Genomic DNA, 144,179 nt, shown 5'->3' with positions numbered 1-144,179 from the left:
CAGCCTCGAGATGGAAAGGAACCCCTAAGTTGTCGCTCTGATCAAGCGAAAAATAATAATGAATCTCAAGCGCTGGACACAACGAGCCACCTAGACTACATTTGAGAAACAGGTGGGGGAACAACCAATGTCTAAACAGAAAATAACCGACCAATAAGAAAAAAACTGAACATTCCCAAAACATAGTGCAGGTGCACTTCAAGTGTCTGTAGGCGTCTTTGAGTCTCAGAGGATAGTTCGAAGATAATTAGTAATTCCAATTGTATTGAATAGGTGGGACAATAAATATACACCTTTTGTAAACTAAGTGAGATCGCTGTATTCAATATGGAACAAAGATGAGAGTGATGGTTTGTAGTAAGATAATTTCTTGTTATACAATTTTTGAAAATAACTAACGAGAAACACGTCTGTGGCAGTAAGATATTTGTTCTGCTCCACTATAAAAATAATTTCACATATTCCCAATGTTCTGTTGGGGGTACTCAGACCATACGTATGGAACTGATGCTCTATTCAACTTGGCACAATAATAATCAGACCTGATCATTACTTTGAATAGCCCCTTCGTGGCTTCTACAAATAGAAATTTGAAATAAATGAGGAATAAAAAGAACTTCAGTGTTATTAGGCCGGCTGGTATAAAAGACGATCATTCAGTAGAATTGAAAATACACTGAGGTATATAACGATATTCATGAAGTAATCAAAACCAATATCAGCGTTGTTTAGAAAAAAAAGGGTACTGTCTAGCTAACGACTGTTCAATTAAAATATATTTGGTACTGAAATTAGATATAGTTCCAGCGAAACAATTAGTGTTAATTTTAATTACAGGCTTAATATTGCTGTTTCAATATAGTCTATTTAATTCCTTTACCACAACCGTATCACAGCTAACAAAATAAACTAATGATCAAATTCACTTGCAGGTAACACAGTAACAAAACATAATAAAGGTTCATCGAAATAATAATTAAAAAGCACTGCGGCCGTTTTTAAAGTATATTCATTCTCGATTATTATTTCAAAATCAATGCGAAATTAATTTCATTGTTTCTTTTTGGTTATATTTTATTGTTAAACTAACAAAATATGTTCCTCAAGTTCCAGGCAGGTATTGGTATAAGCTAAATTGGTGGTCCCTTTAAATTTTTTAGACTGTGCCCGCTTTTGTAAACTCTGTAGATCTCATGGGCTTCTCCCACAACCTCGCGACACTCCTTTCTCAGAAGCAATTATAATTGAGAACTAGCATTTGTACCAGTTCTTCGCACGGGGATTAGTTGATGATGATGATGATGATGCTTGTTGTTTAAAGGGGCCTTACAGCTACAGACATGGACAAAAGTATTCATACCCCAACCTTTCCAAAACAAAATGCTTTATTGCTGGACCAATACGGAGTACAGGTCAAAATTACAAACCCAAACGAATACCTTGTACGGCAGAGTACATTAAAAAGCACAAAATAAACTGGAAGTAAATAACAGTACATAACAAAGCAACAAATTCGTACTACATGACACGGCTTATCTGGATATAAGTATTCATACCGTATTCCAGAAGAGTTCAGAACTCAATGAAGAAACAGGTATTACCAACTCGATCAGTAGCGCGTTTGTTTGCCTTTCCTGTATATTATTTATTTTAACCTGCTGGGCATTGAGAACTCCAGTTTTCGTGTTATTTCATATGAAATGTGCCCCCATTCTTGTTGTAGTAACTGTTTCAAGTGTAGTTTACCTGTTATGTGGTGTTTTCTTAGTCTAGACTCCAATTCACTCCATAGATGTTCGATGGGGTTGGTATCCGGCGATTGGGGAGGTGTTTTTAATGTGTGCGGCATGTTGTAGAGTACCCACAAGCGAACAATTTCCGCCGTATGTTTAGGGTCATTGTCGTGTTGAAAGTAAAATTCATTAGCAATCCCAAGCTCTTAGGCGCATTTGCGAAAGTTTTCTTTCACGATATTCAAATATTGAAATCTGTCCATAAATACCAACTCCCCGACACTTGAAGCGGCCATTGAGCCCCACACCGTAACCCCACCCTCGCCGTGCTTCACAGTGGTAACGAGGTTCTGCTCATCGAGCTCTGTGTAAGGGCGTGTCCACTTCGGAAAATATTAAATTTACTCTCATCTGTAAACATCACTGTGGACCAAAACGCATTATCTTTCGCCACATATTCTTTTGCAAATTGTAGTCTCTTCCGTCGATTCATTTTCGTTATGTGTGGTTTCTTTCATGGGACCGTAGATCGATACCCGCACGATGAAGGACCCTCCTTACTGTTTTGTTTGACACTGGATGATGGAAACATTCTGCCAGCTGCGATGCTATTGACGAAGATGTAGTGTGTGGCTGTTTTTAATTGTGGTTACTATGAACCTTTCTTCTCGTGCGGTCAGTATCTTCGGATGTCCACTTCTTTCCTTGCTTGTAACAACATCCTGTCGTTTTAAACTTTGTATGATGCTTTGCACAGTTAGTTTACTTCTTCCAATGATGTTTCCGATCTCGGAATACAATTTTCTTTGGTGGTGAAGTCGTAGAATAAGTCGTCTCTCTTCAACAGACGTTTCCTTGGTTTTCCTCGCCATTGGACTAGTATCGTCTATGACCAGCTGATCAGTCCATCTCTTCTGCATCTACTACACAACTAATGCCACGGAACAACACAGTTTCCTCTTTACTCGTTCAAACCCCATTTTTACACATACGGTTTGAATACTTATATCCAGACAAGTAGTGTCATGGAGTATGTATTGTTATGTACTGTTATTTACTTCCAGTTTATTTTGTGCTTTGTAATGACCACTGCTGTACAAGGTATACGTTTGGGTTTGTAATTTTGTCCTGTACTCCATATTGGTCCAGCAATAAAGCATTTTGTATTGGATGGCTAGGGGTATGAATACTTTTGCCCATGTATGTAGGTCATCGGCCCCTAATGGTACAAAATGAGACGAAATGTGATGACAATTTAAAAGTCCAAAACTCATGCACTGATCAGAATTCAAAACGTGATGATGAAGAATGAATGGGTGAATATAAATTTAAATAATCAGCGTATCCAGCTCACAAAGTTAAAAATAATTCGCTAATTAATCACTGAGGCTATAATTCAAGAAATGAGAAGATAACAGTGATTATGCACTTAAAACAATGGTATATGGGACTGCTTCCAAAGCACAATCCTGAATCGATGATGCTTGTTCCCTAATGGGATCCAAAATCCAGGTCAACGGCCCCTCATAATGGTACTTATCGCTAGTAAAATAGAACCATGGTATTTCTCATGTTGCAGTACCAATCAACAGTAGCGTTGACTCACGGTGTTCCACACAGTATGGTACTTCTTCTTCTTCTTAAACTGTTTACCCTCCAGGGTCGGTTTTTCCCTCGGACTCAGCGAGGGATTCGACCTCTACCGCCTCAAGGGCAGTGTCCTGGAGCTTCAGACTCTGGGTCGGGGATACAACTGGGAGGATGATCAGTACCTCGCCCAGGCGGCCTCACCTGCTATGCTGAACAGGGGCCTTGTGGAAGGATGGGAAGATTGGATGGGATAGACAAGGAAGAGGGAAGAAAGCGGCCGTGGCCTTAAGTTAGGTACCATCCTGGCATTTGCCTGGAGGAGAAGTGGGAAACCACGGAAAACCACTTCCAGGATGGCTGAGGTGGGAATCGAACCCACCTCTACTCAGTTGACCTCCCGAGGCTGAGTGGACCCCGTTCCAGCCCTCGTACCACTTTTCAAATTTCGTGGCAGAGCCGGGAATCGAACCCGGACCTCCGGGGGTGGCAGCTAATCACGCTAACCACTACACCACAGAGGCGGACCAGTATGGTACTACTCAGAAGTATTATACGCCGCACAGGTAAAGCAGACCTATGGTGTTTCTCACATAACGTCGTCACCAATAGGCAACGCAAATCCGTGCTGATCCTCACATACTAGATGTACTAATCACGGGTGCCAGTGTTCCCGTGGTATTCCTAACATAGTGGGTACTAATCACAGGCAACGTAAGCCCATGATGTTCCGCAAATAATGTCCGGATGCATGGCTAAATGGTTAGCCTGATGGCCTTTCGTCACAGGAGTCGCGGGTTCGATTCCCGCCGAGGTCAGGAATTTTAACCGTAATTGGTTAATTTCGCTGACACGAGGACTGGGTGTATGTGTCGTCTCCATTATCATTTCATCATCATCATCATGACGCACAGGTCGCCTACGGGAGTCAAATCTAAAGATTTGCATTTGGCGAGCCGAACTTGTCCTCGGACACTCCCAGCACTAAAAGACATACACCATTTCATTTTTTCCGCATATAATGAAACTAATCACAGGCACTGTAAACCCACAGTGAACCACTCTCTGCTGCTATTAATCAGAAACCTATTGTGTACCTAACATAGTGGTACTAGTCCCAATTAAAGACGGTCAATGTTATTCCCCGCCTGATGGTATTTATGAGTAAGAAAAACATTTTAACCAGCACACTCCTGAATACAGATGTCAGAAAATCCTTTGCAGAATCATTTGTATCGAGTACACTTTAGTATGGAAGTGAGAGTTGGACTCTGGGTAAATTATAAAGGAATCGATATTAAGCTGCTGAAATGTGGATATGGCGGAAAATGAACAGAACGAGCTGGACGGGAAGGAAACCAATCTGGAAGCTTTCAGAGTAGTTAAAGAAGGTAGGGTAAGGGTTATTCTGTCCGAAGGCAGGTCCGAACCTCCGCAGAGGTGTTCCTGAGCTGGAGTTTATGTGCGGTAGAGTGGCCAGTTCCTTTCCGCTCCTCCATTCCCTTACCCCCCACCAACAGCGCGTTGCAACCCATCCAACTCCTGGCCACGCCCAATGTTGCTTAACTTCGGAGATCTCACGGGATCCGGTGTTTCAACACGGCTACGGCCGTTGGTAGTTAAAGAAGAGAGAAGATTTTTAAACGAAATGGAAAACAGGAAATTAAAATTTATTGGACATGTCATCAGACACAATAATTTCATCACTAACATATTTGAAGAGAAAGTGCTGGGAAAGAAAGGGAAAGGAAGACCTAGGGTGAAGTATTTGGACATCAAGAAGAGGTTAGGTTGTGTCAATTACATGGAACTGAAACGAACAGCCAGTGAAAGAAAAGAGTGGTTGCATAGACAAGGCATTAGCCTTTAGAATATTGATTGATTGGTTCTAATTTAATCATTCGCCTTTTACAACAGGGAGGGAATACCGTGGGTGCATTCTTCGTCTGCGTCCCCCAACAACATGTGTACAGGAATTAGTAATGGATTAGATAATTCTTTCATGAATTTATGCCAGTTTACATGCCTGTATTCAAACATTTAATATGGCATGTTAAAGTGGTATTCTTCTATAAAAGCACGTGGCAGTAACTTGAAGTACGATAAAGATGAACAAAGTCGAGAGAGAATGATATCGATTACACAGTTTATTGTACGCTACAGTTCCTGGTCCGAAATTGTGCGAAATTCTCCCTGTTCCTAGGTTACATCAAATACAGTAGAGACAATACGCGGCACTGAGCGAGATATCGAGGGACAGCTATTGGAGCTCTCTCTAGCGAGTAGTCCTGAAAACTACTGATTCTGTCATAAGAGCACGTGTATTTTTGTGTGAAGTTTTTGGTGTTATTTATGCGTTTTCAGTGAGTTGACATAATTAAATAGTAGCGTGTGTCATTCCTTGATATCTCCTCTCAATATGAGGGGAAAGGTATGTGCTGTGTTTGGCTACAGTAACTTTGAAGTAGGGAAGAATGCGCGGTCATTCTTCAGGTTCCCTCGTGACAAGAAAATGTAAGTAATATTTTGTTTGCATATATATTCTTCCAGTGACAGAGATCTTTATAGTACTTCATAATCTTCTGACCTGCTCCACCCATATTTTAACTGGCTTAAAATGTAATACGCACATTTTATTGTATAGTGCAGCAGTTAACTTTCAATACTGATGTGTTGTTGTAGGTGTGATCTGTGGGTTTTGAAATGTCACAGAAGTGATTTGGATACGGTGTACAAGAAAGAAGGGACGTTACTCTTATATAAGAATTATAAGATATGTTCAGATCATTTCCAGGCCAGCGACTTTAAAAATCCTCGACTATACAGCCAAGGTTATGTTACATTTTTACTCTAATTGTACGTAAATATTCCTCAAAACATCACTATCGACAACATTTTCATACTTTTCTTTCTTTTATCCCTCTCCTCAGATTAAAGCCGGGATTTTATAGATTTTCTTTCTGTTAGTAGGCTTCATGTTAAGAGGAAAATTGTCCAGCTATTAAATGTTAATTCATTGCATCAAGTGTGTAAGGAATGTGCCGATATTTTTATTGACAAGTGTCTTAATGTGATGATACAATATTTTTAAATGAGAAAAAAATACAAATCCAACCGTAAGAGTTCAGGCAGGAATGCTAAAGCTAAAGAAGTAATGCATAAATGAAAGATCAAGCCATTTCACAGCAGCCCATTTCACATCTTGTTTATATATCTAATTTCAGTCTTTGAATAAATAACCTTTTAAGTCATTCTTCATTAATTTATCCAGAATTGCTTTAGCAACTTCGAAGTTTATATCTCAATAACACTTTCTATCTAGACGTAATTTATTTATCCATTTCCGTATATACATTTCCATTGATATTTGAATTTAGCGCGATTTTTTCAGTTCAAGTCACTAGGAACGCCACCGTCGAATTGTCTCCCATTTTAGCAAGGCTAAATCCGTAAGTGTCGCGTATTGTCTCTATTGTATTTGGTTACATGTTGTTTGTCTGACCATTGGAATGGCGCTGTGTCTTGAAGACTCGGGAAACACATCGTTGATAAAAGTAAATCTTTAGTTCCTACCGTTAAACCACCTTAAAGTGGCATGTACAAAGTGCACTAAAGATCCAATTTTTCGTAAGCATCTCCGTTATTTACCATCGTACTATAATTACGTATACGACATAAATTAATGGAAACATTACATTCTTAAACGTTTGTTATGTACAGTGTTTTGATAGATCTAACTTAAATAATATTTATTAGGAATGATCTTGCTATAAGCGCTAATTCCTAGTGATACCTTGTCGTTATATGCACCTAATACCACGATCCTGAATGAGTACTGTAGATTAGAAATTTCACCCTCTTCTGCGCGAAGTCCGCTGGGACTTAGACTGCAAAACCGCCCGTTAATGTGTCTCCCTTATTAATCCACCTACTAAAAACGTGTACATGAGAAAAACAATTCTAGAAATTGATTTTCATTGAGGCTGGCAGATTTCCATTGATGTCCATTCACGGATTTAGAAATTATATTGGCCCTAAAACCTACACAAGGACAAGTGGATTCTAAATATGAAGTTTGGTAGAAATATATCCAGCAGTTTTCCACTTACAAGAGCTCAGATAAACCGAGAAATAGGCACCAAAGCTAAAAAAAAATCTACATGGTAATTATTATACCGGAAACAGTCGTTACGATTGTATTTATATAGATAATGTAGAAGATATTTCAAAATCCAAGAAAGTACGGTAAAATATTGTAATTAGAACCAGAATGTATGGCTGAAACAAGAACGTGACTTGGAATTATTAAAAATAATAACGTTAATATCAATCCGCTATTTAATCCAGAGCGATAGCCCGGAAAAGAAAACATGTACTTGTGGTGCCTATCTATGTCGAACGTTGGCGATTAGCATGGCAACACATCTTTTATCTATAACTGGTACTGTCAGATCTACTCCCATTCAGTGGTTACCTGTCTTACCTAAAATTGCCCCGCAATATCTAAAGAGGAAAGCAGCTAAGGTAGACTTGCTCAAGAAGATCTCTTCTCATAAGAACTCTCCCTTGTACGATGCCCTACAAGACCCACCAACAACTCGTCTGAAATCACGCAAACCACCCTGGAGTGATTTTAAAAGTATCAGTTCTCCGAGTGGCGACAACGTTGGCATGAATATTCACCCAACAACGCTCACTTCGTACAAGATCCAACAAAGAAGGTTGAAGGATTCCAACTGCCGCGCTAAACCTGGTCAAAGCTGAACCGAATTAGAACGGATCAAGGGAGGCGTGAAGAAATGGGGTTTCCGTTCATCTGCTGATTGCGACTGTGGAGCGGAGGAACAGACAATGGAACACATTGTTAAGGAGTGCCCACTTCGAGCATTTAACGGTGATCTCAGGCTTCTACACCAAGTGACTCCGAGTGCTCGGGACTGATTGTCAAATTTGGACATTTCCATTTGATATTAGATATTTTGTGTACTAGTAAAGCCATACGATATATATAACTGATCCTAAAAGTCCCTCCAGACTTGTACTGGACCATACTGTCAAGTTCTTCAGCCAAGAAAATATTCGTTTTCCAGATCCTCCATTTCCTTCTATCTTTACCTGGAGAACCTACTGTAGTCAAGTATGTATTTGCCTGATCCTCATGATTTGTGCTTTGTACTCCAGTTTACGATATTTTTCTGTCAAAATAATATCTTCCTGGTTTCATATTCTTTCCAGGACAGTGTCATTGCAGATGTGGTCTGTCCAAGAAATCCTTAGTGTATGACAATACAACAACATTTCATAATCTTCAATTTTTCACTCGCTGGTGTGTGAAGTTCCAGGACTCAGCTCCATGCAACAGCACTGGGAATACATGACATCTCAGTAGTTTTACATTGGAAGGAAAAATCGCAACACGTAAGTACCTTCAATATCCTTAGAAATGCTGTCCTGGACTTTTCTATTCGACACTTAATCCCTTACCCGGAGGCTTCGGATTCGATTCCTGTCCGATTCAAGGATTCCTACCTGGTTTGAGGTCCATCCAGCCTCTCTCCTTTGTGTCGTTCCCTGAATTCTAAGGATCGCGATCTCCGAGGAGGCTATTTGTCAGTTGTCTCCATCTCTTGCGTGCTGCACCAAAATCTTCAACCCAGTTATACTCTTGATAATGTCCGACCATCGAGTGGAAATTAGTCCACGATCACTCTTGCCGGGAACATTTCCAAAAATGATCAGCTTTCCTCTACTGTCACTTTCACATCGTATAGTGTGTCCAATAAGTTACATATTGATGACAATCTAATTTTGAGATTGAGTTGGCTTATAATAGAATCATTGGTGTGAAATGCTGTCCAAGGTATGCGTAACATCCTTCGCCAGTACCAAATTTCAAAAGAATCGATTTTCTTCAGGTCGAAGAGTCCATGTCTCACCTCCACAGAGGAAAATTTAAAACACCACACGGGACACTACTCTCATTGTCAGTGGTAACGAGATAGAGTGATCCCTCCATAAATGAGACAAAATCGTCATTACATTTTTGGCCATAGCAGTTTTTCTCTTAATCTCAGAGCACAATTACCTGAAGTTGTGGTGAGGGTCGTGATGGGTTTTTAAGAGGAAGAACAACTAGGTAGCCATCCTCCATTAACACTAATCAGAGGGGGGAAAGTGGAAGGGTTCCGACACTTTTGAAAATGAAGGCATCAATCGGCCAAAGAAAAGCGTAAACATGAAACACTTCCTAGGATTCGCAAATCTAATTCCGTCGGGGTCGGAAAAGAACAAGATTTAACCAAGGGAGGTCGTATAGGCTATATGAATGTGAAGAGTCTGGCACAAGTAAGTGAATGCAATGTCAGGACTCACGTAAGGGCTCCCACCCACTACAGGTCGTATCTGAACTACAAATGACTGAACCAAGGTATAGCATATCTAAGACGTCCTCCAACTCACCGGTGAACAAACTCTGCAGTATCTTGAACAGTGCTATCCAGAAAAAAAACGGTCTTGACTTCAGTCTGCCAATGCACGATTTTTTAACTGAACGTCATCGCGCAATTGTATGACGTCATACAAATAGGGGAAATCTAAGAACTATGTATTGTAAGGTGTTCTATAATATTATGCTTCTATGTGAGTTGCTTAATTGAATTTTTCATCTTACTTTGACGTGTGTATTTTCATCATTTTAATATAAGGTCCTTTAGTTTTTAGAAAACTACTTTGATATATTAAATTATAAGAGATAAGGTTAGATAAAATTAGAATATACACTTATAACTTCAAAAATCAGAGCACATTGAAATACTAGAGATAGGAAGTTCATATTCACAGAGCATGTGCATTAATATGTTCTGAAGAAACTATTAGCATTTGAACCATCTCGGCCCTCAGGTTTAAGGTCCAGATCGATATCTCGGCGCACCACCACTGACTAGTAAAATGTGCCTGCGGCTCTCGTTGTTGCTATAAACCGAAGGTAATGGATCAGTGTGACTTGAGCAGACGTTCAGGGTGCCTCGCAGACGTATACGAGAACCGTACCGTCAAATGAGTAAGTTTGAAAGAGGGCGCATTATTGGCATGAGAGAATGTAATGTATCCATCCAGAAAATTGCTGCTCGTTTAGGACGAAGTGTGTCGGCAGTCCAACGGGTGTGTAGAGATTGGTTCACAGAAGGCCGTAGAAGACGACGAAATGGGTATGGTCGCACCACTCAGACGACCCCTGGAGAAAATCGACACCTCATCCGAATGGCATTGCAGGACAGATCTGCGTCCTCCTGGACTGGGGCGCAACAGTGGAACGGTGTAACGCATCGTACACTATTAGGAGAGACAGTCTGTCGTCGTTTATTACGGTCTGGGTTACCGGAGCGTCGTCCACTTCTCCGCCTACCTTTAACTAATGTGCATAAAGATGCTAGACTGCAATGGTGTATGGGACGACGTCACTGGGGACAGGGATGGCAGCAGATAGTGTTTTCGGACGAATCGAGGTTCCGTTTGTTTGAAAATGATGGCTGCGTTTTGGTTCGCGGCAGATAGGGGGAAAGTCATCGTATTGACTGCATTTGCACAAGACATACAGCGCCAATTCAAGGCCTTATGGTGTGGGGTGCTATTGGGTACAATCATAAAACACAGATGGTGCGTGTCCAGGACACTGTGACCAGCTTGACGTACGTGAATGACATCCTGCGACCCGTAGCCATACCCTTTCTGCACGACAATCCAGACGCCATATTTCAGCAGGACAATGCGCGACCACATTTTGCTGCACGAACACGTGCCTTCTTGTAGTCACAAAATGTCAGACTGTTGCCCTGGCCTGCCCGATCAACGGACTTGTCGCCAATAGAAAATGTGTACGATATGGTGAAACGACGGGTGCGGTGCTGTGACACAATGCCAACCACCAAAGATGAACTGTGGATCCAGGTGAATGCAGCATGGATGGCTATACCCCGCGACGCCATTGGCGCCTTATACGTGTCGATGCCATCACGCATGGAACAAGTTATCAGTGTCCATGGGGGAGCCAGTGCCTACTACGCAACAGGACATATGCTGAAATTAGGTGAAAGAAATTCTAATTGCATTTGCTGAACATACTAATGAACGTGTCCTGTGAATATGAGCTAGTATTTCAAGGTGTTCTATTTTTTATGAACATGAGTGTAGTTTAAATATACGTACCGCCATGTCCATTATATTTTATATAACGTAATTGCCACTGTAACTGGGACACTAATCCTGTAGTGTGCAATGAATAAATTCTTTGAAGATGTTTTTGCTGGCTAATTTCTCAACCTAGGGAATCTTATGTTATCGATTGCCTAACCATACTCGATCCATCGTGTGTAATTTCTAAACTAGGTATTATCCTGCATGTAGGAGTTTAGTACATGTACGTAGTGTTATGTCCTTTCATCTTTATTTAATGAATGACCCTCGTATGCTGTGTACGTGCAGCGAGAGAGAATTCTCGAACACTAAGTGGTGAGATATTTGACACAGTGGTATAATCTGCTCCGTTATCCAAGTTTGTGTGTAGATCCACACCGAGCTAACCCAGCAGGACGCGCGTAGCAGAGAGAAGTCGGGAGCTGAATAACAATGGCAATCAGGCTGCAGAGGCCCAGTCACGTTTTCGTGCGTATACGAGGGCGGTAAAGAACGCCTTTGTCATAACCGTAGTGTCTGCTCAAGAAGGGGCTATGGCTTATGAATAGGAACTCTCTTGGTATTTGCCTGGAAGAAGTTATTTCGGTCATTCAGATTACCAACCAGAGAAATAATAATAAACTAGGCTGAACCCTTTGAAATTGCTACATGTAGTTTGTAGTGGCTAAATACAGACTCCAGGAATAAACATAGACTTAGTAGACTTAAGTGTGTAGTACCTATTTGCATAGAAGTTTAGATCCAATGTCTCTGAAGCAAGCATAGATATTTACACTAAACAATTATAGCAGTACTACTGGAGATGCAATACGTTTAAAAATATGATCATAATGAGGTTGTGACATATCGTAGGCCCCTTTTGTTTTAAGGATTCACGTCATAAATGCACTTTTATATCCACGGTTTTTATTGTAATAACAGCCAAGCAGGGTTACGATTTCCTGACCTATTCGTATGTCACTACAACGACCATTCTCTTTATCCTTTTCAAACTACTCTACAATCAGCTGATCGTGATGCTGGACTCGTGCCGGAACATTGACACAGTCTAATATACACAGTCGCGAAGCTCTGATGATATTTTTCATCAGAGGCGACTACAGCGCTCCAAGCGGCGAGATAGAGGAACCGCTGTACGTTCACTACAGCTGAACCGATTAAAATGCAGTCAACATGCACGCGTGTGGTGCTATACATTGCTCCAATGTCCCTAAATATTGTAAGTGAGACGTAACAGAAATAACATTTTTTTTACAAGTGAATGGACCACTAACGGTCACGCTACAACTTCATTTCTTTCTCTTCGTGCGGAGTATTCACTGTGTCCAATACTCCTTCATGCGTTCGCTGGCCTGCTTCCGTTGTTCATCTGTCCAGGCTCTTCCGGTCTTCCTAGTTCTTCCTGCGGCTTGAACGCCTTCCAAATACTTCAGTGTGTTCCTAAACGTATTCCTTTCTAACAGCTGGTCTTCCAAGATGCTTAACCTTTCCATATCCTTCTTCGTTTCCTTAATTCATGCTGTAGTGGTCTTTTTTCTCCAGAAGTAATCAAATATCTATTTGGTAAGTCTGTTTGCGTTCATTCTGTATAGATGTCCAAGAAATAACATTATTATTATTATTATTATTATTATGCATATTATAAAGACAATCACGACAACAACAACAACCACCATAGCCAGTTACTTTGCTACTGTGATGGCGTACTGTAACAATACTTCCTCTTCAGCAATGCTTGTCTGTTGATACACTTTGTAATAAACTCTTGAATATCTCCATTATTACAGCGCGTACGGTAAAAAGGTGTCAGATATAAATGACTGAATTAAAATTATATTTTCTAATTATTTTCATGTGCTAATAGTCAGGTAGGTTTGTTTTTGTTTTTTGTTTTTTGGTTAGTTGCTTTACGTCGCACCGACACAGATAGATCTTATGGCGACGTTAGGATAGGAAAGGCCTAGGAGTTGGAAGGAAGCGGTCGTGGCCTTAATTAAAGTACACCCCCAGCATTTGCCTGGTGTGAAATGGGAAACCACGGAAAACCATCTTCAGGGATGCAGACAGTGGGATTCGAACCCACTATCTTCCGGATGCAAACTCACAGCCGCGTGCTTATAACCGCTCAGCCAACTAGCCCGGTAACCGGGCAGGTTCGATCCTGTCTCAGTCCGGTGGTGAAGGTGCCCAAATAAGTAGTTAGTGGGACGTAACCAATAACATCAACATTAATGTGTGCTGGTGTAAGTGTACGAGTTGTAGAGCATAGAAACCTCTCTACAATAAAAGTCCGCGATGGTATATACCTATTTTCAACCGGCTGTCCTCTAGAAGCGATTTTATGTTACAGTCCACGGAAAAAAGAACTCCTTAAAATAAAATAAATATTTCGATACTATCCTCGAACTCCTCATCAAAATAAATTGTTTGACCTCCTCCACTATATTATAAGGATTACAGTAACCTTCTCAGGACATTATTTGCATGAATGGTTCAGAAGTTATGACCATTTTAGACTGTAGTGGTAGTACGTTTCCTGTTGTCTGCTATCAAGTTGCCTCTACCTCGCCGCTAGAGGTGCTAGTGTCGCTCCAGCTGTCAACTGGATGAACCTTCCTCTTATTAGAACTTCGCGACTGGGTATACCAGACCGTGACATGGATGAAATGGCGCTATTCACGGTCTATGATTACTAACGCTCCAAGCTGTTGGCTAACCGTCTTCCATTTTGCACAAGTGGTTCTATAATGCCCATTTTCAACATCTTTCGTCATTCAAGGGCCATGTCTCCTTGCTGATGTGACGACTGAAAACATGGTAGACGTTCATTCAGTAAGCTTCATTCAGGCAGCGTCTCCGCCTCACTTATTCTACAGTAGCTCGTGTCACGGCCGACTGGATCCCTCGCTGCTCTCCTTAAGGAGCTAGCTAGAACGACGCATCAAGACGGTCGTGTTCGTGTATATGGACCGTTGCCTACGCTATAATACAAGGCCTTGAAATGCACTCATGGAAACGGGTAGCACGGCCGACTGGATCTCTCGCTGCGCTCCTTATACTTGATGCGTCGCTCTAGCTAGCTCAAGGAGCGCAGCGAGGATACAGTCGGCCGTGTTTAAAGCAAACGACTTGGGAATCGGCCCAGTAGAAGTCGCTGACGGATTGTAGATAAATGATATAATTTCGTGTGGCTATTTCTAGCCGAGTGCAGCCCTTGTAAGGCAGACCCTCCGATGAGGGTGGGCGGAATCTGTCATGTGTAGGTAACTGCGTGTTATTGTGGTGGAGGATAGTGTTATGTGTGGTGTGTGAGTTGCAGGGATGTTGGGGACAGCACAAACACCCAGCCCCCGGGCCATTGGAGTTAACCAATGAAGGTTAAAATCCCCGACCCGGCCGGGAATCGAACCCGGGACTATCTGAAACGAAGACCAGTACGCTGACCATTCAGCCAATGAGTCGGACACGGATTGTAGATGAAAAGCATACTTGTGTATGGGGGAATAGCATTTCGTAAAATCAAATAGAGATGCTAGTTGAAATAACAAAACTAAGTGTAGGCAACTAGGTCTAAACATGTAAGTACTTTCCATCTAAATCAAATTTCATAAACATCGGCCAGTATGGAATTGTTTGCGGATTCCAAAAAGGAAACGCCTTGCGTTTTAAATACACAGTTCAAAAAAATTAGGGGAACATGTTTTGTAACGTCTGGTATGTAAACTTAATTTGGTAGATGGGGTTCGAATGGTCGAACAGCATACCTTGAGAACTTAGCTACTCAGGGTATGTCATATCGAAGTTATACTCTATCTGTAGGCGTAGCCATGCATTAAAATGTCAGATGACCCCTCAAAACAAAGTGAATATTGGTGCGTCCGTGTGTCGTTGTGAGGTACACAGACTACTGCCGTTATATGAGCACATTGTAGGCCTACGTTAACCAGCACATCCCATGAGACATCTTAACGAGATTCAAGTCGCAAGGGCCGTCACTTTGATCCAGGAGGGATGGACTTTTCGTCGTGTTGCTGCGGATCCCAATGACCCTCCGTCAGTTACTCAACGATTGTGGAATTGCTACAGTGAGACAGACCAGTTCACGAGGCGGGTTGGACAAGGTCGTGGACGCATGACACCCCCACAGGATGACCGATATTTGACCATCTGTGTGTTGCCGCGTCGTTCAGCAACTGCCAGAGAACTGCAACAAGACCTCAGGAGGTTCACTGGAGTCACGGTGTCTGACCATACAGTAAGTTACAGCTTAAGAGAAGTGTCTTTATGACCCAGACGTCCTGTTCGAGTGCCCCGTTTAACGTAGCAACATCGCGCAGTTCGCCTACTGTTTGCTTGTACCCAAGTCAACTGTCAACTTTGTGAATAGAGGTTTATGTTGTTCACAGAAGAGTCCTAATTTCCCCTGACACAGCGTGACCGGACGTCAACATGTATGGAAACTTCGTGGTGAGCAGTACATGCCAAATGTTGTCGAAGAAGGCGACCGATTCGGACAAGGTTCTGTGATGATATGGGGTGGCATCAGTATTGATGGCCGTACGGATCTTGCCGTCGTCCGCTGTAAAATTACTGCTGAGGAGCACATCGAGCAGATACTGCTACAGCATGTGTTGGTTTCTACACACGGTGTTGGCCCTGAATTCGTAATCATTCACGACAATGCCAGGGCTCATGTGGCGCGCATCATCAGAGCTGACTTGGGAAAAGTGGACATTCAAGAGATAGAATGGCCAGCAGTGAGTACCGACCTTAATCCCATCGAGCATGTGTGGGATAGGCTTGACAGAAGTGTTCGTGGGCGTCCTGTTCCACCACAGACTCTCCAAGACCTCGAACATGCTCTCATTGAAGAATGGGACCTGATACCGCAATGTAATCTCCGTCGACTTATACGGAGCATGCCACGTAGGTGCCAGGCAGGGATAAATGCTCCTGGAGGATATACACCATACTGAAGCTCTCCAACTGTGGTAAAAATCCACCCTGGAGGACTGTTATCACTTTGTTTTCGCCCCTATTTGGACATTTCTGTCTGTGTTCTGAAAATGAACGCGAATACATCGATGTTCTTTTGTCTACGAGGGTCGAGTCATAAGTCATGGCAACCATTTTTTCCTCGCGAACAGGATACAACACGGAAAAATCTAAGATATGCATTTGGAAATATAGGGCAGGTACTTATGCATAGTGCCTGAAGGCAAATTCTGAGTTCAGGAGATTCTCGTAGGAATGTGACAGAACACACGTCATCGGTAAATATTGTTTTATTATGGTATCGACAGCAAATACACAAGACTACGTACAAAGGACAGGTCTCCACTGGTTACAGACGTCATGTAAACACTGATCGATCACCATTATCGGTACATCTTTGTCCATGGACACTGGACGGCCTGGGCGAGGCAAATCGGCAGTTAATACTCTACCCCGTTTGAACGTCTCCACTCACCTAATGTTTCCCGCAGCTCTGCATGGCATTGGCGTGCATTTCTGCCGCGGAGAACTGCTATTTTAATATACGATCTTTGCTCCTGCTTGTTGACTTCCATTTTGTGACGCTCTCCCTCACACACTGCTTAGACCCACACTGTTGTTTACATACACCATCTAGTGGCATCATACGCAAGTACATACCGTACGTTTCCGAATGCATATCTTAGATTTTCCGTGTTGTCTCCTGTAGTTGCCATGTCTTACAACTCACCTCCATACATCAACGGTAAAAATGGAGATTTAGTTGGTAATATACCTGGGTGTGAGGTATTGTTTTTTGGAGCATGGCATACGTTCAAAACCATGTTCCCATAAATTTTTGAACTGTGTAAATATAGATGGCTGTAGTACCCGTCGTTGACAATAACGTGGCCTGTCTATGATTAGATTTTTGTCCACTTTTCACAGTGTTCTCCGGGGCGTAAAGGTTAGCAGTATTAGCTGCCATTCTCGGGTGTTCGGGTTCGATTCCCACTACTGCCAGAAATTAAAGAATGGCAGGAGAGCTGATATGTGGTTGAAATTGTACATGCAGGTCATCTCCATGGCGGGTGCGCCTGAAAAGAGGTGCACCACCTCGGGATGAGGACACGAGTTTACTCACTTTACTTGTTCCCCATATTCTGAGGCACATAAGTGGGCAGCGGCAGTCAGTCTAGATTGTAGTGCCTTTTTCTCAGTCTGCACATACGGAATTTCAATAAATTCTCTTTAGCCATACCCTCATGATCTGCGTACATTTATATAGGGTGGTCGAAAACATTGTAAACCGAGTACGTGGAGCGTTAGAATGTTGGTCATACTGATGTAGAGCCCGGATTTTAATGCATTAATAGGTTAGAATGCAAATTTACTCAAGCGAGTAGCAAGTATAGTCTACCATCACAACGCTTAAGTTATCGAATTTGCATAAATATTAGGGGTACGGCCCATCAGAACCCCTATAATTTATGTTACTCTTGCTACGTTATCGAAGAGCGGGTGGCCGACACTCCCTGCTAAGCAAGTTACTTTGCAATCTAACCTGTCACTGCATAAAAATTCGGGCTTTACTGATAAGTAATTTGAAAAATCACATCGATATCAAACGCCGTTGTCATTTTATCAGTTGATGAAGTTATCCAATCATATCGCTTCGCCGGCGAATAAATTGGCCTTACAAGGCGGTGCTGCTAAATCTCCACGTGGCTTGACTCGCTTGAGAGTGCCAATAGAAGAAATAAACTTCTCCAGGGGAGGAACTTGAACAAGCACCTGCCTGGTGATAGGCTTGGCGTATAGCAAGCACGCTACGGTGACATTCGCTGAAATCCACGCTGTGTTAGTGTTTCTTGTTCATTTCTCACATGGCTCTGAAGCCCGACCTAGCCACGTTTAGATTTAGCAACACCGCCTCCTAATGTCCATTTGAATTCGCCCGCGAAGCGATCTGATTGGCTAACTTCAGCAGCTGATAAAATGAACAGGCGCGAGATATCCGCGATTTTTTCAAATCACTTTTAGTGTCTATGATATACTCGGTTCACGTTCTTTCCGACCAACCTGTATAGACAGACGACAGACAGACAGAGATGACGTAAAATTAAAAATTCCTTTCCTTCTTATTGTGGACACCACCGATTCAAAAATATCATTATTTTTTAATTCGGAGCAATGACGAGACAAAACTCTTATTTTATGTACTGTGTGAATATATATGAAGGACTCCGTAAGATTAGCAAAACCTAATACCGTCGGGGTCGGAATAGAACAAGAATTGACCGAGGAAGGTCGTATAGAAAACATGAAAGTGAGGAATCTGAAATAATTGAAAGCAATGCCAGGATTCTGGTAAGGACCCCGTGCTGGTAAACCTACGCTCCCAAGTATATATATGCAGGTCGAGTCATAAGTCATGGCAAATAATTTTTTTTCTCGCGAACAGGAGACAACACGGAAAATCTAGGATATGCATTTGGAAACGTACGGTATGTACTTGCGTATGATACCACTAGAACAACAGTGTGGGTCTGAGCATGCCCCCAAGTTCAGTGTATGAGTGAGAGCGTCACAAAATGGAAATCAACAAGCAGGAGCAATGATCGTATATTACAATAGCAGTTCTCCGCAGCAGAAATGCATGCCAATGCCATGCAGAGCTGCGGGAAGCATTAGGTGTGAATGCCATGCGCTATAGAACAGTGGCGAGGTGGGTGGAGACGTTCAAACGGGGTAGAGTATCAACTGCCGATTGGCCTCGCCCAGGCCGTCCAGTGTCCATGGACAAAGATGTACGGAAAATGGTGATCGATCAGTGTTTACCAGTCGAGACGTGTCCTTTGTACGTAGTCTTTTGTAGTTGCTGCCTATACCACAATAAAACAATGTTTACCAATGGCCTGTGTTCTGTCACTTTCCTACGAGAATATCCTGAAATCAGAATTTGTCTTCAGGCACTATGCATAAGTACATGCTCTACATTTTCAAATTCATATCTTAGATTCTCCTCGCGAGAAAAAAAATAGTTGCCATGACTTATGACTCGACCCTCGTATTTTCATATTATAATTTAATACAGAAGTCCATACCGCACTCTGGTTACATAGTCTATATCCGCTGCATCGGCACTCTAATTAACAACTGTCTCCTGATGCCCACTTTTACTCGACTTGAGGCTGCATTGGTTCTTTTCCTAGTGTTTTAACGTCGCACTAACAAATCGAAGGCTGTCGGTGACGGACGCCCCTCTCGGATTAGTTACAACTGCAGGAGTGAACAAAGTTTCTTTAGTCCCTAGACTGAGAAAGCGTTGTGAAAATTCCCAGGTCTCCGTACTCATCCTCACTTGAAGTTGCGTTATATATGCAATACCACAAGCATAAATGCTTTAAAATCTTCAAACATGTAAGAACATGACTCAAAAAGTATAAAATATCTCATAAATTCCACAAAATGACCAAATATTGATTTTTAGGTCATCCTGTATAACATCTAGTATACTTATACGGCTAAATCATGGTAGCTTTAGAAACCACTTGTGTAGCATTGGAGTTATTCACTCCCCCTATTGTTCGTGCGATAATTAGTCAATTCAAGATTTAAATCTGACCTCTATCGAGAACAACGGCGATCGTCTTTTTGACACATTGGGTGTGACGAGATTCCAGTTTCCAGTTAGCTAACAGTGTTTACTATCATCGAGCAACCTCTAGGTTTATAATGACACTGCTTCTTTTCTAAAGCAGTCTTCTTCTTCTTCTTCTTCTACTTCTTCTTCTTCTTCTTCTTCTCCTTCTTCGTTTAGACCTACGATGGACCACGTGGTTCTTAACTCTGGTGAGCTCTTTTCTTCCTCTTAGCCCAGTATTCCTTCATTCTTGCGCTATGGATGTCATTTCTTTCTTGAGTACATTTCTCTCCTACTCCCAGACGCAGTGATTTAGTTGTTAGTGACTGAAGAGAGTCAGATGTCTTGACTAACTTTCTGAATTTATCTCGGTTGTAAATGTCAATGTGATCAATTTTTAGGTATTGTAGGCCTTTGCGCACTAAATTCGTACATTTGGCATTTGTTACTTTCCCTCTAGATACAGTGTTGAAGATACTTGAACTGAGAGTCTGGCTGTCAATCCTGACTACGTGACCACAGAACATTAGTCTTCTCTTCATCGTAGCTGTTGTAATGCTCTCTATTTTACTGTACAGTTCCTTGTTGTGCCTGATTCTGTAGCCATCTCCTTCTTTAATGGGACCCATAATCATTTTGAGGATCTTTCGCTCTTTCAGTTCTAGTTTTCTGAGTTGTCCTTTTCGGGTCATGTTTAGGCATTCTGAGGCGTACAGTACAGATGGACTTACTACGGCGTCGTGATCAATGTTTAGGTATTGTAGGTCTTTGCGCACTAAATTCGTCCATTTGGCATTTGTTACTTTCCCTCTTGATACAGTGTTGAAGATACTTGAACTGAGAGTCTGGCTGTCCATACAGATGGACTTACTACGGCGTTGTAGCGTCTAAGTTTAAGATTCAAGTAGAGGGATTTAGACTTGTATATGTTCTTACAAAGATGATAAGCTCTTTCTAATTTAGTGCATCTACTCTTCATTGCAAGGTCCTCATTAACATTTGGGGTTATCCATTCTCCAATATATTTGAATGAGGTGGCCTTGTGTATTATTTTTTTCCTCAAAGAAATGAATTTGGTTGCTTCTATGATGTTGGTTAGATATATTTTTTTTATTGGCAGCGATCTTCAGCCCTACTTTAGCTGCTATGCGTTCTAGGGAGAATAGTTGGTACGTAGCTTCTTCCATACTTGAAGCTAAGAGTGTGAGATCATCTGCGAAGGCTAAGTTAGTAACTGTTAACTTGTCCTTTTTTGTTTTTAATCCAGAGTTTTCGGCTAGTGTGTTCGTCCATTTCCGAATGACCTTCTCCAGCAGACAGTTAAACAGGATGGGGGACAAACCATCTCCTTGTCTAACACCTGTTTTGATGTCGAAGCATTTTGATAATACCCATCCGAATTTGACTTTGGACATGGTGTTCGTTAGAGTAGTCTTCAAAAGATTCAAAGTCTTCTTATCCAGTCCCATTTCAGTCAACATCTCAAAAAGGGTCTGTCTACCGACTCGTAGGCCTTCTGGAAGTCAACGAAAATTGCTACATAGAGTGAGATGCTGGTATTTTTGTAGGTGAAGATAGTTTTGTGGTTCAGAATCTGCTCTTTGAATGACCTCGACTTCCTAAATCTAGCTTGGTACTCTCGTATGCAGGAGTCTAATTGTGTCTCCACTTTTTTAAGCAATGCTTTGGAGAAGACTTTGTAAGTCATTGATAGAAGAGAGACCCCTCTATAGTTGTTAGGGTCTAACTTGTCTCCTTTCTTGTGCAGCGGGTGGATGATAGCTGAAATCCAAATCCTTGGTAGTGTTTCTGTTGTCCAGATGTCAGTTATGATTCTGTGGGTACTATCAATTGACTCTTCATCTGCATGTTTCCATAATTCTGCAATGATGCCATCTTCGCCAGCTGCTCTGTTAGATTTCAGTTCAGAGATGATTTGTTTGATTTCTTTCTGGTAGGAGGAAGGGAGTCAGGGTTAACAACATTCTTGGGTTGAAATTGTAGTTTTCCTGTGGTTCTTCTGCATTGAGGATGTCATCAACATACTTTGCAAGGGCTGTAGTACAATCTTCATTGTTCTAAGGCAGTCTAATTTACACCTGCTAAGTAATTTTGTTCAATATTGTTAAATCTGTTAGAGCGAGTAATTTTATACGTTTGGGTTTTACTTAACATTTGTAAATCAATTATATCAGATACACTTTTTAATGTTATCAGAACGTCGCAAGGTCTATTTTGGACAGAAGATTTGAATTTGATAAGTGGTTTACAAGCTGTTTTTTCCAAAGGTATTGTTTTCTTTTGTGAGTTTTTGAGTGTTTTTCATTTTTGTTATATCAGCTGTTATGTCATTACCAGGGCCAGGATTTTGATGACCTAGAAAACGATCTATAAAATAAGAGCAAAAATCAAGTAAAACTGTCCGAAAACTTTAATAAATGACAATTTGTCAATGAATTTTACAATTAATTTGATAATCAGGTTGATATAACCTATATTTATGTTGCTGACCTAATGTTAACACACAAACGAGTGCAGACAGACTGCGTCATTCTATACTAACGTAAATTTAATGGATACCTAATCTTATTTCATACTTTGATGGAGATGCAAGATGAAGATTACTGCAAATTCAGGTTTTCTTTTCAAGAACTTATTTTGTATTATGTGGTCCGTTAAGTCGGAACATCTAAAGAACAAAACAAAGAACGAAAATTTTGCCATTAGTTAATGGAATGCATTACTTGATTAGAGCATATATGAAAAATCTGGACTTAAAATGTGATATACAGTCTTACCTCATCCTGTGCTACAATGCTGCCACATTCACTGCACATATTTTGCACAAAAGAATATTACCATCGGTAGGAAAAATATCCTCCCCGAATTCCAAAATTATATGTTTGAAATGAGTAACCCTACTTGGCTTTAATTTCGGAATTTTAAATATGTACGCCGCATACAAAAATCGGAATCGATAAAAAAAATTCATTCCACACACGTATTGTTACGCTGAGACAGTGACATTACTGGGCAAAATATAATTTGTTCTGCAACCCTCGCTTTCAGCGTCCCTCTGGGATTAGCTACAACTGCAGGAGTGAACAAAGTTTCTTTAGTCCATAGACTGACAAAGTGTTGTGAATATTCTTAGGTCTCCGAACTCATCTTCACTTAAAGTTGCGTTATATATGCAATACTACAAGCATAAATGCTTCAAAATCTTCAAACATTTAAGAAAATTGCTCGAAAATTAGAAAATGTCTAATAAATTCCAAAAAAGACCCAATAATGACGTATAATATTTGGAAATGATCTAAAAGTACAAAATGGCAAACTATGACAAAAATTACCTAATGAATTAGCATTTCTCCAATGTGGGAACTATGATCAGAATTTCTACATGTTAGCAGTCTGTTGTGAACCAATCCTAGCCCTGATTATTGTGGATTGCTGGTTGCATGACTACTTCGAGCCCAAAACCAAACAAATGAAACAAAATCCTCCCGAATGCAAGCTCACAGCTACGCGACCCAAACCACATGGCCAGCTCGCTCGGTACATCGATATTAACTCGAGCTACAAATTGTAGTCTTACTTTTGTGGGTTTGACGCGCATAGGATCTACCAAATTATCGAAATTATTTTACACGTTTCTTATTTTGGCAAGTTGAGTTTCTCTTAAGGCGACACTCCGGAGATAAAAATCGATATTTTGGTCAATTTGGTGAAATTTTTTTATGACTGAAATTGAAAAGGATTCAGAGTGTATTTTCTTGTCGCGAAGTCATTCCGTTGAATTCAAACAGTTTATCATTGTAATAATGCTTTGTTTGCCAATTATAATTTTACAATTAAATTCCTTTTAATCCCATAATATTCTGCCAAATGTAACAAATTTTGTGCGGTATATGTATGAAAGCTATATTAAGAAACCCGCATATGGAATAATTGATTGCAGAATTTTTTTCAAGTAGTAGGGATTTTTAGGTCCAAAATTTTTGAACGTAAAAATTACACAAACTTTACAACGATATATATCCTTAAATAAATTATGTTCAGAAATTCGATAAGTAGTGCTTTTAAGAGAAGTATTATTTATCTAATTACGAATTTGCATTAGCATTTTAATTACATTTCATGAAGAAATGGAATTTAAAATCAACAAAAAATTTATTTTGAAAAACTATTACTTGTATATGAAAGTAATGTTCGTGATATCTCTATTTTTATATAGGTGACATTCCTACAAAGTTTCGTGAAATTCCATGCATTAGGTAAAAATGTCTTTTTATATCTGGAGTGTTGCCCCGATAATTTTAATTCATGTTAGGCTTCGATTTCATTGGATTTGATTGGAATTTGCCGCTACCCGTCACAAGTGTGACGGACAAATTAATACTGGCCTCCTACAGCTGTAGTTTGTGCTAAATTCAAGAACCATTTGTGGTTTGTGAACTAGTAAATGCTCACGTATGGTGAATTATGATGGTAATGACGATGATGATGATGATGATGATGGCCTGACGGTTTGTTTCGTACCACATAGTCAGCTCGCTATATCGTTGTTGCACCTAGAAAAACTGCTATGTGATTATATTTCAGCGTAGAATTCTGACCAAAAAGGTTCTGCAATCTAAGGTTCAGTATTGCACGAAGTATAAACCCACGGTATCTGTTGCCTATCCTAAGGGGAACTAAAATGGGCGACCAAGGGATGATGGATTTGGAACCATGAGACTATCTGTGATTTGCACCATCACGCGGGGAACACCATGGGTCGGCTTTGCTTTCGATGAGTGCCACTATGTGAGGAACACCCTGGGTCTGCGTTGCCTATGAGTGGTGACACCTGGATTTTGGACTCCTTCAGACAATAAGCATCATCGATTTAGAATTTTGTTTTAGAAGCAGTCCCTTCTTCAGTTCATACCGTTATTTTAAGTTATTTATGAGAAGGTGGGGCATTGCGGATCGTTCCACTGATTGTTTTAAGTTCATAATCCGTCGTTTCTCTTAAATCTGGTCAATGGATTTTGGAATTTTAATTGTCATTTCATTTCTTCTTATATCGTACCATTAGAACTAGACGTTAGGATCAAGGAATTTTAATTTGTGCTGCGGGCCAGTATTTCTCCCGAAAACATTGTCACATAGCGGTATTTCGAGGAGTAACATGTTATGATATGGGTAATATCAAGATAAATTCCTATGACCGTCCGGGGGGGAGGCTGTGGCGGACTTAATAGTTGATCAAAATCGTGCCCGTTACCTACTTTCGTGGGCGTGAACTTTCGCTGTCAGTTTTGCTGAGTTCATGCCGTATCGTTTTTAATAGAGTTCGCACTTATTGGCTGACTTACTGCCCCTTTTAATTATCACCCCCGATGTGTGTTCCTCTGTACCAGTTCATTGTGCACTGCTGTCTTTGTTCGTATTAAAATATAATTTTAATAAATATTTTGAAATAGTTTGATAAAAGCGTCAGTTAATAAAAATTCATGAAACGCAATCATAAATTACCAGCTTGCAGTCGTGTCAATACCAACATGCTAACTCGTCAGAGTCTTGGAAACTGATGAGGCCATCCCGTACTGGGGCGAAACGTTACTATTTTTTACGATTGAGTTCCCTGAATTTAACTTAGTTACCTCATTCGGAAGTCATATTTTTTGTGAAAAATCTCACTCATTTTCACTGACATTTTCCTTGTGTGAGTTATTATTATTATTATTATTATTATTATTATTATTATTATTGATGTTGTTTTGCACAGGGCTAACTGGCTCAGACGGTTGAGGCGCTGGCCTTCTGCCCCAAATTGGAATGTTCATTCCTGGCTCAGTTCTGTGATATTTGAAGCCAGACTATTGTCGGTAGATTTACTGGCATGTGAAAGCTCTCCTATAGAACAAAATTCCGGCAACTTGGCATTTCCAAAACCCGTCAGAAAGTAGTTATTGGGACGTAGAAACCAAGAATATTATTATTCTCTACGTTGATAAAATCGATATAAATGTCGAAATCAAAATAAATCATTGTCTATAAGTGCTTCGAGAACATGAATTAACAACATTTTATAAATCAAGGTTAAGAAAAGTTCGTCCCAATGATGTAGTGGTTAGTGAAAGCTGCCACCCCCGAAGGCCCGGGTTTAATTCCCGGCTCTGCCACGAAATTTGAAAAGTGGTACGAGGGCTGGAACGGGGGTCCACTCAGCCTCAGGAGGACAACTGAGTAGAGGTAGGTTCGATCCCCACCTCAGCCATCCTTCCCACTTCTCCTCCAGGCAAATGCCGGTATTGTACCTAAATTAAGGCCACGGCCGCTTCCTTCCCTCTTCCTTGTCTACCCCTTCCAATCTTCCCATTCCCCACCAAGGCCCCTATTCAGCATAGCAGGTGAGGCCGCCTGGGCGAGGTACTGGTTATTCTCCCCAGTTGTATCCCCCGACGAAATGTCTCACGCTCCAGGACACTACCCTTGAGGCGGTAAAGGTGTGATCCCTCGCTGAGTCCAAGGGAAGAACCAACCCTGGACGGTAAGCAGATTAAGAAAGAAGAGAAGAAATTTAAGAAAAATTATTAGTAAACGGTATTCATCTATAAAACAAATTATATCTTAGCCGATAATATAACAATATGCGACTTAAGAAAACTGATTTATATAATATAATCCTACTGGTAAATTCAAGATTTCTCAATATATCGCTCATGGGCCGCGAGAGTGGGACAACTCAAAACTCAAGTTCTGAGATAAATGAATACAAAGTTTCCCTCAGTATTGAAATGCACCAATCATACGATTAATCTGTGGAATAAAAAGCAAGCCGTACTAGATGGCTCGATAGGCGTTCAGTTAATAAACATATTAAAAATTGTTCCTTCATTCCCCTTGCCCAAGTCATGACCTAGGCGTTTTCAGATGTGTCGCTATTGCTGCAATGTTCTTTTATAGATTATGTTGGAATGTCTTGGGAGTTCGCGGCTTATAACAATGAAACACATTTACGAACAGTGCTATAGTCTGCAATAACTCAGATTCCATATTTTTCTTTTCTTGTGCCACTATTTCAGCCTACGAGTCTTATACTGCCAAATTATATATTGGGCAAAGAAAGAATTTTTACGCCCTTATACTTATGAATTATATGAAACTAGTATAGAAGCCTGTCTTCGTCAGCCGAAATCACTATGTATGTATATATATATATATATATATTTACTTGTCTTACTTCACACCGACACAAATATGTCTTATGGCGATGATGGGACAGGAAAAGGCTAAGAGTGGGAAGAAAGCGGCCGTGGCCTTAGTTAAGGTCCAGACCGAGCATTTGACTGGTGTGAAAACTGGAAAACGCGGAAAACCATCTTGAGGGCTGCGTACAATGTGGTTCGAACCCACTATCTCCCGAATTCTGGATACTGGCCGCGCTTAAGTGACTGCAGCTATCGAGCTCAGCATACTGTATATATCAATTAATTGCATATTATAAATAGACTATTAATATATCTTATGAATTAAAATTACATTTTCCATCTCTTATACGGCATTCGAATGGTATTGTAGTATTTCTTTACAAACCGTATTGAGTGCAGTTGTAGCTCGGATTTGAACTTTGATGTTTATGGATCTGCGTATTCCTGAGAAAACTACATACAACTGTCCAAGACTAATCACCGTCAATAGCGCCATAGGTCCTCATTCCGTATGAGCACTGCGGAGAGGTTTGGAATTTAATTCAGGCTTTTGGCACGTTTTCTTTCTTTCTTTCTTTCTTTCTTTCTTTCTTTCTTTCTTTCTTTCTTTCTTTCTTTATCTGTTTACTCTCCAGGGTTGGTTATTCGTTCGGACTCAGTGAGGGATTCCACCTCTAGCGCCTTCAAAGGCAGTGTCCTAGAGAGTGAGACTTTGGGTCTGGGGATGAAACAGGGGAGGACGACCAGTACCTCGCCCAGGCTGCCTCACCTGCTGTGCTTAATAGGCGTCTTGTGGGGGGATGGGAAGATTGGAAGGGATAGACAAGGAAGAGAGAAAATAAGAGAGAAGGAAGCGGCCGGGGTCTTAAGTTAGGTACCACCCCGCATTTGCCTGGAGGAGAAGTGGGAATCGAACCCACCTCTACTCAGTTCACCAGCTGAGGCGAAGTGGATCCCGTTCCAGCCCTCATACAACTTTTGACATTTTGTGGCGGAGCCGGGTATCGAACCCGGGCCTCTGGGGGTGACAGCTAATCAGGCTAACCACTACACCACAGAGGCGGACGGCACGTACTCTAGTGACCATAAATTTTATAACACAACCTCCCCTTTCCTACCGATCAAAATTGCGATGGCAAAAAACGTTCAACGAACGGGATTCGAACCGTAAGGATTTGACGCGTTAACGACCACGGCTACCGTGTGCGCTCCCCTGTGTTATGTTTATCTATAGTGGAAAAAATTCATTAATTTCGCTGAAAGATTGTATTTTTCACTGAACAGTTCAAGTCTCAAATATGTCTGTGGCAGGCAACAGAAGCCTGGATGTACGCAGTTCGACATCATACCTACGTCACAATGACTTCGCTGACAAAAACGAATTTTTCTTTCAAATAGTACATAAGTCATGAGAGGTGTGGCTATTTCTAGCCCTCCTATGAGGGTGGGCGGCATCTGTCATGTGTAGGTAACTGCATGTTATTGTGCTGGAGGATAGTGTTATGTGCGGTGTGTGAGTTACAGGGATGTTCGGGACAGCACAAACACCCAGCCCCCAGACCATTAGAATTAACCACTGAAGGTTAATATCCCCGACCCGGCTGGGAATCGAACTCGGGACCCTCTGAACGGAAGGGCAGTACTCTGATCATTCAGCCAACGAGTCGGACTTCTTATAAATAAGATATAATAATCTATAACTAGTGTAAATTTCAGCTATTGAATCCTTCTTCTTTTCTCAATATCTTTGTGAATGACAGACAGAATTAGAGATGATATAGATTTGCCCCATACCTTGAACTTTCTTTTTGTATTCAGTGCTAAATTAAATGTTTAAAACCAAGATGTTCCACTATTTCAACTAATTTTGTTGTTGTTGCCATTGTAACTGTTAGTTTCTCTGCTAAGTAGGAAGGTGGCTGCTACATTAGTTACTAATATGCATATTGCCTGGTATTAACTGCTAACCTGCTAAACCCGTTCCCTTACTAGTAACAACCCCTGAGTGCTTAGGCTACACACCGTATTCACTTTTTATCCATGCTCATCTCTAGGTGTACCTGCTTCAACCTGTCTGTCGAGAGAGAAAAAAATAAATGGAGAACAACACACATAAGCGTGGTCTTGTTAACTTACTTATCGAACCACCTACGTAGGTTCTTTCTGAGAGGTAACGGTATGGCTTCATAATAATGAACCAGCTCTGTGGAACTTCGTAAACAGATACTACGGTGAACTTTGCATCTCCAGGGCTACATCATTATGCCGTGGCAATTGGATTCGTCAGCGAATCTGGGTTAACCAACAATAGCAAATATTAAATTAGAGGGGCTAAAGCATATGATGTGGGTGTTCTCTTTCCTGCTGAGCTTCTCTTGAGGCTCGCCAACTCCACGATGTATTCCCTCCTGCATCACATTTACACAAGTAATGCACGCTCAAATATAGATTCTGCATCGCTACTGTAACATAAAACGCTTAGTACTGCATTCAAGGGGCGTTTTAGTAAATAACCTACACGTTTCTTCGTTAGATTCAGATGGTATTTTTATTTTTCCTTCTACTTTATCTGTTTACCCTCCAGGTCGGTCTATTCCTCGGACTCAGCGAGGAATCCCACCTCTACCGCCTCAAGGGCAGTGTCCTGGAGCTTCAGACTCTGGGTCGGAATAAAACTGGGGAGGATGACCAGTACCTCGCCCGGGCAGCCTCACCTGCTATGCTGAACAGGGGCCTTGCGGAGGGATGGGAAGATTGGAAGGGATAAACAACGAAGAGCGAAGGAAGCGGCCATGGCCTGAAGTTAGGTACCATCCCGGGATTCGAACCCACCTCAACTCAGTTGACCTCCCGAGGCTGAGTGGACCCCGTTCCAGCCATCGTGCCACTTTTCAAATTTCGTGGCAGAGCCGGGAATCGAACCCGGGCCTCCGGGGTGGCAGCTAATCACGCTAACCACTACACCGCAGAGGCGGACGATGGTATTTTTTAATTGTTATTTTACAGGTAGCCTCCCTTGACGCTGATGGCTGACTTGCAAATCTTTGAGGGTAAGGCCATGCCTAGGAGGAATTGTAATGTTGAAGGCGCCCCAAACACCAAGTCCTCAAGCGGGACGAAGGGTAATATCCCTACCCAGCCGAGAATCGAACCTAGGAGCCATTGGACCAAAAGCCAGCGTGCTAAGCCGTTATCCAGACATTTTATAGATCATATCTTGCCTTCGCCTGTGTAATCATTTTCATGAAAAAGTAATCTTAGATATTTCGGTATTAGAAAAGATGTGTGTGTGTTCCAGTCACGATAGCTGTTGTGGCATATGCAGCGAAATAGTGATAGGTTATTATATTTTCAATGGAAGAAAAGAAACAGCAATCTAGGATGGGGTGTGGCAGCGCTGCAGTTTGTCCCGTATCCTTTTCAACGTTCATTTAGAACTGGTGGTAAAGCAAATCGAGAAGGAATTCGGAAAATGAATCATTGTCTAAGGAAAAGAAATAAAAGTCATCAGATTTGCCCAAGTCCACCTCCGTGGTGTAGTGGTTAGTGTGATTAGCTGCCACCCCCGGAGGCCCGCGGTCGATTCCCGGCTCTGCCACGAAATTCTTAGAAAAGTTATACGAGGGCTGGAACGGGGTCCACTCAGCCTTGGGAGGTCAGCTGAGTAGAGGTGTATTCGATTCCCACCTTAGCCATCCAGGAAGTGGTTTTCCGTGGTTTCCCACTTCTCCTCCAGGCAAAAGCCGAGATGGTACCTAACTTAAGGCCAGGGCTGCTTCCTTCCCTCTTCCTTGTCTATCCCTTGCATTCTTCCCATCCCCCACAAAGGCCTCTGTTCAGTATAGCAGATGAGGCCGCCTGGGGAGGTACTGATCATCCTCCCCAGATGTATCCCCCGACCCAGAGTCTGAAGGTCCAGGACATTGCCCTTGAGGCGGTAGAGGTGGGATCCCTCTCTGAGTCCGAGGGAAAAACCGACCCTGGAGCGTGAACAGATAAAGAAGAACTATGAACGTCAAGAAGACAAAATATACGACAATAACTAAACAGATTATAAAAAGTATTAATCATTCAAAAATATACCACCGAGCTCGATAGCTGCAGTCACTTAAGTGCGGCCAGTATCCAGTATTCGGGAAATAGTAGGTTCGAATCCCACTGTCGGCAGCCCTGAAGATGGTTTTCCGTGGTTGCCCATTTTCACACCAGGCAAATGTCTGTACCTTAATTAAGGCCACGGCTTCTTCCTTCCCACTCCTAGCCCTTCCCTGCCCCATCGTTGCCATAAGACCTATCTGTGTTGGTGCGACGTAAAGCAACTAGTAGCAAAAATATACCGAGTGGTTCACCAGGTCCTCATTTTCTTCGGAGGTAGGCAACCCAACTAACGCGTATATCATTGTCATCCGAAATACCTGCTTCTTTGTGGCCTTTGTACAACTATACCGTTTACATAATGCTTGCGAATATGGTATAAATCATTAGCGGCAGTGTTATTTTTATTACTTGAACTATAATGATTGTGTAAAACGATCACGACTGCGAAGAACACTATGTAACGTTAGGACAGGAAGTGTCTAACCCAGGCCTTTCCAACTCGAGCACTTAGTGCTTACCAGCGCTGTTATGTTGTATAGGCATAAATGATTACCGGCTGATGTTTGTCTGTTGCGCAAGTGTCCGTGTACTAATATGAGGGTTGTTCTGGACAGCGTACAAAACAGCCTCTTCATTTGGACCAGATGTTATAGGAGCATCTCTAATGGAATGTACCCTTCCAATTGTCCCAGTTGACCACAATCTTCGTTCAAGCTTTCGGAGCCGCAGTCTTCCGTGATAGAGTCGTCGCGAATGGACTGCGTTCTGCCTTGTTTCGCCATATCAACGTACTCGTCAGTGGTAAACATCGTGAATGAATGAATACATGCTAAGATGTAATAATTTCGTGTGGCTATTTCAAGCCGGATGCAGCCCTTGTAAGGCAGACCCTCCGATGCGGGTGGGCGGCATCTGCCATGTGTAGGTAACTGTGTGTTATTGTGGTGGAGGATAGTGTTATGTATGATTTGCAGGGATGTTTGGGGACAGCACAAACACCCAGCCACCGGGCCATTGGAATTAACCAATGAAGGTTAAAATCCCCGACCCAGCCAGGAATCGAACCCGGGACCCTCTGAACCGAAGGTCAGTACGCTGACCATTCAGCCAACGAGTCGGACATGCTAAGATGTGACCTGGTAAGTGTGCTTAGACATTGTGTGTGCGTTAAAATGGGGCAAGTTCTATCGGTCAAAAATAAATAAAACATGCACAAGGCTCGAATCGATCCACTACAGTACCGGTATTCAGAAACCTTGTGTCAACTGCCCTTAACCGACTTAGCCACAAAGACTGCGAAAGGATTTCTACTTAGGTATGGCCGTTCCACATCGAAAGTTAATATTCGTGTCAAAGTCTTCAATAATGCTTTACAGCGTTCATCTAAATTTTTACCATTGCGGATTACAGTACATTGCATACATATTGATTCGACACTACTTTCTCCATAAATTAGCAAACATTCAACGTACCCTTCATAAGAATACATCCCGAGGAAATGAATAAGTGCTGTGATGTGACCTGATCATTGTGGATTATTATTTGCGTGGGTTGGACTCGGGAGGTTGTGGATTTCCTTCCCAACCCTTCCCCCACCCATCCTGAGGGGAAAGACGACAAATAAGATCGCATCCCTTAAAACCAATAGCAAAGAAATATTGATTATTGTTGTATCTCCGCTAAAATGGAGCACCTCGGTCGTTGAAAAAAATTTGCCTTATGCTGGACTCGAACCACTACACTGACGATATTTACACACACCTAGCGCTGCAGCCCTTAAGTAATTCAACCGCGAAGTCAACATACATGATGCTTGTTAGAGGTTTAGTACTTAAGTATGGCCGTTCCTCCTTGAAAGTTAATATCCGTGGGAAAGTTTACAGTGTTCATTTAACTTCTTTATGTTACAGAGCACGTGGCATAACCTATTAATTCGGTCGTATAACGGGTATCTTTGTTATTTCATTGCGCAATAAATCATGTTTGCAGAACGGTGCTTAGTATTTCACGCGGAATTGTGCAGAGTTGTTTTCCTTTGCTAAACGCATGGATCAATTTACAGTGATGACGCAGGGTAGGGGAGAGCCTTATCGACCATAAGAAGAAATGCCAAGTTATTTGGTGTTCATAAAGCTAAATTATAAGGTTCTTTAGGTTATGCGCGTTATTTGGGTTGCCTATCTCCGATAAAATAAGGGCCTGGTGAAAATTTGGGTCTAATAATAGATAAACATTTAAGCTGGGTAGAGCATGTTGATCACATTGCAGAAAAGAAAGCTCCAATATCTGCGCTGTTGAGAAGATTAAATAATGGTATTTGCTTTACGTCCCACTAACTACTTTTTAAGGTCTTCGGAGACGCCGAGGTGCCGGAATTTAGTCCCGCAGGAGTTCTTTTACGTGCCAGTAAATCTACCGACACGGGGCTGTCGTATTTAACCCTCAAGCACACGCGCCAGATCTTAGGACGCAGACTCACGCGTGGGGGTGCTTTCCACCCCACATATTATTGTATTGTAAAATATGAATTACTGCATTAATTGGAGATTTTAAGATGGATTATGTAAGAATGACTCTTTCTACGGGGATCCAGCCAGAAAAGTACAAGAGCGGGGAGAGCACAGGAAAGTTATTTGTACGTTTCACTAGGAAATAAAATGACGTGGTGTAGATTCCACCCCATACGCGTGTGTTTGAGGGTTAAGCACCTTCAAATACCACGGGACTGAGCCAGGATCGAATCTGCCGTTGAGAAGATTAGGATACGTAGAAAAGTTCTGTTTACAGTATAGGCTATTACTCACTCATTCAAAGTCACGGTATTTAAACGTAGTTTGGTCTCATTGCAAAAAGACAGCCCTTCATGAACTAATGGTAATACAAAATATATATGAATCATGATTATCTATAACCTTCCTTTTGACACACCCACTGGAGTTACATACACTAATAGTCAAATTACGTCCTTATCTATGTGCACTGATTTTAGATCATCAATATTAACACATTCTTAATCTGCTTACATTCCAGTGTTGGTTTTTCCCTCGGGCTCAGCGAGGGATCCCACCTCTACCGCCTCAAGGGCAGTGTCCTGGAGCGTGAGACATTGGGTCAGGGGATACAACTGGGGAGGATGGCCAGTACCTCGCCGAGGCGTACTCACCTGCTATTCTGAACCTTGTGGGGGGATGGGAATATTTAAAGGGATAGACAAGGAAGAGGGAAGGAAGCGGCCGTAGCCTTTAGGTACCATCTCGGCATTTGCCTGGAGGAGAAGTGGGAAACCACGGAAAACCACTTCCAGGATGGCTGAGGTGGGAATCGAACCCACCTCTACTCAGTTGACCTCTCGAGACTGTGTGTACCCCGTTCCAGCCCTCGTACCACTTTTCAAATTTCGTGGCAGACCCGCGAATATAACCCAGGCCTCCGGGGGATGGCAGCTAATCACACTAATCAGTACACCACGGAGGCGGACCAATTTTAATACATAAACTTAAACTAAAGAGTGTTCTGCTCGAGAGTGACTACACTCTAAATTCCGACAGTCATAATTATATCATACGACAAGCCAGTGAGAATCCTCCGTGGCTCAGGTGGCAGCTCGCCGGCCTTCCACCCCTGGGTTCCGTTGTTCAAATCCCGGTCACTCCATGTGAGACTTGTGCTGGAAAAAGCGTAGGTGGGACGGGTGTTTTCTCCGGGTACTTCCGGTTTTCCCTGTCATCTTTAATTCCAGCAACACTCTTTAATATAATTTCATGTCATCTGTAAGGCATTAATCATTGCCCCAGAAGAGTGCGACAGGCTTCAGCAGCCGGCACAATTCCTATACTCGCCGCTAGATGGCTTCAATCATTCCATTCCTAACCCGGTAGAATGACTGGAAACAGGCTGTGTATTTTCACACGCTGGAAACATAGCTCTCTCCTTAATACACTCATAGAAGTGTGGCAATTTTAGTTTTAAATTCTCAGCCATTCAATCATAAAATCATCTTCTAAGAGATTTAAAATCAATTTCAATTCTGTCATCAATCACAGCTGAATTAAAGAAAGGACTATGGTATCAGTATCCAAAAAATGAGACGAATTTTGTGAGAAGAGTTTGTATGATTGCAACGTAAAGGAAATATTGTATTTCTTTTTATTAAAGATCACTATAACATAATTTTCTTATTTTCAGCCAATGCATATGTATTGTAGAATACCTGTATATAAGCCTTCGGTTAGTTGGAATTAAAACGTAAAATAAAGTTAGAAAATATTAAATAAATCATTCCATTTCCTAACTCCCCCTATAAACGACTTTTTGCCCCTATTTGCCCTCTTGAATTCCAACTTTATCTTCATACTGTGATATTTCCTACTTTTGAAAACACTACTCACACTTAGTAGTGTCATTCCACGCCATCTCTCCACAGACAGCTCGGAACATACCACCTAGTCGAAGAGCTCGTCTCCTTTCTCCCAAGTCTTCCCAGCCCAAACTTAGCAACATTTTCGTAACGCTACTCTGTTGTCGGAAATCACCCAGAACAAATTGAACTGCTTTCCTTTCACCTTTTCCAGTTTTCGTTATGAATGTGAAAAAGAAAAGCACTTTACTTATCGGAAAAATTATGCATTTCTCGAATGCACGATGCATACATTAATGTTAACCAGAAATAGTTCGCTAATTCGCTAGGAATGCCATCATCTAATTTATAAGCGATATTTAAAAATCGTAAATCATTCACAGGAGGAGCAACGTCGCATAATATTATGTCTGCAATATGGTTTACTATAGTTTGTTTAATTACAGTAATTCAGTAAAGTGGTACGTCACTTTGTAGTCTTCTTTACAATGAGAAACATACTAATTACGTAATTATATTGCTTAGTTTCTCCTCGCTTAATTCGATGTGTCGTTTAATACGTGGTCACTTAGACAACGTCTTATCGAGGTTTTACGGTATTTGTTTACGTATTCAATCATCTGCCATCTAGTGAAGAAAATGTAGTTGTGGGTGTAATGAAAGCCTCGAAATGATAATTAACTCTCCTCCTACTGCTAAGGCGGAGTGTTAACAGCACTTACGTGTCCTTCTGTAGCGAGCTGCCTGGCCTACAGATGGACTTTTAACACGCCATGGAGTTCGCGTGCCGAACTGCAGTTCCCTCGCTATGCATAGCACAGCTCACATTTGCCAATAGGAAAATGCTGATCCAGAAAACAACATTCCCCTGTGTCGCTCTCCGGGAGATTTTCAGGGCAATACCAACAGGTAGTTCTCTTTCACTTATTTTAGCTCGTGGTATTATCAAGACTCCATTCAAAAATTACAGAGAAATAAGAAAACTCTGCTCTTCGTCCGGCTCCTTGCGTTAAAGGCCAGCGTTGAGGTCTTCAGTATAGAGGGTCCTGAATTCGATTCCCTTTGGGTTCAAAGGTTTTAGCAGTGTCTAGTCATTTCCTTCGGTGTGGGGACTGGATGATTGTATTCTTCACACACACACACACACACACACACACACACACACCCACACCCATACACCTCTTGATTTATAGAACATATCCGCAACAGTGACAGGCAATACAGTACCTCATACAACTCTCCACATTGTATTGGCGTCAAGAAGGGTACCTGGCCGTAAGACTGGGCCAAATCGTCATGTAGTGCCATCCACTGAAAATTATAAAAATCCATAGTTCTATCCATTCAGGCAAACAACTCAATGTTGAAAATATCCTAGGGATATGAGCTACTAATTTAAGTAAATAAAATACAATAAAGCATGAGAAAATATTATTTATTTATTACTAAAAATTACAGTCCTTTTCTTAATTATCGTTATCTGGTCGATTGGATTACCAGTTTCTCTTTTTCTACCACTGCGAGCGCTAATCTAAGTCAATGTAGATTTTCGCTTAAACCCTTATAACTACATTCGGTGTGAACAATTTTCAAAAAATTAAAAAACCACCAGAGGGGATTGAACCAAGTTACACATTACAGAAAGATTTATGTAAGTAAGTTAATTTAGCTTCACTGTGACGAATACTTGCTACGTAAGCTGCCCGCATTTACGTCACGCCAACCCGGCCGCACTGGCCTAGCCTCAACGAGCACCTCTGGTATAGAAGTAGGGCCCGATTATTTATGACATATCATATATTTTATAGTCTTTCAATGGAAAATACAACTTAGGCATGAATCAATCTACTGTGACTAACATTATCCAATTTTCACGGATCGTGTAAAGTCATATTTTGGCTTAACGTTTCTTATCATTTCCGGTAATTTTTCATATTATGGTCATATTTCCCCGTGAATTTCGCACTTAGACAAATTTTATCCCTTTTTATTCCATTTTCACATACCTGCATGTTATCGTCTCAAAGACGGATTTTTCACATCTCCTACTTGTCTATAATTTCTTACATTATATTTCTTAGAAATATACATGTATATGAATTAGGAGAGTAAGGTGTATGGAAAGAGACAGATGCACAGAAAGCGACAGAAAGTTTAGCGTCTATTGAACTGTAATTATTTGACATACTTCAAATATGCCCCAATAACATCCTGCGATGTTGAGAGATGTTTTCCCCGTTACAAGTCAACGTTGCGTGAAAATAGAAGATCGTTCCTATTTGAAAAATTTAAAATGTATGTAATTTGCTATTGTAACTTTTTTTTCTGATCGCCCAACAAAATGTGACATTTATTTCATTTTGTGCAGAGTCCAGATTTAGTATTTAAATACATTTAAAATACCGTATCATAATAAATATAAATATTATTACTTATTAATTATTATTGAATGTGCTGGATTTTAAAAGTATGGTATATTTTCAATGTAGGTCTAATATAAATTTGAACAGTGGCAAGAGTTTGAAGATTTCAAAAATGTTACCAAAAATTTTCGAAGTTATATTTTTTGCCATATTTCAACAATTTAGTTCATAAATGCTTACATATTTATAATATTTTTGGGTCATACACATCCAGGTCGTATACGGTTCATAGATACATACATTATCATTACAGAACGTTATGCCTTTCAGCGTTCAGTCTGCAAGCCTCTGTGAATTTACTAAAGTCGCCTCTACTTACAACTAGTGCTATGGCCTCGTTTGGTTATACACCTCTTATCTTTAAATCATTAGAAACTGAATTCAACCACCGTCGTCTTGGTCTCCCTCTACTTTTTTACCCTCCATAACAGAGTCCATGTGCCTTTGCTGGCGGGACCTAGTGTTTACAGTGCACTTCTGGTATGGGCTAGAGTAATTTTGTTACTTTCATTGATCTGTCTCAGCTTTATCCTTGGCTTTGACAAAATGAAAGTGACTGATGTATGAGTGATGCTAGTAATGCCATTCCTTCTGCAGCCAGTCCCTGCTATGAATGGTGTGAAAATATTGCTCATAGGGTCAGTTGGTGCATGCATTTCAGTGGGCTTGGCAGACTGATGTGTAATAGCAACTTCTGGCTCGGTGAGGAAACCAACGGGAAACTACCTCACTCCTGATTTTTCCCTAGTAAGCCTCTTCAGTGATGCCTAGACTATCTATGACAGCTGATGGCGGAACTGTTGAGGATCCAACCAGCCTTCGGGCTGAGGACTAAACAAACATACATACATAACAGAGTCCATTATTCTCCTTGGTAAGCTATCTTTCTCATTTCCTCCATTCCGGTTCATTTTCCTTTATACAGACGTATGATTTGTATCAGAAGTAATTATTTGATATACTTGATCCATTTACTTTAAAACCTCAGAGTAGTCATATAACATTGATAGTAACTAACGGTGGAAGTTTCATAGTGAGAGGATCAAACGATCTCTAACTACAAATTGGATCATGGCTAACCTTAAAAGGACCAATTGTGTTTGATTTCATCTCAAATAAAATTTGTGAGGAATTGCAAGACTACCCAGAAAGTGAGACGCAGACTGCGGTGAGGTGCAGGCTGATACAAATAGGGTTCTCTGCATGAGCTGTCGACCACCTGCAGACCCCCGGAACACTGTCACGGGGAAGGCATTTATAGCTGTCACAGGCAGTGTTTCCAACACACACAATAATATACTGTTCTCACAATTGAAATGCACGCAAGTTTAGATAGTATGCGTTATGAATAGGAATGAGAATTCGCCTACTTTATTCCTGTGTACAGATGTGTAGGATTTATATATATATATATTTTACTAGTTGCTTTCCGTCGCACCGAGATAGAGAGGTATTATGGCGACGATGGGACAGGAAAGGACTAGGAGTGGGAAGAAAGCGGCCGTGGCCTTAATTAAGACACAGCCCAGCATTTTCTTGGTGTGAAAATGGGGCAAACGTGGAAAACCATCTTCAGCGCTACCGAGAGTGGAGTTTCGAACCCACTATCTCCCGAATACTGGATACTGTCCGCACTTAAGCGACTGCAGCTATCGATCTCGGTGTGTAGGATTTTAAGATATAAATCCGTTTTAGGCTCATTTTTAGCAATAATCCTTGATTTTATTGTGCCTAAAAATGGCTATTTAAGTGGTTAGTGCCTATTTGGCGTATAATTGCTTTTTGGCAGTTTTTTAAAGGAGAATCTCTGGAATAGAACCAGTTTTCGGGTAGTTAGGCCGTGTGCGTTCACAGAGTTTCACCCAGACGTGCCATTTGGGACACTTTCTCCCTTTCACATTTGCGAATATCCATTCACCCGCGGTAAAAAGAAGAGACAATCGATTTTGTTTAGATTGATATCATTCTTCTTCTTCTTCTTCTTCTTCTTCTTCTTCTTCTTCTTCTTCTTCTTCTTCTTTATCGGTTCACCCTCCAGGGTCGGTTTTTCCCTCGAACTCAGCGTTGGATCCCACGTATACCGCCTCAAGGGCAGTGTCCTGGAGATTCAGACGCTGGGTCGGGGATACAACTGGAGAGGAGGACCAGTGCCTCACCCAGGCGGCTTCACCTGCTATACTGAACAGGGACCTTGCGGGGGATGGGAGGATTGGAAGGGATAGACAAGGAAGAGGGAAGGAAGCGACCGTGGCCTTAAGCTAGGTACCATCCAGGTATTTGCCTGGAGGAGAAGTTGGAAACCACGAAAAACCACTTCCAGGTTGGCTGAGGTGGGAATCGAACCCACCACTACTCAGTTAACCTCCTGAGGCTGAGTGAACCCCGTTCCAGCTCTCGTACCACTTTTCAAATTTCGCAGCAGAGCTGAGAATCGAACCCGGGTCTCCGGAGGTGGCGGCCAATCACACTAACCAGTACACAACAGAGGCGGCCTAGATTGATATAATTACGGATACTAATTAAAAAATTGACAGCGAGATATATAGTTTGTGTGTGTGTGTGTGTGTGTGTGTGTGTGTGTGTGTGTGTGTGTGTGTGTGTGTGTGTGTGTATGACGCAGCTGTAGGTTTTAGATAATAAAATCTAAAATTCGTATCCATCATAGTATCGATTCAATTGAGTTTTCAATTCCAGTCAGTTGGCAGTTCTATTGGAACCGCTGATGCTCCCTCCTTGCCCTCCGTAGCGTAACGGTTAACATTATTAGTTACCGTCCTCGGATTCCCGGGTTCGATTCTCAGTACTGCCAGAAATTTAAGATTGGCACGAGGGCTGGAATGTGATTAAAATGGTACGAGCAGCTCGCCTCCATATTAGGTGTGCCTGAAAAGGCCTGCACCACCTCAGGATGAGAACACGAGTGTACATTTTTACCCCGTAAAGCGAAGTGTCACTAAAAGTTTCGCAGATAGTGGGTAGAGCAAGGTAAAGCCAGTGAAACCAGACGAACCGGCTTCATTGAAGTTTTGTCCCATCACTTCATGTGATGATGTGAGACCGATTTTTTACAAAACATTCTTCATGATATTAGAGCACGACTGTTTCCTGAAAATATTGAATTTTTGCTAGTTTTTAATTCCTTCCACAGTCATTGAGTGTACAACTAACTTTCTCATGCATATATGGTTGCCTATTTTACACAATGGTGCGTATTTATATGCCTATTTTGGCTATTTTGGTGCTTGTATGCCTGCCTGTTTTAACCGATTTTAGTGCCTATAAATAACATCCGTACTTATGATATCGCATCATTCTGTCTAGTAGCCTCAGTGTTTAGTCAATATTCTCCAGACCATTGTGTGAGCAAAGGAAAGCAGAAACAAACGATAGTGCTTCCATGGTTTGCGCGGTGTATTAAAAATTATTCATGTAATCCTGTGCGATGCATGAGCAATATTACTGATACATGAATAACAAGTGATTTCTAACCTTTAAGCAGACTACAAGAAAGGTCACCAGTAATTCATCCGTCACTCTTTCACATCCTAAATCTGAGTCAATGGCGCAGTTTCAGTTGGAAAGTTGTTAGCCAACAAAATCAGGACATCAGGACATGAACGTAAGTTTCACGCTAATGAGGAAAAATAGGTTTCTGGCATTCCCAAGAGTTTTGACAGTTCTGTAAAGCTATGGATGTACAACCTGAAAAGGAAAGACTGGATTTGCAGTTTAGATCAGTGAACGAAGATACGGTTTTTTAATATCTGTGTCACGGTAATGTTGGTTAATGAGAGCTGCATAGAATTATTTTGATTGTGGTTCTGTACTGACTTACAAATTGTATAAAAATTTATTTTTGGGTCAACTTTTTCAATACTTTATTAACTAACACTAACTCTTAGTTTCGTCGCAATCGAAACGTGATTCGGACAGCAAACAAGACGTGACGAAGAGAAAGGGAAATTTCTCCATTTAACCGAATGAGATTACACACGACTTCACACACCAGTGTTTCCGTATTGACACACAACTTCAATGCCAAACTCAAAGAATATGACAAGTTCCAAGAACAACAATAACAGCTTCACAAGTACATTGTGAATTGTAATGAAGACTTAAGATGTTTTCCAATGTTTTACTTATTTTATAAGACTGATGATGGGCGCAAATGGTCCAAACATGTACCTAAAATATAACACGACGAAACTTATTTTTTAAATTGTTTAAGTGTTGTAAAAAAGTTTTGAAAAGGTGGACCAAAAATATTTTTTACTATAATGAGAGCTTTTAAAGATAAAAATTTCATTGTTCCGTATTGAAATTATTAACATTAAAAATTAAAAATAATTGAAGTTCAACCAATTCAATACATAAAAGAAAGAAATGCAGTAATTACATTATTATTTAAATGGGACCGGTTTCGACCCTAGTCCAGGTCATCGTCAGCCGTAAAAACAAGTAGGCGAAATCACACAATGTTTATGAATATTGGAGAAATAGGTCAGTTTCACACTCTGTCAGGCACAAAGTCACAACACTATCAAATAATATATGAAGATAAATAACTTGAAGTCGCAGACGAATAGATTTGTAGAAGCAAACCGCCAGTTCCCGGTGATCAGCGCGGCATATTCAAGGTCATGCGCTGCGGTCTCGAACGCCAAAGTAGAGTGGAGAATGTCTTGAAGGTCCAATATTTGTCTCGGTTGCGGGAAGTTAAGTACGTATATAAAAAATATACGACGCAAATCAGTATAATTGAATGAGTACTTGTGCTCCTGCTAAGTTCTTGGAAAACAGCTGACTTGAAAAAACAATTGTAAAGAGAAAAAAAATGTAGTAAAAAGCGCAATATCGGAAAACAAATGAAAACTTATATGCACAGTGCGCTATTTTTTAAATTGAAAAAAATTATTAGGACATGTTTGAAGTAGTCGAAGTTGGCGCAAGACAAGAGTTACAATTTGAAAGAGGAGAACCGAAATGAAGGTCGATTGGTTTTTTTTTAATAAATAGAGAAGGTAGAATAAATTAACAGAGGAAGAGTGATAGTGAAAAAAGAGAAAAAATAAAAGAGATTGAAGTTAGATGGTATTGAGGAAGGATAAGATAGGGAAATGAAGGAGGGGTAGTTTAGGGTGGGTTAGGAGGGTGGGTTATTGGAGGTAGAAAATTAACAAAGGCCCCCTCTTAAACATTACTGAAAATTGCTTTATCCACCTTGACCAGTACTTCAACCCTAATTTCAATTTAAACGACACTTCTGAAAAACCCAATATCCTTTTCGACTTCCTAATTCTTCTTCTCAAAAATTCCAAATTCCAAAACCCCAATTCTATTTTCCATGCCTTAAAAAGTTCCCACCCACATTTTCTACCTGGAAGAGGTAAGGTTGTAACTATGTACAGCGTGGAGCCTGAGGCTAGCAACAGGATATGCCATCGTCATCATCATAAATGCTTTCATTCCCCAACAAGAAGTGGTGGAGCGGGCCACTTAGATGGTTACGCCCTCTATCTGGCCAAGAGATGCGGGCAGGTTGAAAAAGAGGTGAAGTATTGAGGAGAAGGGTAGAAGATATTAACAAAGTAGCAGAAGGGATTTGTTTTTTCGGCCTATGGGCGAATTTCGTTATTATATAACTTAGTTTACAATAATAAGCATAGGGTTTTTTTTATTGCTTGGTCGATGTTTTCTTCGAACCTAAAATCTACATGGTGTAAAAGAAAGGAATTTTATATGCTTGGTCGGTACTACTTCGAACAACGTCCGGCTCCATGGCTAAATGGTTAGCGTGCTGGCCTTCGGTCACAGGGGTCCCGGGTTCGATTCCCGGCAGGATTGGGAATTTTAACCATAATTGGTTAAATCCCCTGGCACGGGGACTTCGTCGTCTTCATCATCACTTCATCCTCATCACGACGCGCAGGTCGCTAACGGGCGTCAAATCAAAAGACCTGAACCTGGCGAGCCGAAGTCCTCGAATATCTCTCGGCACTAAAAGTCATACGCCATTTCATTTCTTTTACTTCAAACAACAAAAATGAATTTATGACGGTCCCGCGGCCTGTTTCCAGTCATTCAACCGGGTCAGGAATGGAATGAATGTCACCCCCATCTAGCGCCGAGGACAGGAACTGTACCGGCTGTCAAAGCCTGTCGCACTCCTTTGGGGCAATTATTAACGACTCGCAGATGAAATGAAATGATATTGGAGTGTGTTGTTGGAGTGAGAGATGATTAACGACTCACAGATGAAATGAAATGATATTGGAGTGTGTTGTTGGAGTGAGAGATGACAGGGAAAACCTTGAGTGCCCGGAGAAAAACCTGTCCCGCCTCCACTTTTCTCAGCAGAAATCTGACTTTGAGTGACCGGAATTGAACCATGGAACCCAGCGGTGAAATCCAGCGCGCTGCCACCTGATAATTATGTTATTGGCTTTACGTCCCACTAACTACATTTTTACGGTTGTCGGAGACGCCGAGGTGCCGCAATTTAGTTCCGCAGGAGTTCTTTTACGTTCCAGTAAATCTACCGACACGAGGCTGACGTATTTGAGCACCTTCAAATACCATCGGACTGAGCCAGGATCGAATCTGCCAAGTTGTGGTCAGAAGGCTAGCGCCTCAACCGTCTGAGCCACTCAGCTCGGCACGCTGCCACCTGAGCCATGGAGTATTATTATTATTATTATTATTATTATTATTATTATTATTATTATTATTATTATTATTATTATTATTATTATTATTATTATTGTACCGGGCGGTACACCTCTACGCCGCACATTTAAATCTTGCGCCAATTAGAACTCCTCTACAGGAGAAACACAGAACTTGGAACTAGATCTACTTAAACTTTTCCTCGGAAGATGTCCCCTCCTTAATTTTGTGATTGTGAAGTTTCCAGTACTGTATAAAATTCTACGCGTTTTGTTTACCATTTATTAAGACGTTTGGACTCTCTGCAACGGATGTCACTACAAAAACTATAATCATGCACCCTGGTGCGAAGTGAAGGAACCCTTTTTGAAGAAATTTTGTATTCTTAAGTTTGTTCTTTACTAAATTATGTTCGTTCATTTGTGGGTTGGCAATATTGATCTTTTCTTTCCGCCAGGTTTGAATTCAGCCAATCCCTAATTTCTGTAATTAATTTTCGGCCTATCACAGGCTTCTTCTTCGATTTGGTGTGTAACTTTAAGCTAGCCAATAAAAGTGAGAGGGTGTGAATTGATTATTCATGAAAGGTCTCGAACTTTCCCCCAGGGTTTATAAACTGCGGATTTTCACGTCTCTTGGCCATTTGATCAACATCTAACTGAGTGTGTGTACGTGAAGCAGGAGGCGGGTGGTGCCTCTTTCATTTGACAGCAGTTCTTCAGCAAGGTAATGGCCGTTTAACATCTTGATTTCTTGCTAGCTCGGCAGTTAAACCCGCGGGAAAGGTCCGAAACTTTTACCATGTAATCTACTTTTCTAATGATGTAATTCCCTGCCGGCTTATGTAAAAACTTCATAAAATCTGTAACCGTAATTCGGGGATAGAGAGTGATACACCCTCTCGAGCTCCCCTTCATTTTGGTTTGAGGTGACTACGTTTGGGTAACTGTTTTTTTCTCTTCCTTAATGTTTTAAATTTCTTTCTTATACGAGTCACCTCCATAGCTTGGGAATAGCTTCTGTTTCATCGGCCTAGTGCCTTTTAGGTTTTAAGAACGCATATTTAGAAGTGCAAGTACACGCCTCCATTCAGTTTGGGTGTTTCGGGCCATTTACTTAACCTGTTCTTTTCTGCTAAGGCCCAGTAGGTCGGGTACAAGATACCCCTGTTTCTTTTGGTAAGTTGTGCCTTGCTGGCAAATAATTGTAAGTTTCTGGTATTGCCTTGAATAAGCTTGAAAAACTGAGAGCGGGTCAGCTCTTTTCTAGTGTGTAAAAGTGCCTCTGGGAGGCTCGATATTGTAATTAGGAGCAAGTGCTCCATGTTTTAGGGGATTTCTGCCCTTTGAACAAATTAGTGTTTTGTAATGTTGAGCTAGGAGCTCAAAATTGTAAAACTAGGGGCTTGTAGCCCAAGAGAGTCAAAATTCTGAAATCTTGGATCCTTCTAAGTCTTGTTTCAAAATTGTTATTTCCCTCAGTTATAATTTGATCCATCGCCCAATCAACTTCTTGTTACGGGGTTACCCGTGGAACGCAGAGGTAAAAGAAGGTGCCGGCATGAATGGGTCTAACTACAAGATGAAAAATAATTTTAAAATGTCAACAAAGGTTATATTTTCGGAAGAAAGAACAAAATTATAACCTTTATTGACATTTTAAAATTAACTTTGATCTTGTAGTTAGACCCATTCATCCCGGCACCTTCTTTCACCTCTGCGTTCCACGGATAACCCCGTAAGAATTATTATTATTATTATTATTATTATTATTATTATTATTATTATTATTATTATTATTATTATTATTGTTGTTGTTGTTGTTGTTAATTGAACTAATACTCTCTCCTCAGTTTCTGGGGGAGGGGAGTATCCTGTTCTATTCTATTATTCATTGGGCAGGAAGTATAAGCTGTCGATAATGTTCAGCAGTGAAGGAGCTCTTGTTGGAAGTTAATTACGCATCCTGTCTCTAACGAGAGGCCGCCCCAGCCACGCACACAGAACGTTAAATTACACGTTCCCATTGTCGCGAGAGTCAGCCTGGAATTTAGAGCGCAAACATCATAATATTGTAGTAACTGCCGGGGCTGAATTACAGCTGTTATCCAATCAGGTCAACGGCTCGTTGCCCACAACAACAACTCGTAGAATTACAAACCACTACTACAGCGAAACTTTCCTATTTCAACTCTCATCCACCAAAGCGTGTTGTGGTAATTCTATAGAAGTGCGTACTGAAAATGAAGCTATTCCATAGCGTGGCGGTGCTGATGCTGCATTCACGGACACTGAAGTGGACAAACAGAGGGTAAAAATTCACCGACTGACTGTAATTGAGAGATGGCAATACAACGCAACCTATGGCACGGAGTAATACTCTGTTAAAATAATTATAATTCCAGTCCCAGAATATAGAGCTAATTTTTGTGTTTTAGCACCATGTTCTAAATGCAGATGATATTTATATTTACTCGCGCCAGAAGCAATAACGTTCAATGCTGTAAAGGAATGTTAGAATTAAATTTTGGATAGTAAATAAATAAAGCCACGCAACTACAGAAACAAGCGGCTAAAGCAGGCCTACATATCTCTATCGAAAAGACGCAGCGTATGATAAACATAAAGACAGCTCCCAGAAGGATGACAATAGTAGGAAGGAAATTCAGAAGGAGGAGAGATTTAAATGAAAACTCTCAGGCTGTTTCCAGTCCTTCGACCTGGTCAGGAATGGAATAAATGAAGTCCCTATCTAGCGGCAAGGATAGAAATTGAGCCGGCTGCCGAAGCCTGTCGCACTCCTCTGAGGCAATAATGAATTGCTGGCAGATGAAATGAATTGATATTGGAGCATTGCTGGAATTAAAGGTGACAGGGAAAACCAGAGTACACCGAAAAACGTGTCCCGCTTTCGCTTTGTCCAGAGTGATCAGGATTTGAACCACGGAACCCACGGTTAGAGGCCGGCGTGCTGCCGTCAGAGCCACGGTGGCTCAGAGATTTAAATACCTAGTAGAATGGATAGAAACTGGGCTGCCGGGCTGAGTGGCTCAGACGGTTAAGGCGCTGGCCTTCTAACCCCAACTTGGCAGGTTCGATCCTGGCTCAGTTCGGTGGTATTTGAAGGTGCTAAAATACGACAGCCTCGTGTAGGTAGATTTACTGGTACGTAAAAGAACTCCTGCGGGACTAAATTCTGGCACCTCGGCGTCTCCGAAGACCGTAAAAGTAGTTAGTGGGACGTAAAGCAAATAACATTATTATTAGAAACTGGGCTGACAGAAAAAGAAGCAATGGAAGCTCGAATAAACAAAATTAATTTAACACACAAACTAACTATGAACGTCTACAATAAGAATATTTCGATTAATACAAAATTAAGACGGTACCAGACAGTGTTCCATCCTGAAACCTAATACCTCCACATTGCCCTGCACGTGTTCCCCGGGTGGTGCTCAGCCAGCAACAACAAATCGGCGGCCAAACTGATCTCCTGGCCAAATGGACTCAGAGAGAACTTCTGCAAATGGTCCTTCTCAGGACCAACCTGCAAAGATACTAGGACCTTCTTTACGAATATGCCAAATAAACATCGAAGGCATATCCAGATCGAAGAGTGAACATCTTTCTAGAATCCTTCTTAAAAACAACATCGATGTAGTGACCATTCAAGAAGCTCATACTGCGACTGAGGAACAGCTAAGATCGAGAGGAAAGATCCCTGGTTATATTGTTATTGGGGCAACCTACCACCAGACGTATGGGGCAGCAACTTATGCTCGTTCAAATCTACAAGATGTTCGGCTCATTTCAGCAACTGTGACTGACGATGTTCACGTGGTAACTGTTGACATATCGGGAATCAAAGTGGTAAATGTATATAAACCACCATCTGTGGCTTGGTCAAATGAAGTGGTCCTCACCCAGAATCATCCAACAATATATGTCGGAGATTTCAATACTCACCATCCGAACTGCAAATATGATGATACAGATGAATGTGGCTCTCAACTAGTCACCTGGGCTGAAGCTAATAATCTACACCTGGTTTTCGATGTGAAAGATAGAGGAACCTTTAAGTCAGCCCGTTGGAAGAGAGAATGCAATCGTGATCTTTGCTTTGTCACTGAAGATGTAAACGGTATTCTCCTGCCTACTACAAGGAAAGTAACGGAAAACTTTCCGCACAGTCAACACAGACCTGTCATGATAACTACAGGAATACAAATACCTTTGGTTAAAAGCATACCTCGACCACGATGGAATTTCAATAAAGCCAAGTGGGATTGCTCTTCAGAAGATCTTGACAAATGTGTCCGATTCATACCGCCTATTCAGTCTAACTACGAGCGTTTTGCTGGACTTATCTCAATTGCCAAGAAATATATTCCAAGAGGGCTGCAGAATGAGTATATCCCTGGATGGAATGAAACTTGTGAGACACTCTACAGGGTGGAGATCCTGAAATAGCAAGTGCTCTGTTACAGAGTTTAGATGAATCTCGACAGCAGAAGTGGAACAATACGGTTGAGACTATGGACTTCAAACAGTCCAGCAGAAAAGCCTGGAGTCTTCTTAGGAAACTTACCGGAAGCAGAACCTGCCACAAGGGAAATGGATGCATCACCCCCAACCTAGTAGCTGAACATATTGTTAATATGTCACGAGCGCCCTCTGATAAGAAACATACCGTCCAAGTAAAGAAGTTGCTCAAACAACAGAAAAGCAACTTGCAGGAGAACTCTATATACTCGGAACCATTTTCACATCTGGAAGTAGATACTGCTATTAAAAGCCTCAAACCAAGTAAAGCTGTTGGCTTTGATGGGATATTTCCTGAGTTTCTGATACATAGTGGTCCAAACACAAGGCTCTGGTTGGCTAAATTCTACTCTAATATATTATCGTCTGGACATCTGCCATATGAATTCCGGGTAAGCAAGATCATTGCAATTCTGAAACCAGGTAAACCGGAAGACAAAGTCGATAGCTACCGTCCAATAGCATTGCTGAGTGTTTGCTATAAACTCCTTGAGAGACTTGTGTACAATAGAATTAGTTCGGCCATTAATGAAGTGATCCCAGTAGAGCAAGCTGGATTCAAGCAGAACCGAAGCTGTGTTGACCAGGTGCTAGCACTAACAACTCACATTGAAGTTGGTTTTCAAAGGGGTACTAAAACATCTGTAGTCTTTGTAGATCTAAAGGCTGCATATGGTACTGGGTGGAGGCAAGGGTTGATGTTGAAGCTGCAACGAGTTATCCCTTGCAAAACTGTAACCACACTGATCAACAATATGCTAACCGAAAGGCTCTTCCGTGCCGTCATGTATGATGACATTAGTCGTCTTAGGAAACTAAAAAATGGTCTTCCCCAGGGATCAGTATTGGCACCTCTTCTGTTCAATCTCTACATATCGGATATCCCTGAGACAAAAGCATTAAAATTTTCTTATGCAGACGACCTAGCCATTGCCATTCAACATCTAGATCTCAGCCATGCCGAGGCCATTTTGACGTCTGACCTGAATACACCTAGCTGTTACTTCCGAAAGTGGAGATTACAACCCAGCATGATTTTTTTTTTTTTTTTGCTAGTTGCTTTACGTCGCACCGACACAGACACAGATAGGTCTTATGGCGACGATGGGACAGGAAAGGGCTAGAAGTTGGAAGGAAGCGGCCGTGGCCTTAATTAAGGTACAGCCCCAGCATTTGCCTGGTGTGAAAATGGGAAACCACGGAAAACCATTTTCAGGGCTGTCGACAGTGGGGTTCGAACCTACTATCTCCCGAATACTGGATACTGGCCGCACTTAAGCGGCTGCAGCTATCGAGCTCGGTCCCAGCATGAATAAGACAGAATCTGCTTGCTTCCATCTCCACAACAAGTTGGCTAATACAAAACTCCAAATATGCTTCAATGGCTTAGTGCTAAAGCACAATCCTAATCCAAAGTACCTCGGGGTAACGCTTGACCGAACCCTATCTTATAGAAAGCATCTTGAAAACCTCGGATCTAAGTTGAGATCACGTAATAATATTCTGTTTAAATTGTGTGGAACTTCATCGGGTGCTTCAGCGGACATATTACGACGCACTGGGCTTGGCCTTGTGTATTCTGCAGCTGAATACTGCTCTTCAATATGGCTTAACAGTTGCCACGTGAAGAAAGTCAATGTATAACTTAACACCACCATGCGTATCATCTCTGGTACTCTGAAGCCTACTGCAACGCACTGGCTGCCAGTCCTGTCCCACATTGCTCCACCAAGCCTGCGACGTTCAAGAGCCCTTGTTCAAGAATATGATAAGATCATGTCCAATCCAACTTTACCTATCCACAGAGATGTTGCAGATCTCTGGAGACAAAGGCTGAAATCCCGTAAGCCACCAATGAAAACAGCTAAGAATCTAATGGATGCTAGTTTCAATTTAAAAGAGGAATGGAAAGAGCAATGGATTCGTACAGCTCCGGAGTGGCCAAGCCTCTTTAATCCAAACCACGCTCCAGCTGGTTTCAGTTTGCCAAGAAGAACGTGGGCATCACTAAACAGGTTTCGCACTAATTGTGGAAGATCTGCATTCTCCCTTCACCAGTGGGGCTTCGGGGACTCTCCAGCGTGTGATTGTGCTACTTTAGTCCAGACCATGCATCATATAATGGACGAATACCCTTTGCGTGCTTATGGTGGAGACCGGAAAGAATTTGCTGATGTCTCAGAATCCCTAGTGCAGTGGATAAACAATTTAGATATCCATGGGTAATTGTTCCCTACTCACCATGTATTCTTTGCAGGTTTTTCTTTTGTATAATATTGTATATACTTGTCCATTCTGTAAATTCCATACGCTTAATAATAATAACCTAATACGCGGCAGAAACTCTTAACCTAGTAAGAACAGGAGTACTTAAGAGATTAAAAATGGTGGAACGAAAGATTCTAAGGAAGATATTCGGATCTCGAGAAACAGAGGACGGTCAGTTTACAAGACGAGCCAACCAAGAACTGAATATCAAGATAGATAAACTTTCGGACGTTATACGAAGAAGCAGCAGCATGTTCTTCGGCCATACCCTGAGAATGGACCAAGGGAGGTTAACACTTTAAATAACCCGACTCCATGGCTATATGATTAGCGTGCTGGCCTTTGGTCAAACGGGTCCTGGGTTCGATTCCCGGAGGGTTCGGGAATTTTAACCATCATTGGTTAATTTCGCCGGCTCGAGGGCTGGGTGTATGTGTCTTTTTTATCATCATTTCATCCTCATCACGACACGCAGGTTGTCTACGGGAGTCAAATCAAAAGACCTGCACCTGGCGAGCCGAACATGTCCTCAGACACTTCCGGCACTAGAAGCCACACGCCATTTCATTTACCGTAAATAACACAGTTTCTTATGAACAAGAGAACCAAAGTATGCCGAATCAAAGAGGTACAGGGGAATCTAGAAGACATGGGAATTCACGAACCGGAAATACACAACAGAGTGAATATGAAATAAAAAATTCCCGCTTGAACAGGTTTTCATTACAGAACTTTTTTATCTATGGGCTTTACGTCGCACCGACACAGATAGGTCTTATGGCGACGATGGGATAGGAATGGCCTAGGAGTTGGAAGGAAGCGGCCGTGGCCTTAATTAAGGTACAGCCCCAGCATTTACCCGGTGTGAAAATGGGAAACCACGGAAAACCATCTTCAGGGCTGCCGACAGTGGGATTCGAACCCCTACTTCCCGGATGCAAGCTCACAGCCGCGCGCCTCTACGCGCACGGCCAACTCGCCCTGTCATTACAGAACTAGGCTCAGAACAAAATCATCATGGAAAGAAGAGCGAAGAAGGTTGCAAGATATGAGAACGAAAGAATGTAGAACAAGGAGAATGACCAGAATAAACGAAACTGATATGAATTAACATGGTCCTCGGATGGCCAAGAAAAGAATAATAAGTAAATAAATAAAATAAATTAATACAATATATCAGATTAGATTGTCTTCGCCCAGAAATGGGCCACTTCCATAGCACTATCACAGCCTACCTTGCGTTGTCCAAGAGTATGAACAGTTCGCAGGTACGCAGGTCTCTCTCTACATCCACCGTGATCTCAACCCTGCGATCCGTCCTGAAACGTAATACGCAACAGAAACCCTTAACCTAGTAAAAACAGGAGTACGTAAGGGATAAAAAAATGGTAGAATGAAATATTTACATCTCCCAAGACCACTCCGAAGTCCGTTGAGTGATCGACAGTCTTCCCAGTTGGCGTCGTGAACTGCAGGAAGGATTTTTGTAGACGTCACCCAGTCTGGTGGTACAGTGCTCTGCCTGGCTACCTCAGGTTTTGCAGTGAGCATTCTTGTTGTCTGCACAGAGCTTTTCCTTTATTAATCCGTCTCCTTGGAGGTTGGTGACCAAAGAGAGGGTGAGCTTGGTCCTTTACAGGCTTTCTTTGCTCAATTCGTGCTATAACCTCACGACGTACTTCAGGTTAGGCTATGCTTGTCAGGGAGTACAGTTTATAGATACAGATTATAAATGTTGAGCACTGTAATATCTGGTCAGTTTTTACTTAGGGGTAACTGCGGTTTGAGGCTCAAAAGAAGGTTCTTCCGCAGGACGCACAAGGAATCTACTTGAATGTAAGGTCAGAAGTAAAATGATCTAGTTCGGACTATTCGAAGGCAACAGTAATTAAAATGGTGGCAGCGAAATCTCAGGTGGGAAGAGCAACCATCTATGAAATGTACTTGGTACACTTTACAAAATATAGGACACCCAAACATTAATACTTAATGTTTTCTCTATAACTCATTCGTGAGGTCAAAATTAGAATATGCATCCGTTATGTGGATGCCAAATTACAAATCTTATATAAATAAAATTGAAAAGGTTCAAGAGAAATTCTTACGGTTTATTAATTACAAGAAGCATAATCAGTCAGCATATAGGTTGAGAATATCACATCGTCACTTATTAGAAGAATTTAGATACAATTCATTAAGCGCTCGTCCGACTCGCTGGCTGAATGGTCAGCGTACTGGCCTTCGGTTCAGAGGGTCCCGGGTTCGATTCCCGGCCGGGTCGGGGATTTTAACCTTCGTTGGTTAATTCCAACGGCCCGGGGGCTGGGTGTTTGTACTGTCCCCAACATCCCTGCAACTCACACACCACACATAACACTATCCTCCACCACAATAAAACGCAGTTACCTACACATGGCAGATGCCGCCCACCCTCATCGGAGGGTCTGCCTTTCAAGGGCTGCACTCAGCTAGAAATAGTCACACGAAATTATTATTATTAAGCGCTCGCCGAGAATTATACCAACAACTGTTTCTACACAAAATGAATCTACTTGAATGTAAGGTCAGAAGTAAAATGATCTAGTTCGGACTATTCGAAGGCAACAGTAATTAAAATGGTGGCAGCGAAATCTCAGGTGGGAAGAGCAACCATCCATCACCATCAGTGGTGATCTACTAGCCAGAACAATTTTAATGTAAGCAAATCTAACTTGCGTAACAGAGCGTAATTTTACAATCCTTTATCCAACATATTAATTAATAAAAATTCGCCATTAGTAAGGACGTTTAATGAGTTATTCAGAAACCACGACGTAGATCTCTCAAGGTCCCTAACAGACTTCAAAAAATGTCTACTGATTTTCTTTAGTGAATATACTTAAACAGTCTTAACAAACGGCATCTTATAAAAAGAAAATAGAATTCATTACACTGTCTCATTGTCAATAACCCAAATGTAATTTAATTGTCTATAAACTCCGAGATATTTTTACACTCTTAATCATGCACCTGACCTGTTCACGTATGTGTGTGCTTGTACATAAAGTTTTAGCTCTTCCTACTTATGTAACCAGGAGTAAGTAATTGCAGCACTATCTAATCCTGATCTGTACATAACCTATTGTTGTTTTTGTCATTTTTCCCTCTAAATTTATTTATTATAATCTTTCAATATCTGTTGTAAATTTTTCTAGATATTTTTCTGTTTTGCAATGTGTATTATTGTACTATATTTTGTAGTGTCTGTTGTAATTGGAGTGCAACTCTGTTACAGACATGTAACATAAATAAATAAATAAATAAATAAATAAATAAATAAATAAATAAATAAATAAATAAATAAATAAATTCTAGAAAATAATCTAACTTGCACCTATTCTCATGTCTGCTGACACTGGGCTTCGAACCCACTATGCAAGCTGATGCCTACACCTACGTAGCACAAACCGCGCCATCACTTGCACAGTAGTATCCATTGTTACAGAATGAATTGATGCTGACGTCTGTATGACGTACTAACTGGACTGGATTTTAAAATGATAGCGTTTCTCAGTAACTATCCCTTCTGGAAAATGTGCGAGATTGAAATTCATACCACTTGGAACCACTCCACAAATTCAGCTTCTCGATATCGATTTCTCCCATGCGCACTATACAAATTATCGCATCAGTTCATCACCAGCGCGAAAGATTCCCCATAGTTTGTTTAACTAGACTTTTCTTAAATGATATCAAACAAGTTAGAAATTTATCAAACATCTGCCTTCGTAAATTATTCCAGTCCCTAACTCCACATCGTATAAACGAATGTTTGATAACACTACTTGATTGGTAGAAATCAACCAGAAGAAATCGTGCTGCTCTCCTTTGGATTTCTTCCAGTTCGAGAATCAAGTAACCATGGCGGGGGACTCATACACTGGAACTATAATTGGGGTCTTACCAGATACTTGTACGCTCTCTCCTTTTTATAATTTGCTTTAGGTCGCCTTACGACAGATCTTATGGTGACGGTGCCATTGGAAAGAGGAAGAAAGAGACCGTGGTCTTATTTATGGCACAGCTCCAGCATTTGCCTGATGTGAAAAAGGAAAATCACTTAACACCATCTTCAGAGCTGCCGACAGTGGGGCTCGAACCAACTATCCCTCGAATGCAAGCTGACAACTACGTGACCCCCACCCCTTGAAACCTTTTTCCGCTAATCAATGGCTTGTGGCTTCCGGAGAGGCCTGGCGCAGGCCTTTTGATTTGACACCCGTAGGTGACCTGCGCGTCGTGATGAGTACGAAATGTGCCAGAGGAATTCACCAATTAAATATTATGGTTAAAATTCCCGACCCTGCCGGGAATCCAACCTGGGACCCCTGTGACCAAAGGCCAGCATGCCAACTATTTACCCATGGAGCCGGACTTTCCTCTAATGGTTCAACGCCGCACTATCACATCGAATACGCAAGGATGGAAAACACCTTGGATTGGGTAAGTAGCGACCTTGGCCTTATTTAAGACTACCGAAGAGTTGTAAACCTAATACTGTCGGAGTTTGACGTGAAAAAAGTTGATCAAGAGAAGTATCAATGCCAGTCTTAGTGTGGGTCTCTCTTGCTACCGTCCACCCTCCCAAGTTCAAAGCACCAATGGAGTTTGGATTAAAGCACATTCAGTCCTTGACCACAGCAGGACAAATATTCTACAGTTGTAGCAATTTCCTGGTTAACGCCCGGCTGTGTTCACATCCTTGTCCACGGAATGCCGAGATTTCCAAAACTCGAGGAACAACGTTTTCAACTCTTTAACTTTAAACTACAGGGTCTTTCTTTCACTCAAAGTGGGGCCGGCGCAGCGCAGCGGGTAGTTGGGCGACCTGAACGTCAGACGAGCACAAGGCAACTCGCTGAGCTTGGGGCCGGGAGAGCGCCCGTTCGAATCGCGTCAAAATACAGTAACAAGCACACATAATATCGCATAATGAAAGTAAAACGATTTCTCACCTTGTCACAGAAGTTGAAAATTTCCTCCACCTGCATCTACTTATTTCTGGCTTCATCTATGGAAATTTTCATTCATACGCATTAGTTCATCTACCGTGATAGCCTCAATTTCTCTCGAGATATTTTGTTTAAGTTCATCTAGAGTTTGAGTGTTTGTTGTATAATCCTTTTTTTTTTCTTTCAAATTTCTCCATAAATAAAAGTCGCAAACCGTAAGAGCTGAGTATCTTGCGAGCCACAATGGTTTACTAATTACCCTGTTGTCAAAAATTTCCTCAATTAAACTTAATGACTCTTTAGCCGTATGCGCGATAGCCGAGTCTTGCTGTAAATATGGTACGAGAATGTAATTCCTATATCTCTGTCCAGTGACTGTGGTTTCAAAACTTTTTACAAATTTGTTTAACGTCGTACCGACACAGACAGGTCTTATGGCGACGATGGGATAGGAAAGGCCTTGAAGTGGGAAGGTATCGGCCATGTCCTTAATTAAGGTACAGCCCCAGCATTTGCCTGGTGTGAAAATGGGAAACCACGGAAAACCATCTTTGGGGTTGCCGACAACGGGGCTCGTACCCACTATCTCCCGGATACAAGCTCACAGCTGTGCGCCCCTAAGCGCACGGCCAACTCGCCCGGTGTTTAAAAAAATATAAGACCTATTATCCTGTCTGTAATTACTGCCGCCAACATTCCAATTTTCAGGTAAGGCAAAGACCCTGTATATAGCCACTACGGTTATAGATTTTTGAATTTTTATAAGAAAATTGATTTCCTGTGTCATAAAACTATGAACTTCATCTCAAAAGTGATGAAAAACGATCTAATCCCGTTTAGATTTTGTTTAAAGTCACCCCGAACACGAAATCTCTAAAATCGTTTTTAAGTCATATGTACAAGGTAGTACATCATCCTACTCTCCTGGGTCTTCCCAAGCTTTCTTCAAACACCTCAAAACTTTCGGAACTTTATAGAGTACCGGTATTCTGTATATTTGTAAAACTCTCCGCAGCTTTCCAGGACAGTATTTAACTTCCTGTAATGCAGTAGAAGTGTCCAGAATTTTCTATAATAATAATGTCATTTTCTTTACGTCCTACTAACTACTTTTACGATTTTCGGAGACGCCGAGGTGTCGGAATTTAGTCCCAAAGGAGTTCTTTTACGAGCCTATAAACCTACCGACACGATACTGACGAATTTGAGCACCTTCAAATACCATCGGACTGAGCCAGGATTGAATCTGCCAAGTTGGCCAGAATTTTCTAGAACAATCACTAGTTTTAAAAGTAATGTGAGCTTGTGCTTTTCTGAATAATTATGTAATACAGTACATCACTTGAATAATTGAAGAAGTAATTTTAAAACCTAACTTACGTAGCGCAACTTGGAATTCCAAAATAATACCAGCATTTTCTTTTGTCATTTACTCTTTTACCAGAAACAAGATCTTCAGTACTCAAAATTTGTATACCTTTCTCTTACAGTTGGGCAGACCATTGGTTAATGACCTAATGGAAAATTCAGATGATTGCCAGAAGCTATGCACCATCTTGCGGGTCCATGAAAAAGCATTCAATAGTGTGAACAGATTTTGGAATCACGAACCTTGAAGACTGGAAATTCTCAGATCAAATCAGTGTGAAGAATGGGCAGTCAAGTGTTTTCAAGGTGTTTATGACATCAGTAAAAGAAAGGCTAAGCTACAATTTATATTATTTTTGTCCAACCAAAAATAACGACTTCAAATTATGCTAAATACTCAACTTCACCTATTACAACTCAATATCTATTGGTACTTGCAGAATTGATATGCAAGTTCGTGATTTTGTGGTTCATTCTAAGTTTGTGTGTTAATATATAACAATAAATTCGTTTCTTACTTCAAAACTACGTGTTATACAATTATATAATTATAATTTAAATATATTACCGAGAAAAATATTTTGATTTTGTCACGTTATAGGTGTATCTGTATATGATTAAAACCAGTTTTTGATTTGGCGGCGACCTTTTTGAAAAGCTAATTAGAAATAATGTACTTTACTTTTGAGCAAAATTTCATCGATCTATGACACAGATACATGCGGTCACAAAAATTCACCGAGAACAAGCAGCGAGACTGGTCAAAACTGCGTGTAGCTGAGCAACACTGGTGGCCTGACAAGCGAGCCGGCTTCAGGACCGGCACGCTTTAAGTACTTAACATCGGGGGAAGGTACAGCTTAACGTTTGAGTCGCCGGTCGTTGTTAATAATGAAATTGAGAGAACTATACCAGTGGTTCTCACAACAATGCGGTACTTGTGTCTAACATTCCACTGTTGCCGTTGCGGACAGATAAGGCAACATTCATGCGAGATGGCATCAAACGTTTGCATACCCTATGGGTGTGATGAGAGTGTAATTCGATTACATAGATTTAATGCTTCAGAAACGGAGGCCATCAACATCTGGTCCGGTGTCCTTGGTAACTCTTTGCTGTCACCTCACGTAACATTGCAGGCGCATCGAATTTAATTACACTTACACATTACCTTGAAGTATTTCGACATATTTCATTGATAAATACCCTAAATCACTGGATCCTCCTTCCAAGAACCTACAAATTCAGTTGAAAGTATGCATGCACCCATTTAAAGATCATACTGTATGTGGTTCAGTTTCTCCGTAAATACAAGCGCTCCGAATAGTAACCATATGGCAAGTTTCTCACCCCTTTGCATACTAGCATTTAGTGAAAACTTCATTTCCATATCTTAAACCGTTGAGAAAATATTACAGGTATCCTATGTTAGGTGGACCACTTGGTACATCAATCGATCAAGCAATCACCACAAGTCTACATTTAGGACAAGCGCCCATGTGGCAGATTCTCTAACTGTTTTTACCTAGACTTTTCGTAAATAACTGCAAAGAATTTGGAAATTTATTGAACATCTGCCTTGGTAAAATTGTTCCAATCCCTAACTCCATTTCCTATAAACGAATATTGTCCCCATGTTTTTCCTCTTGAATTCCAACTTTATCTTCCCTACTTTTAAAAACACCACTCAGAATTATTGGTCTGCTAATGTCATTCCAAGCCATCAGTGCACTAACAGCTTGGAACATACCGCTTAGTCGAGCAGCTCGTTTCCTTTCTCCCAAGTCTTCCCAGCCTAAACTTTGCAGCATTTTTGTCACGCTACTCTTTTGTCGGAAATCGCCCAGAACAAATCGAGCTGCTTTTCTTTAGAATTTTTCCACTTCTCGAATCAAGAAGTCGTTGCAAGGGTCCCATACACTGGAACATTGTGTTGAAGATTGTGATGATGTAGCGAAACACACCATGGTGCCGATACCCGGAAATACAGAAGAATAAGCCATATTCATCTATTTCGTCACTATCAACATCAACTATCAACATACAAAAGTAAAATTCTCTATTTGCTACACCATCACAATCTTCAACACCATACTCTGGTTGGGGTCTTACCAGAACTTCTATGCTCACTGTAGCCCCTAAATACTCTCATACCCACCTGCCGAGATATGTACCCTTCATTTACAGTCTCATTTATGCGATTACCGCAATGATGATCTTATATTAACAACTAGTGACCACCATTATGAACTTTTGCCCCATCAACAAAGTAATTAAAATTGAGAGGACATTTTACTATTAGTGAAACTCACAGCCTGACTATTAACCCCATTTAACGTCATACAATTGCCTGTTGTTCATTTCAGAAACAATGTCGAAATCTTTTTGCAGTTGCTCATAGTAATGTAACTTTTCAATTACTCTACTGTAGGGTATAATACCATCTGCAAATAGCCTTATCTCTTATTCCAGTGCTCTAGTCATATCATTTATATATATATAGGAAAACATAGGAGTTCACTAATACACTGCCTTGAGGATCACACCGTCATATTCTACGAACCACAATCCTCTTGCTTTATTTATTTTTACAGGTTCCTGATTACACCGAACAGTACACGGGTGAGCTACTATTTTCTCTTCGGATCTGGGAAAGGAAACTCAGGTCATTCCATTGTGTAATAAAGTGTACTTTAGAAAATTGATACCATTATCCTTTGCGACTTGTTATATAAACTTATAAAACCCATCACATTAACGAAATGGTAAGAGAAGTCAATTTCATACGTGCCGTCTGTCTCGAAAGTTAGCTCACAGCAACCTGTCTTACAAGGGTAGGCCACCAAGTACGAGGACGTGGCGGACCTCACTGTGAACAACTGCTATGAGCTACGTTGTTGTTACGCAGTGTACGCTGTGTATGTCCATAACACAAGAAATATGCATTTCCGACCATTGGTTCCCTATCTAAAAATAATCGGTTGTGGACCCACTGTCACATGTTTCAATTTGGCCCAAAAGGATTTAGACATTCCGCAGCTGAAGTCTAGGAGGAACCTCAAGTGTTAAGTTTATATAATGACTAGCTGCATTTCCGCCAATATTCAGGCAAGCTGTTTTACTCGGATCGCAGCAGCAATCCCATTTGTCGGAAATGAGTGACAGCATAAGAGACAAATCACACCACAGCAATGACCAATGTAATGTTATTTTTGATCAGTTTCTCTCTTGTCTTATTCTCACATCACCGGGCTAGTTGGCCGTGCGATCGGGGCCGCGCAGCTATTAGCTTGCATCCGGGAGGTAATGGGTTCGAACACCGTGGTCGGCACCCCGAAGATGGTTTTCCGTGGTTTCCCATTTTCACACCAGGCAAATGCTGGGGCTGTACCTTAAGTAAGGCCACTCCTAGCCCTTTCCTATTCCATAGGCGCCATGAGACTTATCTGTGTCGGTGCGACGTAAAGCCAATTGAAAATATAAAATAATCTTCGAAAGATCGTTTCTTTACACAGATTTTTAATAATATTCTTCATTTTTTTCTTGACGATATGGACCGAAGACCACGCGGTGTTACCAATCCTCGACGTTGATATAGACTAACCAACAAAAGACAAAATTCACCATTCTACTACCATATGGTAAAACTGCATGGCATTAATAAGTGGAAATTGTATTACCTTTTGTTGTGTAATACCTTAAGATAGGTCTAAAATTAAATTTTAGTCACCTTCCCCTAAACTACCATTTCATCGAGCGTCAATAAAAATTATTTATAGCCTATATTGTAGTACATTACTCCTAAACTTTAAATAACGATTTTTATTAAATTTTGTTCAATTTTATCGTGGTTCGGCGTTTATGTGCACTTAGCAAAAAAAAATCGAAATTTATGAATATTTGTGTTATCATAGCTGGTACGGTAAAATTGTACAAGACATAAATAATCGGAAATTTATTTCTATATAACTTTAGTTATGTCATAGTTATCGATACGACCGCCAATAACGTAAATATTTGAGACTTAAATTAATTACTACAACCTCTAAACACACTTATTCTTCCATGCTAGGCTAACTCGCACTGCACGCGTTTTGGTGTCTCGACATTCTGGTCGATCCCTACAATTATTTTACTGTAGCTTGCCAGTAACAGATACGAGTGACTGCGATGTCTTGCAATGTGTTTCTGGATGGTATGCAACACAGAAACATGAAAAAAACATTAAGAAATACTCAACACTATGAACACTTAATTAAGGAAACATTTTCATGTGCACACCTCACTTTGTTTAAAGATTTACGAAAGCAAACTACACGGATTTTTTTATATAATTCATTCACAGTATCGCATTCCTTTTCTTATAATTGATGTCAGTTTATTCCTCAAGGAAAGGAACTAAATAAGGTTTTGCAGTTTGATAGAGCCCTGCATCCCAGAGAAACGACAAAGCAAAGCTCACAGGAGGAAGAAGTGAAGGGAACTGCCTACCTCCCTTACATTCACGACACTACATATCGAATTGCCAAGTTCCTCCGCAAATACCGTGCTTGGCACCGTCACTAAAATTGTTCACAGTCTGGGTAAAACCAAGGACAGATTGTCCCCACTTTTACATCCTGGGGTATACGAAATACCTTGTACTTGCGGTAAGGTGTACATTGCTCAAATATGCCGGTCCGTTGGTACTCGTATCAAGGAACATGAACATTCGTCTCAACCAGCCAGACAAATCACCAATAGAACGTTCCACTGTCAGGTCATGATGTCATGTTCCAAGATGCTCGAGCTCTTACTCAAACTAGACACTACCGTTCCAAGATTATACGGGAAGCTGTGGAAATACGTAGAAATCCTAACAATTTCGACAGGAATACTGGGTATCAATTAAGTAATACCTGGTTGCCAGCCGTTAAGGATTTTCGCAGGTATTTCCCTTTCCTGTCCATTCACTATTGTTATTTCGTTTCGGTGTTTTCAAAATTCGTACGTTCCTCATCGCCAGATGTTTCATTCCAGTCTTGAGTCTATGTCTTAACTCCATATGTGCGTACAAATTTTATGTGATCCTCTCAGACTGATTCTGATCGTTCAGTCAGCTTCCGCTTCGAACGCGAGCGCTGTTCCGCGTCCGGAGAGCCATCTAGTGACGAATGAACGTACCATTTCCACTTCTATTATAACGTCTAAATTTAAAGAGTCATTAGTAGTATAATTGGATGGTTCTGGCGCCTCCTCCCGCGGGAAATTTGAATTCTGGCGGGAAATTTGAATTTTGGCGCGAGATTTGAATTTGTAAACAAAGCCACGTGCTTTTTGACAGCTGTCATCGACAACAACGCATCGCTAACCACACTGCTGCCATCTTGACGGGCCTAAACCTCAGTAGTGCCAACTTAACCTAACTAGCGCGAGGTAAACAAAGCCACGTGTTTTTGACAGCCACGTGCTTTTTGACAGACAACAACGCATCGCTAACCTCACTGCTGCCATCTTGACGGGCCTAAACCTCAGTAGTACCAACTTAACCTAACTAGCGCGAGGTAAACAAAGCCACGTGTTTTTTTGACAGCCACGTGCTTTTTGACAGACAACAACGCATCGCTAACCTCAGTACTGCCATCTTGACGGGCCTAAACCTCAGTAGTGCCAACTTAACCTAGCTAGCGTGTGGTAAACAAAGCCACGTGCTTTTTGACAGCCACGTGCTTTTTTGACAGCTGTCATCCGCCATCTTTAAACCACAGAGCACTGTGCTGCCCTCTTTATCGTAGTAGATGTAAATTCGTCACCTGTCATCGGCAGTGCTGCCATCTTGGCGGGCCTAAACCTTAGTGCTACCAACTTAACCTCACTAGCGCGAGATAAACAAATCCACGTGCTTTTTGACAGCTGTCATCCGCCATCTTTAATCTATAAAGCACAGTGCTGCCCTCTTTAGCTACTTACCTTTGAAATGTGGTGGCGGATAATTTGAAAAATGCTTTTTGACAGCAGCCATCTTTGAGCACAGTGCTGCCCTCTTTGTGGTGGCGGGAAATTCCACGTGCTCTTGTTTGGAAACAAACTCACGTGCTTTTTTCTGACAGCTATCATCCGCCATCTTGCATCACAAACCTCAGTGCTGCACTCTATAGCTAGATGCCTTTGAAATGTGGTGGCGGCAATTTGAAAAATTCTATGTGCTCTTGTTTGGAAACAAAGCCACGTGCTTTTTGACAGCTGCCATCCACCATCTTTAATCAATAGAGCACTGTGCTGCCCTCTTTATGACATGTAGTAGCGGGCAATTTGAAAAGTTCTGTTAGCTATCATCCGCCATCTTTAATCAAGAGAGCACCGTGCTGCCATCTTTAGCTAGATACCTTTGAAATGTGGTGGCGGCAAATTGAAAAATTCCACGTGCTCTTGTTTAGTAAACAAACTCACGCGCTTTTTTGTCAGCTGTCATCCGCCATCTTACATCGCAAACCTCAGTGCTACACTCTTTAGGTACATACCTTTGAAATAAGGTGGCGGATAATTTAAAAAGAAAAATTCTACAGCAGCCATCTCTCGGCGCTAATTGCACAAGATGGTGGCTATACATGACTCTTTAAATGTGCTTATGCAAGATGGCCGCTATACATAGGTTCTTATGAGACTCCCTTGGGATGCTTGCGCAAGATGGCGGTTATACATGGCTCCTTATGAGATTCCCTAGGGATGCTTGCGCAAGATGGCGGTTGCTCTTATGAGGCGGCTTAAGGGTCCTTGCACAAGATGGTTAGAGACGCCCTAAGGATGCTTGCGCAAGATGGCGGACGCAAGATGGCGGCTATACACGACTCCTTATGAGACGCCTTAAGGGTGCTCGCGCAAGATGGCTGCTGCTCTTATGAAGAAAGCCAGCTTAGAGACTAACGCGTCGTGCTAGTTCGATTCATTAAATTTGGGGCTTAAATGCAAAATGTTAAATATCTCGAAAGCGGTGCATCGTAGAGCAAAACGGACAAAAAAATTTCTGCCCAGTACCTCGGTTCGCAGTACGAGGAACAAGAAAAACATAGTCTAATGATGAGATCAACGGTTCGGTTCCTACTTAGGCCCTTTGGCATTCGCTCTGTTTTAGCTTGTATTGAAGCAAGTCTTCGTAACATGATCAGGTTTAGCTATGGTAGAGAGTATAACGTGCCGTGCAGGTTCGATTCATTAAATTTAGGGCTTAAATGCAAAATGTTAAATATCTCGAAAACGGTGCATCGTAGAGCAAAACCTGATACCTAGGTTTGCAGTATCAGGAACAAGAAAAAACATAGTCTAATGATGAGATCAACGGTTCGATCCCTATTAAGGCCCTTTGGCATTTGCAGCTATCTAATTCTACAAGATGGCGGTTATACATAGCTTCTTATGTGACAGCTTAAGAGCGCTTGCACAAGATGGCTGCTGCTCTTATGAGACGCCCTAGGGGTGCTTGCGCAAGGTAGCAGCGACAAGACGGTGACTATACACAGCTCCTTATGATACGGCCTAGAGGTGCTCACACAAGATGGTGGCTGCTCTGATGAAGAAAGCTAGCTTTGCATCGTGCAGGTATCTTTACAGCACTAAACCTCATACCTTTGAAATGTGGTGGCGGGTAATTTGAAAAATTCTACGTGCTTTTTCTTAACAGCAGCTATCTTTAAACAATAGCGGCTATACATAAGCTGTTAAGGCCTCCTCTTATGTCAAGGCATAGCTCTATCGAACAAGTTTAAACCTGCATCGGGATAGCTAGAGTAAGCACGTGCTGCAGTGATGACGTCATTATGCATGTTTAGATTTGCAAATCACTAAAGAAACATAACAAGACTAGAATCGAACACTGCACTCTATGCCGTTAACTTTATCATGTGATCGGAACATTGATTGAAGTGTTTAGAACGCTAAATAAGTAGAACCGAACACTGTACTCGATACAACATGTGTTTAGAACATGTCAGGGGATACCTTTGTTCTAAGAATATTAGGTTACTGCACATTCCTTGTAGGGCTAATAGGCTAAAGGGCTAATGGGCAAAAGGGCAAAAGGGCTAATGGGCTAAAGGGCTAATGGGCTAAAGGGCTAAAGGGCAAGGGTGCCTCTCCTCTCTTTATCCGGGCTTGAGACCGGCTCTACAACTAGAGGCGGAGTTAAGACCCTAAGGAAGGAAGAATGTTGGGAAATAATCTATACGAATATAGCTACTCGATGGACTATATACTACAGATTTCAAGAATGCCAGCCGTAAGCTCAGCGTATGGTTGTACTTATCGAGTAATAAAACCAAGGATATGTCGTATTTTAAGTAAGTATTACTGAATTATAGCCGAGGTTTCTTTCTGTAATTTCTCTTTGTAGTTAAACCCATTTTCCTGTTTACACACCGAAAGTACGGATAGCCCCGGTAATTATTTGTCGGATTATGTTTCAGATTTCCTTTAAAGAACAAGGAAAATGAAATGGCGTATGGCTTTTAGTGCCGGGATATCCCAGGACGGGTTCGGCTCGCCACATGCAGGTCTTTCTATTTGACTCCCGTAGGTAACCTGCGCGTCGTGATGATGATGATTATGAAATGATGAAGACAACACACACACCCAGCCCCGGTGCCATTGGAATTAACCAATTAAGGTTAAAATCCCCGACCCGGCCGGGAATCGAACCCGGGACCGTCAGAACTGAAGGCCAGTACGCTGACCGTTCAGCCAACGAGTCGGACAAAGAACAAGGAATTAATGGAACAATGGGTCTTGAGGACGAAAAGAGATTAATGGTATCCCACTCAATACAGTCGCTTATGCTCTGTACCTTTCGAACATAAGTACATGTATTAAACAAATGACCAACGGCGATTACTGGCAAATGCCGTTCCAACCCTATTTAATTTTCATTCACATTTACAAACAAAGAAAATGGAGCGCCCACCACCAAGGAAACGTAACCACGAAAAGTCACCTATTTCGGTCAAACGTACACCAAGTATGGTAAATACAGTATTTTACTGCAATTGTGAAATGTATGCTGCCTTTATTGTAGATGTCACTTGCCTTGGTATTTAAAACTAGGCTACACTTCATATTGGACAACTTTCAAAGTTGCCTTTCAGCTAGTAATCCCAGTATGATATAAAAACAAAACCCCATGGCACTACACCCCTTGAAGGGCCTTGGCCTATCAAGCGACAACTATTCAGCTCGAAGGCCTGCAGATTACGAGGTGTCGTGTGATCAGCACGACGAATCATCTCGGCCGTTAATCTTGGTTCTCCAGACCGGGGCCGCTATCTCACCGTCAAATAGCTCCTCAATTCTAATCACGTAGCCTGAGTGGACCTCGAACCAGCCCTCAGGTCCAGGTAAAAATCCCTGACCTGGCCGGGAATCGAGCCCGGGGTCTCAGGGTAAGAGGCAGGCACGCTACCCCTACACCACGGGGCCGGCCCCAGTATGATATGGTAATGGAAAGAACATGATATGCCCCCTGTTTTAAAATAAATAATTACTGTACATTAAACAATTATAGTGGTACAGTACTCATGGGCCGCTCTGTGGTGTAGTGCTTAGCGTGAGTAGCTGCCACCCCCGGAAGCCCAGGTTCGATTCCCAGCTCTGCCACGAAATTTGAAAAGAGGTACGAGGGCTGGAACTTGGTCCTCCCAGCCTCGGTAGGTCAACTGAGTAGAGGTGAGTTCGACTTCCACCTCAGCCATCCTCGAAGTGATTTTCCGTGGTTTCCCACTTCTCTTCCAGGCAAACGCTTGTGGTGGGGATGGGAAGATTGGAAGGGATAGACAAGGAAGAGGGAAGGAAGCGGTCGTGGCCTTAAGTTAGGTACCATCCCGGCGTTCTATTAGCTTCACCCAGGCAGCGCTTCCGCCTCTCTATATTATTCTAGCTCGTTATTATTATTATTATTATTATTATTATTATTATTATTATTATTATTATTATTAGCGTATGGTAATGTACACAAAACAATACAAAGATTAAATATAAATGAACAGTAAGCACAAACCATTATATACATAATTATAAGATATACACATAACATTGAAAACAATCATGCAAGCAAAAGGGTTCAAAGATTTAGATCCAAATTCTCTAGCCATTGTATGGCCTCAGCAGAAGCCACCACAAAGTCCTGGCTAGATCCAGCGAATGCCCTTCCAATGCATTCGGTGACGATATGGTCGATAGTCTGTTTAACTGCACCACAGTCACAGGCTGGGGAAGATCTCATACCCCATTTAAACTTCATTGAACCACATCTCCCGTGGTTAGTACGGACTCTGTTGAGGGCTACCCATGTCTTGCGGGGTAAATCAAAGCCAGGTGGAAGATTCTTATAATTGAACAATGCCCGCCATTGAGTCGGAGCTACGCTGTTCCATTCTTGTTGCCAATCTGCTTTTGGATTGAAATCCCTTCTAACAAGTTCCTGTGCTGTTTGAATAGGAGGAGATCTTGATTTGAGGCGGCTGAATCTGACGTTAGCATCTTCATGGATGGGGAGATCAGGATTGGTTAATATCTTGCTGTATTCTCTAAACAAGTTGTTCAATCTTCTAATTCTAGGAGGTTCTATGTGGCTGAGCACTGGCAACCAGAAAAGAGGAGTAGATTTTACTGTGCCACTTATGACACGCATTGTTTCATTCAGGACCGTGTCCACCTTTTTAGCATGAGAGCTGTTGATCCATACGGAAGAACAGTACTCAGCTGTGGAAAGCACCAGCGCCATAGCTGAAGTACGCAAAGTAGATGCAGAGCAAAGTTCTCTGCGAGACGTAAAGAATTTCAGCTTATTTTCTTCCTGTATCATTATTTTCATTTTCCAAGCAATATAGGACAAGAATACATATGCATTATCTGGATAAAACCCTTCCTGTCGAGATACATTAAATAAAGACAAATACGGGTGATATACTGTAAGTATGACTTTAATGGTGTGCAGTGGATCTGAAGTGTACAGTGTATTTGATTAACTAAACGCGGGATTAAATTAAACGACCGCTTGTTGGTCGTGTATGGTCTTAGCCAGTTTCAGTCCCGTTGGTAAAAAACATTTCACCATCAGAATGTTGACCGGCAGGGTAGGAGAGGTGGTGGTATACAATTTCTAATCATTAGATTGAGTTCCAAACGCCTCGATTAAATTCCAAATCTCTGCGCAGTGTTCATATGAAATGAGGGCATATTACGCCGTTGACGATAATTCGTCCGTCCGAGCTTTGAGCAGACCACTTGGCGTTATTCATCAGGAGTAGACAATGTGTCTGTACTGGATTTCACCATCTCCACTTCTATTATCTTACATCACGTCATTGATTTCTTCTTATTAACTCCTCTGCTGGGATTGATGTCAGGAAGGGCATCCGGTCGTAAAAAATCGCTGCGCAGATTCTTCTCACTTCAGACTCGACCGCAGGGAACGCGACAACTGTTGGACACACCCAAGTGATTCGATTAAACTGGTATCAGAATTTTGTCGTGCCGTAACGCTTCGGGAGTTAGACTTAGCGGCATGAGGATGATGTATCACAGCGCCTTGAAAATACCACCGGACTGATCCTCGATCAAACTCAAAATGTTTGAGTAAGAAATCCAGCGCTCTACTGCATAAGTCAACTAGCCTGGCTACGATTTTTATTCTTGTTCTTGTTGTTTCATCAAGTTCAGCCTATTGTGAGCCACGAGTCTCAATTGATTTGTAGATTAGTCTTTTCACCTCCTCCCAGAATTTCTCATCTAAATCTAGGTGCTCGCGTCTCTTGCACTTTTGCTTTTCCTGGAAACACTTAAAAAAAATTTCAGCCTTCAATCTAAACAGCTCTCTATTCTTGATTTCTTTTCACTAATGCCAACTTATTTCATGCCTCTTCTTGTTTCATCGGGCCGTTGTCCGTCTGCCTGGCTAAATGGTTATCGTGCTGGCCTTTGGTCCAGAGGGGCCCTGGTTCGATTCCCGGCCGGCTCGGGGATATTAACCTTCATTGGTTAATTTCAATGGCTCGGGGACTGCGTGTTTGTGCTGTCTCCAACATCACTGCAACACACTCACCACACACAACACTATCCTCCACCACAATAACACGCAGTTACCTTACAAGCCCTGCACCCGGTTAGGAATAGCCACACGAAATTATTATTATCGAGCCGTTTGGTCGTCACCTTTAGTTTGATGATATAATTGAAGAACCTTTATTTGTCAATCTCCATTTGCTCATTCGAAAAAGGTGCGCATTAAACTTCACTTGCGAATCACATCTGTAATGTGTTGCAAATATGTGTACATAAATGGGTCTACATTTATTTTAAACTTCATAATTATTTTACGAAATTATCTATATTGGGTAAATAACCTGTTGATGATAAATACATCCATCTATCTCTGTATAGATCTTCATGTTTTCTCTTCCTCCTTGTATTATTCGTTCTTTTCTCCGATCCTATGATTCTCTTAATGATTTTTGTTTCTCGAGTTCCTGCATTTCTCTTTTTCTATCAGTATGAAGCATTATGAACTGTAGATTCCTTCTGGTTTAAGGACCGCGATCTAGTGCCTGATCTATCCCTCGTAAGAGATCGCTCTTATATTATAAGGACGATTGGGGGGAAAAGTAATGGCAACTATTTTTTGTTCTTGTAGATATGTGAACGGATCACAGACGTATATGTTTTGTGTGGAAGTTCTGCAGGCATAGTGTGTATGCAGAACAACAGATGGCTCCGTGATAGCTGGTAGTAGCGCAGCGAGGGCTGTGAAATCAGTCAGTTGGTGAGTGTCGTGCGAGGTGGAAGTAACCCGTGTTGAGCAGCGCGCTTACATCAAACTAGCCGCTCTCCGATGGAAAAATGCGGTGGAATGTCACAGTGAATTACTGGAGCCCTTGGGAATAATGCCCTACCATACCATACAGTAGCACGGTGGGTAGAAAAGTTTCAGCAACGATGTGTGTCAATCAGTGATGAGCAACGTTCGGGACGACCTGTCAGTGTGCGGACCGACGTGTCACGTGCCGTCATCGAGCAGCTCCTGGATGAAGACAGACGATGGACGCTACTGGAGTTAGAGGTGTCAGGTGGCATCGAGAAACGCACCGTCCATAGGATATTGCGCAATGAGCTGCAACTGCGCGAAATCGCATCGCGGTGGGTACCGCATGCACTGACGGAAGTTCAAAGGCAGGTGCGCTATGCAATATGCTCTGACCACCTTACACGCTGACAACAGGACGGCGATCAATTATTGTCACGAATAATCGCCATCGATGAATTTTGAGCCAGGGCATACGAACCAGAACTGAAACGTCAGTCCACGGAGTGGCGACATGCTGGATCACAAGGAGGCAGAAGGTCCGTCAGAATCGTTCCCCAGTCAAATTGATGATGATCGTCGCGTATGACGTCGGGGGTGTCATTGTTTGCCACTTCGTTCCACATGGCAGAACAGTGACCGCACAGTACTACAGGGACTTCCTGGTGCGACAGGTACGACGTGGCGTTTGGGAGAAACGTCCGGATCTTGTGGACAGTGCAATCATCCTGCAGGACAATGCAAAACCTCATAAAGCAGAGTGTGTAGGGCAGCTACTGTGACGTTGGGGATGGGAAGAATTGGAGCACCCACCGTACTCTCCCGACATTTCGCCCTGTGATTTTGATCTCATTCGAAATATTAAGGAACTACTACATGGTAGGCGGTTTTCAACACGAGAGGATATTGCTACTGCTGTGCGCCAACAGGTGACCCAATTCGCACATGTGCGGTAAATGTTGAGGCAGATGGTATTCAGCGCCTCCCACACCGTTGGCAGAGTGTGGTGTCAGTATCAGGGGACTACTTTGAGGGTCTCTAGGCCCAGGTTTGTCAAGTCTACTTTATGTGTACTGTGTTATTCTTTTGCACCGGGAAGGCCATACTGCCCTATATACTACTGTAATAAATTAGTGTGGTACTATATTTCAGTTCTATTCATTGTCCACACATGTAGTTAACACCTGTATATGTCACATTTTCCAACCGGACTGATATCTTCAACAAAAATTTTCCATAACTTTTGTCCCAACCCTCGTATTATTCTTTTTCTTCTTTTCCTACCGCTTTACCCCACACTTGTGGGGTCGCGGGTGCGAACTGCGTTTCATGTGGATTTGGCCCTGTTTTACAACCGGATGCCCTTCCTGACGCCGACCCTATATGGAGCGATGTAATCACTATTGCGTGTTTCTCTGGTGGTTGTTAGTGTGGTGTGTTGTCTGAATATGAAGAGGAGAGTGTTGGGACGCACACAAACACCCACTCCCCGGGCCAGAAGAATTAATCAGAAGCGATTAAAATCCCCGGACCGACCGGGAATCGAACCCGAGACCCTCTGAACCGAAGGCCAGTACGCTGACCATTCAGCCAACGAGTCGGACTCTCATATTATTATTATTTTATACACTTCTCCACAGGACATATGGGTAGTAACGGGACACAGGATGCACCAAGTGCCTTACAATAACTTAAGTGTTTACACATTATAACAGAAACATTGACGTATAGGTATATAGAAAACGCTAGATCACGGGGAACTTCGTTGTTGCAAAAGGAACGATCGCAGAATGTTGCATGTTGACAGGAAGAAAGAATGTTGCACAATTTTGTAGATGTTCGGTGGAAGACCCAATTCTTGCAGAATCTTGTGAAGTGTGTGTGGAATGAGGCCGTTGTCTGACAGAATCACAGGGACTATCCGTACCAGTTTCATCTTCCAGATCCTCTTGATTTCTTCTGCAAGTTCTTTGTACTTGTAGATTTTTTCATGGTACTTCCTGTCAATGTTGGTATCATTGGGGTTGTGATATCAATAATGAAAGTTGTTCCAGTTTCCTTGTTTACCAGTGTGATGTATGGTCTGTTGTGGTTGACTGTTTTGTCTGTCACTACAGCAGTGTCCCAATAAAACTTAATTGGCTCGTTCTCCAAGAGTGGTGTTCGATGGTACTTGTGATAAGGGATACGCTCCTGAGTTAACTGGTTTTCCTGATCAAGTGCCTGGTGTATAATTCCCGAGAAATGATTGTGTCGTCTCGTGTATTCTCTGGAGGCACGTACTGGGCAGCCCGCAGTGATATGGTCGATGGTCTCGAGATGCATCGTCTGCATTTGTCGGAGAGTACGCTAGTGTATTTGACGATGAACTTTTTGTAATTTTTGCAACTATTACTTGGCCTTGCATAACAACTGCAAATCAATCTGTCTCCCGAAATAAGCGCCCACTTTGTAACCACATGCATGACTCATTCTTGTCTATGGTCTGTTGGTTTAGATCGTTGTAGTGTTGCCCGTGGAGAGTCTTCTCTCCCCATGTCCTTTCTTTTCCTGTACGTATACTTTGTGATTTCTATGAGGGTCAGAGGCATTATATGGATACAGTACAGCGCACTTGTCAGCAAGTACTACAGCTTTATGGAGAAGGCTGTTTTTTTGCTTTTTATGGAAGTATCTTCTTAGGTTCTTTATCTGATTCAGGAGCATGACTTGAAGATCCAGTACTCCTCGGTCTGCCGATTTTCGTGTAAGAGTGACTTTTCCATGCATTATTATTATTATCGTGTTTTTACGGCCGCATTGGACAACTGTAGTCAATTTCTGTCCAGTATTCTATGATGTTTTATGGTTTTTTCTTTTCTGTTCTTCCAGTATTTCTTCACTCCATCTTCTTTGTCGTTCTTCTGAAAATACCCGTTTAGTTGTTTCTCTTTTATCATATTTTGGTAGGAATCTAATTTTACTATTCTTCAATTTATTTACTTTGTTTGATTTATTCTTTAAATCTTCCAGTGTTATGTCTAATTCTTCCATGTCTTCTTTTATTTTCTTATCCAGACAGGTTGTTGCTTTTGTTTCCAAATCTTTTCCAAAATCCTGCGTATAAACCTGTCTTGAGGTGTTCTCAACAGATGACCAAAGAATGATATTCTCTCCTTTATTATTATTATTATTATTATTATTATTATTATTATTATTATTATTATTATTTAAACTGAAAATGTGAATGTTTCCTATTGAATGAAACACGAGATGCGGTAATCACTAGTCTACTGTTGTACGTAACAAGGCGACGATATGTTCGAACTGGGAATAGAGTTACGTGAAGGAAGCTCTAGTTGCCATGGTAACTCGACAGTTAAGAGGACGCGCGCGCCACTACTATCTAGTTTTACGGCTCATGAGCTGACCACTAGGGAAAACCATTATTTGTAGTCTCGTCACTCAGAGAGAGCCCCCGAAATGCGAGCCACCACAACAGCCACAGGTCTGCGGTCTTCAACCCTCTACCTACACTACAAGTTCAGTGATCGACACACTGCACGCGTGTTCTAATAGAAACTGTTACGGCCAAATCCAGATCATTATATACATAAAAATTTACCGATCTTCCAAATTCATGTTTAAGTACAGTGGAACCTTGATATCTCGAATCATCTCGGGAGCTAAATTTCATAATCAATCAATCAATCAATCAATCAATCAATCAATCAATCAATCAATCAATCAATCAATCAATCACTACTGATCTGTATTTAGGGCAGTCGCTCAGGTGGCAGATTCCCTATCTGTTGTTTTCCTAGCCTTTTCTTAAGAGGCAGCCGGAGCTGGAACGGCCGGCCACCAGCTCAGCAGTTGTTGTAACATGGGTCAAAAGTTTGTAAGAGTTTTTATAAGGAAACGGAACAAGGTAAAATTATTTTGTTTTTATAGCGCACGGTAGTCTGTGATACACTTTCCATTAGTGTAAAAATATTTCAAAAAGAAATGCAAATATAGTTATAAAATGGTAATTAAAATAACGAATCTCCATGTGAAATTGAGCTCTGAACCGTGGTTTTCCTAAACTTGTTTTAAGTCAAGATGGTGTTCAAATTGGAAGCAAACTATACCGTAGCGAAGTTTATATTTTTCTCTAAGGGGCTACTTTAACATACTTTAAAATTAGGGATTCTTTATATATTTAATCGTGATTTTAATAAAGCTCTGCTTATTGACTTACGAGTGTCGGCCGAATTCTAGTGCTGGTAGTTCAGCCAGTTTCCGTCAGATGCCGCAGCGCCTTGTCCTTGAAGAGGGATGATGACAGATTAGCTGTTACCCATGCAGGGATGTGGTGAGCGAGATCTTCAGCTGCTATCAGTCGCTTCCTAACCCTTGCTTCACAACAAGCGGCAGTGGACACGCTGACAAAACTTCGTTACTCGCTAGTTGTGGTATGACCTTTCAATAGCACGTTATATTTTGTCGTGTTTTATTATACCGTATCTTTTTACCGAGTGCAATGGAATGGCAAAATGCTTGATTTGTAATAAGACATTAAACTTTATTCAAAATGTTAACACTGGGCGAGCTGGCCGTGCGGTTAGAGGCGCGCGGCTATGAGCTTGCATCCCGGAGATAGTGGGTTCTAATCCCACTGTCGTCAGCCCTGAAGATGGTTTTACGTGGTTTCCCATTTTCACACCAGGAAAATGCTGGGGCTGTACCTTAATTAAGGCCGCGGCCGCTTCCTTCCACTCATAGGCCTTTCCTATCCCATCGTCGCCATAAGACATATCTGTGGCGGTGCGACGTAAAACCACTAGCAAAAAAAAATTAACATTCATCGACATTATTCTTTAAAACACGCCGAAGAATATGACAAATGTGTTGGTGAAGAACACAATAAAATCGCGAATGAACTTAGAACAGCTGCCTTATCTGAGGTAGGTGTTATCCGACTTTATTGAATTGTCTTTGTTATATTAGTGACGCAAAATATATGAAGGATAGGAAAGTCCCAGATGATTGGAAAAAGGGAATAATAATACCTCTCTTCAAAAAAGGAAGCCGGAAGAAATGTAGCAATTATAGAGGGATCACTTTATTGTCTCATGGTTTGAAAATATTTGAGAAAATACTTGAAAAAAGGCTAAGGAAAATAATAGAACCACAACTACAGGAAGAACAATATGGATTCAGAGAACACCGATCAACTACCGATCTCATATTTGCACTTAGAACACTGTTAGAAAAGCATTGGCAGAAGGGCAAAGACTTAACGCTAGTGCTTTTGGATCTCGAAAAAGCATTTGATAGTCTTCCAAGGAAGACTATATGGGAATGTTTAAGAAAGAAGAATGTACCCAAAGGGCTTATCCAGAAAGTTAAAATGCTTTACGAAGACTGCTGCAGTTGCGTACAGATAGGAAACGGTAATTCTGATTGGTTCCAAACCACTAAAGGAGTGCAACAAGGCAGTACCCTTTCACCATTATTCACCATTACTTTTTATCACTGTCATGGATGAAGTCATGAAAGAAATTAAGCAGAAGAACAATATGGACATCAATGCATTTGCATTTGCAGATGATGTAGTAATTTGGGGAAATACAGAGAAGGAAGTCCAAGAGAGGCTTAACACCTGGAATGAACATTTGAAAGCACACGGATTAATAATAAATAAATCGAAAACTCTTACTATGTCTGTCAACAGGCAGAAGAAGAAAGGAAAAATAATGCTGGAAGGTACACAACTGGAAACAGTAGACCAATATAAATATCTTGGGTGCATCATTTCAAGTGATAACAGAATACAGCATGAGATTAACAACCGCATTCAAAAATCAGCTCAGTTTTACCATCAAGTTCGGAACCTCTTCTGGAACGAACAAGTTCCCTTAAGATCAAAGCAGATTCTATTCCAATCATACTTCACCCCCATAATAACATATGGCCTAGAAACCTGCACAACAACCCAACAAGTGGACAGCAAACTACAAGCCACAGAAATGAAGTTCCTACGAACTATGGTACAGAAGACAAAAAGGGACAGGGTAAGGAATGAAAGAATAAGGGAGCAAGCTGGTGTGTACCCATCCCTGAATGAAAAAGTGACAAGGGCCCGTTTGAAATGGTTTGGCCATGTCAAACGAATGGACGATGGAAGGACAGCAAAACAATGGCTACACACAGTCGTGGCCGGAAAACGACCGGTAGGAAGACCTAGGAAGAGGTGGCTGGACCAAGTGAAAGAGGACATAGGAACAAGAGGAATCAGCTGGGATGTCGTCTTGAGAGAAGAGTGGTACATGGACAGACAGAAGTGGAGAGTGCTCGTAAACCACACCCGGGCAACTGGAGTGGAAAACTTATGATGATGATGATGATATTAGTGACGCAATGATGCTTACTATTCAAACTAAGACAATTAACTTATTTTTATTGGTAATTGTAGGTCGGAGGTGAATCGTCAGTTCGAATAAGCTACAACATATCTCACTAAAAGAATGGCTAAATGGCGTAACGTTACAGAAAGAGATGTAGTACTGGTTGAGAATCCGCATACTGAATAGTAGTTGCTACTAATGTTTCTGTATTATCTCTGTGTGTATACATTTATAAAACTATTTTAAGGTTTAGTAGAATAAGAATAAATTGCTATAAATATATGTTGTTCCTCTTTCAGTTGTAGCCTATTACAATATGGGGAGTGGCGGTTCTAGATACTTAAAACCCGAGCTCGATAGCTGCAGTCGCTAAGGTGCGGCCAGTATCCAGTATTCGGGAGATAGCAGGTTCGAACCCCACTGTCGGCAGCCCTGAAGATGGTTTTCCGTGGTTTCCCATTTTTACACCAAGCAAATGTACCTTAATTGAATCGATTATTTCAGAAACAAGTCAAGCGCCAAATCTGTCATTTTTGGGTAAATGAAAGAAACTGTCTAGCATCAGACAATATGTTACGGTAGGCAGGCCCCGACTGGGCGGACTGGCCATTTGCCCAGGGCGCCAGTTTTTGAGGGTCGGCGGCCGGCGGATCGAGTAATTATGGCCTGCGTGAATTACGTCTTAAATTCATTACACTCAAATTACTTTTATATTCCACAAATTATTCCAATTATTTTATTAGACTATAAAAAATACTTTAAACTATCCTAACTTTAAAACCTGAATTTAATCTATATATTTAAATTTTACGAAGAAAACGTGTCTTATTTCTAAAATTATTTACTTACATACAAACTATCAAACTGAACCAACGGCTTTTTAAATAACAATGAAAACAGCCTCATTCTTATTTGGCTGTTATCTTTATTTGGCTTGATAACTTTAATTATGAGAATTAACTGTATTTGCATAATGTGCTGTTTAAAAACTCATAATCTTGAAAAAAGTAATATTTAATTATTTTTTAGAACGAGCAGAGGGGCAAGCGGCTAAATATTGTTTGCCCAGGGCGCTAACTACTTGAAATCGGGGCCTGACGGTAGGGGTTTTAATATTTTAGCTTGAAAGTATTATATCTCTTAATAATTTCTATCTAAGGAAAAATATGTTGTGCTTATTAACTTTGCCGTAAAAAAACCGGAACAAATTTCCACTTAACTGGTTTCTGAAATAAACGAGTGTTGCAAACATATTTTTATGGGATGATTCTTGAATTTTGAAGGGATTTTGTCATAAACCCCATATTTGTTAAAAAAAACATATTTTAATAGGTTTAGACTGTATTGCTGATACAAAAGGATGAAATCAGCAATGCCTGCTCATCATGACAGGAGGTAATCAATCCGCATAAACAAACTCCACAGCACATTCTGTCTCTGTAGTAGGCCATTGTAAAATGCTGTCATAAAAGTATTCATATTCAATCAGGTAAGGTTTTAAGGCATTTAGTTCACGTATCTTCTTGATATTGATGGGCACCTAAAACAAACAATAACAAAGAATAATGTAGGGCTCCGACCAGGTACTTCCTTGTCTGAGTAAGAAATATAACCTTCTCCTTTTACCCTTGCATTCCGAATAATATTACGCGTGTGAGTTTGTTTGTCTACCACTCCTCGTTTCCTTTTTAGATACAGGTTCGTCTTCTGATTTATTTTTGCTACAGTAGTGGCTTTACGTCGCACCGACACAGATAGGTCTTATGGCGACGACGGGATAGGAAAGGCCTAGGAATTGGAAGGAAGCGTCCGTGGCCTCAATTAAGTTACAGCCCCAGCATTTCCTTGGTGTGAAAATGGGAAACCACGGAAAACCATCTTCAGGGCTGCCGACAGTGGGATTCGAACCCGCTTCTGAATTTTCAGACATATCACTTCTTCTTCTTAATCTTTTTACCTTCCAGGGTCGGTTTTTCCCTCGGACTCAGCGAGGGATCCCACCTCTACCGCCTCAAGGGCAGTGTCCTGGAATTTCAGACTTTGGGTCGGGGGATACAACTGGGGAGAATGACCAGTACCTCGCCCAGGCGGCCTCACCTGCTATGCTCAACAGGGGTCTTGTGGAGGGATGGGAAGATTGGATGGGTCAGGCAAGGAAGAGGGAAGGAAGCGGCCGTGGCCCTAAGTTAGGTACCATCCCGGCATTTGTCTGGAGGAGAAGTGGGAAACCACGGAAAACCACTTCTAGGATGACTGAGGTGGGAATCGAACCCACCTCTACTCAGTTGACCTCTCGAGGCTGAGTGGACCCAGTTCCAGCCCTCGTACCACTTTTTCAAATTTCGTGGCAGAGCCGGGAATCGAACCCGGACCTCTGGGGGTGGCAGCTAATCACACTAACCACTACACCACAGAGGCGAGACATATTACTAAGAATATAAAAAACACTGCACTGAACAAAAGAAACACTTTTTGAATCAGTTGTTCACAAAACCAGGAACATGCGATTCCAGAAACACAACAATGGCAACAAAAACAGATGAACAGCTGATTATTCTGGATTCAGAACAGCAGCGTCAACCGGAAAGGTACCAGCAGTTTATCGCAGAAACCAACCAAGCGGTGTCACTTAACTGGTTTCTGAACTAAATACGAAATTCAACGTAATGCCTGACTATTATAGGACGACGTTTCTTGACTGGTTTCAGCACCAAAATGTGCGTATAACTCATTTTTCCATTTTTTGGCACTTGACTGCTTTCTGAAATAATCGATTCAATTAAGGCCACGGCCGCTTCCTTCCCACTCCTAGCCCTTTCCTGTCCCATCGTCGCCATAAGACCTATCTGTGTCTGTGCGACGTAAAGCAACAATCAAAAAAAGAGATGTCACTTGAAGAAGAAGGATATATGAAAGTGAGGAGCCCGCCACAAGTAAGTGGAAATAAAGCTAGGACTCAGCTAAGGGCTATGTGGTCGCCAACCCAGACTCCCAAGTTCAGATCCTATGGGGCCCGCTTTAGTCGCCTCTTACGACAGGCAGGGGATACTGTGGGTGTTATTCTACTACCCCCCCCCCCCCCATACAGAGGGAAGTTGCAGTGCCCCTCAGCTGTTGCGTTCTTTACCAGCACCGTTTCAGAGTTTCATAACGGGTAGGTATACAAAACCGTCGTTTACAGTCCTTGTATTTCTTGGAAATTGGGTTATCCAACGTAACTGGAATAACTCACAGGTCAGATAGGTCATTCCGGTGAGCAGCGTTGCTATTGGCTAAAGCGCCTGACGTCACCGAGAGCGAGAATGAAGTGGTATATTTTTGAGCTTAGTAGTTACTTTAATTACACTCCACTCAAGTCATGAAATACAGAACTAATGGATATTTAGATGCTGTAACATTTATTATTTAAAACTTATACGAAAATATACGACTTCAAATCCGTCTTTGTAAAGACAAAGAGACTCTCACAACGGCTCGGGAACGCAGGCCTTCTGCCCCTTGGCAGGTTCGATCCTGGCTCAGGGCGGTGGTATTGGAAGGTCGAGACGTTAAAGAACTCTTGCGGGACAACATTCCGGCACCTCTTTGTCTCCGAAAACAAGTTATTTGATCGAATTGAAATTTTAACACAATATGCAATGGGATGTTTTATACATTGTTTATATATTTCAGAACTGTTTGTTTCCAAGAGGAAAAAAACTGTTATAAATTTGTAAGGCTCTTTTTTACTCAGGGTTGTTGGAAAATTCCGTTCTTGGTCGCGTTACAATATTTATCGTATGTCCAAAGTATCACTGTGTGACAAAAAAATTCTCAAATGAATTAACTTCTGTTATATCAGTTTGTATTTTCATTGGATAGAATTATACGAATTATGTATCACTGACTGGCCGGTACAGGGAAAGACGTGAGGCGGGGACGGGATTGATGCGCTACTTCATTTCAACATCGGAAACAGTGTCCGGCGTGCTGGCCTACGGTCACAGGGGTCCCGGGTTCGATTCCCGGCAGGGTTGGGAATTGTAACCATAATTGGTTAATTTCTCTGGCATGGGGGCTGGGTGTATGTGTCGTCTCCATCATCATTTCAACCTCATCACGACGCGCAGGTCGCCTACGGGAGTCAAATCAAAAGACCTGCATCTGGCGAGCCGAACTTGTCTTCGGACACTCCCGGCACTATAAGCCCTACGCCATTTCATTTATATTTGTCGGAAACAGTACCTTATTTTGACTGTTTTGCTCAGTACTAACCCATGCTCAATAATTTCCTGGAATGTTTCGCATTCCGTACAAATGTCAACACCATCAGCTCCGTGCAAGTAGTCTACCGTATCACAACTTCCTGGTGACAGACTATGTGACGCTGGAGGGTGAGAGGGGAATCGCTCGCTCGGCCTTGGCCTGTCTTACTGACATCTATGCACCCGCGATGTAACTATCAGTGGAGTTAGTTGTCGACAGCAACGAGACTAGTGGCGATATTTTGAAATAAAATGTGAATCTAGAACTGACTCCGGCCGCCTCTTAAATGATTCCAAAGAAATAGGAAATTTATTGAACATCTCCCTTGATAAGATATTCCGGTTCCTAACTTCACTTCATATAAACAAATGTTTGCCCCAATTTGTCCTCTTGAATTCCAACTTTATCTTCATACTGTGATCTTTCTTACTTTTAAAGACACCACTTATACTTACTCGTCTACTGATGTCCTCCCACGCCATCTCTCCACTGACAGCTCGGAACATACCACTTAGTCGAGGAGCTTGTCTCCTTTCTCCTAAGTCTTCCCAGCCCAAACTCTGCAACAGTTTTGTTGGAAATCACCCAGAACAAATGGAGCTGCTTTTCTTTGGATTTTTTTTCCCCGTTCTTGAATGAAGTAATCCTGGTGAGTGTCCCATACACTGGAACCATACTCTAGTTGGGGTCTTACCAGAGACTTATATGCCCTCTCCTTTACATCCTTACTACAACCCCTAAACACCCTCATAACCATGTGCAGAGATCTGTACCCTCTATTTACAATCATATTTATGTTATTACCCCAATGAAGATCTTTCCTTGTATTACGACCTTGGTACTTACAATGATCCCCAAAGGGAACTTTCACCCCATCATCACAGTAATTGAAACTGAGAGGACTTTTCCTATTTGTGAAACTCACAACCTGACTTTTAACCCCGTTTATCATCATACCATTGCCTACTGTCCTTCTCACAACATTATCGAGGTCGTTTTGCAGTTGCTCACTATCTTGTAACTTATTTATTACTCTGTACAGAATAACATCATCTGCAAAAATCCTTATGTCTGATTCCACTTCTTTACACATGTCATTGATATATATGGGTTGGGATATAGTACGCAACCCATTTTATTTCGAGTTATCGAAATCTTGAGATATAGAGAATACCGTTTCTGAGCATATACAGCGCATAATTTAATCATATGTATCTACGGGCTTATAATGAATACAGTACTTTTTACAGTATTTAGAAATGTACTGACAGTATTTTACGGCATAGCTTTAATTATGAACCTTATTAAAGTAATTTTTTATAAGACAGGATGCAGTACATACAGTAATGAAACAAGAAACATACCTCCGTTAACACCTTTTTTTTTTTTTTTTTTTTTTTTTTTTTTTTTTTTTTTTTTTTTTTTTTTTTTGCTAGGTGTTTTACGTCGCACCGACACAGATAGGTCTTATGGCGACGATGGGATAGGAAGGGCCTAGGAGTTGGAAGGAAGCGGCCGTAGCCTTAATTAAGGTACAGCCCCAGCATTTGCCTGGTGTGAAAATGGGAAACCACGGAAAACCATCTTCAGGGCTGCCGATAGTTGGATTCGAACCTACTATCTCCCGGATGCCGTTAACACCTTTGGAAAACTCCATTAGTCTCTTCTGTTTTTTACTGTTACCCTTCATTTCTTCCACATACATTTCAACAACATTTATTGCTGTGAGAAATACTGTCATTTATATCCAACTGACACTGTATCTAGATTCGAAACCATGCAGCCAACATTCGTAAATGGAGCTTGTCATCCACGATTTCCGGGGTTGCTTTCCTACGTGACCAGTAATGAATTCACACCCGGAAGCTTCGCCGATTTTCCGATCACTAGACGTTTGTTTTGCTTTTCCCGTCATATTAGCTCCCAGCATCATTTTAACCGTTTATTTACCTGTTAAATCTTCTTCACAAACTGGCTGGCTAGTTACTTTACGTCGCACCGACACAGATAGGTCTTTTTTTTTTTTTGCTAGGGGCTTTACGTCGCACCGACACAGATAGGTCTTATGGCGACGATGGGATAGGAAAGGTCTAGGAGTTGGAAGGAAGCGGCCGTGGCCTTAATTAAGGTACAGCCCCAGCATTTGCCTGGTGTGAAAATGGGAAACCACGGAAAACCATTTTCAGGGCTGCCGATAGTGGGATTCGAACCTACTATCTCCCGGATGCAAGCTCACAGCCGCACGCCTCTATGCGCACGGCCAACTCGCCCGGTGCAGATAGGTCTTATGGCGACGATGGGGCAGGGAAGGCCTAGGAATGGGAGGGAAGCGGCCGTGGCCTTAATTAAGGTGCCTGGTGTGAAAATGGGAAACCACGGAAAATTATCTTCAGGGATGCTGACAGTGGGGTTCGAACCGACTATCTCCCGGATGCGAGCTCACAGCTGCGCGCTCTTAACCGCACGGCCAATTCGCCCGATTCTTCACAAACAACAAATGCTGTACTGTACAGTCAATGTTGTACGAAATTTGAGTTACAGAGCATTTTTTGCTTCAAGGGAGGAAACGTTTGCTTCGAGAAATCGAGAAATTCGTGTATTCGCATTTCGAGTAATCGCGAAATAAATACACTTGAAGAATGGGACAAACGGCCGGGAAATTAAAGTTACTTCGAGATATTGAAATTTCGAGTAATGGAGGTTCGAGATATCGAGATTCGACTGCATGTTGTTGGTGCAGACAGTTTGTTGTGGTGGGAAGGTGGGGGCGGGTGTTGATTATTGGGCAGTACAACTGTCTGCTATTAACCTCTTCAGACCCCAGGCCAATTTAGACTTTTTTGTGTGCTTAATGCTCTTTTATAGAAAAAATATGGCACGATGATGATGATAATGATTATTATTATTATTATTATTATTATTATTATTATTATTATTATTATTATTATTATTATTATTATTACCGTGTTTTGTGGTAGTTATGCGTGAAAGAAGGTGCGGGGTGGTGAACGGGTCTCAAGCTACTAAAGTAAAATTAATTTAAAATTTAACCAGGTTATATTTTCTTTTCAAAAACAAAGAAATAACAAGCATGGCAGGTACAAAGTAGCAAGTCAAAGGGTAGTTACAATATTTACAGGATTTGGGCTTCGAGCCCTGAAAACACAATGCCTGGGCAATCAGCTCAGTTTTACCTCCAAACACAAGTTTCAACAGAGGGGCAGAAATCCCCATTCATGCCTAGGAGCCCTAGCTCCAAATTACACTGAAAAGCCTTCACGAGGCATACAACACTCAATTTTCAAAAGAGCCACTCGCTCTCAAATTTAAGCCTCTCCCAGGCCACACCAAACTCCACCTTCAAGTTGTCCTCAACGGACATAAACACAGGGGTAAAATACCCAATCTACTGAGGTCTATAAAATGAAAAGAAGGTTAATTAAATGACCTCTAAAATAACAATTTGAGAGGAGGCGAACTTGCACTCCTAATACACTTTGATTAAGACCTACTTGGCACTAGGCCGTTAATACAAGGGCTAATCCCATACTAAAGAGGTGACTTAAGAAGAGAACAATTTGTTTAACGTTAACGAGAATAGGTTGAGAAAAATAAGTTCACCTCAAAACAATATGAGTGGGAGCTCGAGAGGGTTAGCACTCTCTATCCCAGTATGTAGCTTTAAAAGAGAATATATGAAAAGAGTAGTTACATTTAGGAAAAGGTTACATGGTGGAACGCTTAGAACCCGCCCCGAGAGTTAAACTGCTGAGCAAGCAAAGAAAGAAGTTATTAATCGGCCATTACCTTGTTGTTGACCGCTGCCGAGGAAAGAGGCGCTTCCCGCCTCCTGCTATGTACTTAATACACTGAAAGATGGAACAGAAGTGGCCCGGAGACCCTAAAATCAGCAGTTTATATCCTCTCGCGGAAGGTTCTAGGTGTCAGGGGAATGAAAACACCCTCCCACAAACTTTTTATTGGGTAGGATACAGCAACATATTCAAGTTGGGGGAAGATACCTACGATTGGTCAGAAATTAATAACAGAAATTCGGGATTGGTTAAATGCAAAACAAGGGGAAAGAGAGGGGTATACAGCCAACTTAAACAATAACTGAAAAAAATTTAGCAAAGACAAACATTTGAAATAAAAATTTCTCCAACAAAATAGTTCTTTGACTTCGCACTAGGGTGCACTATTGTTGATCTTCAGTAGTGTCCTCTAGAAGAGAAAGTTCACACTTCTTACTTCAAGCAAAACAAAAACACATCAAAAATGACACAGTTCAAAAACTCAAAATTTTCCACGTGGTGGCATCTTCTGAGAAGGTAGCGAATTAATAGCGTATATAAAGTTCAGACTTCCTCCAGCAGAGGAGTTTCAACTGGCGCAAATTTTAAATTAGCGGCGTGGAGGTGTACCGCCCGGTACAATTATTATTATTATTATATTTGTTTAAAGGGGCCTGACATCTAGGTTATCGGCCCCTAATGGTAAGAGGGGCAACGAAAAAAAAAATTAAACTTCAAAATATGTCCACTGACTGGAAACTAAAACGAATCACGATAAAAAAAATGATAGTGAAACAGAAACAATCAGAGGATCCTATTCCAATGCTTGTAAGTACTGGGATGATATTTATCTGAAGGGGCCCAAAATCCAGGTCACCGGTCCCTCATAATGGTACTAATCACTGGTACAGCAGAAACCATGGCGTTCCTCCTATAGTGATAGACTTCTAATCACGGGTAATGTGGGCCCATAGTATGTCACTCACAGTGGCACCACTCACAGGTCACGCAAGCCTATAGTGTTTCGTACGTAAGGGTGCTACTCACAAGAAACGCTGACCCTTGGTGTTCCTCAAATAGTTGGACTAATTACGGGCGCCTGCGTTCCCGTGGCCTTCACTTAGTAGAACTAATCACAGGCCACGTATTCTCATGGTGTTGCTCACATGGTGGTACTACTCTCAGGCAAATCAGATCCATGGCTTTTTATCACAGTGGTACTTATTACGGGCATCAGTCGAACCCGTGGTTTTTCTCACAGCGTGGCGCCAACCACAGGCAACGTAGACTCATGGTATTCCTTATAAAGTGGTAACGCATACCTATTCTGAACACAGTGGAACCGGCCGGTGGAACACACACGATGACATCACAAACAACGCCCAGACCCGTAGTGTTCCTCACATAATGGTACTGCTCCTATATAACGTTGACCCGTGGTTTTCATCGCTAGGTGGTATTAGTCGCAAGCAACATCGACTCATGGCGTTCCGTACGTAATGGAACTAATCACAAGTAATCACATGGTTCTATAATCCCTTGGTCGCCCCTTTCATTCGCCTCTTACGACAGGCAAGGGATACCGCTGGTGTATTCTTCGTCTGCGTCCCAAACCCACAGGGGTAAAATATGACACATTTGTGAAAAATTAATTACCCCATGCCGCAAGAGCCCCGAAAGGTCATGGCCTACCAAGCGACCGCTGCTCAGCCCGAAGGCCTGCAGATTACGAGGTGTCGTGTGGTCAGCACGACGGATCCTCTCGGCAGTTATTCTTGCCTTTCTAGACCGGGGTCCCCATCTCACCGTCAGATAGCTCCTCAATTGTGATCGCGAAGGCTAAGTGGACCTCCAACCGGTTCTCAGATTCAGCTGAAAATCCCTGACTTGGCCGGGAATCGAACCCGGGGTCTCCGGGTAAGAGGCAGGCATGCTACCCCTACACCACGGGGCTGGCTTAAAAATTATTCAAAGAGATAAAAAAATCTTGGCCATCGAGGACAGGGGAGACTTTGAGAGTTCTGTTGGGGAGATTTAGACATCAATTTACTTCTTTTTTTTTTTTTTGCTACTTGCTTTACGTCGCACCGACACAGATAGGTCTTACGGCGACGATGGGACAGGAAAGGGATAGGAGTGGGAAGGAAGCGGCCGTGGCATTTTCCTGGTGTGAAAATGGAAAACCACGGAAAACCATTTTCAGGGCTGCCGACAGTGGGGTTCGAACCTACTATCTCCCGAATACTGGATACTGGCCGCACTTAAGCGACTGCAGTTATCGAGCTCGGTATATTTTACTCTTGTTACAGTTGGTTTTATGTCGCGCCGGCATAAATAGGTCTTATGACGACGATGGGATAGGAAAGGAGTTGAAAGAAAGCGGCCGTACCGAGTGCGATAGCTGCAGTCGCTTAAGTGCAACCAGTATCCAGTATTCGGGAGATAGTAGGTTCGAACCCCACTGTCGGCAGCCCTGAAGATGGTTTTCCGTGGCTTCCCATTTTCACATCAGGTAAATGCAGGGACTGTACCTTAATTAAGGCCACGGTCGCTTCCTTCCCACTCCCAGCCCTTCCCTGTCCCATCGTCGCCATAAGACCTATCTGTGTCGGTGCGACGTAAAGCAACTAGCAAAAAAATAGCAAAAAAAAGCGGCCGTAATACAGTCCCCGCATTTCCCTTATTTGAAAATGGAAAACTAGGGAAAACCATCTTCAGCGCTGCATAAGGCCAGGCAAAGGGCTAGTCACTCTACTCCACCAAGTGCCGAGGTAACGGATAGTGGATGCAATTACGTTCCAGCCCTCCCAGGGCCTACATGGCCTGTTCTTGTTGTTTGAGTCATCAGTCCATAGAATGATTTGATGAAGCTCTCCATGCCACTCCATCCTGTGCTAATCTTTTCATTTCTTCGTAACTACTGCATCATACATCTGTTCTAATATGCTTTTCATATTCATATCTTGATCTACCCGCCTACACTTCCCTAAAAAACAAGTCCTGCCTGTCTTAAGATGTGTCCTATCGTTATATCTCTTTTTCCCGTCAAATTTAGCCAAGTCGATGTCCTCTCATCCCAAGTTTGATTTAGTATATCTTCATTCGTGACTCGATCTATCCATTGATGCAAGTGTAATGGACTAGTATAACTTGGAAACAATAGTGATAATATCGAGTTCGGTTAGTAGGTATTATTATTATTATTATTATTATTATTATGTAACAAAATATGTGAGGTTATGTCAGGATACTGTAACCGTCCAGGCTTCTCCAGCCCTACTAATTTAATAATATCATTTTACGCGATATCATGTGATATCAAGTTTATCCGCCATCGACAATTATTTGTAATAACATATTTATTCAACGTCAATCATTTGTAATCAAGGTTTGTTGGAATCATATTGTATATATGATAACATCGTTTTATTATTTAAATTATTATATTATGTAGGATAGGAATTCATTATGTTGTAAATACGGTCAATATGTTGAGACATAGTTGTTTTCATTTCATCTCATATTTGTGTATACGGAGGGTTATTCTTGAAGCTGGGGATTTTGCGTGACTCATGGGTTTGGGGAAGGCAGTAAACAGCGACCCGTGCGCGAGGCTTGCATACCAGCAGAGTACATCATCGCCACGCCTACTGCACTCGACAAGAAAGAAGAGAAGGGGAGATGATAATGCGATCTACGAATCAGATGTTTCGTTATATAGAGATCTGAGATTGAGCTGCTACCAAGTGTGGGGGAGCCTGGAGATATTATCAAGTGCGGAGCGAGATACTCGGGGAGACTCCATCACTACTACTTCTACTGTGAACATCTACTTTGAACGACGTGATTTGATTTTTGAAACAGTGTGTGGTCGCTCCGCGACATAGTTATTTTTGTACAATGTGTTATCGCTTTGATACAGTACTTAGGTGCGGTAATGTTATCGGATCTGCGTGAGACGAAACAAGCTTACGTCTTGTGTTATTTTCAGTAAATCTTCTGGACGAAGAACTATGTTTAGTTCAAGTCCATGGAATTTGGTACAAGTCTGTATCGTATAAATAGTATAGCTCAGTTGGATTGAGATTTCTACTAATATGGAAAAATTCATATCTCTGAATTTTCTCCTCATACGATCAACGCTGATCAGTTTTTACAAGTATAGGGCCAATGTCTAATTTAAAGACTAGGCAAGCAGGGAGTGCTAGTCCAGATATCAGAGAAAGAAGGAAGGATGTCCATGGAGCAAAGTCTACATCGAGAAGAAGAGAACGAGCAACCACGGAAACCAGATGACTTCAACGGAAGCTGTAATTGGTGAGCTTCAATTAGAGAAAGCAAGCAACATTAAATTCAGTAAAATAAATTCTAAATTCCTCCACGCTTTAAGGAAACTTTTCCGATTCATCTCATTTTTTGTATTATAAATTCATTTGTATTTTATATTGCGTTAATTTTCTTTCTTAAGCGATACTTAATGGTTAATTATTTAAAATCCTACCCCTGTGATTTAAGTATAAGTCTCTATGCTAGTAAATATAAATTTTTGGTTTACAGTTTTGTTTAAAACTGTAACCCTGGCGCCCAAACATTACATAGAGAAATGGGAAACCATGGAATGTTAATTGTTTCTATTTGCGTGGCAATTTGCGGGCAAGCCACAAATAGTTTATTTGATATTCATGTGCCCCAAGATAATAACTTTCATCTCCCCAAGTGTTTTGATGAGGGGTTGAACAGTTACAATACATCTGCTGTATATATATATTAATAAGATTTTTTTAAATGTAAGAACACGTAATTAATTGTATACAATGTACACTATTGTGTGTAAATATGATGCATAAATCCAATGTAATGTTGTGCAACACAGGGTAATAGTCCAGAACCACGCGTCTTGTCTGTAGAGCTGTATAGAAAATTATATTCATTTGTAAATAGGACGTTGGAGGCTCGAGAAAATTCGAGAAAACTTGTTGTGCCATGCTTTTCTAGAAGCCTGGCCAGGCAAGGTTATATACAATGGGACAGTCTTGGGAGGGTAGCCGTGTTGTTGGCGAGACTTGTTAGTTAAAGTCGCTAGTCGAATTCAGTGTGTGAACTCATGTTGTGATTTTGTAGTGTTGGTAGTTGGTGACGTGCCAATATAGCAAATGGCGGTTCATTAGTGTGTGTCTACAAAGTATATAATTTGTAAATTAAACAGTCTACACAATCGACAGCATTTCTTTGTGATTACAATACAATCTTACCTTCAGCATCCTTCATTAACACTACATTTCAATAGCTTCTGTTCTCTTTCTTTCTGAGCTATAGTAGTTATCGTCCATGTTTTATTTCCATACAATATCATGCTTCAGACGAAAGTCTTCAAAAGCATCTTTCTAATTCCTACATTAATTTTCGAAATGAGCAAATTCCTTTTCGTGTCCAAATAGCGTCTGGGTTGATGACCTACCGGGCAGGCAGATGGTACCACATGAATTTTCCTTTCATAAATCCAACATGCATTGCCCTGATTTTAATCCGTGGCCATCTTTGTGAGTCGCCAGTGATTATGCCACTCGAAGTCATGTCCTTCAGTTGAAGTGGAGACAGAAGTAAGTGGTGCCAATCAGCAGGATCATGTGAGTGACACGCATTTGTCTCGTATCATGAAAATCCCCGAAGGCAATTTTCATCGTATCCTCATCTGTCCCATCCTGTATAAATTAAAAATACTCAGATCAGCACTGATTATATTCACATTGTCTGTGACCATGAACTCTAAGCTCTGATAAGAAACAAAAGGGAAAGCCTTTCTCACATGAAAACATACTCCTTTTTTTTTTCATGCTTGATGACAGGCAGATGGTTGACTCTTCCACTACGTTGAGTGGTTGCCCTGGAGATTCACTGTGTTTACACTCGCACACAATACGGAATGTGGTTTTGTACACTTTCCCTTATTGATCTAAGTCGATAGTGACTCGAGAACGTGTGTGATCCACAATATCACACCACGCACATAGGTATACATACTGGTCGTTAAGGTGACAGACGATGACTGAAGAAGGCATGGCTAAAGAGTCCTACAGTAGGTAATAGCCCAAACAATATTGTCTACAATTCAACTACGTTAGCTTACCAGCGAGAAGCGAAACTTTACAGCAGGTGTTTGTGTATAAAACAGTTAATGGAATGTCGGACAACCGTGGCTTCCTGCAGCAGAATAACGCCAGAGTAGGAAAGTTACGAAATCGAAATATGTTATTTAGCAAAATACTAAAACCAGTATAGTATAAGAATTCGCCATTAGTGAGAATGTGCCTGATGTACAGTATAATAAACTCGCCAAAATAAACAATAATTCAAAATTCAACTCTACATTATGGACGTATATTGAGCTTTTAAGAGCTACCGTTCTTAAAATGTAAATTACGTTTCACCTCTGGATACAGGATATGTTATCAACTACTTAACGTGATCTGTAATCTTGTCTGCATGTGCAAATCTCTCAAATATTTTAAATAACTCTTTCCTATTTTTATTTGTATTGTTGTTTGTATCTTTGGTTCCTTCCTTCTGTTAAATCTCTAATAATATAATACAATATACACCTTTTGTATATGGAGCTTAAGCTCTGTTGAAGGTATAAAATAAATAAATAAATAAATAAATAAACAAATAAATAAATAAATAAATAAATAAATAAATAAATAAATAAATAAATAAATAAATGAATAAATTAAATAAATTTCTCGTGAAAGCTCTAAACACATACCGTTTATTGGACTCTGCCGTAAAGGTAATCAGTAGTTCTGAAGAAAATGTTCGAACGTGGCAGAGTACCTAGTGATATCTAGTGTGGTCGGAAACAACTTAAACCGGGTTTAGGCAGTTGTTTATACTGATGTAGATTTTGAAAAAAATCCTTATCTCGTGCCCTTGTCTTTTTATCAGCTGCTTAAATTAGCCAATCAGATCTTTTCGTGGGGGAATTCAAATGGGCTTTGTGAGGTGGTGTTCCAAAATTTGATCTTGGCTTAGACCTTATGATTGGGAATCACCTGAAAATTTGCACCATGAACTTAACGATACAAAATGTGTCAGACGACGTTACCTAGCAACCGTGCAGACTGTGATGTGAAATACTGATGGATGGCCTTGACTGAGAGACATACACAGGGCTCTTTTATCAAAGAGTCCTCATCTCATCATACGCTGGAGAACTGGTCATTTCATCCGTATTAGTTTCATGGACCATGAGGCAGTTTCGTCCTTCCGATGTACTGAACCCAACACTTGCTGATTCCAAATTCTATACAAATGTCCCCCGAAAACGATTCGTTAGTTGCAAATAAATTAATCGTTAATAATTTGAGTTACATTTATTGAAAGACATGTGTATGATAATTTGAATTTCCCAGTTTTTTGTCCATATATCGGGACATTTTGCAAAAGAAAGGAACATCCCGCAATACAATATTCTCTGACGTTCACTGTTTGAATTTTCAGTCCAAAAACCTTCAATAGTTATTTAGAGTCAAATCGTAATTTTTCTGGTATTTAAGGCGACATTCCGGAGATAAAGATATTTTTTCCTAATGCATGGATTTGCACGAAACTTTGTAGGAATGTCACCCACATAAAAGTAGAGATATCACGAACATTTCTTTTATATACAATTAATAGTTTTTCCAAAATGAATTGTTTTGGAAATATTTAATTCCATTTTTTCATGTAATAAAAGTACTACGTATCGATTTTTTCTGTGCATAATTTATAATTATAAGGAGATATATCGTACTAAAGTTTGTGTAATTTTTACGTTCTAAAATTTTGGACCTAAAAATCTCTACTACTTGAAAAAATTCTGCAATCAAAAATTCCATACGTAGGTTTCTTAATACAGCTCTGATACATATACCATACAAATTTTGTTACATTTGGCAGAATATTATGGGAGAAAATGGGACTTAAATGAAAAATTACAACTGCCAAACAAAGCATTATTACAGTGATAAATTGTTTGAATTCAGCTGAATAGCTTCGTGACGAGAAAAAAGAAACTCAATTCTTTCAATTTCAGTCATAAAAAATGCCACCAAAATAACAAAAATATCGATTATTATCTCCGGAGTGTCGCCTTATCGTCAAAACTATAAGTGACAGCGCAGTTTGTAAGTGACTGAGCACAGGAAATTTGCCACTTTTCTTTTGAAATATCGCTATTTGATTGTCTCTCCCTGAACCCAATGTAATAGAACCACAACGGATCATCTGTACGTTGTGGTGGCTCCACCTACATTAAATCAACTCCAATCTTCACATTTTCCCTTTGCTTTATTAAGATTGAGTAATTTCCTTGTAGAACATATGTTATCTAAGGTTATTCACAACCGGTTGTCAAGTGAGCGTGGTGTTGTGCTAGTAATAAATCATTGCTTTTTACCTCAGATTCAGCTCTTAAACACGAACTTAAGAGCACGAATCAAGTTACGCTACTCTAACAGTGTAACCCATAGAGACAAACTTATTTGCGGTCGAAAACGTGAAGAAAATTAAGAAATTCTCACGTCTACATTGGAATGCAAATTTCAACTCAGGACAATTAAGTATTAGAATTTATTAGGCCATTACAACAACAACAACAATAATAATAATAATAATAATAATAATAATAATAATAATAACAATGATATAAGGATAATATTAGCCTTTCTGGTGGGACTTAGTGTTTACAGTGCAATATGTCTTCTGGGGTAGGCTTTAGCAATTTTGTTACCTTCATTGACCTGTCTCTGTCTTATCCTTGGCTTTGACAATATGAAAGTGACTGAGGTATGAGTGATGCTAGTAATGCCATTCTTTATGAAGCCAGTCCACGCTATGAATGGTGTGAAAATGTTTCTCATAGGGTCGGATGATGCATGCATTTCACTGGACTTGGCAAACTGATATGTAATAGCAACTTCTAGCTCGGTGAGGAAAGCAACGGGAAACTCACTCACTCCTCATTTTCCTAGTAATCCTCTTCAGTGATGCCTACTCCATCTATGACAGCTGATGGCAGAGCTGTTGAAGATCCAAGAGCCTTACCGCTGAGGTTCAAACATACATACAAGGACAATATAATAAATAATTTTAATTAATTAATTAATTTATTAATTTATTTATTTTTATTTATTTATTAACTTAAGGAGTGGCGAAGTTAGGGCTCGTGGCCCTCTCTTACACTTAACCACACAATTTACAATAAATACATATTTAAAAGAAATATACTATTCTATTATAAAATCAAAGATAAGCTAAAAGTTACAGATTTGGTTAACATACAATGAAGAAGGAAAACAAAGTTCAACAATAAAATATAATAAAATAAAATAAAAGAAATCTGGAGCATAAAGGTAAAAAGGAAGAGACTAAGTTATAATGAAAATGTAAGATACAAACGGGAAAGTATAAGCAGTGAATAAAGAGAACACAATACGTAATAAAGTAAATGGAAATTTAAGTATGGCCATAAAAAGTGATCTATGTCCATTTACACTATAATAATAATAATAATAATAATAATAATAATAATAATAATAATAATAATAATAATAATAATAATAATAATAATAATAATATTTGCTTTACGTCCCACTAACTAACTAATATTACGGTTTTCGGAGACGCAGAGGTGTCGGAATTTAGTCCCACAGGTGTTCTTTTACATGACAGTAAATCTGCCGACACGAGGCAGACGTATTTGAGCACCTTCAAATACTACCGGACTGAACCAGAATCGAACCTGCCGATTTGGAGTCAGAAGACCACACATCTCAACCCTCTGAGCCACTTATCCCGGCCGCAAAATCGTCATCGCCATGTAGAAAATATGCTCGCGCTTTACTCCGTGCCTGTCTCGTCTACGAATTTCAGTCGCAGCCATCATAAACGGAGTGACGTGCTCGATCTTGAATGTACGCGGTTCATCGAGGTGGATACTTGGAAACGAGAGCTCTCCGGCGTGTTCGTCGTACACCAAACATATCGGTTTGATGCTTATCCTCCGTCTACATGCGAGTGTTGCTTAGCGACAAGCAAGTCTTGCTGAAATTAGTTATCGTCTGGAATTGAATTAAGTGCTTGCGTTCTGATTTCAGCATGTAATTAACATGTACCAAGCGCTTGCGTTCTTATAGCAACGCATAGATGACGGTACAAATCATAACATACTGACCTAATATATACAGAATAGGGAACCCGTGCGAGAAAGTTCGCATGTTCATAAAGCATGTGGTGGAGTAGCCCCCTGGTGGACTAAGGAATACACAAATCAGTACAATGAAATGAAATGGCGTATGGCTTTTAGTGCCGAGGGTGTCCGAGGACAAGTTTGGCTTGCCAGATGCAGGTTTTTTGTTTTGACACCATCGTAATGAGGATGAAATTAAGATGAAGACGACACATACACCCAGCCCCTGTGCCAGCGAAATTAACCAGTTAAGGTTAAAATTCCAGACCCTGCCGGTAATCGAACCCGACCAAAGGCCAGCACGCTAACCATTTAGCCGTGGAGCCGGATATCAGTACAATATTAGACAGACTTGTCACTTAATGTAATCTTTGATTTTTTTTTTAACATTTGTGTTATCCAGTTGACCGTAAGCAAATGCAAGTGCATTATTATACTGATAGATGTTCCGGAATTAATTCTTGGTTTTACTATCATTCTTTCCTTAACTGATAATTACAGCGTATTATAATGACATAAAACTGGCGTCCTTGTGGCCAAAATATGAAGTGGACGGCAATGATCGGGCGTATTTTCCTAGAGCAACAATATTTGCAAATCGCACACTTCGCACAATTTTTATAACTCGTTTTTTAAATAAATTATAGATATTTATAAAATGGGAGTGCAGTTCATCACTGATAATGTCTATTCTCCTTCTTTTGAATGTTCATTTGTCACGATCGGTTATCTGTGAGCGCCGCAAAAGGGATATAGCCCATACTACTGAAATAATATATATATGTATGATGCCATGGTTACATTGGTGATGATAATTATAGGTAAAATTGAAGGTCAGTGTGGAGCAGGCACAAAAAGAAACTCATATCTTAAGGAACACCAGGCAAAAGCTTGGGCTGTGTCTTAATTATGGCGCCGGCCGCTTCCTTCCCAGTCCTAGCCCTTGTTTCTCCCGTGGTCGCCGTAAGACCTATCTGTGTCGGTGCGACGTGAAACAATTTCGGATGTAAATAAAAAGTCATTCAAGACTGGTGTGGAATAAAAAGTGTCGAACAATACTACCATGCTGCTGCTGAAGATAGAAGAACACTGTTCATATTGATTGCCAACGTTAGGGAGAACGGGAATGGCATATAGGAGAAGAATTTTAGGTAGTGGTGATTATTGTTTTAAGAGGAGGTATAATTGGGCAACCGTCCTCTAGTAACACAAACCATAGGAAAGAATGGAAAGGTTCCGAAACTTAGAAAAAGGAAGGTATCGGCCAAAGAAAGACGAGGGCCACAAAGGGCGTGAAAATGAGAGCTCCCTAGGCTTCCCTAGGCCCGGCAGGGTCGGAAAAGAGCATTTTTTTTTTCAAGTTGCTTTACGTCGCACTGACACAGGTAGGTCTTAAGGCGACTATAGGTTAAGAAAGAGCTAAGAGTAGGAAGGAAGTGCAATTTGCCTGGTGTAAAAATGGGAAACCACGGAAATCAATCTCCAGGGCTGCCGACAGTGAGGTCCGAACCCACTATCTCCCGAATGCAAGCGCAAACCTGCGCGCCCCCAAACGTACAGCCAACTCGTTCGGTGGAAGAATTCACCAAGGGAGGTCGGATAGGATAAATGATAATAACGTCATTTGCTTTACGTCCCACTAACTACACTTTTACGGTTTTCGGAGACGCGCAGATACCGGAATTTTGTCCCCCAGAAGTTCCTTTACGTGCCAGTAAATCTACCGACACGAGGCTGACGTATTTGAGCACCTTCAAATACCACCGGACTGAGCCAGGATCGAACCTGCCAAGTTGGGGACAGAAGGGCAGCGCCTCAACCCTCTGAGCTACTCAACCCATCAGGATAAATAAAAGTAAGGACTCTGGCACAAGTAAGTGCAAACAATGCCAGGCCCTAATTAAGTGCCCCACGGTCGCCAATCCATCCTCCGAAGTTATGAACCCCTGGGTTTTCTTTTAGATGTTCCCTACGACAGGGAAAAAGCTAATTCCAGATAGACCCCTCAGCCCAAAAGCGCGTTCATGTTGAAAAGGACCTTGTCTTAAATTCTCGTCCAAGTCCTCAATTGAACTGGGATATTCCGCTGAAGCCTCTGCACTAAACTAAAATTAATACAAAAAAATCCGCCAGGGCTATGAGAATTCAAATAAGGATACCAGAAACAATTTCTACCTTTATGGCCAATTCTGGTCGACAGCTGCACGACTTCTCCAGTGCGGTTCGTGATTCGATCGCTTGGGATTTATTTAGTAAATGGGCAATATTAGGGTTTAGATCAAATCTAAGAGCACATTAATAACGTACTCTGAGGAGGTAATTATATGGTGCTAACAACACACGCTCCGGTGACGAGGAACGCCACCAATTAGCATATTAGAAATGTACTGCTAGGGCACTTTTCGTATGCAGACCAGGTCGTCGACTCAACTAATATTAAGGGAACAGTTTTGTAAAAAAAAATTCATCCCGCAGTCTTCAAAACTTATGGTAAACTACGTGAATACTTTTCTAGGTGATTCAGGTTAAGATACCATTACCATAATTTCAAAATACAATATTATTTAATTATTATTATTGTTACGGAGATATCCGTGGTAGTTAGAGGTAAAAGAAGGTGCGGGCTGGAATAGGTCTCAACTACAAAATTAAAGTTAATTTAAAACTTTAACAAAGATTATATTTTCTTTTCAAAATCAACAATTAACAGAGTATAACAGGTACCAAGTAGCAGATCAACAAATTAACAAATTACAGTTTGTTACAAGATTTGGGCTTCGAGCCCCAATTCTAATTCCTGAGCTCTCAGCTCACAACCGCAATTGCTGAAGGGCAGAAAACCCCAAAGTACGAGGAGCACTTGCTCCTAATTACAATGTTAAGAAAAAGAGCAGACCCGCTCTCAATTTTACAAGCCTATCAAAGGCTACAACAAACTTCATTTCTATCTGTCCTAAAGGCACACAAGGAAACAGGGGTAACTAATACCCAATCTACTGGGCCTTCGCAGGAAGGAAAACAAAACGGGTTAAGTAAATGGCCCAAAATACAAAATGAATGGAGGCGATAACTTGCACTCCTACACCAAGTTTGTCTAAAACCTACGTGGCGCTAGGCCGATCATACAGGGGCTAATCCCAAGCTAGGGAGATGACAGGTATGAGAAAACTTTACTACATTAAAGAAGAGAAGAACGGTTAAGAAAACATAGTCACCTCCTATTTCAAAAATGAAGGGGAGTTCGAGAGGGTGAAGCACTCTCTATCCCCGCTTTACACGTTTGGAATTTATAGATAGACAGGAAAGAATTTACATTTTAAAAAGGTAGGTTACATACGAAAGGTTTCGAACCCTCCCCGAGAGTTAAACTGCTGAGCTAGCAAGAAATGAAGATGTTAACAGGCCATTACCTTGTAGATGAACTGCTGCTTGAAGAAAGAGGCGCTTCCCGCCCCCTGATACATATTCACACACTAAGAAAGATGTTACTGAAGTGGCCCCGAGACAAAAAAATCAGCATTTTATGTACCCTCGTGGAACATTCGAGACCTTTCAGGAATGAGTAGACACACCCTTTCGCTTTTATTGGATAGCTGAAAGTTACACATCAACATTGAGAAAGAAAGACACTATTGGTCAGAAATTAATTACAAAAATTAGTTATTGGTTAAATTCAAAACAGGCGGAAAGAAAGAATAACTGTTGGCAACCCCCAAACCACAGAACAAAATTTAGTAAAAACAAAACTTATGAATGCTAAATTTCTTCAAGAATGTTCATTCCTTTACACCAGAGTGAGTTATCAAAGTTATGGTAGAGACATCTGTTAGAGAATGTCCAAACTTCTTGATACGGAGCAAACAAACACAAATCAAAATAGACACAGTTCAGAACACTTCAAAATTACCAAATTTACAGTAGTGACATCTTCCGAGAAAACGTTGAGTTAATACAGTTTGTTAAAGTTCAGGTTTTCTCCTGTAGAGAAGTTTCAACTGGCGCAATATTTGAATTCGCGGCGTGGAGGTGTACCGCCCGGTACAATTATTATTATTATTATTATTATTATTATTATTACTATTATTGTTATATAATTTTGATGTACTTGTTAATCTTGGTTTAGTTTAAGAGAAAGCTTTATAAGCCTTAACTACGCCAAGCAAAACAGGCAAATAAATTTAAAAAATGGACGAAAATGTAATTATGAAGAAATAACATCCCTCAGTAAATTGAAATCTCGAACCTAGGACCTACCAAAAACTGCACAGTGTTCAAACCCTCTAAGCTTCACGCCTGTCTCTTTTTTACAATTATTTTACGTCGCACCGACAGATTGGTCTTATGGCGATGATGGGATAGGAATGGGATAGGAGTGGAAGTGAGGCAGCCATAGTCTTAATTAAGGTACAGCCCAAGCATTTGCCTGGTATAAAAATGGGAATCCACGGAAAACTATTTTCAGGGGTTTGAATCCACTATCTCCCGGACGCAAGCTCACAGCTGGGCGCCCCTAACCGCACGGCCAACTCCCTCGGTACGCCTGTCTTAACACAAGTGGGCGATAGTGACAAAGTGGTCGGTAGCATGTGGAAGAGCAGAAAGCAAGAGAGAAAGAAAAGTGAATAATAATAATAATAATAATAATAATAATAATAATAATAATAATAATAATTCGAACTCCGCCATTGCCGGTCGCAAGCCCGGGGCCTCATCTTGCAAGTGATGGGGAAGGAGGAGGGGTCCATCTGGCTCCGGATGGTAGCACCCTGTAAGGGCCCCTGCCTAGGGTTACAGGTGAAACCTGGTGAACGGTCTTGAAGGCGGATGAGGAATGTAATGTCCCAACGGCGGAGAGAGCGGAAGAACCTAGTGGAGTAAAGCACGAATAAAAAATCATTTCGGACTAACAATCCGATCTTACCTTGGAATTAATTTCCTACCTTGTACAATGTACAATTTCAATTGCAGAATGGAAAGTACGCTGAATGAAAGCACTACCCCAGGTGGTAGCTCGGAAGAGAAATCCACCATTGCGTTATGCAATGCATCGGGACCTAGGGTTCTGGGGAGTCGCAGCATCTGCAATAAGGGTGAGTCGGAGCATCCTTGGAATCCTTTCAGACTTAAATTTAAGAATTGAAATTGTAACGTGGTCCTTGGAAAGCCGCAAGAAGAAGAAGAAGAAGAAGAAGAAGAATTCGTGTGGCTGTTTGTAGCATGGTCGAGCCCTTGCAAGGGAGACCTTTCGAAATTTAAAATTTCCTAAACAAATTACTGAAATTTCTATTTTTAAAAATTCACATAAAATTCGTCGTCGATTAATATAAACAGGTTGGTTTTGTCTGGAAAGAAAGAAAGAAAGAAAGAAAGAAAGAAAAAGAGTGGCTGACGATGGTATTCAATGGCGAGAAATGCTTGTAACATAATGTAATTAGCGCCGAGATAGGCTGTGTTTCTATTGAAGACTATACAATTTTGTAACTTTAAGGTTCACATTTTACTGCAAGAAACAAAGGTAAGAGAAAGCATGGTCATCTCTGTACAGGGCATGAAGGCCCTTAGAACGGTGTAAGGTACAGCTGGACTTTACCGCCTCTTCCAGGTAGCTCCTAAGCTAATGTGTTTCATACAATAAGGTAACAAGAGCTCGCATAAGAATGCACAGTAGTAAGGAATTGATACCATTACTGTTCAACATAGTCAGCACTTGTTCCAAAACATCGATGCCGTCAGAGAGGAAATCTGCGTCCAGTCCCTGAAGCCACGTCATGATGGCATGATGAACGGCCGTATCGTCTAATTTCGTACCATCCAGGTTCTTCTTCAACGGTCCGAAGAGATGTAAACCACTTTGTACCATCTCAGGATTATATGTAGGATCGTCCAGATGCTTGATTTCCTTTCCGGGGGGAGTGACAATGAATGCTGCCAGTTACTGTGATACACTGGAGCCCTTGTGGCAGAAAGCTACCCGGACTTCTCTCAGCAGGCGTCGTGTTGCTGCACGACAACGCCAAGTAACATGCAACCAACAGTACACGTGAATTCTTATGGCGCTTGGGGCGCTTTCTAATTGTGCAGATTATTATATTAGAGTTATTTAAGCTGTGATTAAAATTTACAATGCGAAAGAGTATGTATGTCAACAAGAGGAGTCTGTAGGATGGCCATTATTGAGATATTTTACCTCCTCTCAGCAGAAGACAATAGGATAGAAAATGGTTTAACATAGCTATTCAAGGCAGAAATTAAAAACAATCTACTTTTCATTTTGCATCTCTTACGCTGCCTAATAATGTTAAGTGCGAGACACAGTATTCTCTGCACCCACCTAATCTCTTAAGAGTACCTTATCAGCTGTATACAGGATGAATCGGTAAGGACGATCACCTCAATATGCCACAAATCTCTTACGGAGTAGTTTTTCAACATTGTCTCTTAGGTCTTAATATAAAGGGTAAAGACGAACACCCGCGACAAACTTTCGGAGGATGTTCAGGGGTATTCTGTGTATATTGGTATCAGGGACCCGTGGTCTCCGGAGGTTTCTTACAGAGTAATTCCATTTCCTTTGGTTTGTTGACCCAAGTAGCTTTGTATCTCTATTGCGCTGAAAATAATAAATGCTAGTTCTTGAAAAATAGCGGGGTGTCGGAATTACGTCCCGCAGGAGTTCTTAACATGTCAGAAGAAAACAATGTCGTGATCATGGTGGTCGACATTTTGAACAATATCTGTAAAGTAACAGTTCTGCATTTGTTACGTACCGTGCTGTACTGTAAAGTACACTGACAGAACAGACTGAACACGCTGTGACAAAAGTGTACGTGCTTCTTTTGAGGGTTGTTGCATTACTCCGTCTTTCGTGTTTACGGTTTGGTTATTGCATATTACAGACTTTGCATTACTCTGTGCTTCGTGTTGTAAGTTTTGGTTATTGCATATTACAGACTTTGCATTACTCTGTGTTTCGTGTTGTAAGTTTTGGTTATTGCATATTACAGACTTTGCATTACTCTGTGTTTCATGTTGTAAGTTTTGGTTATTGCATATTACAGACTTTGCATTACTCTGTGTTTCGTGTTGTAAGTTTTGGTTATTGCATATTACAGACTTTGCATTACTCTGTGTTTCGTGTTGTAAGTTTTGGTTATTGCATATTACAGACTTTGCATTACTCTGTGTTTCATGTTGTAAGTTTTGGTTATTGCATATTACAGACTTTGCATTACTCTGTGTTTCGTGTTGTACGTTTTGGTTCTTGAATATTACAGGTTTAAAATTAAACTGCGTTTCATGTTGTAAGTTTTGGTTATTGCATATTACAGACTTTGCATTACTCTGTGTTTCGTGTTGTACGTTTTGGTTCTTGAATATTACAGGTTTAAAATTAAACTGCGTTTCATGTTGTAAGTTTTGGTTATTGCATATTACAGACTTTGCATTACTCTGTGTTTCGTGTTGTAAGTTTTGGTTATTGCATATTACAGACTTTGCATTACTCTGTGTTTCGTGTTGTACGTTTTGGTTCTTGAATATTACAGGTTTAAAATTAAACTGCGTTTCATGTTGTAAGTTTTGGTTATTGCATATTACAGACTTTGCATTACTCTGTGTTTCGTGTTGTACGTTTTGGTTCTTGAATATTACAGGTTTAAAATTAAACTGCGTTTCATGTTGTAAGTTTTGGTTATTGCATATTACAGACTTTGCATTACTCTGTGTTTCGTGTTGTAAGTTTTGGTTATTGCATATTACAGACTTTGCATTACTCTGTGTTTCGTGTTGTACGTTTTGGTTCTTGAATATTACAGGTTTAAAATTAAACTGCGTTTCATGTTGTAAGTTTTGGTTATTGCATATTACAGACTTTGCATTACTCTGTGTTTCGTGTTGTAAGTTTTGGTTATTGCATATTACAGACTTTGCATTACTCTGTGTTTCGTGTTGTACGTTTTGGTTCTTGAATATTACAGGTTTAAAATTAAACTGCGTTTCATGTTGTAAGTTTTGGTTATTGCATATTACAGACTTTGCATTACTCTGTGTTTCGTGTTGTACGTTTTGGTTCTTGAATATTACAGGTTTAAAATTAAACTGCGTTTCGTGTTGTAAGTTTTGGTTATTGCATATTACAGACTTTGCATTACTCTGTGTTTCGTGTTGTACGTTTTGGTTCTTGAATAAACTGTGTTTCATGTTGTAATTTTTGGTTATTGCATATTACAGGCTTTGCATTGCTCTGTGTTTCGTGTTGTAAGTTTTGGTTATTGCATATTACAGACTTTGCATTACTCTGTGTTTCGTGTTGTACGTTTTGGTTCTTGAATATTACAGGTTTAAAATTAAACTGCGTTTCATGTTGTAAGTTTTGGTTATTGCATATTACAGACTTTGCATTACTCTGTGTTTCGTGTTGTACGTTTTGGTTCTTGAATATTACAGGTTTAAAATTAAACTGCGTTTCGTGTTGTAAGTTTTGGTTATTGCATATTACAGACTTTGCATTACTCTGTGTTTCGTGTTGTACGTTTTGGTTCTTGAATAAACTGTGTTTCATGTTGTAATTTTTGGTTATTGCATATTACAGGCTTTGCATTGCTCTGTGTTTCGTGTGATACATTTAGTTTACTGCATATTACAGGCTTTGCATTGCTCTGTGTTTCGTGTGATACATTTAGTTTACTGCATATTACAGGCTTTGCATTGCTCTGTGTTTCGTGTGATACATTTAGTTTACTGCATATTACAGGCTTTGCATTGCTCTGTGTTTCGTGTGGTACATTTAGTTTATAGCATATTACAGGCTTTGCTTTGTTCTGTGTTTGGTGTGATACATTTAGTTTATAGCATATTACAGGCTTTGCTTTGTTCTGTGTTTCGTGTGATACATTTAGTTTATAGCATATTACAGGCTTTGCTTTGTTCTGTGTTTCGTGTGATACATTTAGTTTATAGCATATTACAGGCTTTGCTTTGTTCTGTGTTTCGTGTGGTACTTTTAGTTTATAGCATATTACAGGCTTTGCATTGCTCTGTGTTTGGTGTGATACATTTAGTTTATTGCATATTACAGGTTTTGCATTACTCTGTGTTTCGTGTTGTACGTTTTCGTTATTGCATATTACAGGCTTTGCATTGCTCTGTGTTTCGTGTGATACATTTAGTTTACTGCATATTACAGGCTTTGCATTGCTCTGTGTTTCTTGTGATACTTTTAGTTTATTGCATATTACAGGCTTTGCATTGCTCTGTGTTTGGTGTGATACATTTAGTTTATTGCATATTACAGGCTTTGCATTGCTCTGTGTTTGGTGTGATACATTTAGTTTATTGCATATTACAGGCTTTGCTTTGTTCTGTGTTCCGTGTGATACATTTAGTTTACAGCATATTACAGGCTTTGCTTTGTTCTGTGTTTCGTGTGATACATTTAGTTTATAGCATATTACAGGCTTTGCTTTGTTCTGTGTTTCGTGTGATACATTTAGTTTACAGCATATTACAGGCTTTGCTTTGTTCTGTGTTTCGTGTGATACATTTAGTTTATAGCATATTACAGGCTTTGCTTTGTTCTGTGTTTCGTGTGATACATTTAGTTTATAGCATATTACAGGCTTTGCTTTGTTCTGTGTTTCGTGTGATACATTTAGTTTACAGCATATTACAGGCTTTGCATTGCTCTGTGTTCCGTGTGATACTTTTAGTTTACAGCATATTACAGGCTTTGCATTGCTCTGTGTGCCGTGTGATACATTTAGTTTACAGCATATTACAGGCTTTGCATTGCTCTGTGTTCCGTGTGATACTTTTAGTTTACAGCATATTACAGGCTTTGCATTGCTCTGTGTTCCGTGTGATACTTTTAGTTTATAGCATATTACAGGCTTTGCTTTGTTCTGTGTTTCGTGTGATACATTTAGTTTATTTCATATTAAGTTACATGTTTTTTAACTGATATGAAGGTATTTTAACTGAAACAAGGATGATTGGGGAAGAAACAGAATGAATCTTAATTACATCATTATTCTGTTACGGGCTACCGTTATACGTAAATAAACATTAAACGTATGTGCCTAGGTCACTGGTTCATGCCTTTTGTATGTCATAATACTTAGAAGGTATCCCTGAACAACCTCGAAACATTGTCGATGGAGTTCCGCTACACCCTGTATAAAGTCGCACTAAGACATCGAAGGTTTCCGTTGACGCAAGGATGGGAAAGGGCTAAGATCGGGAGGGTTGCGGCGGTGGAATTAATTAAGGAACAGTCGCAGCATTGCCTTCTGCGGAAACGGGAAACCACTGAGAACATTCTTCAGGCCTACCGACGGTTGTTTTGGAATCCATCATCTCCGGAATGCGTGGCCAACTCGCTGGGAAATCTTAACTCTTATCACATGTAAGAGAGAAAGACGTGTTTGTTGTCCGTACTGAAGGGCCAACACCCTGCCGTGAGAAGTAAGTTTGTTTTCATCACAAAACTACTGACATTCTACACACAGCACGCGGCTGAAGGAACCGTGCCATTGGCTGATCGCATTCACCATCGATCTGCATTTAGAGCTGTCGGCTACTCTCTTCTTAAATGATTTCAGAGAGATTGATAATTTGTCAAACATCTCCCTTGACAAATCACTCCAACCCCTAACTTCTCTTCTTATAAACGAATATTTCCCCAATTTGTCATGCTGAATTCCAACTGTATTCAAGCTTATTTCGTTTACAATGACATTCCAAGACACCTCTTCAGTGACAGCTCGAAGCCGCTTAGTCGAACAGCTCGTCTCCTTACTCCCAAGTCTTCTCAGCCCAAAGTGTGCAACATTTTCATAACACTACTCCTTGTTGGAAATCATCAACAACAAATCGTGCTGCTTTCCTTTGAATATGTTCCACTTCTCGTATCAAGTATTCCGTGAGAGTCCCATACAGTAGAACCATCCATAATCTAAGTTGCGTCTGTCCAGTCACTTGTACATTCTCTCCTTCACGTCCTTACTACAAACCCTAAATGCGCTCAGTCATATGAAGAGATCTTTAAACTTTAATTACAATCCCGTCGCTCTCAGAATCCGAAACAGATATGTTACGTTATCAACAGCGAGCAATTTTTTTTTTTTTGCTAGTTGCTTTACGTCGCACCGACACAGATAGGTCTTATGGCGACGATGGGAGAGGAAAGGCCTAGGAGTTGGAAGGAAGCGGCCGTGGCCTTAATTAAGGTACAGCCCCAGCATTTGCCTGGTGTGAAAATGGGAAACCACGGAAAACCATTTTCAGGGCTGCCGATAGTGGGATTCGAACCTACTATCTCCCGGATGCAAGCTCACAGCCGCGCGCCTCTACGCGCACGGCCAACTCGCCCGGTCACAGCGAGCAATTAAGCGTTCTAAACAACACTTATGAATTCTGTAAGTTATGCACTACTTTTTAGACGTTTACGGCCATTCGAGACCACAATAAGCAACATTTACAGATGTTCCCATTGATGCTTCCTTTACGTCACTGCCAAACGTAAAGAATTTCATCTTATTTCCTTGATACGGCATAAGAACAAAAGCCTATATCATGTCAACATTTACACATTTGAGAAGTTTTCTTTGCAGCACAGTATCGTTGCATTCCCTCTCTCGCAGCCTGTCCCCTTTCTGCTGTCCACCCGCTGTTCTTCTTCACGAAAGCCCTCGAAGTTATGGATCTAGTGTCTGTACGTGTTTTGTTAGCAATGTCTTCACGACTTACTCCAAGTTTTTCCAGACCCTTTGTGACTTTCCTTGACCATATATCGCATGTGTTAGATCAACTATCGAGTGTTAGGTCTATTATCGAGCTTTCTTTCTGCTTAAAAATCCGGATCACTGAACTTTGAGACTCTTGGCACTATCTGAAGTGGTTAGAGGAGGAGGAGGCTATAGCAGTTTCGGTAGGCCTACTATACTCAGACCGGTGATCGTTATAAAAACATAACAAGTTTTAAATATGAAATCACCGAGCTCGATAGCTGCAGTCGCTTAATTGCGGCCAGTATCCAGTATTCGGGAGATAGTAGGTTCGAACCCCACTGTCGGCAGCCCTGAAAATGGTTTTCCGTGGTTTCCCATTTTCACACCTTAATTAAGGCCACGGCCGCTTCCTTCCAACTCCTAGCCCTTCCCTGTCCCATCGTCGCCATAAGACCTATCTGTGTCGGTGCGACGTAAAGCAACTAGCAAACAAAAAAAAAAAGTGAAATCATTTCTAGCAGCAAGTTTAACGTCGGTATAACTTCATAGGAATGCAATCATACTGAACTAAAACAGCCATGCTGCGCGTCTAACAGTGTCTTGTCATCCATTCTAAATAGGTGAACATAGAACTTGAGTCGTCGCTTCTTGATGGATTCCATCAGTCTTTCGGTTTTCTTATGTAGTTCCTCTTGTCCTCGCAACCTGTATTGTCCAGCCACGATCTTTAAGCCCATTATTTCTTCAAAGGATCTTCCTCTCAAACTTCTCAGCTTCTCTCAGACCAGCCTTTCCAGTAACTCGGAGGCATTCACTTCTATAGAAACTTTTGGGTTTAATCACCAAATTGTAATGTGTGAGTTTAGCTTGCATTAACAATGCCTTTTTCTTGTACAGGTCGTGTGTTTTTCGGAACGCTGCAGCCATCCTATCTCGCCTGCTGTTGTATCCTTCTTTTTCATTGGATCCCACCTGCACAATCTCACTGAGATATTTGAAGCTGTTAACTCTTTCATCTTACCATACCTTGACTTTAGTTATTGGGCAGCTGTGGGGATGCAGTCAAGTACTTTTTCTTTAAAAGCGACCCTAAGTCCAGCCTTTTCTACTTGTTGTTTCAAAAGATTTGTCTGTTCTAGAGCTGCATCTACGTTTCTAGAAATGATCGCTAAATCTTCAGCAAAAGCTAGACAGTTGATCATAACCTTCTCCGACACACAATTAACGAGAGACAGACATAGTCTATCTCTCTGCCTTACTCCTATTTTAATTTCGAACTGTCTGAGCTTTAGGTCACACCCGAAACTATGAGGAATGATTTTTTTAATTTCGAAAGTGTCTGCCTCCGTAGTTGAGTGGGTCATTGTCATAGCCTTCAAGCTTTTAGGCCCCGATTTGTATTCCGAGCAAGGTGATAGTATCTAAATCATAAACGGTTAATTCTCTTAGCTCGGGTACTGGGTAGTTGTGCTGCGCCTAACTTCCTTAAATACTCTTACACCCAAGTCCATACTTTCCACCTGTCCTCAGAAACCGAGAGGTTTTAGTGATTTTTAAAGAAATACATTTTTGCAGCTACAAATAGAAAATAAATCCACAATTAGTCGACTGGGTCAAGAATGGAATGAATTAAGCCCCCATCTAGCGGCGAGGATGGGAATTGTGCCGACTTCCGAAGCCTGTTGCACTCCTCTGGAGCAATGATTAATGACTGACAGATGAAATGAAATTATATTGGAGAGTGTTGCTGGAATGAAATATGACAGGAAAAACTGGAGTATCCGGAGAAAAATCTGCCCCGCCTCCGCTTTGTCCAGCACAAATCTCACATGGAGTGACCGGGATTTGAACCGCGGAACCGAGCGGTGAGAGGCCGGCGCGCTGCTACCAGATCCACGGAGCTGACTGTAATACACTAAACATATATTCAATTGTAAAATTTGCAAATGCATTAGCTGAGATCCAAACCACGAACTGCTGCCTTTCTAAGAAGCTAACCGTTCTATCACCGAGCTATCACGCCATATTATTATTATTATTATTATTATTATTTACAGAGCGAGTTGCCCCTGTATTCGGGAGATAGTGGGTTCTAACTCCACTGTCGGCAACCCTGAAGATTGCTTTCCGAGGTTTCCCATTTTCACAGCGGGAAAATGTAGGGATGTACATTGTTAAGGCCACGGCCGCTTCCTTCCCACTCCTAGACCTTCCCTGTCCCATAAGACCTGTCTGTGTCGATGAGACGTAAATCAAAACTGTAACAAAAATATTGTTTATTATTATTATTATTATTATTATTATTATTATTATTATTATTATTATTATTATTAGAGAATCTACATACAATGTTCGGTTACTTTGAGGACAGCGCCATTGGAGATACTACATTTCCTCTGTTTCACGCCACAATTTCTTCTCATTTGGAAATGTAAATTCGCTCTGTATACAAAGTGACTTTTACAAGTTGCTGAAGGAAGTCATTATTCTCACGAACGTTCCTCCTTTTGTCTTCTTCATGGATTCTCACCTGAATAGAAGCGAAAGATAAATAACACAAGTAGTCTGTGTGGGAGAACAACAGAATATAAAATGTACAACTTGAGCTATATTTTAATATAACACTGCGGATCATCGCATGGGCTCTTTTCTTCGTTTATTGGAATTTAGTCATAAGTTGACCATAAGAAAGTTTCAATTATACAAGGTGGAATTGAACTGTATTAAACATAGGTTATTGAGGGATATTGGCCGACTATAACTTTAGTCTCTAACATGTTAGGGGCTGCCTCGCCGAGGCGATAAAGGCGTGTTCGGTTCGCCCGGAACGACGTGGGTTCAAATCCCCGTCAGGAAGTCGTAAAATTTAAGAAACGAGATTTCCACTTCCGGAGGTGCATATGGCCCTGAGGTTCACTCAGCCTATACCAAAAATGAGTACCAGGTTAATTCCTGGGGGCAAAGGCAGCCGGGCGTAGAGCTAACCACTCTACCCCATCACGTGCCGTGGTTAACAATGGTGGAAGCCTTTACCTTCCACTCCTCCAAGGGCCTTCATGGCCTGTACGGAGGTGTCTTTGTCTTTTCTCTAACATGTTAATTTCCATATCATATACAGTCTGCCCAGAAAGTATTTGCACACGTACTTTTTAGCGGCTGGTGGGTACAAAACACAGTTAACAATAAACAAAGTACGTAATTATTAGAATGCATAACATACATACCAGGTAGTCCAAAGTACCTGCCTATACCTTCAAAATGCAATGTTACAAACATACACGTGTGTCTTCTACAGACAAAGAAGTATTGGCACACGTACGATACTGATTGGCGTGTTTGGTTTTTTTTCGCGAAAATGCACAGTCTTTCAGCGGTTGTGTATCACTGTCGCTTTTATAATAGCCTGAAAACGCATAAGTATGCTGTTTATTAAGTTCCGTGTCACGTCAGGGGTAATTTTAAGCGTTCCTCCAGGAGAACTCTCCCAAAGCCTTGTTTCCGAACGAACGTCACTGTCTGGCTCGCTTGTCGAGATGAGCCCACAAGTTCTTAATTGGGTTGAGATCGGGACTCTGCGGTAGGGTAACCACCCTTCATGGAGCGTCATATAGTAACCACTCCCGGGTATTCATGGGAGTATGTTTTGGGTCGTTATCTTGCAGGAAATAAAACACCGTATTCATCCCAATTTCTGCACACTGGCGAGTAAACTACCTCGCAACACGCCGATGTATTTCATATGATGTATTTTACCGTAGATTACAGCTAGATTTCCCATGCCAGACTCCTCTGTACATCCGCATAACATGGCAACTCCTCTGACAAGTTTGACCGTGAGAAGCTTGTGTTTGACTTGATCTCTGGGTTGGGTTTGTAAAACACTTTCTTCCTTTCATCGGATCCGAACACACTGAACTTCGATTCGTCCTGCGGTTGTATTCCTTCGCAAAGTTCAGGCGTTTCTTACGGTAGTGTATGGCTTCTTCCTGGGAGATCTACCATGCATATTAACCCCATTCAAAACATAGCGTATAGTGCGAACATTCACTCGCTTTTTGATGCCGATGTCTGTGCCAATACATTTTTGTCTACAGGAGAGACACATTTACTGTTGTATTTTGATGGTATGGGTATGGTACGTTATGTTATGGAAGGTAGCAATTACAGTACATGAGGTGAATACAGAAATACATGGCTCGTTTATCCACCAGCGGCAAATAATTTTTGGGCCAACTGTATGTGAGGATTTACAGAAGTCAGAAACATTTATTCAGCAATATGTTAAGATAGCTGGGCATAAGGATAATGCCCAGGTAGCGGAGGTGACCAATACTAGCATAGTAATTAATTTTACCCATGATAATTAAGATATTTACAAAAATATACGGAAGATATAAACTTAAAACAAAGGTGGAATTGATAAGATAAATGGGAATATAAGTTAATACTATATCTGAAATATTTATTTGATTAGTTTGCATGAAGGAAGATATACTAAATGAATACCACTGAACTCCGGTTCCTTATTATATTCTTTTCTTAGCTACGTTTTTGGGTTTGTTTATGAGAATTGTGTATTAATTTTTGAACTGAACAACCTTTGCATCTGTTTACTCGGCGCTATGTCATTTGACTGCTTGCCATGAAATGTTTATATTTCAGTTTGTAATTTCGTCATGGGGCTTGAATTTTACCATGACAATATTACCATAATGTTCAACAGCGATTACCGTAGCAATTAGTTAAATGTACTGCACCGAGTAAACACAAGTGCAGAAGTAGTTTAGTTTAAAAAAGAAAATTTCGTTTAAACACCCAGAATATATATTACCAAACACCAGCAGGCGCCGTGAAGAAAGTACAAAAGTTTAAGTACCTTGGAGAATATGTAACAGGAAGGAACAGGAGCAGTGGTGGGATAACACTACAGTCTTTCAAGCTGAAGCGATAGCTATCACGACATGTATTGAAGAAAATCTGAAAATGAACTACGGGAATAAGAACATTTTCAATTTTACGGACAGCCAAGTGACCATCAAGGCACTAGAAGCAGTCCAGATAATGTCCAGAATTGTCTGGTATCGCCATTCACTTCTCCTGAAGCTCTCAAAGTACAACATTGTCAAAATAATATGGGTACCAGGGAATGCAGGTATAGAAAGAAATGAAAAGGCAGGTCAGGTAAACTTGCCAGGAAAGGGACAGAAACACATTTTGTAGTCCCAGAACCTGTATGCGGGATTTCCTATGGACCAGCCCGACACTACATAGGAAAATGGGTACAAAAGAAACAAATGGAGAACTGGAAAAATACTCCGAGATGCAGGCTTGCAAATGAACTGGTAAAAGAACCAAACAAGAAGTATACTAAAGAACTGTTGAAACTCAGCAGAGAAAATATATTATGGGTAGTAGGACTGTTGAAGGACATTGTCATCTGAAAAAACACCTACATAGAATTGGAGTAATAAGAGGCAATATATGTAGGAAATGCAAAGAAGCAGAGGAATCAGCTGAACACATACTTTTCGAATGTGAGGCGCTGGGTAGAATCAGACTCTCCATTCTAGGACTACCAGGTGAAGAGAGAGAAAAAATCCAAGAAGACCCAATAAGAACAACCTGCAGCTTTGTGAAGAGAGAATGTTTATCTAAGTTGGAATGAAGGAAAAACATGGTAGCAAAAGACGCTAATTAGGAACTAATATTTAGAGGCCCCATTAAGAAGAAGAAGAAGAAGAATTAGTGGTATAAAACAGAAGCAGAAAAAGATGAGTACTTCCTAGCTTGGGACCAGAGAAGTGTACAATAATAGAAAATATGAACAGACGCAAAGTTCAGGCACTACAAGATAACAGTGAGAAACGCAGTACTTTACACGGCCGAAAGGATGACACTAGGAAGGCATGGGACCGAGCAACTGGAGAAAGAAAGGAGAAAATACTGTGGAAGATGCTAGGACCGAAAGGACGAGGTGAAAATGGGAGCGAAGATCAAGATACGAACTGTACCGAAACATGAGAACGATTTCCGAATAAATACGACTCAAAAGAGGAATATTTGCTGGATATTTGATCATGATGGACAAGGATACAATGACCACAACAGTAAGGGAGACAACGGGTGAGATGAGGGGGAAGACGGGAACTGGACTGAGATGGGGATCAAGGTGGAAGGGACGGAGAGCAGGAGAAAAAATGTACATACGTATACAAAGCAATGTGCCAGCGGTCAATGACAGAGAGAGGTACAGGAACAGGATGGAGAAAAACCAGTGGGAAAGAGAAGAGGAGAGGATACTGAAAATATCGGCTGAATAATGGGAGAAAAGAAGAGGGAGGATGAAGAGTTTCTCGGAGGAGAAAAAGAAAATCCAAACCATGAAAAATTTACCCGTGGTCCTGCAAAGGCCGAAACAAGAGAAAGAAGAACACGTATATTAAATTACGATCGGACTGTGCCGAGGCACAGCTGTAAGTCTAATAGAGGGCCTCTCAAACGCCGAAAATCTCACGCGTGCAAGCTTAGGCGCAGAGGTTCTTCGCAGTGTGCATCAGCCCGATTCGGCTCGGTTCGAACTAGCGTTTTGTCTTGGGAATACTCGGCTAAGCTCGGCTCGGCTCAACTCTGCTCGGGTGGTTTAGAGCTGCAGAGCGATAAAGGCGTGGGGAAAGAGAGATACAGCACTAGTGCTCAACATCGTGGAGTGGTGGTCTGCACTCTGGTCAACCTAGCAAAGTCGACTTATGCACCACGCAGTGCACCGGTGCATGAACTCTGAGAGGCCCTGGTCTAGGTGCAGAGTAAGTACCACCTGATAGGTATTGTTATAATTCAGTATCTAGTTAATATGGGTTTGAATTTCATTTTTTTTTCTTTTTTCTCTTTGCTTAAGGTCACACTGACACAGGTAGTTCTTATGGCGACGTTAGAAAGGCTAGGAGTGGGAAGGAAGTGATCGTAAGTTTTATTGAGGTTCAAACCGAGCGGGCATTTGCCTTGTATGAAAATGTGAAACCACACAAAACCGTCTTCAGGAAAGAAGACTGTCAAGTTTGAACCCAAACTGCGCATCTACTCGCTTGGTCACACACAAGAGTAATTCTAAATTTATAGTGGTCGACTTCTTTGGAATCGATATTAGTTATTTCTCCTCCGGATGTATGTATGTGCCCGGCTGAGTGGTTCAAACGTTTGAGGCGCTGGCCTTCTAACCACAACTTGGCAGGTTCGATCCTGGCTCACTTCGGTGGTATTTGGAGGTGTTCAAATACGTCAGTCTCGTGTCAGTAGATTTACTGGCACGTACAACAAGTCCAGCGGGACTAAATTCCAGCACCTTGGCGTCTACCGGCGTATCTCGGTAGAATTCCTTGGCTGAATGGTCTGTGTAGACTGTGTAGTGGCCTTCGGTTCAGAAGGGACAAGGTTCGATTCCGGGCCGGGTCAACTCCATATAGTTCATTGCTCTCATTCGGAGCCAGAGTGTCTGTGTTCATCTTAATACACATCCTTTCTCACAGAACTGGCATCAGAGAAGCATCCAGCCGTCAAATTGTACCATATCCATATGAAGTGCCGACCCGAATGAAAGGCCAGGAAGAAGAACAGACATAGTATTTAGATTACTCAAAGAAAGAAAGAGCACATTGTATAGTGTGTTCCTGGCGTTTAATATTTTAAATTCCCATGGAGGGAATTAGATATTTTTCATCAATAGAGCATGTCAAAAATGTCAAAAACATATTAGATGTAAGGCTTTTCAGGCGTTTGCTCTATTAACCAGCGTTTCGTATTCCGTCTGACACTAGACTCATCAGAGTGGGATATATATATATATATATATTTCATTATAAAAAACAAATTTAACAAATTTTCATAACAATGAAACATCAGATACAATGACAATTTAGAAACAAGTCTAGGAAAATCCAAGATTAGTGAACTTTACAGATCCTGGGCTTCAAGCCCCACCCTTTACAATTTCTGAGCTCCCAGCACAAATTTATTCAAGGGCAGAAATCCCCTAATTCATGGAGCAGTTGCTCTCAAATTACAATTTCTAGCCTTCCAGAGGCACTCGTTAATCTTACCAAAACTCTGAAAAAGAGCCGACAGGCTCTCAGTTTTCCAAGCCTACTCAAGGCAACATCAGCTTACAATTTCTGGCCTCTCAAAGCACAACATACAATTGGAAAATGATTTATACAGGGGTATTTGATCCCCAACCTACGGCGCCTTTATGAAAACAGAACAGGTTAAATAACTGGCCCAAACACAAAAGGAATGGAGGCGTACACAGCGTTCCAAGATAATGATAAACCTAAAGGGTACTAGGCCGATGAAACCGGGGGCTATTCCCAAACTACTGAGGTGACTCGTATAGAAATTGCTTTAACACATTAGAGGAAGAAAAGCGTTATAAAATGAAGTCACCTCAAGCCAAGATGCAGGGGAGCTCGAGAGGGTACATCACTCTCTATCCCCGATTTGCAGTTAAAGATTTTACGAAATTTTTACATTAGCCGGAAGAAATTTACATTTTAGTAACTTAGGTTACATGGTTAAAGATTCGGACCTTCCCCTTGGAATAATCTGCGGAGGTAGCTACAACAAGAAAGATGTAATTATGTGGCCATTACCTTGTAGCTGTTCTAGCTGCCGACGAAAGAGGCCGCCCGCCTCCTGCTTAACACGCACACTCAGACAGATGACAATGAATTGGCCAAGAAACGTGAAAAGCCGCAGTTTATAAACCCTCAGGGAAGGTTCGAGATCATTCAAGACTAAACTAGCCACACTCTCTCAATTTTATTGGCAGATTCAAAAGTAACACTCAAAATCGAACAAGAAGCCTGTGATAGGTTGAAAATTAATTACAGAAATATTTTATTGGCCAGATTCAAAACTGGCGGAAATAGAAAGTAAATATTGCCAACCCAAAAATAAATGAGCATCAATCAGTTACAAAAACCTAGAAATACAGAACTTCTTTGAATTATTAGTTCTTACACCTCGCACGAGGGTGCATGATCATAGTCTTTAGTAGTGTCATCTGTGGAAGAATGTCCAAACTTCTTGCTGTATAGCAAACAAAACTAGTAGAAATTCACTCAGTTTAGGCAACTGCACAATAACAAAATTACATCATATTTCTGTGGTGACATCTTCTGAGTAAAGTTCTAAGTTGGTGTAGTTTCAGTTTCACTGTTTTACCAATAGAGGAGTTCATTTAGGCGCTGAATTTGAATGCGCGGCGTTGGGGTGTACCTCCCGGTACAATTATTATTATTACCATTATTATTATTATTATTATTATTATTATTATTATTATTATTATTATTATTATTTCTCCGTTATGGTATTCTGCTAACCATGTGAGAATTTCAATGTTCCGTACTTTGTTGTTCCTTCGTCTTCCTCCGAAACTCCTTCATCTACTATGTTTCCTTTTCACCTCCTCGGACCATTTTCAGCCTGTTTCCTTGCTCACCCGACATTGGAATCCTTCAATTTTTAACATCATCTTTCTCTAAAAATCTGCTTTTTCTCTTATATTGCTACTTTTTAAATCTTTCGTGGATACATAGCTGCACTCGCTTAAGTGCAGCCAGTATCCAGTATTCGGGACATAGTAGGTTCGAACCCTACTGTCGGCAGCCCTGAAGATGGTTTTCCGTGGTTTCCCATTTTCACACCAGGCAAATGCTGAGTCTGTACCTTAATTAAGGCCACGGCCGCTTCCTCCCTACTCCTACCCCTTCCCTGTCCCATCGTCGCCGTAAGACCTATCTGTGTCGATGCGACGTAAAGCAACTGACATAAATGCAGGTTGGTGTTGACTTCTTCCCTCAAAGATATTCGAAGATCTGTTTGTTAACCTGTATTCATCCATTCTGTATAAATGTATAAAAAAATTGCAATCGCCCCTTCCGCATTGTTTCTGATATATTTTCTATGTTCCGGTATATTTAATCATTAACTCTTGATTTCCAGATTTCTGTAGTTGATAGCGGACCGAGTATTTTCTTTATAATTTTTCTTTCCAGTTCTAATTTATTCAGCTTTTAATTTAGTACTAGACATTCCCTCGCGAACGTGGATTCCGATTTGACTACTGTGTTTTTAGATAAACATTTTCTGTTGTAGTTACTTCTAGTTATACCGTATGCTCATTCCATCTTGTATATCCTTCCTTCTACAACGGACTTTTCCAAACCATTTTCTTGAATTGTTACCCCAAGCATCCGAATTTCTTTGCCTTCCTTATTATTATTATTATTATTATTATTATTATTATTATTATTATTATTATTATTATTATTACAGACATTAGAATTTCGCATCATACAGTTCCTCAGCTTAGTGAACATTGCAGTATTCCTGCAATGCTGGTCGGAATTGTCAAGCACTCTTCTCAAAGTGTTTGTCGTGCGAGAAATAAAGACCGGGAGGGAGCTCTCGAGACTCGTGCTGACGTGGCTCAAGCAATCAGACATAATACGATACGGGCTGTGCATCGCAGTCCGCTCACCCGCATGATCATCTCTCAGTTTCTTCATTCGTTAGAGTGAACAACTCTGAAATACGGCATACGGTGCGCTAGAAATGTCAGGGCTGTGTCAGGGTTACAAGTACCACGTCGTCAGTCTGGGTTTGAAGTTTGATATGCTACAGCAGATCTTCACATCTTCAGGAGCTTCTTCTATGGTTGTCAACAAGGAAGTTAATTGGCAGCAGTTATCCAAAAGTCGCGGTCTTCATTTTATTTTTGTTTGCTTTACGTTGCATCGACACAGATATGTCTTGTGGGGACAAGAAAGGGCTAGGAATGGGTTAGAAATGACCGTGGCCTTAATTAAATAACAACCTTATTATTTCCCTGTTAAAATGGGAAACCATGGAAACCCTCTTCAGAGTTGCCGACAGTTAAATAGCCTTCTCTGTGCATATGGGCATTATGAGAATTTAATTTAACTAGAGGACCCGTTCTGATCGTCAGTATTCGTTATAAATACGTCAATTAACGTCTTAATATGCCTGCCATAGTCATATTGTTTTGCCTACCCTTTTCAATGGTTTCATAACTATTTAGTAAGAAGCGCCTTATGGCATGCCGCAATTCGTAGTCATAATTAATCCATTCTGACGTCATCATGCCGTCTGTTTGGTAAAAAATCTATCTATATATTCGCTTTCCTTATCCTGCAGTTCTTTAAGCAAAGCTTGATGTTGTGTCATAGAAGGCAATGGTATTTTTAATCGCAGTTCTCCTATATAGAATGCTTGCCTTGAGAGTACATAGGTTAGTCTCGAAGGAGTGCTTTTTGCCAGGCAGAGAACTTTATAAGGTACATCGTCTTCACTCTTTCTGGGTTCACTACTTCATCCTTTAATAGGTGTTTCCAGGTAACGTCTAAGGCGTATATCATGATGAGGTCTGTTTGTACGTAGACTTTTTTCTCTTACCACTGCGTAAGTTATTAGGAACGCTGTGCCATTTGTTGGATATATTTGGAAGCTTGGAAAGGTTAGATAATCAAAGAGTATCTAGCAGGGAAATGACATTCTTCCGCGATCAGAGTAAGTGTATACTCTCTGGCTGGACGGACAGTAATAAATCATCGCTGCATGCAATGACATTACAAAGCATGAAAATCACATTCCGGGTGAGTCAGCCGCGCCTGACGATTTATGCTGTCAGGCATCCCACCGAACGTCACTGGTGTCATTGTGGTCTATTCTCCTTTGCCGTATACCAAGCAAAAATCGCATTTAATTACCCACTGCACCATTACCGTTGCAGAAACTTGTACCGTGCTTTTTCGCTACACAACATGCGTCAACACGTCTCTGGTTAGTCTACTACACCAAGGTGACTGCTGCCTCCAGTTTATCAGAAAGCTAACTTGGTGTAAAACTACGTCCCGCTTCACAAACTCACAAACGTTTTCTACCAGTATGCCATCGCATTTAGCGCTAATTTCATGAACAATCGAAACCTTATAATTAGCACGTACATTTTATAACAGTATGAGAGTTTGATGTATTGTGTAAATACCTGCCGCATACATGTTTTTGCAAAAGTCGTACAGTGATATGTGCTTTAAAGGCGACCGTAGCTTGGTATACGCCAAAGGAAAATCAACCATCACTCCACTGACGTTCGTTGGGATGCCTAAAAGCAGAAACGTCAGGCTAGGCTGACTCACCCGGTGAATCAGAATATTAATGAAAGTGTTAGTCGCTTAGCAACCTGTTAAATACAAAATTTATTGCAGATTAGGGTAAATCTTCGCCTGTAATTATTGGAGTGATCATTTAATGATTTGATTTTATGATTTCTCAAAGTTGGCTGAACTTAAGATATCTACCAATGCGTGGTGATTCACCTGCAGTTAATTCCGGAGGGAATAAAACAGAAATGAAGCATATCGGTCCAGTAGAACGGATTTGCTAAAACTGTTTTTATTGCATGCTACAGAATTTTCACCCAATTATAGCAGCATTCCTTATGGTACAAAGTGAAATTAAAAATAATTATTGCTTAATACTACCTACCTAACATAATTAAATCTAATCTAATCTAATTAATCTAATCCTATCTCTCATGTTATCGTAGGCTTCGTTCTAGTATGGTTTAATATACTGAGCATATCATGTTTTATCATAACTGCTATATTTTAATGCTAGGTGTGAATTCTTTTAAAAATATTCTCATGTTTGTACCGAAATCAAGAGCATTATTTTTCTGAGATGCATTATTATAGATACTGTGTAGTCTGAAAAGTGATGAATTTTGATGGGCAGATTTTCTAGCTTTTTTAATTTGAAAATCTTGAATTGGGGCGCGGCACATGGAAATTCAGAACGGAAAGCTCAAAATTATCAATTTGCGAATTTATTATTTTTAATTAACTTTACCGCATCTGTCTGCCTTCGATCTTTTAAGCCCTCCATTTCTAAATTTGACAAGAGCTCGTTGAACGAAACCGTTTGTGGATATTGAGATATTCTTTTAAAATGTAAATATTTCAAGTATCTCTTTTGCACCCTTTCAAGTTGATACACACGCACTTTGTACCTACACGTTTTTATGTTTTTATATGGCTTCGCATTTCTTATACCCCCAAGTAACACTTCATAACTCGAGAACAGATGGAGCGACAGATCGACAGTCGTTAAATGTTCTAAGCCCGGAGCACAACGGAGCAACTGAGAGAACTGCCGTGCTTGTTCTATGCCGCGGAGGGGGGAGGGGGATTGATGAGTCAACGTCGGGCAGGTAAGCGTAGGCGCTGCATGCCCGCCGGCCGACCGATAAGAGAAACGCAGTGGTCCTATCAAGAGATATTGAACACTGTCATCACACGCGTTGTATATAAATTATTTTTATATTAAAACTTTCATGTTATTGAATAGCGTACCGGCCCAAGTACGATTTCGAAACTAAGACGTATACTACGTCAAAACTATCTCGGCAGTAAGCAACGACCCCTACGATCGCATACTAAAACTACAGAGTAACGACAGCCTAGATTTCCTGAGCCCTCTAGCACTGAAAACTGTGCCGTTCAGACAGCCTGACTCTGGAACACGACACATTTCAGAGATCCTAGCTCTCTAATTCATTACTTGTTACCAACATGATAAACAAAGAATATCTACCTTCTCAATACCTCAGTGTTTTCTGTTTTCTTTTTTACAATTGTCCTTCGCGTCGTATCGACACAGATAGGTCTTACGGCGACGATGGGGAAGATAAGGTCTAGCAGTGAAAAGGAAGCGACCGTAGCCTTAAGTAAGGTAGATACCCAGAATTTGCCTGGTGTGAAAATGGAAAAACACGGAAAAACATCGTCAGGGCTTCCAACGGTGAGATTCGAACCAACTATCTACCGAATGCACGCTCACAGTTGCGCGACCCTAACTTCACGGCCAACTCGCTCGTAAGTGTTCTACAAAGAAACACCCTTGTGAGGCCTATAATGTACCCTGGTCAAAAAATGGCAGCTTCTCAGTTCTAGATAAAAGCATACGACTAAACGTAGACAGGTGATTGGGGCAATGATAAGGAGGGCAGTAAGCCGAGAAGTATGGTCCAGCACACTATTACAGTTTGTTAATTACTGCTTATCAAAGTTGGAGGAGATCGCGCATCGCGTTGCTTTGACTCTAGTGTGCCGGAAGAAGTTATTTCGAGCAACTGCTGTGACGTTTCTCACCCGGTCCAGCGCAGAGCCTCGAAGGCATTCTGCACCCCTGTTGCGAAGTCTTCCCGGCTCCTGTAAGCCAAGATTCGCAAGTAATGGAATCAGCTCCTGTTTTAGAACGCGGGCGACCACTACGAGAACGATCTTTAACATTTTGTGTCATAGAAGAGCTGTTCTAAGTCTTAACAATGACACTTTGTTGTACACCAGCAAGGTGGGCTATTTGCTTTAAGGGGAGGCCTTGCAAACGCAATGTAACACTGTTCATACTATCAAATCGTCGTTGCGCCTGCAAGAACAGCTATTTGCTGATGAAATGCTGACCCGCAGCACATATATCATTCAGAGCGAAAATTCTGTGAATTTGTTAGCACAATATTGAATCTTAGGTGACGGAACCTTAAAGGCCAAGTATCTAAGCTCAAATATTTCACGTAGCGATTTTCGCAGGCGCGAGGACGAAATGACTCGTCGAAGCATGTTCGCATGCCTGCTGAAAAGTCCACAAACTCTGTTGTGTGCATGTTGAGTCCAACGGTTCCAATTATAGTGCAGTCTTCTGGACCATCCAACACTATGTCGTATTTTCACGTACACCAAACAGGCAACGCTACGTTGAATTCCGAACTTAGTTTGAAAAAGAATATTTTCACATCAAACATAGTTTAGGAGCACCCTAAACGCGTCTAGTGCGAAAGAAACCACGTTTCCTTTGTGAAAATAAAATGATCATAAGCATGTACTTCGGCCATGGCCATCCATCAACGGCTGCTAATTTCGTAAGACCACCAGCATAAGACATAATCAGGACGGTTGCTAGGGTTACATTTTCGTGACACTGAATTCTTTCACACTAACCTCCGCAACCCTAATTCTCAGAATACCCCCATCCATTGGAGACATTTAAGTAAAAACCACTTTTGAGGAATGTACATTACCATGCAGGGATATTAGTGTCACGGTATACTGCTCAGTGATCAGACCACTGGCTTTTTATGGAACCGAATGCCGGTCTAAAACATGAACAGACAGTCCATGCAAAGAAAATGAAGGTGCTGAGATGGTGCGATCTCTCGGGCCAAGAGAGGTGAAGATAACTGAGTGATGTGGTAAATGAAGAAGGTGGGTAATCGATTTGACAGATTGAATGAGGGGGGATTGACTTCAGTGACAGGAAGAAGAGAGGGTTTGCTTGGGAGTGAAGTTTTAGAGCGGGGTACCAGGATGCAAATGGAGGGTTAGGAGATGCAGCGACGTTGTGATATTGAGGATGGAAGATGTTAAGTATCGTAGGATTTCAAGCATCGAACGTGGATAGCGAATGTAACTAGGTGGGGGAAGGGGTGGACTGAAGAATTGGTGAGGTTGAAAAGAAGTGGCTGGTCGGGTGTGACGATGAGAATTGTTGTTGGGATGGCGAACAGATTGGGGTGGAGAGATGGAGGGTTCCACTTTATGGCGATGACGATAGATGTGAGCTCCGTTGTTAATTAGGTGCTGGGCATCGGCGGCGCTCGGGACGTGTAGACGAACCATATAGGTTGGGCCGGATGCGTTCTTAATTCGGAAGACGCGACGGACTGGACGCCTTCAGCTTGGAGGTGACGGAGAATGGCCAGTTCTGAGAGGGCACGATCCACACCGCAGATCACACAGCTGGACATGGTGTGACGAGTTAAAGGAGGCTGCTAGTTCATCGGCAGGTGGAGATAATAAAGGCGGTGCTGCGGTTGTAGACCCTGATGATTCAGCTGGTAGGTATTGATGCTGGGATTGTTCAGAAATGGGGGAGAGATGGAGGGAAGAACTCATGAGTGGGGAAGGATGGCAGGTGGCAACAGATGTAATTGGAACAGAGGAAGAAAAATGGGTGGATGTTGTGGTGGTCGTAGTAACGGCAGTGGTGATGGTGGTGGTGGTGATGGGAGGAGGGGAGAACGGGAACAATAACGGTTGTTGGGATTGCTGTGGTGTGGTTGTTGCGTCGTCAACACCCGGAAGAATTGGTTCCACTCGGTGGTGCTGGCCGTTGAGGTAGACTCCCTTGGCGAGGATGTGTTGAAGGTGGCCTGGCCTGTAGAGTTGAACAAAAACACGACGTGTGGGAACGTTGTCTTGCAGTATTCGGGAGACGCTCTCAGCTGCGGCGCCTTTCCGTTGGAGTTGTGTTAGGATGGCGTGGTCTTGGAGAGCAGGGTCAACGTCAAGGATCACACAGTTATCCATGATGTTGGGGAGGCCGACTTCCCACTTGGTGTCTTGCCGATATGCTTTATTGGGTCGGCTGGGTGCGATGTTAGAGTTGCGGCGTCACCCGGCCGAATCAAAAATAATTTGGGATGATGTAAGGAGTACACAGTCCACTGTACAGAAGGTGAAAAAACCTTGTGTGGCTCGTATTCTGAGATGTTTATATATCCCCCATTTCACGAAATGCGGGAATCACGCTTACAATGGTGTGTGAATGTACTTCGCTTATTGGCATCTCATTTGCAACCAGCACCCTTCAGCTGAATGTGGAGAGTCACCAGCCTCGACGAAGATCACTAACATGGTGCATGGACACTATGAGAGACTACATGCATCTGAAAACTCAACCCACGCTATTTCGTGAATAATCTGAAGTGGAGAGGACGACGCAACAATGCAGACCACACGTTAGTTGTAAATCGCAGGGAAGGTGATAATTTCAATCCTACGAGAATATCTAGACTAAGTATTTTAAGTGAGCTGTATGTTTCACTTACCTTTCCCTAATAATTCTCTGATTAATAATACTAGAATAATAATATTAATGTTATTTGTTATACGTTATACGTTACACTAACTACATTTTTATAGTTTTCGCAGATGCCGAAGTGCCTGAATTTTGTACAGCAGGAGCTCTTTTACGTGCCAGTACATCTAGCGACTGAAGACTCGCTTATTTGAACACCTTCGAATACCGCCAGAGTGAGCCATGATCGAACCTACCAAGTTGGTCTTAGAAGGCGAGCACTCTACCGTCTGAGCCACTAAGCCAGGCACAAAAATAATACATTATAAATTCAATTATAGCAATTCGGGTTCGAATTTCGGCCGAGCTGAGAATTTTTAACTGTGCGTAATTTGTTCCTCTGCCTTTGAGTTTTTATGCTTGTGTTTGCCTTCTCTTCCCCTACATACAACACACCACAATCCAACCAACACAGAGACACGTGATAGTGCATACATCCTTCCACATAGCATTGGTGTCCGTAAAGACATCCGGCGGCAAAACTTGGATAAATCCTAATCATGAGCTAACCGCATTAAAATGATAAAATACCACGAATATAACTAAAACCTGAAATTGGGGAATTCAAATATCTTGGAGAGTGGAAACACTATAACCTTCCATAAAGTGAGGCACTGTTATCGATAATCAACAGGAAGAATTTGGCATATAAACTAACTTAAAATAAGAAGAATATCTCGATCAATGCAAAACTCAGACACTACCAGACAGTGATCCGGCCGGAGGCTTTGTATGCAGCTGAATGTCTAAAACTGATAAAAACAGAATTGGTCAAGTAGTTGGAATTAGTGGAGATAAAGATTCTGAGTAAGATACTAGAACATTAAAGAACAGAGGATGGATCATACAGAAAGGAAAACAAGATTTATGTATCAAGATGGAAAAGATCTGAGATACTATCCGGAAGAGGAGAGCCATGTTCTTCAGACATATCTACAGAATGAACCCGGCAAGACTGACCAATCGGGTAAAATTATCTGAGATCCGAAAACTACGGTGCGCTTCTATCAGCAGGTGAAGAAGAGCCACGAAGAAATGTGAATACAAGGAACGGAAATCAGTACCTTATAATCAGATGCTTACAGGTCGAGTATCAAGGCCACGAAAAGGTTTCAAGGAAAAGTTAGATCCCGTACCCAAGTACCATGGACAAAAGAAGGGAAGAGATTGCAGAGTGAAAGGGTGAAGGAGAAATGGACGAGGATTAAATACCAGAAACATATGAAGCTGAATTCAAATTAACGTGGTCCATAGTCTGCCTAAACCAAGGAAGAGGAAAAGAAGAAAAATAAACCATCTCTTTAACTACATCATTCAATTAAAAGCAACTACTAAATGCATAGAAGGGACAAGAAAGGACATGAAGGAAGTTGGAATTAATCCAAACGAATTCTCTAATATAGATAGGTTTCGAGCTAAAATTGATCAATTCAAGCTGTTCCAGGAAAAGTAAAATGAAAAGTCCAAAAACATATGGTCAGAAGAGAGTAGGAGGAACCACGGGGAAACGATGAAGTAGTTCTGGGAGAAGAAAAGAACAACTAACCAGCAAGTCAGTTGTTTACAGTGGTCTAAACTAGGCCAAAATCGAAGGAAGAAGAAGAAAACCACCTCCAGTGATTCAGTCAACCAGTCGTTTTCCTTGTGTTAGATCATGAACATGATCGGAAGTATTTGAAAGTGTGCTGAAACCTTATTATTTTTTTTTTGCTATTTGCTTTACGTCGCTCCGACACAGATAGGTCTTATGGCGACGATGGGACAGGAAAGGGCTAGGAGTGAAAAGGAAGTGTCCGTGGCCTTCAAGGAAGTGGAAAGGAAGCGGCCGTGGCCTTAAGTTAGGTACCATCCCGGCATTTGCCTGGAGGAGAAGTGGGAAACCACGGAAAACCGCTTCCAGAATGGCTGAGGAGGGAATCGAACCCCCTCTACTCAGTTGACCTCCCGCGGCTAAGTGGACCCCGTTCCAGCCCTCGAACCACTTTTTAAATTTCGTGGCAGAGCCGGGAATCGAACCCGGGCCTCTGGGGGTGGCAGCTAATCACACTAACCACTACACCACAGAGGCGGACGGGTGCTGAAACCTAATACCTCCAAGTTGATGGCAATTGGTATAGAAAAACATCATCTACACGACAATTTACAGACACCCCGATGTCTCTATACATCTATAGCAGTCAAGAAGACGTTAAATAAATTATTATTATTAAATTATCCTTGGTCAGATTCGTGCCTTAAAGAAACCCTAAATGATTACCGATTGCTTTCATCTGGTAAAGTAAAGCGTCTAATAACTCCCCCTTTGCAATGACTTGTTTAAGAAATGATGATGTCCCGTTAGTATTGCTCAGAGAATCCCGGAATACCAGAACGAAGATATAGAATGAGTTAAAAGGTCATCATTCAGTACACACTCGGTTCACCGATAAGGGATGCTGGCAGTCTAGTAATGCTGGTGATTAGGAGTGTTTTGTATTTTCTTGCAAGCTCTTGCCTTTCACAAAGGAGCACACATATATTGAATACACAGACTTATGAGTGTTTGAGCGATCAGAACAGAACATTAGAGGCCATTAGGAGGTCTTCGCGAGTACACGTAAATATGTAGCTGCTAATGGGAAGAAAATGACCGGAGTATACTTCAATATTGTATGGAATAAAGTATAACATTTTAACATATACTAGGTCACCAGGCTTCCTTACTTATTGACAAAAATATATCTTATGGTTGGCGGTCACCCGAAAATTGTGTGACATGACGCGACAAAATGTGTGACGGAAGTGTAACCACAGCAACCGTGCAGACTGTGATGATTGTAAGGTCAGACAATGTTACCTAGCAACAGTGCAGGCAGCGATGTGAGGTATGGATGGATTGTCAGACAATGTTACCTAGCAACCGTGCAGGCAGCGATGTAAGGTATGGATGGATTGTCAGACAATGTTACCTAGCAACCGTGCAGGCAGCGATGTGAGGTATGGATGGATGGTCAGGCAATGTTACCTAGCAACCGTGCAGGCAGCGATGTAAGGTATGGATGGATGGTCAGACAATGTTACCTAGCAACCGTGCAGGCAGTGATGTAAGGTATGGATGGATGGTCAGACAATGTTACCTAGCAACCGTGCAGGCAGTGATGTAAGCTATGGATGGATAGTCAGACAATGTTACCTAGCAACCGTGCAGGCAGTGATGTAAGCTATGGATGGATGGTCAGACAATGTTACCTAGCAACCGTGCTGGCAGTGATGTAAGCTATGGATGGATGGTCAGACAATGTTACCTAGCAACCGTGCTGGCAGTGATGTAAGCTATGGATGGATGGTCAGACAATGTTACCTAGCAACCGTGCAGGCAGTGATGTAAGGTATGGATGGATGGTCAGACAATGTTACCTAGCAACCGTGCAGGCAGTGATGTAAGGTATGGATAGATGGTCAGACAATGTTACCTAGCAAGCGTGCAGGAATTGATGTAAGCCATGGATGGATGGTCAGACAATGTTACCTAGCAACCGTGCAGGCAGTGATGTAAGGTATGGATAGATGGTCAGACAATATTACGTAGCAAGCGTGCAGGAAGTGATGTAAGCTATGGATGGATGGTCAGACAATATTACCTAGCAACCGTGCTGGCAGTGATGTAAGGTATGGATGGATGGTCGGACAGTGTTACCTAGCAACCGTGCAGGCAGTGATGTAAGGTATGGATGGATGGTCAGACAATGTTACCTAGCAACCGTGTATTCTATATCTTATGGCTGTTGGTCATCTGAAATTAGCAGCTGTTGACGGATGGCCATGACCGGGACACATATTTATGATCATTTGATTTTGGCAAAGGGAAATTTGGTTTCTTTTTATCAGTATTCGACACGGTGTTTTTCTAAATGTTGAAAGCATTTCTTAGTAGACAAATTAGGGGTCCCCATACTCAGAAAAACGTAAAATTAAACAGTTTCCTCAATTATGCTGAACTTTGAAGGGATACAGGACCCGCGAAGATTTAAAATTGTTAGTCTTTGATAGCTCTATCAAATAAAAAAAACAAATTTCGAAAAATCATTTCCGGACTAATTGCAGTTCCGGAAAAACAACCTCAAATCGCTTCTTTCTTTACTAGTTTTCTTTCTCATTCAAATTCTAGCCAAATTAAGTTATTTGTATTATTCTTTCCGTAATGTGTTCCTTGGTTCAATACCCTCAGGCGTTTTTGATTTTTCGAAAGATGTCCACTCCTAACGTAGTTACAAGGGCTTAAGTGAAACACTGCATTGATTCAAATTAGCGCTCGTAGTGGTATAAAAATGTAAACTGTTAATCTAATCGACCGGATAACGATGTTTAAGAAAAATATTTTAATTTCCCTGGAATAAATCAAGAATATATTCTCATACATTTTTAAATTTCATTTACCTAAAATTCGCAGCTCACATTCGTAGGATATTTGAAAACTGAGTTGCTTACTTGGGTGACTCTGAATAACTTTGGGCTGATCGCATGGTCCTCGTACCGGCAACGCATCTTTCAAATGTCTGCCTTATCAACTGTCGATGGTAGGTTCTGCGCCTACCATGGTTGTAACGGGTATCGGGGAATCAGGGTTCGATTCCGGAGAGGGAGCCGGAGAAACGGCTACCACATCCAAGGAAGGCAGCAGGCGCGCAAATTACCCACTCCCGGCACGGGGAGGTAGTGACGAAAAATAACGATACGGGACTCATCCGAGGCCCCGTAATCGGAATGAGTACACTTTAAATCCTTTAACGAGTATCCATTGGAGGGCAAGTCTGGTGCCAGCAGCCGCGGTAATTCCAGCTCCAATAGCGTATATTAAAGTTGTTGCGGTTAAAAAGCTCGCAATTGGATTTGTGTCCCACGCTGTCGGTTCATCGTTCGTCGGTGTCTAACTGGCATGGTTCGTGGGACGTCCTGCCGGTGGTGGCGACTCGAAAGCGCGCGGCCGCCGTGGTTATCCGCGTGCAGTATTCGAGACACTGCTGTTTTGTTAACAGACATGCAATTTATTTTGTGAAATGCTCGTCTAATAACTTGTATGGATGTGGCGTCTCTGTTAGAGTTCTGCAATAACTGTCTGAAAAAAGCTCAAATAGAAAATCGCTACATAAATCTGTGTGCTGTGGACAACATCACCCTGAAGTAATATTGATGACTCATGTGCACCCACTCTCTTCTCTCGATTTCACTTCCAATTGATAGAATTTGTTTGGCAACTACACAAAAGTTAACACATCAACGACACGCTACTCCATTGGGTACACATTTGTTTCAGAATGCTTAAATAATCAATAATAAAGTTACTGGTTTTATATCGCACTAACATCTTTTCCGGTATTCGGAGACGAGGAGCCGAAATTTTGTTCCGTGGGAGTTCTTTAGGTAACAGTAAATCTATCGACAGGTAACTGACGTATTTGAGCACCTTCAAATACAACCTGACTGAACCAGGATTGAATCCAACAACTTGAGCTCAGAAAGCCACCAAGCAAGTGGCTGTGTACCTATCAGCTTCATTTGGGAGATAGTGGGTTCGAACCCCACTGTCGGCAGCCCTGAAGGTGGTTTTCCGTGGTTCCTATTTTCACTCCAGGTAAATGCTGGGGCTGTACCTTAGTTAAGGCCACGGTCAAATCATTCCCACTCCTAGCCGTTTCCTATGCCATCGTTGCCATGAAACCTATCTGTGTCGTTGTGATGTAAATCAGATTGTAAAAAAAATCCACAGTTCTAGACCTTCAGGCAAGCAAGTAATATTGAAAACATTCTAGAGATATCAGCTACCAATTTTAGGTAAATAAAATATAAAAAAGTATGAGAACATATTCTTGATTTATTCCAAAAAATTACAACCCTTTCTTTAATCGTAGTTATCCGATCGATCAGATTAGCAGTTTGCCTTTTTCTACTACTATGAGCGCTAATGGGAGTCAATGCAGAGTTTCACAAAAACTCTTATATTTATATTCGGTGTAGACATATTTCAAAAAATCAAGAAACTCCTTTGGGAATTGAATCAAGGAACACATTACCGACATAATCATGTACATAAGCTAATTTGGTTAGGATATGGATCAAAAAGAAAACTTAAAGAAACAATTTCCGGCCGTTTCTCCGGAACTGCATTTCGGCCGGAAATGATTTTCGAAATTTGTGTTTTTAGTTTGATAGAGTTAACTGAGACTCACAATTTGAAATCTTCCCGGGCTCTTTAGCACTTCACCTTTCGGCACAATTGAGAAAATTGCTAAATTTTAAGTTTTTCATGGTATGGGGACCGCTACTTTGTTTGCTAAGAAATATCCCCCTGTGGGGGTGGGGGTGCGGGTGGTAGAAGAACACACACGGTAACCCCGCCTGTCGTCAAAGGCAATTAAACGGGGTTCCAAGGACTCCTAAATTGGGAGTGTGGGCTTACGACCATGGGGCCCTCAGCTGAGTCCTGGCACTACTTCCACTTACTTGTGCCAGGCTCATCTCTTTCATCTATCCTATCCGACCTCGCTTGGTCAACTCTTGTTCTTTTCTGACCCCGACGGTACTAGAGCGCTCGAGGCCCTTGTCTTCCTTTGGCCGATATCTCCATTTTCTAAGTGTCGGATCACTTCCATTTTTTTCTCTCTGATTGGTGTTATATAGAGGATGGTTGCCTAGTTATTATTCCTCACCATCCCCCACTAGGAAATGTTTTCGTACTTTAAAAAATAACGAACCGTCTGAGTCCCTCACCCCAGACAGTTTTTATTAATAGTCAATTTACCCAGAAAGCCAAGAATAACGGCTGAGAGAATTCGTCGCGTTGACCAGGCGTCAACTCGTAATCTGTGGTTTGAAAATGAAAAACTATAATAAATCAACTTCATAAAACCAAAACAAACCCCATTGCACTACAGCCCTTGAAGGGCCTTGGCCTACCAAGCGACCACTGCTCAGCCTGAAGGCCTGCAGATTAAGAGGTGTCGTGTGGTCAGCACGACGAATCCTCTCGGCCTTATTCTTGGCTTTCTAGACCGGGGCCGCTATCTCACAGTCAGAGAGCTCCTCAATTCTAATCTCGTAGGTTGAGTGGACCTCGAACCATGCCTCAGGTCCAGATAAAAATCCCTGACATGACCGGGAATCGAAACCGGGGCTTCCGGGTAAGAGGTAGGCATGCTACCCCTACACTATCGGACCGGCCAAAAATCATCTTCATGGCTACCGATAATTGGGCAAACCCACAATCCCCCAAATACAACCTTACAGCTGTACAACACGTGAGACGTAGTCAGCACGCTCTGCAGTAATCTCATAAAAATATCCTGAAATGTTACCAGCATCAGTCGGAATCGAACCCACTACTTCGGAAACTCAGTGTCCACAAGTGACTGACTGTGACCCAGGTTGCCTCGACTTAGTGAGATACCTTGTGGTGTGCTCAAAAGTTAGCTCCCCACACGAGAGAAAGTGCTAAGAAAATCAAGTGTGACTTGTAGACACATTACCTCGATTGGACGAACATTAGCACGGCCTACACACGTCACTCAATGTGTGGGACTTGCTTCATTCATTTCGAACTATTAGTCACTGTCAAACAATCCATTAAAATAATTAAGATTGTACAGTGAAAAACACACTCTTCATAACTCGATCCGATCATTGAGTAGTATGACAAATTTAATACGGCATAATTCCTCGCTTATGGAATATATTTCTCAACATTCTGAGCAGAGATTGCCATATATACTCTACATTTTAATCTTTTCAGAGTTACACTAACTTTACAATTGTGGTACTGGGCCAATTAATTTAAGGTGAAAACAACGAGGATTACAAACAATAATTTCAAAATACTGTCCAAGAAACAATTTCATTTATAATAATAATATTAATACCTTTTTCGTTTAGGGGCTCTGAGGACCACGTTAATTTGTATCAGCTTTGTTCCTTCTGGTCTTTCTCCTCGTCCAATATTCTTTCATTCTGATACTTTCCAACCTTCTTCGCTCTTCTGTCCACGACGATTTTGTTTTGGGCCTAGTTCTGTCCTGGAAAACTGTGTAAGCTCGACTTTTTTTATTTAAAAATCACCCTGGTGTATATGTCTGGTTCCTGTATTCCCATTTTTATAGACCCCTTCGTACCTCTTTGATCCAGCGCACTTTGGTTGTCTTGTTCACAAGAAACTGTACTATTTCCTGTGTTAACCTCCCTAGGTCCATTCTAAGGATGTGTTAGAAGAACACACTCTTCCCTTCCGTATGTTGTCCGAAATTTTCTGTATCTTGGTTCGATCGTCTTCTAAATGGACCGTCCTCTGTTATTCGAGGTACCAGTATTTTGCAGAAAATATTTCGTTCCACCATTTCTAATATCTGAAGTACACGTTTTCTTTTTAAGTCGAGAGTTTCTGCTGTGTATAAGGCTTCAGAGCGGATTACTCTCTGGTAATGTCTCAATTTTGCATTAATCGTAATATTCTTTTTACAATAGGCTTTACGTCGCAGTGGCACAGATAGGTCTTACGGCGACGATGGGACAGGAAACGGCTAAGAGTGGGAAGAAAGTGGCTGTGGCCTTAATCAAGGTACAGCCTCACATATGGACTGTCTACATCCCGTATTTCATTGAAAGAGATACAATTAGCAACAAATCAATTTTTCATTGTAAATTCACATTACTATCACAAATTTAGTAAGAAATTTCACGAAACATATTAGCTTACAAGCCATTTTTCGGTGTAAGTCAATAGCACTAGTACCTACAATACAGACATAAATGTCTTAATGCTGTAGACCCTCTATTTCGTAATAAGCATTAGACTTATTTATCAGATTATGTTTAATGGTAAATGTTCCAGCTTAATTTTATTACCTTTGATGCAGTTCAACTTTGTCCTTGTGGCAGTCCAGAATTTGGGGAAAGTTCTTCAGTTTCACAACCTTTCAATGGTCTCGAGGTCAAGTACAAAAGAGCCATTGAAAGTTATAAATAAAACATATCAACAGAAGCAGTGCATAAGTACACATCCAGCCGAAACACGTCCAATCTATACGTCCAACTACGTACGTAAACCGAGACAACTCGCTCATTAAAAAGAAATTTAATGGAGTGAAATCAGGACATTCACAGGCTCAGAACACCGTGGTATTCGGATGATTGAATTAATAACATGAGTTGGGATACAAATAGAGACCAGATAAAGATCTCATCAATAACTGTGAAGGAGAAATCTCATATGTAACATTCAGGTCCAGAAACGTGACGCGGCGGAGGCCATGGAACAGTTTGGAGTAGTGCAAGTTTAATCATCAAGAAGGCGTATGCGGAGTGACGGATCGCATCCATTGAGAAAATAAATGGCCCAATGTGTTCCTTTGTGCATTTCCGTGAATGAAGAGAGTGACTGTGTTAGGCAAAATGTTCCTCAAATATCAAAAACAGATGTAATGGAGATTACGGTATAGTAATTTTAGTATGAATCATAAAACGCGAACCAAAGTATTATTGTGATGTTATTAAAATGGGATTTTGTTTTATGATAATGTATGAAACAAAAAACATCGTAGAAGGTTGATTTGAGAATAGCTCTGATGCATATTGAAAGGAATTGAGGAGATTGTAAGAGTTTAAGATGTCGCAAGGTTTTAAAGAGCTGAATAACCAATTAAACAACGTCAATATATGAAGGCGAGTGTAGTGAACAAAATTGAGAATTTAAAATCTACTTGGCACTAGACTAATCTGATTTGCACAAGTTTCAGGGTGGAAGAACAACGAAACTGGTTATTATTATGATGAAGGATCCAGCTAAGATGGAGGTGTGTGCGTAAGTCGAGACTGGAATCTTGATGGATCCGAGTTCTGATGGAATGGCCACAATGTTATGAAAATAGATGTCCATAGCTACCACAGCCTAAAGGATGGGATGAACAACTGAGTCGTCGGATGATAAGTACCCAAGTATTGTCTTCCTTTGTTCTATCTGTAGAAAGCTTATAGTAGTGTTAGATTTGTCATCATATAATGCAGGTGACTTTAAGAATGCTGCTCGAGTAAGCTAACGTGTCTGTCATTATGTATCTGTGAGGTGTTGATCTGATCATTGGTAAGAGTAAAATTCGGTCTATCGTCAATGTCAAGTAGTGAAGGTATAAAAGCGCGATCATATTTCATCTAATTTCCTGATACTGTCTGAATAATCGTGAGAATCTATTTGCAATGAGATAATATTGAGTGCTGCGTATGTAAGTTCAGCGAGTGATTATATGTCTTTAATGTCAGTGTCGAGATCTTTAGAATAGCATGTGCCGCAGAATAATTTAATGAAGTGCAAGTATGCTGTAGATGATGTGATGATTTCATACGCGTATAGTTGAGGTTCTTCAATACCTGCGCTTGTATATTTGAATGATAATGTAGACGTGGTGCACATTTTTTGATGAGATATGGTAAATATTAGGGTCGTCGAATATATTATGATAAGATAATGTGATTATTATAATAATGTGGTTTGTTTAGATTGATACTACGGTAATGTGGTAAATATTCGAGAATGTCAATGAACCTATGGTAGTAATGTTTAAGTGAGATGTTCATCATGTGATTTTAAAGATTTGGATAGGCAAGCGGAATAATGTGATGTTAGTGTTTTTAAGGTATCCCGAAGAGATTAAATGTTAAGCGTGTGGAAATCATCAAAATACGAATTTCCGGCACGGCATGAAGGTAAAATGAATGTATTAGCGGATAAATTGTTAGGATCTTCGGTGAATGACATATCTAAATAGTAAAATAAGTTGTTTAAGAGGTTGATGTCACCTGTTGAAGTGCGTTAGCGTTCAATGTAATTGCTTGCTGTAGCTAATTTTGGGCAGTAGTGTTAATTTCAGGAAATACTGGACGAGAGCAGATGCAGTACGGTTATTCCGGTATTACCGTTTCATTGAACATGCCAGTAGTTGGATGTTGTTGATTTCAGGTACAGCGAAGCTGAATGTTCCAGATGAGTGTGACATCACCATGATTGTTCATTTATTGAATTTATTTAGGTCCTTTTGGATGCTTGACAGATGATTATATTTTTCCATGCAACGTTAGCGAGAATAACCGTCGGGATATTTAATTTGTATGTTAGATAGTTAGACAGTTGAATGATCAAACAGATAGAACAGGGGAAGGTAGACTATGGGCAGATATTGACTCAGATGAATGAACAAAGTGAATGATACTTTATGATTGGCAGATTTTTCGGAAAACTGTTAATAATTTCATTATTTGTGGAAAGATATTTCAGATATTGTGATGAATTATTTAAGAATTTGAGGAAGTTAATATCATATAATGTTTATAATGTATTTGTTGAACCAACAAAGATTGATCAATGTCTTACTTGTAATTCTCCGTCATCTTGTCTAGTCAGATGATTATTACTATTATTATATTTTCTTTCATGAGTAATTAAATGGAATATCCTTCCCAAATTTTATTGCGATCTTTCATTTTAAAACTACAATTTAAGATCCTTTACACAATTAAGTAGGACGTGGAATTAACTCTGTGTTTGAGCTGATGTTGGAAGAGATCTGACCATTACTCGCCGAATGGCCATGCCCGTGAGTGCAATTTCTTGCGAACCGTTGATACAAGCCGAGGTTTAATTGAAGAAAATCATGTCATTTCGAACCACCCATATCCACGAATGGTCAATATATATATAGTATATAAAACGTATTTTAATGTAAAAATGTTCTACTTGCAACTCTTCCTCGTAGGCCGATGACCCCTTTAAACAACAAGCATCATCATCATCATCATCATCATCATCATCATCATCATCATCACCACTCTTCCTCGTGGCTCTTAGGTAATTTAAGAAATATGCTGAGTTTTAGTGCTCTATTTCTTACGATTCCTGAGAAAAATGTACCTGAAGATATTTAAAAAGTCACTTTTGGAAATGTAATATTAACTGACAACAGAGCGGGCGTGGAAGTGCTCCATAAATACTTAAATAGTCATTTAAATATATTCTTCTTGCAGGAACTTGCATATATTATACCATTTGAGATAGAACACTTCCATCCTTTCCTTCCAGTGTTGGGTCCGTCAATAAATATCCATGTACCCCAAAAGAATTCATACCGACTTCCTTCAATAATGTGTGTCACCTACCAGACACTGCGAACTCCCTGCTCACTATGACTTGATTATTTTGGGGGCCGATCGCCTAGAAGTTAACCCCCTTTAAACAACATGCATCATCATGATTATTTTGTGATTTGATAGGATACTGCCCGCTACCGTCGGTTGTAATGCGTGACACGGCGAACTCCCTGCTCACTATGACTTGATTATTTTGTGATTTCATAGGATACTGCCCGCTACCGTCGTTTGCAAATGCTTGTTATATACCAGACACAGCGAGCTCCCTCCTAACTATGACTTTTTGTGATTTCATAGGATATTGCCCGCTACCTTCGTTTGTAATGCGTGTCCCATACTAGATACGGAGAACTCCTTGCCATCTCTTGGATACTGCCCGCTAGCCTAGTTTGTAATGCGTGTTACATACCAGATACGGCAAACTCCTTGTACTCTCATAGGATACTGCCCTCAACTCTCACTTCTAACGCGTGTTACATACAAAGCATGGCGAACTCCTGCTCAAAGGTGAACTTGGAAGTCATGAGGTTCAGAGCTCTTATTACAGCGCAGGCTAGCGCTGCGAGTAGCAAATGCAAATAGTGAGCAAGGAGCGATCATCGAGGGATATTTTAATTTATGATGGATTTGATGCCGTAAATTTCATACCCGGAAGCGAATGAAATAATACCACAAAATGGCACGCTATTTCCAAAGATATTATACGTGTTAAATAACAGAAGTTTTTTCCTTTCAATTTACTTTACGTCGCACTGACATACGTAGCTCTTATTGGCGACGGTGGGATAGGAAAGGGCTAGGATCGGGAATGAAACGACGGTGGCCTTAATTAAGATAAAGCCCGTTACCTGGTGTGAAAAGAGATTAGCCGGGCTGAGTGGAATCAGAGGTTGAGGTGCTGGCCTTCTGATCCCAACTTGGCAAGTTCGATCCTAGCTCAGTCCGGTGGTATTTGACGGAGCTCAAATATGTCAGCCTCGTATCGATAGACTTACTGGCACAAAACACAACTCCCACAGGACTAAATTTCGGCACCTCAGCCTCCCCGAAAACCGTAAAAGTAGTTAGTGGGACGTAAAGCCAATAACATTATTATTAATATTATTATTATTATTATTATTATTATTATTTAAAAAATTAAACTATAAGGGTGTTAATGGGGGGTTAAGACCCGAAAACAAAAATAATCATTCTTCCGAAAACGTTTACGTACGCAGACGAAATTAGAAATTGCAGTATATATTTTTAAATACTAGATGTAAAATAGGAAATATTTTAAAGCATTCCTCACCTAAGGCATTAAATGAGGTTAGCTCCGAGAAATCAAATTATTCATCCCTCCAAAAGCGTTTGACGTACGAAGTTGTAATTTTACAATAAGGCTATTCTTTTATGTCCTAGGTGTCAGATTTGAAGTACTGTACTTCTAAATGTTTTAATAATAATAATAATAATAATAATAATAATAATAATAATAATAATAATAATAATAATAATAATTTTATTAGTTTTACGTCCCACTAATTACTTTTATACTTATTGGAGACGCCGAGGAGTAGTAATTTTGTCCCGAGGGATTTATTTTTCGTGCTGGTAAATCTACCGACTGACGTGATTGAGCATCTTCAAAGGCCACCGGACTAAGCCACGGTCGAAACTGCCAAGTCGGGTTCAGAAGACCAGCGCTTCAACTGCCTGAGCCACTTAGCACGGCAAAAACCACTGACTAAAATCAAAAATGAAAGAGTTTCAACATGCAGTCGTAACTCCCCTAAATATTTTTTTTTCGCAGGGAAGAATTTGGATTTATTTAAACGAGGAGTGAATTAAGCATTGTAATAAATATGGACAAGGAACTTGTGGAACGTTATTAACGTCCGCTTTAATAATGAATTACACCACTGTCTTTCTCAAGGTGCCAGTTACGTTGGAATTACACTTTTGTTATTATTTCACGATGCTTATTTCATTCGGTTCACTGTCAATATCCTATTTTGTCCTCTCTTTTTCGTACAAAACGCGAAGATCTTTGCATTAGGATCGCTATAACGTTCTGAATTATAGCAGTTCACGACACAACCTTTTGCGCTAATGGTCACGTGCACGCTTCCCGTAGGACTTGGTTTCGGATTTCATAGGATACCACACGCTAACCTCATCTATAATGCATATGTTACTAGCTAGGGGAACTTGCACAGGAACCGGAGCGACTGGGCATGGAAGATCGAAACCGCGGTTCACTGAAGACTGTTATAAAACCCAAAGACATCCTCCTGAAACTGTACATATAGCAATAACACTGCAGTCACAAAAATAACAATTCGACCTACGCCTAAGAGAGAAGTTAGAAGTGCTCAAACACGACACCATAAAGATGAAAAAATTCGCTTCATACAAGAATCCAAATAATACCACTACAAAGTGTTTTGTAAAAAACACCCGAAGTTAGCAAGGAATATAGGAATGGAATTCTAGAAGAAACATCCAAGCACAGTTCCACGAGAAAGAGACACGCATCAGTAAACATCTTCGTATCAGTTCAGATATCCAGAACTTAAAATAGTGTATTGTTGTAGAGATAGCGGTAACCACCCAAAGCTTGAAGGACAACAAAGTAAATGGTCCAGATAATACTTTTAATGACCATATGAAACCACTTTACCAGTTCTGAACGTACCATTTGCACACACCTGCAAGATGAATGCCTGCATCATGGTATGCTACCGGTCCGCCAAAAAACATCCAAAACTACGTACAGAGGACATTGAAAACTCTGGTCTGCTAACGCAGTTCTGAAAATTTAGAAAACTATCCGCTTAAGAAGTCAAGCAGTCCAATGCCTCCAAAATGATACAGAAGAAACAGACCTGGAACTCCCTGCTCACTAGGACTTGATTTGTGATTACAGAAAGGATACTGCCCGCTGCCCTCGTTTGTAATGCGTGTTACATACAGCATACAGCGAGCTCCTTGCCCTCTCATAGAATACTACCCGCAACTCTTACTTCTAACACAGGTTGCATATATAACTAGCCGAACTCTTGCTCAATAGTAGCATTGCCACGTTTATTAAATGCACAAAGGTACTCGACACTGCCAGCAGGACTGTCTTACCGGAGAAACTCCAGAACTTGACCAAGACATTCTTTGTTTCCATTCATACAACTGTGTATTATTATTATTATTATTATTATTATTATTATTATTATTATTATTATTATTATTATTATTATTATTATTATTATTATTATTGAAAATGAAAACCGACAACCTGTTTTCCAGTCAGTGCCCGGGTCAGCGATGGAATGAATGAAGCGCCCATCTTGCGGCGAGGATAGGAATTGTGCCGGCTACCGTGGCCTGTCGCATTCTTCTGGGGCAATGATTAATGACTGACAGATGAAATGAAATGATAGTGGAGAGTGTTTCTGGAATGAAAGATGACAGGGAAAACCGGTGTACCCGGAGAAAAACCTGTCCCGACTCCGCTTTGTCCAGCACAAATCTCACATGGAGTGACTGGTATTTGAACCATGGAACCCAGCGGTGAGAGGCCAGCGAACTGCCGCCTGAGCCACGGAGGCCTTTATTATTATCGTACCGGTTGGTACACCTCTACGCCGCACATTTGAATTTTCCGCCTTAAAATACCTCCCTACTGGAGAAACCCGGAACTTTAACAACTGAACTAACTCTACTGTTTACCAGAAGATGTCATTGTGTGACTTTGATTTGCTTTTGTTTTTCATTGATCAAGAAGTGTGGACATTCTCTAACAGAGGTCTCTACCAAAAACTATGATTATGCACTCTAGTGTGAAGGAATCAACTTTCTTGAAGAAATTTTATATTCATAAGTTTTGTCTTTACTAAATGTTGTTCTTTTATTTGAGGGTTGGCAATATTAAGCTTCCTTTCTGCCTGTTTTGAATTTCACCAATCCTAAAATTCTGTAATTAATTTTCCACCAATAAGGTGTTTCTTTATCGATTTGTATGTAACTTTTGCGGCCAACCAATAAAAATTGAGTGGGTGTGTCTACTCATTCCTGAAAGGTCTCGAATTTTCCACGAGGGTATAAAACTGCTGATTTTCTTGTCTCCGGGCCACTCGTATAACATCTAACTCAGTGTGTGAATATGTAGCAGGGGGCGGGAAGCGCCTCTTTCTTCAAGCAGCAGCTCTTCAACAAGGTAATGGCCCTTTAACATCTTTATTTCTCGCTAGCTCAGCAGTTTAACTCGCGGGGAGGGTTCGATACCTTTAATATGTAAACTATAAAACATGTAAACCATTTTCCTGGTAAACTTCATTTCTCTTGAACTTTAATTCGGGGATAGAGAGTGCTTTACCCTGTCGAGCTCCCCTTCATTTTTGGAATTTGAGGTGACTACGTTTTCGTAACCGTTTTTCTCTTCCTTCTTAAAGTGTTAAATTTATTTTGCAGACTAGTCACCTCCATAGATTGGGATTAGCCCCTGTATTATCGGCCTAGCGCCACATAGGTTTCAACAAACTTTAGTGTAGGAGTGCAAGTACTCGCCTCCATTCATTCTTGTGTTTGGGTCATTTAATTAACCTTTAATTTGCTATTCAGGCCTCGTAGGTTGGGTACTAGATACCCCTGTATCCTTATGATTGTGCCTTGAGAGGCAGTTTAGAGGAACGTTTGTTGTTGGCTTTAACAGGCGTGAGAAATTGAGAGCAGGTTAGCTCTTTCTGATGTGATAGATGTGCCTCTAGGAGGCCCAATATGTGTCTTTGGAGCTAACGCTTCCGGTAATGAAGGGGGTTTCTGCCCTTTGGTAATTTGTGGTTGTGAGCTGAGAGCTCAGACTTTGGGGCTCGTAGCCCAGAATTTGTAAAGTTGCATTTTACCTGGTTGTTCTTTGTTATTTCACCTAATGAGAATTGTTAACCGTTGTTATCTGTTGAAAATATAACCTTTATTTAAATTTTAAATTCATCTTTAAGACTTGTAGTTTTTTTTTTTTTTTTTGCTAGGGGCTTTACGTCGCACCGACACAGATAGGTCTTATGGCGACGATGGGACAGGAAAGGCCTAGGAGTTGGAAGGAAGCGGCCGTGGCCTTAATTAAGGTACAGCCCCAGCATTTGCCTGGTGTGAAAATGGGAAACCACGGAAAACCATTTTCAGGGCTGCCGATAGTGGGATTCGAACCTACTATCTCCCGGATGCAAGCTCACAGCCGCGCGCCTCTACACGCACGGCCAACTCGCCCGGTAGACTTGTAGTTAGACCCATTCCAGCCCACACCTTCTTTCACCTCTGCCTTCCACGGATAATTCCGTAACAATTATTATTATTATTATTATTATTATTATTATTATTATTATTATTATTATTATTATTGTTATTTTATATCTTGTTTTATGTGGCGGGACTCAGGCTAAGCAGCCTGCTATTCTGTCCAACCATACATATATCTACATGTAGAGTTAACTATACACAAAATAAGTTTTCTAGAATTTAATATATTGATGTCAATGGAATGTTTTAATTAACATAATAACTTAGCTGTGATCTAATCCTACGTATGTTATTAATAATTATTGTTTATTAACCAGGTTTGACAGAGTTTATTAAAGCGGAGTTGGTTTGACACGCTCCTAATTTCAGCAGGAAGGGAGTTCCAAATTCGACTGGCGGCCGCTACAAACGACCTACTGTAGCCAGTTAAGCGGTGGATGCTGATCTGGTAAGAATACTAGAAGGTGATGCTACAGTAGGTAATGGAATTGTGGAACAAGGTTTTCAGAGTGTTAAGCTTCAGTATACGATGTAACAGAGAAACAGTGTGAAAATTTCATGGATCTCTTAAGCGGAACAATGGAAGTCTATCAAATGCGGGAGAAATATGGTTAAACCTTGGTATATCTGAAATAAATGGAACGCATGCGTTATGTATCTTTTGGAGCTTAATGGAAAGTGAGGCGTTCAGGTTACTCTAAATTACGTCACAGTAATAGAATATTGGCATTACCACACTTTGGATAAACAGTCCTCTCACATTTTGGGGTAGTAAATCTCTAAGTTTCTTAAGGGAATGTATGGAATAAAACACTCGCTGGCACATACCTATTACATAGTTGTCCCACCTAAGGGTTTTGTACATTATCATCCCTGAGCTTTTAACTGTGTCTTTGAATTGTAACTGAGTGCCTCTTAATGTTACTGAGTGAGTATGAACGTCTGTAAGGTGTGCGTGGGTTTTTTGGGTAGCTAAAAGAATAGACTGCCATTTTTGGGCATTTATTTTTGGTGCATGGTTATCGGTCCACTGACATATTCTTTCTAGGTCGTCATTCATATTATATATTGCAGTTGGTAAGCCACGAGGATGCGCATATGTATATATTTCTAAGTCGCCTGCGTACACATGATATTGACAATGTTTAATTACTTGTGTTAGTCCTGAAATGAGTATCGAAAATAGGAGTGGCGCTAGCCCTGATCCCTGCTGAATTCAAGTCTCTAGAGATTGCCATGAAGAGAAATTTTCACTTGCTTATAAACACTGCCGACAATCAGAGAGATAGGAATACATCCAGGATAGTGTGCTTTGTGAGAAGTTCAGAGACCGTAATTTTGCCATCAGTATGTCCGTGTCAACGCAGTCAAAGGCTTTACTAAGGTCTAGAAGAGTTAGAACAGTAACTTCTCCCTTATACATAGCTACTCCTATGTCATTCGTAACTTTAAGTGGTGCAGTAGTTGTGCTATGATTGCTCCTAAAACCAGACTGATATTTGTCAAGAAGTAAATTGTTATTTTAATATGCGGTTATTTGTCTGTGAATTATTTTCTCCAAAATTTTAGACAGAAATGTTAAAGCGCAAATGGATCGAACGTCTTTGGATTCCACGGGATTGTTGGTCTTTGGGAGTGGGCGAACAATTGCACATTTCCAAAGGGAAGGGAATATGCCGGTCATCAGTGAGATATTATTGATGTGGGTTAGAGTTGGTAGGATTACATCTAGAGTTTTTAACAGTAGCTGTGGAATAATCTAGTCACATCCTGTCGCAGTTTTCTTTATTAATCCTGCAATTTGTCTCACTTCTGCGGGAGTAATAAGTGATGATATCGAATACATTACTGCAGAGTATAGCTACATTGTAAAGTGATTATATTAGCTCAATACTGTTCTAAAATGAAAATATAGACACTGCAGATGCAAGAGAATCATATACGAGGGTACTTCGAAAAGTAATTTATATATTATTATGGCAGGCCAAGTAACGTTAATTGAATGTGTGATGGGTACATATATCACACCCTTGCACTATATGCAGAAGTGAGATATTATTGTCAGTATTCGATTTATTATTTTTATGATTATCATTATTATTATCATTATTTCATTTGTATATTTATTCTTAATATTTTAACCTGGAAGGTCTCCATATGTGGTATGAGTAATATGCTTTGTACAACGGTTGTGAAAACGTTGCTATACATAACTTGGAAAATTTGGATGAGTCATGTGTATAGCCCAGAGTCTGACGAGATGGACTTGTTGTTGTAGTCGGAAAGTTCCAATGACTCATGTGAAACACTCCAGAGTCCGATGATGGTGTTATTGACTTGGGGCCAGGAAGAGGTTCAGGGCATGGTCTTGACAGGAGGATCTACTCATGATTGGCTGGCCAGGATCAATCTAGGCATATCATGTGAGAGGAGAGGAAAAACGAAGGTCTATATGTGCATGTGATCAAACGGCGAGAAGAAGACACACGATACGTGAGTGGAACTTCACGAGACGGTACTGGACTG

This window comes from Anabrus simplex, chromosome 9 (genome assembly GCF_040414725.1).
Source record: "Anabrus simplex isolate iqAnaSimp1 chromosome 9, ASM4041472v1, whole genome shotgun sequence".
Lineage (NCBI taxonomy): Eukaryota > Metazoa > Arthropoda > Insecta > Orthoptera > Tettigoniidae > Anabrus > Anabrus simplex.
This window is presented reverse-complemented; position numbering follows the sequence as displayed.